Raw genomic sequence first — 144,179 nt, 5'->3', positions numbered from 1 at the left:
CACCAAAGTATCTTGCATTTAGAGGCCCCAAAATGAAGTTAGCGCATATAAATAGTCCTGTATGTAACTTCAGCTAATGAAAAATCAACACATTGACTGCATTTTTTTGTGGGGTAAAAACACAGAAATATATGTTTACCCCCCAAAACCATATATTTTTGGAAAGTACACATTCTACCGAATCTAAAATGAGTACCCATGCCTTTCTGCTCCAAACTACTGAGTCGCAAGGCCTTCCCAAAATCGACGGTTTGGTGAAATATCTGAAAATTGTCTCAAAGCTTCAACTTCCCAGCACCATATCACCCATGTATCATTACGTACCAAGAAAAAGCACCCTAAATATGATTGCCAGGGTTCCTCCAAACAGTTTGGTGGCCATTGTTCATAGGTTTACCAAAGAATCTGGCATTTAGAGTCCCCGAAATGAAGTTATTAGCTGAAGTTACCCACAGGACTATTTATATGCACTAACTTCATTTTGGGGCCTCTAAATGCCAGATTCTTTGGTAAACCTATGAACAATGGCCACCAAACTGTTTGGAGGAACCCTGGCAATCATATTTAGGGTGCTTTTTCTTGGTACGTAATGATACATGGGTGATATGGTGCTGGGAATTTGAAGCTTTGAGGCAATTTTTAGATATTTCACCAAAACCGACAATTTTGGGAAGGCCTTGCGACTCAGTAGTTTGGAGCAGAAAGGCATGGGTACCCATTTTAGATTCGGTAGGATGTGTACTTTCCAAAAATATATGGTTTTGGGGGGTAAACATATATTTCTGTGTTTTTACCCCACAAAAAATGCAGTCAATGTGTTGATTTTTCATTAGCTGAAGTTACCTACAGGACTATTTATATGCGCTAACTTCATTTTGGGGCCTCTAAATGCAAGATACTTTGGTAAACCTATGAACAATGGCCACCAAACTGTTTGGAGGAACCCTGGCAATCATATTTAGGGTGCTTTTTCTTGGTACGTAATGATACATGGGTGATATGGTGCTGGGAATTTGAAGCTTTGAGGCAATTTTTAGATATTTCACCAAAACCGACAATTTTGGGAAGGCCTTGCGACTCAGTAGTTTGGAGCAGAAAGGCATGGGTACCCATTTTAGATTCGGTAGAATGTGTACTTTCCAAAAATATATGGTTTTGGGGGGTAAACATATATTTCTGTGTTTTTACCCCACAAAAAATGCAGTCAATGTGTTGATTTAGCTGAAGTTACCTACAGGACTATTTATATGCGCTAACTTCATTTTGGGGCCTCTAAATGCAAGATACTTTGGTAAACCTATGAACAATGGCCACCAAACTGTTTGGAGGAACCCTGGCAATCATATTTAGGGTGCTTTTTCTTGGTACGTAATGATACATGGGTAATATGGTGCTGGGAAGTCGAAGCTTTGAGGCAATTTTCAGATATTTCACCAAAACCGTCAATTTTGGGAAGGCCTTGCGACTCAGTAGTTTGGAGCAGAAAGGCATGGGTACTCATTTTAGATTCGGTAGAATGTGTACTTTCCAAAAAATATATGGTTTTGGGGGGTAAATATATATTTCTGTGTTTTTACCCCACAAAAATCTCCCAAATGAAAATAGTACATATGAATTTTCACATATGACACTCTGACTGCTACAATACAAGCACCTGGTATGTGCATTATGCACCATAAGACCCCCTAACAGTATAGAGACCCTAGAAAACCATATATTTTCTGAAAGCACACATTCAGACGAATCTAAAGCAAGTAATTACATCTTTCTACTGCAAACTACAAAACCACAAAGCAATGCTAAACATAACGCTTTTTATGGAATTTCTGAAAATAGTCACAAAGCTTGCATTTTACCCCATTATATACCCCACATTTTGTAACGTACCAGCAAAAGTCATCCTCAATATGAAAGCCAGGAGTGTACTGAACAGTGTGATGCCTGATATGAAAAGATTTACCAAACTAGGTGGCATACAGAGACGCCCAAATGAAAATAGTACATATGAATTTTCACATATGACACTCTGACTGCTACAATACAACACCTGGTATGTGCATTATGCACCATAAGACCCCCTAACAGTATGGAGACCCTAGAAACCCATATATTTTCTGAAAGTACACATTCAGATGAATCTAAAGCAGGTAATTACAATTTTCTACTGCAAACTACAAAACCGCAAAGCAATGCTAAACATAACGCTTTTTATGGAAATTCTGAAAATAGTCACAAAGCTTGCATTTTACCCCATTATATACCCCACATTTTGTAACGTACCAGCAAAAGTCATCCTAAATATGAAAGCAAGGAGTGTACTGAACAGTTTGATGCCTGATATGAAAAGATTTACCAAACTACTTTGTACACAGAGACCTCCAAATGGTTATATAGCAGACAAAATTTCCAAGGTCAAAATGAAGTAACAAAAATCCCTAAAATCCAACAAAACCGCAAAAATCAATGCTTTTTTTTTTTCGCCTACTGTAATCAGCAGTCAGAATCAATTTTTGATAATTTTAGCATGGCCAAATAGGTTTTACAGACAGAAAAAGGGGAACAACACCTTTGCAAAGCTGAAAATGTAATAAAATGGCAAAACATGCAATAAAATGTCTAAAAATGCACCAAAATCACCCAAATTGCAGTATAATCACCAAAATAACATACAAAAGGTATTGCGCAGTGCAATTAGCGAATACGCTATTCGCAATGGCAATAAAACAGTTTTTTCAGCAAAAAAAACAGACGATGCGATAAGAAAAAAAAAAAAAAATACACAACAGTGCAAGTGTGTATGTGTGTGTGTACAACTGACCAATTGCATGTTGTGTGTGTGTGCAAGCGTGTGGGGGTGCTGTGAATGTGTGTGACCCCCCTGATCCCCCAAAAATGTATGTGATTGTGTGTAAGTGTGAATGTAAGTGTGTAATGGGAAAATAAGTGTGTGTTTGTGTGTTTGTGTGTGTTTCTGTGTGTGGATGGGCACTAACCTGGGGGAAGCAGGTCCAGATCGTTGTGCAGGGCTGGAGGAAGAAAATGCTGCATCACCCAGGAAGATCCGTTGAGAGGGGGCGGAGCTTCGGCTCAGGAAGTGAAAGCAGCAGCAGGACACGCAGTGTGCACGTGTCTGCTGCTGCATTTGGGGCCCCTGGGCGATCGCGCCTAAGGGGCCACTCGTTCCCGGCCCCTGCTCGTTGCCTGGGGGCTGGGGAACGAAGAGGAACGGAGCAAGCGGCTTGAAAAGCCGCTCCTCCGTTCCCTAACCCTGAAATGCTGCAGAACGTAGAATCTACGTTCTGTGGCATTTCAAGTGCCATCCCCACAGAACGTAGATTCTACGTGGGGTGGCACTTAAAGGGTTAAACAGATTCTTATTCATATCGTACACAGAAAAAACTTGCCATTAATTTACCAACCATTAATTTCCAAATGCCAGCCACCGCAGCCGCGGTGGGCATGTAGGTCATTCCAAATACCGTCTGGGTAACCAATGGCAAGGACACTTTTACCCCGCTGTGACAAGGAAATACAAACACTGGAAAATGTTTTTTTTTTGTTTTGTTTTTTTTTTACACAAACATACAAAACTTGCAGAAACAAACGGACTGTAGTAAATGACGGGAGGGTGGGTGGGCAGCTCCACCAGCGCTCCAGGATCCTGAGGGAAAAGGAAGCAGGTAAGGCACTCCCTGCTATAAATAACTGCCCTCCCCTTCTGCTCCCACCAATAATACTCTAGTCTAAAACCACCAATCACCAATCCCCTGGCCTGTCATCCCTCCTCCCAGTCATTGGCACCCTCGCTACACCCTTTGGTGCCCTCAAGAACCTTCACTAATCACTGATGTGTGATTTGCATCCCTGCGATTAAATGAATCCATTTGTAATGGTTTTCCTATTGCCACAGGAGCAATAGGAAAATAGCAGATCTGAATAGCAACAGACTGAGGGCAAACATTTAGCATTTAATAATTGTGTGCTCTGCTGTTACAAGTGTTAGTGGAAAAACATTTGTTTCACAGCAGAGAACCTAGCCTGGTTAGTGGTGAGACCACTGAACTACTATATACTATATATAACGTACAGTGTATAATATACAGTAGATTTTTTTCCACTTCCCTGATTGCAGGAGTGCTCCTGTTTTTCCCAAAAGCTCCAGGTGAGGCAGTCCTTTCAAAGAACTGCTAGTGCCTTTCACTATGAGTAATAAGTGAGGGATATCTACAGTTATGGCAATGCAAACACTTATGGTCAGGACTGTCCCATGTTTAATAGATACATTTAGGTGTGTGGTAATTGAGCACTTATTAGAAGTGCTGAGTAGGGATGATGTAGTGAACCTTTTTCATGATTCTGTTCTACGATTGCACCATGTATTTAGTTTCAGATCTAAGAAAAAAATGCCAGAAATTTCATCTCTAAGGACATCGGCAATTTAATAACAGGCGTAGATGTCAATTCCCTAGAGAAAGAGACCGTCGCTAGCACAGTTTTCGCTACCAATCACCAGGCAAATTTTCATTCAGCTGAACGATCGTCACTCCGCAAATTCACTAAAGTGTGAATTTTACAGAACGTTAGTTACCTCTTTCACCAGAGTTTCCTTCGCCACTTTGCATTTTAGTGAATTAGCGCAGTGCTAGCAAATTTTGGTCTGGCGAGGCATGGCAGATCGCTGGTGAAAATTCGCCCTTTAGTGAATTTGCCCCTTAGTAGGAGAAAAAACAATGTGAAAAATTGTCCAATGACATTCACAGATTTTTCTGCGGTTTTGCAAATTTTTCATGTTCAGTTAGCAAAAATGCCACCTGCTTCATAAAGAATGCTTTAAAAGGGTCTACATTTTTTTATGTTTCTGTATTTTTTATTCTGATTACTCCATTCTGGTACTATGAATATGTATACAATGCAAAATATTCTCTTGTTTAACCTTCTCCCAGTTGGAGAGACTTGGAGAAAAAAATAAGTGCATACTGCATTTGAAATATAAAATCCAAGAGCAATTTGCAAACATATTTTGTATACTTTCTTCTGTTACACTGTTGACTGCTGTTTACGCCAACCCTCTTCTCCCTTAGTCCTGTGAAATAATCACACTGACATTGCCAAATACAGCCCATTAAGGAATGCCTGTGTTTTGTAACCATGCCCTTTGCTTAAACTAAAAGTGCTGTTCAGCTGTTTGCTAGAAGCTGGTACTTCCTGATGAGAAAAAGAACTGACAGGCTTTGGGCTGACTTCTTTTGAGCCAGTGCCCTTAGCTGATGTCTAACAAGGACATTCTTGTGTTAAGTATAAATATTTCTTGCCATATTAAATCTGTCACAGTAATGATCAAATAAATAAATACTACATAAACATTATGCTTAACAAAACAATTAACCTCACTCTTTTGCGTATTGTATTTTTTCTTTTTTCTTTTTTTTTTACTTTATTCTTTATGTTATTCATGTAACAGTGCTATGAATGTCATTGTATGTGGATTCGGCTTTATTGCATGAGCAAATCCACACAATTGCCAGTACCTTGTCAGGGTCAAAATGTACATATGCTTAAGTTGGAAACAGGTCTAGCAACTCACAGTAACTAGTGATGGGTGAATTTGTCCCGTTTTGCTTCACACAGAAATTCGCGAATTTCCTGCAAAATTTGCGAAATGGGTGAAAAATTTATGAAATGTGAATTTTGACACCGGTGACAATTTGCGGGTGTCCAAATTGATGCCGGCGACTTTTGACGTGCATTAAAGTCAATTGGTGTCTGCGTAATTGTCTAATTTTCACTGCAATTTCGCTAATTTATTCGCCAGCGGCAAAATGTGGAAATTTGCAGCAAATTTGTGCCTAACAGTAACCATAACAGCAAGTAGCATTTATGAACCACCTGAATTAAAATATTATACAATGGTTACTACACCTGGTACAATAGTGTACCTGCTATTACATTACTATTGTTGTACTTATTGTATTACTGTGACTATAACGCAAATTGTTGAGAGATATAATTACGTGCTGTGTATGTAAATGCCTTTTATGAATTCTCTTACCAGTTATATCTCAAAAAAATATAATGAAAGATTCAGATCATGTATTTGAAAAAAAAGAAATTACAGTATAGTTTCATTGATTTTTTGAAATAATAGAGAAGGATCCCACTTGATAATTCTTACGATGCCTTAAATCCATGACACATTTAAAAGGATCTTCACTAAATGTCACAGCAAATAAAATTAAGATGGATGTATATATGTATTATATAAACTGTTAAATGGATTTAGAGGTTGAATATGCCAGATTCTGTGAAAATATCAACACTTATCATCATGATCTGTGTTTATTTACATGTTTATATACTGTATACATTTATACAGTGCATGCATATGTAAGTATATAGTAAAACACTGCACAATGTATAAATGTGTATATGGAATATTATTTTCAGCATCTAAGCCAGTGCTAGATTAAATTTGGGTTGCCACCTTTCTTGCAAAGGAAATTCTGGCAGGGGGAAGGGTGGGTGAAACTAGGGGTGGGACGGGCCATCCAAAAACCACAGTCTGGTTTAATATCAGACAGGTGGCAACTCTAGTTTACACATAGTGGCAAAGCAGGACGAGGGAAGGTGTTTTATGAGGTGGAGCAAAAAAGGAGAATAAAAAGGAGATGGCACATGGGATTGTTTGTGTCATATCACCCTATATCATTTACTTTGAAGCAGAAAACAAAAAACCCTTCCTCGGGTGGAGCCATATTACATGAACAACCCTTATGTGCACAGCATGATTTGATCAATTAACCTTAAAGTATATAACATAACTGTGAATTATACACTAAATAGTAGCGTGCTGGGGTAATTGAGAAGGATTCTGGGATTTTTTGTAGTCTAATTCCGGGCAGTGTCATTCTGTGGCTACTAAAGCAAATAAAGTACTTGCATAAAAAGGTCTCTAACTCGAGGGACAAAAAATATAACTTTGCCTCCTGGTAAGGCCTCACCTTGAGTATACACTGCAGTTTTGGGCTTTTGGTCCCTACAAATGAGCTGGAGCGAGCACAGAGATGTGCAACTAAACTTGTTAAAGGAATGAGATATTTCATTTATGAGGGAAGATTGTCAAGGTTGTTTTCTCTGAAAAAAAGAAGCTTGCTAGGGGACATGATCATTTTCTACAAGTGCATTAGCGGTACAGATAACGGAATCTTTTTTTTTCCAATAAAAAGGATGAACCCACCAGAGGTATATATGTGAATGCATAGATTAGTCAGTATGAGTGCACTGGGGTTTATTGGGAGATATTGAATTTAACGGACTTTGGTCTTTTGTCAATCAAACTTAACTATGTAACTAGGTAGAGTGTCCATGATTCACGGAAAAACATAAAAATCTATACAGCACAGTTATATGATATACTTTGCGCTTGTCATTATCATCATCACTTCATCAACTGTACTGTAATTGAATTAAATACACTTCTAAAATTCCTAGCCTGCCTATGCCTGATTATTTCAATCGGAGCGGAGGCAGTGAGCGTGCAAGGGTTTTCACAGTGGGAGAGAGAGAGAAGGGGAGCTCAGAAAAAAAAGGGGCAATGCTTCATTCTAGACAAGGAAGTAGCTGAAAGAGCTGCAGTTAAGATGCTTGTGATAGAGAAATTAAATAAGACTAAATGGAGGAAGAACGTTTTGGGTAATTTTAGAGAGAGGAAAAAGAAAGTTTACTTATTCCTTAGGGGGTTATTTATCAAAGGTTGAGTTATGTTTTTTCCAAATAATTTGAGTTGGTAGTTTCACTAAAAACTAAAAAATTTTCAGAATAAAAAAAGCCTAGAATTTTTTATGCCTGCTGAAAGCCAGAATCCAAAAATACTCCAGTTAAAACCTTTGAAGGTCATGTAGAAGTCAATAGCTGAGGTCCCTCAAGCTTCATGATTTTCTGTTTTTTTTATGGAAGTTTTCACTCAAAAACTCGATCAGTTCAAGATATGAGTTTTTTTCGTCAGTAGCTTGGGCATTTTGTCTATTCATGTTTTTCCCTCCCGATTGCATTTACTTAAGTTTTTCGCATCCTGTTTTTTTTTCATAAATAAGCAAACATTTAAGTTGTGAGTTTGAGGTAGAAAAGCCTCCAAACTTGACCTTTGAAACATAACCCCCTTAATGTTGATACTGAGTGCTGAGGCAAAGGGTTGGTTTCCTAGGGATTCAAAATGCCAGTGAATCTGGTTTTAGAAGAATGAACTTGAATTTGTTAATTTGTTGTATGAAACTGAAATATGTCTTCTCTTATGGGAAAAGCCTGCTGTAAATAAAAAAGTTGGAATAAAAGCCACCAAATTTGCACAAGATCTCGTATCTCCTAGCCACCAATCAGATCGACCAGTAAATATTACATGCCTATTAGTAACGTTGAAATACTTGACATAATGCATTCTTTGTAGTCTTATTAATTTACATCAGCGTTCTAACAGTGAAATTCAATATTTTAGTCTAAATAGGACCAGGATTAACAAATAATTCATTGCAAATTTATTAGTGGACATTTATGGTAGAAAGTAAAACAGTAAAAGCAAGAGATGGACTTTTATATTTTTAGTTATTTATTTTTATTCACTGCTCTAAGACCATTGTTTCCTTCAAGATCTCGTTCATAGCTATTTTATTTGTTTCCAGTGTACAGTAGTTCATATCTATGTGGGCAAAATCCATTATTTTGTAAGCCATCCTTCATCAATTGACACAACAGTGTAAATATTTTCTTCCCAATGAGCAGTACTGCATCATAGTTTATTTCGATATAGCCATCCTTCCTGACTTTTATGAATTCAGTATAAGGGACCACATGAGATTGGATTTTATCTGCGACTGTGTGAAATATGATTTTTCCTTTGATCTAAAAATAAATAAATAAATAACCTGAAACATATGAATTAACAAAGCTAAGGTTATAAAACAATTCCAGTTTTCCACTTGAGAAAATATGTCATATGTCATTTTTATTAATGCTTTTGGTAGAAACCATTCCAGCAGATATGACGGATAGGAACAGGTGAGTTTATGAAGTCTCTGATTTAGAGGTTGGAGATTACATTTGCACTCTGGGGTTTCTGTACTGATGGAATAAGTTCATTTTTCCATCTGAAGAAAGTAACTAATCCTAAAGGGAACCAAAAAAGTTCAAACTTTGGGACAACACACATTTGTTCTCCATGCGGGTGGATAATCCATCAGGACTAGAATTACACAGATGTGAAAAGTGCTAACAGTTTCTAAGCAAATTAGTTTTTTTAGTCAACTTATCACTTATTGACTATATGAAAGTAAACTGTCTTGTCAATTACACAGAAGTTTTCTCCTGGATACAGTATCTGCTTTTTTTTATTCTTTACCTTGCAATATTTTTTTCTTTGACTCTACCTCTCTTTGTTCTAGGCAGAAATAAATGATGTTTTAAATATTGTAAGGATAATTAGTACCCATTGCAGATCAACCAAGTTAAAAAAAAAACGTACAAAATGTTTCACCTAATGGTTTTATAAAGTATAAGAATGAGTTTAAAAGAATTAAAATGCTAGAAGCAGATTAGTGCAAAGTAGTAAAATTCTTAGGATGAATCCATGATTCTGAGCAGTTAAGCAGTTGCCGTTCTGATATGGCTGTGATAATATCTGGAAGAAGTGTAAACCTAATCTGTATACACAACTGCAGAGGCTGAAATAATCTTTAATAATACACCTGAGCATCTCTAGGGACCATATGTATAAAGGTGTGCAAAAAAAGTGGTGTCGGTCTACAGCACACATTATTAATCCATGCTACATGCTAATACCATCAAAGCAGTGTAATTTAGCCAGTCAGTCAAGGGGTGGAGCAATGATGTTGTGGGGGTGGACCAGTGATGTTGGGGGCAGCACTGTGACATCAGAGGTCAGGCCTGTAAAGTTTGGAGGAGTGCTAGGTACATTGGGAGTGAGGGTATAGCTTCCAATACCCACAACTGTAAGGAATATAAGGACAGAGGGTTTTGCAACTCTAAATGCCAAAAAGGAGGCTTTGAACTTAACAGCTTTTCAAATCCAGAGTGATGGCAATTTTAGTAATACATTTTGGCGAGTGTGTAAATGCTGATGTAAAATGAAGTGTACGCTTGAAAAAAATGCTTGCAATACTTTTTACATTACTTTTACATTATGGGGACATCATCTGGGTAGGAATTTATCCAAATTCTACAGTTTTTCAAAATCGGGAAAGATGCTTTATATGTATTTTACTACTTATATCGACATGGTGACTCTCAACAAGATACTATTAATAGGTATAATGCCCAATACAGATGTTCCTATAGTTTTTGTTTTTTTACACATGGGTTACTTTTTGGACCTGGCAGATAATCATAAAGGCCTCACAACCATAAAATTAGCACATAATTTTAATTGGATAAGTGGGTTATATCGTTATGCAAAAGGTGAATTACTTTGTAGATGGAGTTGCCAGGATGACAAAAGCACAATACAAACAGAAGCAATTATCGTCATCATCATTTATATATAGGACCAACAAATCAGACAGCACTTTAAAAATGAGCAGGGATCTTGCAATAAAAAGCTGGCCACAGACGCAAAGATCTGATCGTACGGATCAACGTACTATCGGACTTCCCCATCTCCCGACCTGCCACTAACCATTCAGATCAAATAAAGTAGTAAAAGAACAGATCAGCCGATGTTCTGCCCCTGACCGCAATCGTACGAAAGTTATGTCCGACAAAAGCTAGTGACAGTCTCCCACTGAAAATCGTATGATCGGCAATACATGCAGAAATATTATCGGCAGCCGACAGAAATTTTTTAACCTGTCCGATCGACCAGATGACCGATCTCGGCCGGACAAAAATGTCGGGACTCTCCGCACTCGGTCTGAAAATCGTATGAATCCTTGATTCGTATGATCAGATCTTTGCATCTATGGCCAGCCTAAAGCTAGCCATAGACGCAAAGATCCGATCATACGAATCATTGTACGAACGGATTTTCCCATCTCCCGACCCGTCACTAACCATTCAGATCAAAGTCTTACCATTCCGACCAAATAAAGTAGTTAAAGAACAGATCAGCCGATGTTCTGCCCCTGACAGTCTCCCACTGAAAATCGCCAGATGAACAATGTCGGGACTCTCCACACACGGTCCGAAAATCTTACGAATCGACGATTCGTACGGTCGGATCGTTGCGTCTATTGCCATTTTAAGGATTACAGAATAATTAAAGGACCAGAGGACTTTCAAGAGCTCACAATGTAATTTGAACCCTCTCTTTGATGTATTTGCTCCTTTGATCTTTGTTGCATTTTGCCATATAGATAAAACTGTTGCATCGATAAAAAAGCCATCTAGAAATATGTTGGCTGACTGTGTCAGCAATATGGTCTTTTTATGTGAAAGTCTTATAGTTTTGGCACTCGACTCCTCTATTCTAAACTGCACTTTGCTGTGCCAGGAAAAAAAATTATAGCATAGATCAAAAAGTCAACTGGAAGCATAGAATCTACCATGTTGGCAATATGGTCTTTGTCTGTGAGTTCCCCATTCATTTTATATTTGGTGGCACTAATTGCTTTGAAGAAAATGTAAAAGATAAAATTCATATACCTTCCCACATAACGACATACCTTGAAATATGTAATACAAACACTGAAGGATGAACAAAATAACAATGGATACATATCTGCTCTGTTTATTATTAAAATATATGCAAATTATTATTATTTCAGGTGAGTTTCATAATGATCTCAAGGTTGCAGGAGTGTTCCCTAGCGTGTATAAAGCATCTATGGCAACATCACTGATACAACCGATGAACATCTGTTTTAAACACCAAAGTACAGAAAATGATGTATGAGTTTAACAGTTTGTTACATGGCTTGCTTCTGTTCTGTTGAGCTAATTTTAAAACAATTTACTATCATTTTGCTTTGTCTCGATCTTTACAACCTGACATCTGGAAGAAATTTAGAGAGGATTATCCTGTATTCACTGAAGTACTCTGAACTAAACTTGCAAGTACATAATTCAACCTCCAACACATTATGCTCATGTTGAATGGCCATCATACACCCATTACTAAAATGGTGTGCTTCCCTCATTGCCAGATAATCAAAATAATGCACGTTAAAGCATATTTTCTTAAAACGTTATGTCTCGCATCTTATAAAGCCGGCTGAATAAGATGTAAGTCATCACAAGCTGTTTTTGAAGACTGGGAATTGATAGTGAGTAACCTACAGCACTATTGTTTACCTGTCGACTGCTTAAGACAGATGGTGTGAATACATTAAAATCCAAAGAGTTCTTTGGAATGTTAAGATGTTAAGGAATGCTTAATTAAGTTTTTTTTACATGTTTATTTACATCACTTCTGCTATCTCATTAGTTATGTTTTTATTGCTGTTCAACTTTTGAAATGTACCTTCCCATGCAGCATACAGTACGATTCATTTTTCTTTATATAGATGAGTTAGAGGTTTCCATGTCTTCTTTGTTATTTTTAGTAGGCATGATGGCTATTAAAACAAAAGGACAACATAAATAAATGTTTGCTATGTCAAGATCTAGATCTAAACATTTAAAATAGTTTCTAAAGAGCATAGCAATGCTTGTCCAAAGTCTCTACAGATCAGAAATAGATGTCTATTTACCATACCACCCACTACTACAACTACCCTACTGTTTACTATCCCACCCACTATCTGTGACCTTCTGCTTTTCCTTTGCAAACTATTAAAGTGTGCAGCATGAATGCAATATGAGACAGATGAATGTTTATCGCTCTCAAAATTAAAGGCAACACATCATGTTATTATGTCTGTGACATGTCTAAGTATCTAAGAGAGCTTTTGTGACAGAGACAGAGAAAGGAAAGTTTTTTAATATATATTCTCACATGAAGAAAAGCATTAACAGTACATTATATAAGAAAGTAGGTTTGGGTGAATTTGACCAGTTTCGTCAAAAATTCGCCGTGGGAGAAATGTCGCAGATGCTCATTAAAGTCAATTTTTGATGCGTGGCAAATTTTTTTTGTGACGCTCAACACCATACAATGGGTGTCATTTCCACGGTGAAACAATGTGAAAAAATTCACCCATCCCTAACAGAAAGTAAAAAAAACTGAGTTTACTTAATAATGGTGTATTAAACTTTTTTTCACCTTATTACAAAGTCTTGTGAGTGTGTGTCAATGTGGTGCAGCTTTTTTACCACCTTGACACACACCTGAGGTACAGTAATATTGGTTAAGTGATTTCAAAAGAGCAGGTTTCTGATGCATTTTCAGTGTCAGTTCATTAAAGAATGAACTTCAATTTGTTGGTTTGCACATGCTGTGTGTTAAATTGAAAAATGCCCTGTTTTGTGGGAAGTCCTGCGGTAAATAAAATGCAGGTGAATACCTTCTTGAAGGTGCAGTGGGTGTAATTGCCAACTTTTTTTGAAAAATGTATCTATATTTTTTGAGATGAAGCCTAACTTGTCACTTGGCAGGGCAGATATCATCTTACAGCATAGGAAATTTAAAATGAGCCAGTCACCTATGGAGATAGTTTTGATATTATTTCATGGTTAATCTTCATAAAAAAACAATTGTAAATCAAGATAAACCCTTCCATATTGCCCCCCCCAGTGTGCTAAACTAAGTAGCTATGTCTGGGTTTCCCAAATGAGCATTTTAAATGATCACTTTATCTGGTTGGTAAATTGTCTATGACTATTTGCCACACATAATGATTATCTGACATGCTTAAACAATCATTGTCATATTCCCATTTGTGATTTATGATGCAATAACCACAGAGAGACTTTTCTTATAAACAGTTATGGGGCAGATTTATCAAAATGTGAGTTTAGAGCTTATCACAGAAAACACACCCACTTTCTATTCATTCCTGTGAGATTTTTAGGTGAAAGCTAGAGTTCCCCATTTTATAAACATGCTTCTAAAAATCTCATAGGAATTATTAAAAGTAGGTGAGTTCAGGTTTGGACTGGGAGGGGGTTCAGGGTTGGACTGGGTTAACAGGGCCCATCGGTGCTGCCACATCAGGGGCCCCTGCACCCCCCGAGGGCCCCCCTCCCCAGTCTCAACAAACCCCCTCTACCTAGTTTCAGCAAACCCCCCCTCTGTCCTATTCCCGCCCCTGTTGCCGGAGGATACCTACTTCACATGCATCATCTTTATGCGATCAAGGGAACTGACCACAGGTGAGTGGCTGGCAGGTAGGAGCCTTGGTGCTGTATAACATAGGCACAGTGGGTATTTGAAGTTTTGATAGGCCGGAAACATGTTATGCAGATGAATATTTTAATAATGAAACTTATGGCAATATAATTGGGCATGGTTTGCAACAGGCTTATAAAGACCCTTTATTGGCAAGCTACACACACCTGCATTTAATGAAGGAGGAGGAGTTGAGCAAACACATAAGGAAATCAGAGTGTCTATAATCATTTGCATAGAATCCAATCCCAAAAATCTCCAGTGGCTCAGTGAGGTAATGCAGGAACTTGAAAGTATATAGTTCCGAGTTCAATTCCAGGTAGTTCCTGACAGGGAGTGGAGGCGGAAAAGGTCAGGCTCTGTGGAGCAGGTCTGGGCTGGCAGTGTCCACAAGGGCTGTGGCCCACAGGGTTTTCTGCCGGCCCAGTCCGATGTTGGGTGAGTTTTTCTGTGGTAAACAAATTTTGATAAATCTGCCCCATAGTGTTTTTGCATAGGGAAAAATAGACTAATAGATAAATGTAATAAAATATGTTATTAGAAAAAATGGATGTGAACTTAAATGACATAACAAAAGTTTGCAGGTATTTTTGGATTTTGCATGTCATTTTCAAGAAAACATAAGTAAGTACCCTTACTAGTTTTCTTTCATACCAAACAGATCTCCAATGCGCAAATGAGTTAATAGTGATGGTAAGATGTAGTGTCTTGGGAACTAATCAACTTGAACAGTATCTAAAATGAAAAGATGCAATTAGTGGCATCCAGTGGGAATGCAAATGATTCTATATCTATTCATTATGGATACAAACAAAATCTGATATATCCTTTATATGAAATGATCCCTTCTGATTTAGCTGTTGTCTTTAAACTCAGTCCATGAAAGATCACAATATACTTGTTACAATTTACTTAATAAAATAAATAGTTTTGCTTTTTATCTGTGTATTATCATGTGTTGGCAATCACTCCAAGATTCACAGCTGGTCCTTATAATTTTGTTTGCTCTGACTGGTTCCGATTCACTGAGATAACTTCCTTATGACCTGTTTGCAGCATTAATCAATGGCTGCCATCAACTCACTGTTGAAAGCTTTGAAATACCAACTGCACTTTTAACTCACAAAATCTATTGCATTCATCGACAATAAATCCATCTACTCTAATAACTTTCCAATGATTTTTTCCTTGCCATCCTCACAACAGTTCTTAAAATGTAATTTATCAACAGATGCTTGCCTGTATGTCTCGGTTGCGTTAAAGTTGTGCTATAAGCAAGTTTCTCTAAAAAAAGCTCTAATCTAATAGATAACATGTTTTAATTATGTCGGACTTTAGTGAACAAAATGAAATATTAAGAAAGTATGCAGGTTATCGGGTGTCACTTAAAATGCACCATGTAGTTTGCAAAGTGCAAAAAAAGGCTCTTCTCTCTTTGCTAATACAGAACTGATTGTTTCAGTCAATATTGTATTATTGAGCATGTAGGTGTCCTTCCCTCTGACTCCTAATGCACTCTGAGGCACAAGGTTGGAGCAGAAAGAGATGCAGCCCACATAGAATACCTCAGCTACCTGGAAATTGTTTTTTTTCCCCAAGCGTGTTTTTCATCTAAAACCAAGCTTTTTATTATTTTGTTGAAAAAAAAATGTTGAGCAGAAAGGCGATGTATTCAAATGCAAGAGTATAGGAATTTTTCCATGTTTTTAGCAGCCAAATGTAAAATTCTTAAATCTATTCCCACAATTTTCACAGGCTTCTATTGAATGGAATTACTAACCCAGTTTAAAAATTCTCAGATAAGTCAACTATAAAATAAATTCAGGTGTGCCCTATTTCATAGAATTGATCTCAGCCCCTCATAGCTTGCAAGTTATTTAGGAGAGAAAACATCAACAAACTGTATGAGGAATCTGCTAAAAATAAAAAACCTCTGCCTGTCAAAGAAATGATTTTTTAACTTGAGATTCTTTATTATCATGATCTTAACCTTTAATTAATCAGTTACTATTTGTATATAATCAAATATCTTGCACAGTGATGAGCAAGTATTATGGTGGGTAGACATTAGTAGATAGATTGGCAGCCAATTGTTAGCCAAACTAACTGCCAAGATGTGTTTGGCTCAAATAAGCAAACTATAATTGGAAATGTATTACTACTGGACAAAAAAAGATGAATTTGTATGACCATGTGGTCACATCTGCTCATGTGTACCCTGGACCATATTTTCTTCCTAATTTGCCAGCTCACACGAAGGATGGCCTGACTCCTGAAGACATTTAATATTTATTGTTAGATACTTATTTTAAGTTTTGGCCCATGGATGTTACAGAGATCAAACAAATCCTGGGTAGTGTCCAATATGTAAAAGTCACTTTACAATCTACTAAATTGCAGAAAATAGAGAATTTATTAGCCATTAGCCATGATTACCACACTGCATTTGTTTTTTGGATTTTGTCATGGGAAAACATTTTTTAAAACACTTCAGTTTATAGTGCTACTCCAGCAGAAATCTGAACTGAAATCCATTTTTCAAAAGAGCAAACATTATATTTATATTATTATATTATATAATTTTGAAATCGTATAAACAGCTCCCTGATAGATATGAGAATATATGTAGTAAACATTTATATCCCATTGCGACTTCTGCAGAAACAATGGCTTATCTCAAAGCAGTTCTATTGTGAAGTGCTTTCTGAAAGCACATGACCAGGTACAATGACCTGAGATGGCTGTCTACACACCAATATTACAGCTAAAAAATGAATACACCAATATTACAGCTAAAAAATGAATACAATTTATATGGTAAGAGTAAATTATTTGTAATGTAAACAGTGAAATTTAGAAATATAAACTAAACCATAAAAATCATGATAGAATCCCTTTAAACAACAAAAATTCAACTTTAAAATAAAACCCTTTTTATCATTCTATTCCAACATGAGAACTCAAAATGCACACTTATTAGCCGGAAAGCCTAGTTTGTATTATTAGCAGGAAAGCCTAGTTCGTATCATAATGAATATCTGACAACGACTCTATATTTTAATGTTACTCAATTATCATAACAGATTATAACTAATACTTAAAAGTAGAATAATGTAAATAGTATCATATAACGTCATTACCTTTTGCCCCTGTCTCCTGAGATTTTAGCCAGACATCATGGGAGAAGCTGCAGAAAGCTGTCCTCTATTATGCATTTATCCTGTACAAAAGGATAAAATGATTAAAATCTGGACTATAGCCAAGTGCTATAACATAAATTCTGAATGTTTTATGTGTATTACTATAAATAATTACCAAGTTTTATGCATTTCAATAATAATGTATGCGTGAATAAACAATACAGCTGGTAGCAAAAAATATGGCCTAGGCCCAAAATTTTTCCATTTGGCAGGTTCAGATTCTGTTTAGTTTACACATGAATAGAGCCAATCTGCATTTAAATAGAGACCCCCAGCACAGAGCAGAGTGGAAGGAAATACTGAATTTAACAGTTAAAATATAACAATGGCCACATCACTATGTGATAATTCTTCAGTGCTGAAAATCCTTAGAAATACAGTACTATACTCTTTCTTGCAAAAATAAATTCTTTAGGATGCAGAGTACAGAGACTCTCAGTTGATTTGTCCATTGAAATGCTTCCAGCTCCAAATTCTAATTCTGACTTTGTCAGTAGAGATAAAGTCCTGCTTCTAATGGATCTTGACATTTGTTTTGCCAACATACAGACCTACATTGCATTACCTAGGAAAATAGACTTTCACACAAAGTCTGTAACTACTAATATCTAGGATTTATGTGTCACTTAATTTGCCAATTATTCTTTTGTACTGTTGTGTTTCAGTTCCATTGTTGTGACAAAAATAAGTCTGTACAGTTTTTCGTGAAATGCATAGAATATTTTAGATCAGTGGAACACCAAGCATAATAGAAATAATTGAATAATATTTATAATAACACTTTAACTTTATGCAGATTTGTGTATATTTATTACAGGTATGGGATCAGTTATCCATAAACCCATTATCCAGAAAGTTCACATAGCATGAAGGAGGCCACAACATCCGCAGTACTGTGCTGCTTTTTACTCCAAATTCCACAACATGTTTCGAGTCGACAAGGACCCTTTTTCACGTGTAGTTAGCACATCCAGTGTACAAATTTAAAACCACACACTGCTCCACTCTCTCAAGCAATTATCCAATCACATTGAAAATGTATACAATGATGTCAGGTATTCCTGCTTTTTAGTGAAAGTCACCCTCTTGTGTTCTGAATAAATATGAATCACCATATAGTGTTCTGAATAAATAATATATGAATAAATAAATATACATAGTGTTGCCATTTAAAACCAATTTTTAAAGGAGATAAACACACAAAGTCCATTGGTAGACATAATTCATTCAAGTCTCTGAAAAAAAGCAAAAACATTTTTTCAAATAAACATGTCATGAAAAGGTGGTACTACTCTCTTTAGAGTCTACCTATCCTGTTCGTCGAAGAAGCATGTTACATTGTGCCTTTCCACTACTTATTATCCACAATGAGTTAAATCATTGCCACATTTATAAAACTTTTTTGAAACTTTTTTAGATTGGATTAGTAGAAATGCGAGGGTTAGTATTATCTTACCGTACCCCAGAGTCAGAGGCAACTTTTACTGTAGGCTGACATCATATTATTATCTGTAAAACATAGATACAATGATATTACACATTTATCATAAATACACTCCAAACTGCAGGCATCATTTAGACCTGTCGGACTAAGGGAGTTTAATCTAGAAATCCACTTACAGTAGCTTCACTCTGCAACATCTTTTGTTTGAAATTACCACCTACCACCTACCACCTACGTAAGGGTTGAGCAACTTCCAGAACTACCCATTTAAGTTGCCAATGAGAATGTTTTGCTTCGCTACAGTGGACCTGTCACCCAGACACAGAAATCTGTATAATAAAAGTCCTTTTCAAATTAAACATGAAATCCAATTTCTATATTTTATTAAAGCATTCATAGCTGTTGTAAGCTTATTTAAAAATCTCAGCTGTCAATCAAATATTGCTTGCCCCTTCTCTATGCCTTAGGCATAGAGGCGGAGCAGACAATTACTTTCACTTTCCATTCAGCATTTCCTAGATGTCACTGCTCTCCCCACACTCCCCCAGTCTCTTCATTGTTTAATTGTGTTGCCAGGGCATGGGGAAGGACATTGTGTCCCCTATTTTGGTGCACAAACAAGATTCTGAGATGATGCAAGGCTTGACTTAATAACAGTGTCCACAAAATGGCTCCTGCCTGCTTGTTATAATTATTAATTCCCAGACTGAAGGAAACAAAATTCAAATAATTTATACAGTGTAATTAAAAGTTCATTTTGCTTGACTAATGTGATAAAATAGGATTTTGAATATTTTTTTTTGGGTGAAGGGTCCCCTTTAAAATGTCTGGCCACTGTGGTATCTATCTGGATCCCTTGTTTGAAGTTCCTTACTTTTGTGTTCTTTTATCCTAGTTTTCACATTTCTTATGGTTTGCCCCACGTATACCAAACTACATGGGCATTTAAGCATATATATGACTCCCTTAGAGTCACAGATGGCATAATCCTTAAGGTTAAGTTTTGTTCCTTGTGTGGGGTGATTTATACTTGCTCCCTTGATAATTGACGCACAACAGATGCAGGGGAACGTACCCTTCTTTTTTATCCCCAGAAATCGTTAGCCTGTCTTTATATCAGGTTCAGCTGGACATAACATTTTCCCTTTCTTATAGCAAAATAGGGGGGGTGCACTAAAAATGTTCCCGTAGTTTTTATCTCCTTGGGGTACTGGCCAGTATTTCTTAATCACTTTTTCAATTCGTTTAGTCTGTTTAATATATTTAGATATGAAGGGAATATGGTTATTGCTTCCTGTATCCTTTTTGTTCTTGTGTAATAAATCCACTCTTGGTATGGACTCCACCTCTTTCATAGTTCCGACTATGTTTTGGATCATACCCTCTTTGTATGAAGCGTGTACACACGTTTTGACTAGATAGTATAGTCATCCATAGTGGATGCAATCTTTTTAGCCTTAAGAATTTTTTTACCCTTAGGAATTGCCTTATTGTATTGGGGTTTTGAAAACTTGGTGTTCTTGGATGTTCAGTCATCAAAAATTCTTTAACATTTTTTGGTACAAAGTTGTATCATATGCATCATTGACCATAGAATCAACCATGTCCTTAATTTTACTAACAGGGTTGTGACCTATTTTTTCATACTGTCCAGGTACTGTTAATTGTCTAATGGCCTCATTGGTATATATAGTTCAATCCATTATCACCAAGGCTCCCCTCTTATCCACCTTTTTAATCACAATCTCATTGTTAGACTTTAAGCCAGTGATCCCCAACCAGTAGCTCGCGAGCAACATGTTGCTCTCCAACCCCTTGGATGTTGCTCTCTGTGTCCTCAGAGCAGATGCTTATTTTTAAATTCCAGGCTTGGAAGCAAGTTTTAATTGCATAAAAACTAAGTATAGTACCAAGTAGAGCCTCTTGTAGATTGCCAGTCCACATAGGGGCAACCAAATAGCCAATCACAGCCCTTATTTGGCACCCCAAGGGACTATTTTATGCTTGCTCCCCAACTCTTTTAACATTTAAATTTGGCTCACGGTTAAAAAATGGTTGGGGACCGCTGCTTTAAGGTATCAAGTGCTTTTTTCTCATTCATTGTTAAGTTAAACCTGGGCTTTTGTTTACTACATTGTTCCCATATCTGTTTAACCTCACTGTAAACCACATGTTCAAAATATCTACTTGGCTGCTTTTCTTTCCATGATAGCTGAGAAGAGCTTGTTAAGTGTGCACTATTTCCTTTGGTTCAATGCTCTTAAGTTCCGCCTTCAGTTTTTCAATTTCCTCTTGGATCGGCTGAACTTTAACTTGCAGCTTCTCGATGGTAAGTAGCATTAAATTCAAGCTACACTTGTTGTTTCTTTCCACCTCTGGTTTAATACTGGGTCATCAAGACATAGATTAGGGCGTAAATCAGAGCGTTATCCTCTGGGAATTCTTCTGGCTTTTATATATTGTGCCAGTGAGTTCATATGGGTGGTAACATTTAACTCTTTCTTCTGTAAGTTCAAAAGTAATCTTTTCACATCTCGGTTAGATTCAGCATTTAAGTCTACCGTATTCTCTGCTTCAATGCCTGCCAAAATTCTCTGCACCTCTGCCTCACTAAAGGAGTAAGTGTTTGCAATTAAATCTGTATGGTTTTCAGAGGACAAATTCATCCAATGAGGGAAGTAAGCGGAGCACGGTGTAATGTATATCAATCTTGTGTCGTTTTTTCAGCTCATCCCTTAACTTCTTCTTAAGAAGGTGAGCCCACTAGATAAGAAGTTAAAGGAGAAGGAAAGGTTAAAACTAAGTAAGCTTTATCAGAAAGGTCCATCTAAATATACCAGTAAACCCCCAAAGTAATGTTGCTCTGAGTCCCCTGTGAAAAGAAATACTGCATTTCTTTCCTTCTATTGTGTACACATGGGCTTCTGTATCAGACTTCCTGCTTTCAGCTTAAACCTCATTGCCCTGGGCAAGAGCATGCTCAGTTTGCTCCTCTCCCCCCACCCCTCCCTTCTGTACTGTAATCTGAGCCCAGAGCAGGGAGAGACTCAGGCAGGAAGTGATGTCACACCATGTTAATACTGCAGCTCCTATTCTAAACAAACAGAGTTTCTAGAGCTTTTTACTCAGGTATGGTGAAACATTCTACAGAATAAATATAGCATTCTAGCTTGCACTATTGCAGCTAATCTATTGGCAATAAAATGCCTCCGTAGCTTTCCTTCTCCTTTAAGGGACTAGCTGAGAAAACTACACAAGATCATTATTCAGAAAGCTACGAATTAATGAAATGTCCTCTCCCATAAACTCCATTTTATCCAAATATTTAAAATTTTTAAAAATGATTTCCTTTTTCTCTGTAATAATAAAATAGTACCTTGTACTTGATCCAAACTAAGATATAATTCATCTTTATTGGAAGTAAAACCAGCCTATTGGGTTTATTTAAATTTTAAATTATTTTATAGTAGTAAGATATGAAGATCCAAATTACAGAAAGATTTATTATCTGAAAACCCCAGGTCCAAAGCATTTTGGACAATAGGTCCCATACCTATATATGGCTGATGCCCAATACATGGACCACATGAAGGTAACTGAAAACTAGATTTTTGATCTAGACAAACCCTTTGAGATCTGATGGGATTAGATAACCAAAAAACTCAACACTAGATAATCAGGGGTGGGGGAAACACAGTTTAAATGAATAACCTTTAATGGATAAATGAACAGATTCACAAGCTTTTAGGAAATTGGTACATCTTCAAAAAATGGTTCAGACCGGCTGGAAAATGTCTTGAAATATTTGGTCAGAAACAACAGACAGTTACATTCAGAACACCACAGATCTTCTTTACAAAAATGGTACATATATCTGGATACACTAATGAACTATTTTGGCCGCTAATTCCTGTATACCAACATCCTAACCATGGCATTGTAGCATGATATTTTTATTTGTAACAGCAGAACGTACCTTTAAAACCATAATCCATTCACTTTATCCTTAGCTACATTTACCTTTTGGCAAATCTACTTGCTGTGAATGCAAGCCAAGCCAACACTGATGATATCTGGACAATAAACTATATAATTGAATAATCTGGACGACAAAATGAAAACTAAAACATTTTCTTTCCAGAATAAAAGTTGAACTGAGTCATTCGCATAGGGAGATCAACTCAGGCATACACAGATCCAAAAGCAATGTACAATCAAATCAAGCAAATATTAAACCAACTCTAAACTTCTACATTTTCTACAAAACAGCATGCCCCTGTTGGCCACAAAAACCCATATCTCTCGCCTTTGGTGACCTTATAATTAAAGTTAAGCAGACTATGCATGCAGGCAGACTGACCATCGAAACAACTAGTGGTGTGTAGTTCCTGATGTGGCACCAAATAAACAGACATATCTACCTGTCAGAATTATCATTTAATACATTTCACTACACCTTCACTTGCAGATACACAAATGCTGGGTGCATGATTATATGTGTGAAATACCGGATCTCAGAATTTTATATTGCAGATGCAAACCTAAAATGATAGGTCACGCAGTTTTGTAAACAAGGAGTGAAGGAATCACTCTTTAGGTAGTAGCAGCAGTTATTTTCACACAGATAAGAGACAGGAGCACAGGGTTTCCAACTGAACTTTGCAATTTACTTAACACATCAGCATAACAATAAAACAAAATAGTAACATCCTTGCTAATGAAGAAAACTTCCCAAAAGATCCACAGCCCTACTTGGGCAAATTAAATCCAATAAGCAAATGACCATTTCACTCACAGTCCTTTGGAGATTCACAGTGCTATCTCTCTGAAGCAGCTGCATCTCATTCCCAAGTCTTTAGGACAAAAGCTTGTAGCCAGACCTTACTAGACTAGACCTTTCCACAATTGACCAGCGAGAATCCTTATGCCAAATAACACCCCGTTGCATGCAGTGTGAGTTCCCCAACACAGCTTAAGTAACTCTTGGGAAAATTTGTAAATTTGTCCCATTTTGCTTCTCTGAAAAATTTCCGTCAATTCGCAGGCGTCAAAATCGATATCGGCAACAATTCAGACGCCGGCAACAATTCCGACACGCATTAAAGTCAATTGTGTTAGTTTCTGTGCGAAAAAACAGAAATTTGCCGCGATTTTGCGCCAGTCTAATAATTTCGCCCATCACTAGTTGCTCTCATTTCTCCCAGAACAGGCCAGAGAGCAGCCACTCTTGAACCACACACCTTTCTTTTTGTTACTTTCAGTTTTATTGAAAAGCAAGTACAGCAAAGTAAATGAAATACCAGCTTTCACATTGCAGATTCCAAACACAGTGCAGGTACAGCATACACCTTCATAAGTAAAACATACAAAGTAGTAAAAAAAAAGGCTAATCAGACCTCACAGCTGAGCAGACCCTCATTTTGACAGCCCTCTGTGCTGCCTCATAGAGGATTCTGGGAGGGATAGACTTTGGCGCAGGAAGTATTTCAACCCTCCATTCTCCATTATAATCCTGTAATATGTTACAGGTTACGCAGAGGCATCTGATAAATACATTCTATACAATTTTGAATTTGATTGACATACAAAAGATGCCCTGTAGGTATATGGTTCAGTGGGCACAGCAATTGGAAACTCCAATAGATAAGGAAACATGGAAATGCATATGGATTAACACAAAAAAAGATGCCCCTCTGTGTAGGAGGGGGATGACCGAAATGATAGAAGGATGCTTAAACATGTTAGACTTACAGGGTTTGGTGGAACTGAGAATCCACAATAGGGCTTGAGAATCTATTACCATTATTTCAATACTTACTAAATGGCATAAAAGGGAAAAAAAACAAATAAAACCAAATAATTGAAAGCCTGTTGTGAGATCATAATGACCAGACTTTTTTTTTAAATGGTAAGTATATTTTTTGGTGATACTTTTAATTTAATTAAATTTCTGTCAAAACATGAAATAAAAAGCCTTCCACTTTCTGTCTCCTCAAAATGTATTAGTGGTGATCACAGGCAACAAAAGCAAAAAGCAGCAAAGCCAAGGAGATAAATGCTGGATTAGCTTCTGCTTATTTCTTTTGGATTGACTTTGCTGCTATTCTGTAGAATGGAAAAAGCAAATGCATTCTCCTATTTCTTCAGTATAGCATCTAAAATACCCAGAAGATTATCAGCGACTATGTCAGTTCAATTTCAAAGTCATAATAGAAGTTAATTAGTGCTTGAACCAAAACGTTTTTAAACAGGAATTTCAAAGATATCATTTCAAATACAATCACGTTTTCTTTAAAATAAAACTACTGCCACCTTTAGAAACAAGATGGAAATCAGATAACTGTCATCTTTACTAATGCAAGTGAGAAACCTCTGAATTAATAAGTGGGAAGCTAAGTACAGTATAACTGACTGATACCCCTTTGTGCGTGAATATTAGGATGCATGTTATTCAGCAAAGGAGAGACTCATAAAAGAGGGATTTTGATTGTTAATCTGTTTTAATATGTACTATATGTACTATGTATAGAATGTTAGGTATTGCAATGTTCCCATCCCCAAACAGTTTCCATATCTTATAACATAACAGAAGATAATGGTATCAAAATCAGACAGTAAGGATCTGCACTCAGTTCTATCTTTACATTTCATGAGTCATTTGGATTTCTTTGTGCTATGTGTTGTCAGGTAACACCCAGTGTTGCATATATAAAGTGGAACCTGAAACATTGAACCTACAACTCTGATGGTAAATTTGTTCCAGTGCCATAGATGTTACACCAGGGTCGGACTGGGGGCTTGGGGCCCACTGGGGCTACTGGCCCTGGGCCCCCCTCCAACACCCCCTGACGCTCCGGCACTCCGGTGCCGGGTATGTGTATGCGCGTCAGTGTGCACGCATGAAATTTTGATTTTGCAGCACCCCCGACAAAGAGGGGTCTCGCGCCACTGGGCAGCGGATCTGGGCCGGCGGGGCCCACCGGGTTTTTTTCTGGTGTCCCGCCGGCCCAGTCCGACACTGTGTTACACTGTGTAGCACATAAAAAGCATAAAAGTTTGCACATACAAACAGTAACTTGAAACCAGATTGTGAAAATTGCATATTGTTAAGAGACAATAGGATGCTGCTCATGAGAGCTTGCAATCTTAGGGACAGACATAGTGAGGCATAAGGTGGCATTGCATATTTACATACAATATTATAAATTACTTTGACTTTTGTCCATGTAATGTAATACATTTGAGCATTAAAGCCTTAATTGCTCTCACATTATTTTATATATGCATATGTTTTCATATAAAGATGTTTTCATAAGGCATACATGAAACAGGAAAATATCTTTCACATCTTGACATTGTTTTTGGCACAGTAGAATTAAAAAATGGGAATGGCTGTGCCTGTGAGTGAAAATTAACTGGGGAAGGCTCATGAGGTCTCCTTTAAGGATACACGCAAAAATACAAGGAACTAGTTTGGAGGCCATGTTCCTGTACTTATGCATCTGTCCAGTCTTCTCTGATAAATAGTAAACACATACATGGAAGATAGGGAAATCTGAAACTGCCACCATCCCAAAACTGAGGGTATTTTAAGGTTGTTTTAAATGCAAACCGATTTGAAATGAATCAGAACTTAATGGTGTTATCACATCTCAATGGTGGAATTTGTGCCCTCCTGTTGCTTTGCCCGTTTCAAAGTACACATTCCCAATTGTAAGCTCATGTGATAGAAAGCATTTAGTGTGCTTTCTTAATCTATACTTTATTTGCACATTTAAAACTATTGTCATCAGATGTTTAGAAGTTGCCAAACGTTTGCACAAGCCCATACTCTCCCTGTGTTTGTAAGGATTGTGCTCTCATATCAGACATTTGCAGAGGCAGACTAACAAAGACACAAGTGGTATCTCTGCAGTGCTTTATTATAAAGAGGATTATGAACAGGCTGTAGAGTACAAACTATATGTTTTGCTTTATAGCTGTAAGAAGAACATCAGCTGCCTCACTGAGACTAAATCCTTACATCTCACACTGCTGGCAGATTTTAAAGGTCATGGAGGTATGAGCGTTGAACTTAAACTTCCCAGTGCTGAAAGTGTTCTACTTTAGCTTTTCTTCTGACTTTTTCTTAAATGAAAATGAAGGCCTGCACATTATATTAAGCAGGAGATCAGAGGGGGGAAAATACAGTATATCAGCTACAACACTTGAACTGGTAGTAGAGCATCATTTAAATTTGTAATAAACCAGATTTTCTCATGTTTTTCCAGATTAAAGAGGACCACCTCCATTGGCTTGTTATCAGCAATCAACTTCACGCTGTGGCCAGAGAACACCACTAGCAGAGAAACACTAAAATAGCCATTTTTATTAATATTTTGAAGAGAATTGGCTGATAAAATAGGTTATGATTCTGCAATCAACATTAATCAAGAAAGTGGCAGAAAATTTTGACTACAGCTAAATTGTAATATATTATTGTGGAGAGCTATACTGAACTAGTAACCCATTGAGTTTAGTTTTTATTGAAACTTATTCAATATAATTCCCAGGTTAGATTTAATCATTGTGTTTTGACAAAATTATATATGGGGTAAAGTACCCCCTACTATTTATTATAAGGATGTTATGATTGAAAGGCACCAGTCTGCAGGTCATTTATACCTTACTGAATGCCAAGGTAGCCTGACATTAGTACATATAATTATGAATATATATAGGTCATGCAGTCAGTTCATCATCATATGACTTTCTTGTTTTTATTTTAATCCTATCAATAATTTTCCACCAACACCTGCTAAGCTGACAACCACTGTAACCACTGAAAAAATACATGGTTTTGAAAGGATTTTTCTCTTGTATTCAAATATATTGTATATTGTGCTCTTAATTCGGTCTGGCAAGTTGGTATCCAGTTTTTCTGAAATCACAGATTTTAAGGCATTGTTCTTTGGTTTTGCCATGCTTTCTTGTCTCAGCAATGTAACAATTAGATAAAGCCTCAAAATTAAATAATATAGGAAAAAAGTTTCAGATATGATTTCAGGCTGGTGTAGGGACCCATTGGGTTAACAGTTCATATGAATGGAAATCCCCTACAAGTGCTATTCCCTAGTCACTAGGCAGAAGCCTTTGCATGTTATCTTATTTATATATTTATGTTATTGGTCAATTGATCCATTGATTGTCCTTCATCTTCTGACCTGGATGGATGTGTCTTGGAAGCCTGGTGTCAACAGCAGTAAAGTTCTGCCCTAGAAGGACAACAATTCTAGAGAAAGCCGAGGAACAGGGACCATGTAAACGAGGTGTACTCAGATATAGGATTAGCAGCTTTGTCAGAGTACATTTAAGGAAAGTAAGATAGAGATACATGGCTATAGAGAGCAGCCTTGTTTCCCATCTAAGGACTGAAAGCTGGAGGTAGCTCCCCTTAGCCTAATGTGAAGGGACACAGTACTGACACAGCACAGGCTTCAGGCTTAGAATTCTACTCCCTGAACAATTCCACTTGTGGGGATCTAAAGCACCAGCAAGTGTATCTCTAATCTTCTGACCATCATCTCCACATTGGTGTCACACAGCTAAACTCTGCCTTGACTACATCTGACAACGATTCTACCTCAAACAATCTGTGAGTAAACCCAGTTTAAAAACCTTTTGTTTTGACTTCAAGAATCTCTGGTGCCCTATTTGCTTTGTTGCTGCAGCAACTAAAGATTAATAACAGTTACAAATACAAGATATTGTTTTGATAATATTCTAATCATTTCACATGAAAAAAAGCATTTTATTCTGGTTTATGTTTTTCAGTATAGGAATACAGGTGTTTACACACAAGAGAGAAGAACTCCGATGTAGTAGTGATGGGCTAATTTGCGAAATGGCAAAAAATTCACGAAATGGCGAAATTTTGGCGAAAATGCATCGTTGTCCAAAAATTTCGCTGCTGTTTCCCAAATTTATTCACCGGCGGCAAATCACGCAAATTCGCCGCAAATTCGCGCCTGCCGAATAAATTCGCCCATCATTACCATTTAATAATTTTTTGGAGTAAAAATGGCATTTTCTCCATGTGTGTAAAGTGTCATTTCCTTGCTATCACTAAAGCAATTTTTTTTTCCTGTAAAAATGTTTGTCTGCTCTATGGTAAAGGAAAAATTCTAATCGGTGAACACATTGCACCACGATTTCCAGCATTCTATAAAAATCTTGATTTGAAAATGTACCTGCTTTTTATATTTTTCTTATAATGGTCTTCTAGGAAATTGTCCTTCAGGAGGTCTCATGCATCTAAGATGTTTAGGGATGTCGCGGACTGTTCGGCGGCGAACTTGTTCGCGCGAACATCGGCTGTTCGCGTCCGCCGCAAGTTCGCGAACGTCGCGCGACGTTCGCCAATAGGCGTTCGCGTCAAAATCGTTCGACCATTCGACCATTCGATCGCTAAAATCGAATGATTTTCGTTCGATTCGAACGAAAATCGTTCGATCGAACGATTAAAATCCTTCGATCGTTCGAATCGAACGATTTTCGGATGTTCGAAGTTCGCTAACTGTTCGCGAACTGTTCGCATTTTTTGCCGGTGTTCGCGAACGGCGTTTGCGAACACATTATCGGCGGTTCGCTACATCCCTAAAGATGTTTATACAAGGCCAATAGTGGCATAATATCTTATAAGCCAAATACATGCAATATACATGTATACATGCATATTTACATTTTGCCCATATTCACTGATCCCTGTCAAGCACTATACATATACATTGCATAGTATGCAAACAAAAACTCATTATTTATATTGATGATGCAGGCACTTTTTACCTGACATACCTGTCATTAAATACATGTCCCTTAATATCTTTCATACAATGAATGATGGGTCACTTAAAATGACTTCCTAATGTTGGTCAGAATCAACTCCAGTGTCCACAAATGGGTATTAAGAAGGTACATGTATTAATAGTGTGCTGTTAAGAATTTAAGGGTTTCATTTATTATTAATCAGTACAGCACAATAAAGAAAATACTGAATGCGGCAATGCTGAGTTATTGAACCTCCTATGTATTTACTTTGACTTAATTTTCAAGCACTTAAAACAAAAATTGTCCATGACTCAAAAATCTTAAAAAGTACATATTTTATTCATGTTTACATATTAAATAGTTTTACATACAGACCCCATGACCGTCCACCTAGACAATTTTTTTGTAAGTGGTAAATTTTTGTCCTTGGGGAAATATCCCATTGACTCTGGCCTATGTTTGACTGGTTCCCCTAAATTGGTTTTATATTTAAATTTTTCAGCAACTCTCATTTTCAAAGCAGATAGTCTGACAAACTGACACCATAATCTGCATTGATAAATGTGCCAATTTTTTTAACAGTTTCCATGCAGGAAAGTATTAGTAACTGGGGGAAAATATCTGATATCTAAATGCTGGGAATCACTCTAGAGTCCCCAGTTAAATATTTAGTAAATGTATCTCAAAGATTTAGGCTAGAAAAAGGATTCCAAAAAACAAAGCCATCTGCTTTATTATATTATGAATATGGCCAACCATCATTATCCACTGCCATAAGCAGCTTTTTAAATTTGTTATAGAAATTATACAGAAAATAATATTTTATAAAAAAATTGATGGTGGGTAGTACAAGGTTGTCTGCTTTGCATTTGGAATTAATTCTTGATATTGTTACAAGTATTTATTTATTTTTATGTCAAGGTGGGTCACTGCTTTCTATGAGTAAGATTTAAAGGGAAGTAAAGGTAAAATCAAGGGATGATTATAGTCACTTATCCTGCTACCCCAGATTGGTGCTCTTTTTTGTCAGCCTGTGTTAATGTTTGCTGAGTGCTACACCATCATCTTCTTCAGTTGTTTCAGGTGTCTCTCTTTGGGCTTGGGTAAGCACATGCAAAATACAGAACTTTTTCTGTCGATCTCTGTACTGCACATGAACCTTTCTAAAACTGGTACAGGGATCCCTGGGAGAACAAAAGAAGATGGCAGTACAGTGCTCAGCTCTACTAGCTGGACATTACAAATTTATAATCCATAGTTGCAGTTGGTTGAAGGAAATCACTGTTATAAGTATGCAATAGGATTTTATGAATCTCCTGTTCTTATCATGTACAATATGTATATTTACTGTATAAACACCATTTCTGATCAGTCTGTATTTGCATTAAAGCAGTACAATGTGTGCATCAGATTTATTCTAACAGGAACAAGGACCCTGCTTTAAAACTATCCATATCGCCTGGTTTTCAAAAAAGAGCCAATCTGAACTGACACATGTAGCAAATGTACCGCAAAGTGATCTAAGCAAATCATCGGACAATCTTGCTGCACAGTATGACAACAATTGTGTATTCTGTATTTCCTGGGGAGCTTAAAACACCACATACTTTGGAGAAAATAGAAAGAAGCCTATTTATTTGATGGTCACATCTCACAGAAAGAAGGCAATCACTTTTTAGTTGTGTATAAAATATTGTCTGACCCATAGACAAAACCAATTCAGTGTAATGATATTCAAATTGGTATACACACTCTATACTGAAAACTATTCTCGCATAACAGACTTGTTAAATGGAATCTATCATATAGTACAATGGCTTTTTTGTTGTTCTTTTTTAATGCAAGAGCAAAGTGCTCATTTATATGTTGGAATCTTAATATTAGTCTATTCTAAGCAATGTTCCAAAGAAACTCATAACAAAAAGTAATTTTAACTTGCAATATTGCATAATCCTTTGTCTAACAATTTTTTCTATATTGAGAAATTGAAATGTCCCTTTCCTGGAGTAATTAAACTACTTGGGGGTCATCTAGTTGTTTTAATACAATGTTTAGAATATTCTTCAGACATAAAAGTCTTACTTGTTGAAATGGTTTCTCATTACAGAGCTTTCTTATTGGCTGCCTCTTAACTTGCTGGTTTTATTTGCCCTATAATTATAGTATGCAAGACTTTGCATACTTAATTGTATTTCTTTAGGTCTCTTTGATGAAATTAAGTAAAAATAAAATTAAAATGAGGAATTAGTCATGGTCAGTTATTGGCCCTTAGGTGTCAGCCTCAATGCATGTGGGATGTCAAAGAAGAACTTTAAGAGCTCAAACATATATTGCAGCAAGTGGGGTGGGGTATCTGCGCATAACTGGTCATGGCAAAGGAGACTCAGTGGCAAGGTATAATATGTTTGGAGGTTATGTTGTGTTCATCTCAGATCCTTTACATTGCGTGAGGCATTGCATTGCCGGCACTGGTAAAGGACAGGGAAGCTGCTCGGTGCCAAACTACTGGAGAACCAGCAAGGAGCCAATGCATGTAAAAGCTGGCATTTTTGGCTAACTAACTACAGTATATTAGTAACATGTTTTATTTTGCACAGCCTATCTATTTACCCAGTTTTTATTTTTACACTGGACAATTCCTTTAAAAAGTAATTTAAATGTGAAATTAGCTGCAGTTGGATCAGATGACTAATAGCTTTGAGCAATAGAAAGTAAAGGCATGAACAGCCATCCTTATTTACCATTCTGAACTTCCATTGCCTCCAGTGGCTCAAACAATGGGGACAGCAGTTCCATGAGCAGGAGATTATTCCCAATTTATGACTGGACAGATGCTAATATATAGGGACATGACAAGATAGGCTAGCAAAATTAACAGAAACAGAAATAAACCTGACTCTCTGCATAAAAAATAATATAATGTAATAGAGGGGATTTATATGCAGGGATTGCACTGTCTATCTAAAGGAACAAAAGTGTGACATTCCATGTCTGGGGAAATGTTGAATTTTACATATGTTGACCATGTAATAGGTCGATATCGCTGATAGATCACCCTTCCAAAAAATTGATTACTTTGAGCTATCAGAGTTACAGGCCAAAGGACAACCATGAATGGGATTCTTAGGTCATAGTCATTCATAACATGGTGTGATACACCTATGAGATACATGAGTCAAGCGTAAGGGCTTGAATCAAATGTACATTCTCAATATCCACATATTGAACGATTTTCTTTTTCCACTTAAACATGCACTTTGTTGCTTGGGCTATTCTGACTGTTCTGATAGATCAAGACCTATATCAAACTGAGCTGCTCAAAATGAAAATCAGCTGCTGACCTGCATTAGCACATATTGGAGGTCATATGCTGTATTGAAAGGGACCTCACTATTTATGCAATCTTGACATTCAGCTAAAAGAATTTTCAAAACAAGCATCATTAACTGGTGTATGTTGAAACAGGCTTAAAGGTTCTAGTAATCACCATAAACTGTTTTTGTAATGTAATGTAAAATAAAATTATTTTAGCAGTCATGAGGTGTTAAATGATAAGTCCCTATAAGAAGATCATAGAACTAAGTGGAAATTTTAAATATCACCATATTTAAAATGAAGCAGTACATTATTTTTCTAAAATGCACAAGCATGGGTGCCACCATTAAGCCAGTGCTGATTGATGTTATAACAAAATATTGTATACAAGAATATATTTTATAGGGTATTCATGGCTCTTGATAACTATAAACTAATAAGGAAGACAATCCTGAAATTATCTAAGGAAGACACTATGGACATTATTTATCAACAAAATTTTTTTCGAGATTTCTTAAAGTCCGAATCTCAGAATCCAAAACCCCAGCATCTAAAAGCTCTCAAGGTCCTGTATAAGTCAGTGGGGAAGGTCCCAGTGTCTGCGCTAATGTCCATACCGATATCCGATGAGTTTTGGTTTCTGTGCAAAAAACTCTAAAAATGACGATTTTTGTAAAATACCAACATCCTTTATATTTTATACAATATGATGTTTGTTCCAAAACTTTAATATTTGAGTATTATCATTGTTTGGCATAGAAGTATTTAATGGGGGGGAAAATAAACTGGATAGGGGTATGTTATTTCATATAAAATATTCTAAATGAGTTATTTGTTGCATGTTATCACTTATATATTTATCTGTACTTTATTATTACCTTGTAATGACAGTTCTGATAAACAGTATTAGTTTTAAATACTTTAAATCGGACAGGCCAAAACATAGACTACTAGATGAGGCATAGATCCCTGACGGTTATTAAAAACACTTTCATGGTGAGGTTTTGGTTCTCATCTATTTATCGGAAGCAATGACCTGGCCAACAGGTATCATAATGACAAGGATAGTTACAAGTGACCTCCAATGCTATAACACTGTTAAATACATTTTTACATGTTGCAACCATAAATATTGGAATGCATTTTTTCTCTTTGAAATGCAAAAGAACATTCTTAGAACCCACATTTCAGTTCAGAAGATGAGAAAATTTACATTTAGATGGGCTCTATCAAGAAAAATCAGTTGATATTGCCTAGTATGTGCAGCAAGACATCCACTTAGGCCTCAACAAATTTGCAAGTGAGCATGGCAAAATGCTGATCTAGATAATAGTGCTGTCATACACGCAACAACTTTCTATAACAAACAACCTGGAACTTGTTAACGTCATCATATTTATTACAAGAAAACCTTGGTTACAGATAAACTAAAATTTCCAATACTTCTGCCCCATCAACAGCATATTGAAAGAATGCTTTATTATAACACTTCTTATGTATATTATCTTCCCAATTGGCACTCTGACGTGAGAACAACAGGGAGTTAACATAAATAAATGGCTTTAATGTTCAGCAAAATGTCAGTTTAGTTATGAGCTTCCTTTAGTGGCATCTCTTTAGGTATTACACTTTTTAAAACTGCAAATTCAAAACCCTCCAGCTATACGTGAATACAATGAGACAACCCTCTCATGTGTGACAAACCTTGGACCTGGCAGAGTAAATCCTTATATTCCATTCAGCAAAAATAGATCTCCCTATAATGAGAATATAACAGTTAATCATCAAGCTGTGATTGTGACTGATACTTCTGCACAGAAAGCTTACAGGGGTCAATTTCAGCTTTGGTGCTGTAGTGCACCCTCACCAATGAAGTATCTTAATAAATGTGCTGTATTGTGTGCTATCTCGTCTAGTCTGTAGAAAAAGAGCATTCTTTAAAACAAACCACATAACTAAAATGTTACTGGGAGGAATGCAAAATGAAATGCATGTCATATGCACATTCGAAGCTACACTAAAATAATTGCCAACAAATACTCCTCATGCAAGTGAAGAGTGCGTCGTTCTATAAAATTGATTCATGGAGGTGATAAAACAAAATGGCTGCCAGTTCGGCCTCATGAAAATAAAGTAGGCGATAATGTCGGTACTTTACACGATTTGCAATGAATTTGAGCAGAAGCATCCTTAATGCACTTCAAGATGTAAGAACCTAAATTATTGCATATAGTCTCTCCAGTGCAAATGGTATGACAAACAGTATTTCCTTCCAGAATGAGAGCAATGTTTGTGCTGCTTGTGGGTCTTTCCTAAGTTTCATTCATTTAAGTCATTATCGGAATACTTGCAGAATGTACTGTATAAAAATTGTCAGGGGGCCAAAGATGAGTCAAAAAAAAAAACAGTTAAAAGTTAAAGTAAGAGGACCTCACAATAAAAGGGAGATTATCAATGATAATGAAAATCCCTGGCATTTTAATCAGAGAACCATTGTTCTTTGACAGGAAAGATATAAATACACTCCTACATCTTCTCTATAAATTACTGCATATTTTATTATTTTATGCCTCTCAGCATAATACATTGATGGTTGTTTCAATGGCCTTCATTACCGTATAAAAATGAAGGGCATTATAATGTTCTAAAAGCTGTCTTTAAAAGCCCTCCATTTCCATGCAGTAATGGAGACCATTGAAAGCATAGATATCTGAGAAATGCAAACTAAGAAAACATCCCATCCAACAATTAAAAAGTATAATACAGGACTATATTGGGAAGTCCACAAGCTATGTATTTTACAAATGTTAGTTAGTTAGTTAGATTGTAAGATGTGCAGGGAAGGGTGCTCCTTCTTCTGCATCTTTTACCACCCAGTACATTTTCTGTATATTTATACTTTTTTTATTAAGTTTGTCCTCCCTGTGTGTGCTTTTCTATCTTGTAACACTGTATAGCACTGTGTATCACGCATATCCTAGTACAGGTATAGGACCTGTTATCCATAATGCGCAAGACCTGGGGTTTTTCAGATATGGATCTTTCCGTAATTTCAATCTTCATACCATAAATCTACTAGAAAATCATGTAAACATTCAATAAACCCAATAGGCTGGTTTTGCTTCCAATAAGGATTAATTATTTATTAGTTTGATCAAGTACAAGGTACTGTTTTATTATTACAGAGGAAAGGGAAACAGTTTTTTTTTAAAAAATTGATTATTGAGAAAATGGAATTTATGGGAGACAGCCGAAGCTTTCTGGATATCGGGTTTTCAGATAACAGAGTCTATACCTTTACTGTTTTTTAAATAACGTAAATGTACATGCAATACAGGTATAGGATCTATTATTCCGAATGCTTGATAACTGGGGTTTTCTAGATAAGGGATCACCATACCTTCAGTCTACTAAAAATCATTTAAACATTAAAAAAAAACAATAGGATTGTTTTGCAACCAATAAGATTTATGCATATTAGTTGGAGTTAAGTACAAGGTACTCTTTTATCATTACAGAGAAAAAGGAATTCATTAAAAAACAAATAGAATTTTATGCTTAAAATAGATCTGTGGGAGAAGACCTTATCATAATTTGGAGCTGTTAGTCTGTAAATGTGTTTGACTCATCTTTGGCTCCTCACCATTTTGATACAGTTCATAATGTATCAGTTCATAAGTATTCCAATGACGATTTAAACTCCTAATCAACCTAATGAAACTCAATTTTTTTTCTGGATAACAGGTTTCCAGATAAGAGATCCCATACATACACATTGCATTTAACAGACTTTCATTAATTCTGATAAACAGTATATTATTATGACTAAGTGAACACAATATGTGCTCAGTCACTGATAGCGATGGGGGAATTTGGCGCGTTTCGTTTTGCCGAAAATTTTTCAAATTTCCCGTGAAATTTGCGAAACGGCGAAAAATTTGCAAAACTGTGCCGGCGTCTCGTTTTTTACGCCGGTGTCCAAAAAACTGAATTTTCGCAGCGGTTTTGCGAATTTATTCGCAGGAAGCGAATCGCAGGAATTCGTGCCTGGTGAATAAATTCGCCCATCACTCTTCACTGAATTAAGCATCCGATCTAACTCCAAACTCAATGTCACAATATTAGGAACAAGTTTATGAATAGTAGATCTATTGCAAAGCTAAACTCCATCTCCTTGCATGTGTTATTTCTTTTTAATATGCATTCTGGGAAATCATCCATAATCAATATTGATAGAGCAATAAATATATTATAAAAAAAACCTTTATTATAAAAATTCAGCCATGAAAAATGTGACCCTAATGTGTGGTCTTTAGAAACATACAATACTGCGAAAAGCTTTAAATGTAGGGTATCGAGTTCAGTAAACTTGCCATTTGTACTTTTATTTAGTTCCACATAACAAGAATAAAATTCATTATAACATGTTCCTAATATGGGGTTATGTCCTAATACTGGCAAAGTCTAATCTGAACCAGTAAACCATATTACGTGATCAATAATTAAAGGAGATGTTCAACTTTGAGTTAACTGTTAGTATGCTGTAGATAGTGATATTCTGAGACAATTTGCTATTGGTCTTCATGTTTAATTAATTGTGTTTTTTGATGTATTTAGCTTTTTATTCAGCAGCTCTCCAGTTTGCAATTTTTGCAATCTGGTTGCTAGGGTGCAAATTACCTTAGCAACCTTGCATTAATATGAATAGGAGAGGGTCTGCATAGAAAGATGAATAATAAAAAGTAGCAATAACAATACATTTGTAGCTTTACAGAGCATTTATTGGTCAGTGACCCCCATTTCAAAGCATGAAAGGATCAGCAGAAGACAGCAAATAATTCAAAAACTATACGGAATAAATAATGAAGATTAATTGAAAAGTTGCCCAGGATTGGTCATTCTATAAGATATTAAAAGTTATTTCAAAGGTGAACCACCCCTTTAACATTATTATAATGCATCTAAAATAACTAACCTGAAATCAGTTAAATGTTACTGTATATCCAAAGGGCAGCAATCATTTACAGTTATGGAACCTGTTATTCAGAATGTTTGGGACCATGGATTTTTCAAATAAGCGGTCTTTCCTTAATATAGATCACCATATTTTGTCTGCTAACAAATCATTTGAAGATTAAATAAACCTAACAGGATTATTTTGCCTCCAGTACGGATTAATTATATCATAGTTGGGATCAAGTACAAGTTATTGTTTTATTATTATAAAGAAAAAGGATGGCCTACCCTTTATTCAGAGCCGTCTGGATAACGGGTTTCCAGATAACGGATGCCATACCTGTACTACAAATTGAAGAATCTATTTTATTAAAGAAACTGGGCACACACGCTCAGATTAAGGGGCACATTTACTATGGGTCGAATTAACCCTCGATATTCGACCATCCAAGTTAAATCTTTTGATTTCGAATATCGAAGTCGAAGGATTTACCGCAATTCGTTCGATCGAACGATCGAAGGAAAGATCGTTCGATCGAACAATTAAATCCTTCTAATCGAACAATTCGAAGGATTTTAATCCATCGATGGAACAATTTTCCTTAGATCAGAAATTGCTAGGAAAGCCTATGTGGACCTTCCCCATAGGCTAACATTGGTGCTCGGTAGGTTTTAGGTGGCGAAGTGGTCAAAGTTTTTTTTAAAGAGACAGTACTTCGACTATCGAATGGTCGAATAGTCGAACGATTTTTAGTTTGAATCGTTCGATTCGAAGTCGTAGTCGTAGTCGAAGGTCGAAGTAGCCAATTCGATGGTTGAAGTAGCCAAAAAAAAACTTCGAAATTAGAAGTATTTTTTATTCTAATCCTTCACTCGAGTTTAGTAAATGTGCCCCCAAGTATCCCATGAGAATTGAAATGTGGCTTGTGTGCCCAGATGATTTCAAATTGGAATTTTATTTTAACTGATTGCCGTCCTTTGGAAATACATTGCAGATCCCCCATTATTAGGATCATGGTAGGACATGCATCAGTATAAATAAAGAGCTGTGGTGGTATAAGGTAAATATACAATATGTTACTAGACAAGAGCCAACATTGCTCATGTTAATATCAAACTAACTAAACTAATTCTGCCTAAAATCGAGTCACTCTACTGCATAGTAAATAAACATTCCACTAAAATATTCCAAGGAAAACAGTGAAACCAATAACCCATTGGATAAATAAGTGGAAAAATCTGTTCAGTAATCTCATTTTCTGTGGCATATCTGAAAGGTATTAGCCTTCAGCACATATATCCACATGTTAGCTTTCTATGGGAACTCAAAAACTAAAAAAAAAAAAATTAAATAAGAAGATGATGCTTCTTGTCTTGTTTTAATAGTTTCAAATTTTTATTCGCTAATTCTAGAATAATTCATAAGAGCAATTCTGTGCTTTCAAATGCTGTTTTCAATTTAAATTACAAATTGCAAGTTCCCCTCCTCCATGTCCACCGACTTTATGAAACTGGAATGTAAATAGAAAACAACATTAATTTGTTGCTACATACCTGTAGGCTCTAAAAAGTAGTCTGCTGAAGCCAAAGAGAACTAATGAAAAAGCATTTTTCATGTCTGTTACATTTGGCTTAACGCTAAGTTGCTTAATGAATTGCATTTCATATTCACTTACAGGCTCATTAAGGATTTACATACTAACATTGTTTAATGATAGAGCAAGTGATGACTTATGAGAAAAGGGCTGTAAGTTGACATTGCTCTCAACATCTCTGCCAGAGGCAGACTGGCAGTTTTTAAAATGTGGAAAAAATATGAGAAAATCCATAATCATTGTTTGTGCAGAAACAAAAACGTTCAAATTCATTATTTCATGGGGTATTGGAAATACATCAGCTTCCACATATTGGCTTATTAACCTGTAGAACAGGGAGGTTCCACCAGTTTAGTGTTGATGAATGGCTTCCTTCTATTGGCTGTTTCCAGATGCGGGAAGTTGTAGCTCAAAATTAGAGGGCCACTGTCACTGGACGCATGTAAGTTCAGTAGCCAGGCAGATCGTGGAAAAATGTGTGCTTTATTTTTAAGCAAATGCAGAAATAAATGTGTGCAAAGATGCAGTATACCCTTTCACCAGCAAGGAATCAGCAGTAACCCAGCAAGCACACACCTGAATTCTAGAACTACCGCTCACAAAGGCTTAACACAGACTCTCAATGATTTCAATCTGCAGCTTTTTATAGCTTCCAAACTGCTCTAAGCTGACACCATGTGATCTGATGGATATCATTATTGTAGAAGAAAATGGAGGTAACAGGGTCAGAAAATGAGGAGGTAATAAAGTGTATTAGACCTTTGCTTTACTGGTGCATAGGTATCTTTAAAGGACAACACTATGCTCCAAAAAAGATTGAACCATAAATTTGTATAAAGTAGGGGGTACTGATAGAAAGTATAGATTCCGTTTTAGTTAATTTAAAACTAACTCTATTGCAGGGACACATAAAAAGAAAGTAACAGGACCCTGAAGCCCAGGGTTTCCAGTACTTGCCCTTTCATGGCACAGCAGAGTACACACACGTACTAGTTTAATAACTAGAGGTGATCAAACCTATTCTCATCCTACTATAAATGTACCTACCTCTTCCCTTGAATCACTTCCAATTTATGGTTGTTGTGGTGGAGTCAATATTTGAGATTAGATTCTATTCTCCATATAAAAAAAAGAGAAATTATATTAGAATATGTATTTAGAATGAGCCTATTGGCATCTCTGCCATTTGGGATCAAGTTCTTTGTTGCATAGGCCATTTTGGTTTGTTTAGTTGGCTATGTGATCTGCTTTACTGACCTAAAGTAACATGACTGCTGATTTATATATCATTTTATACCTAAAAATTCTTAATCCTGGAAGTCAAATCCTTAAGACTGCAAGGACCAACAGTCAGTGGCTTTGCACACGCTTTCAATGTGATTCACTATTTCCCTTGTAAATCTCACATCAGACAGCTTTCTACTATTACATTTACCTTTATTGGTTTCAATTCATCTTTATCTCTTGCTGGTCATGCTCTCCCGAGTGCTACAAGCTTACTTAAAATCATTTGAGCTGTACTAGCAAGTCAATGAAGTTAGAGAAAGAGTACTTGGAGAGGTGGAGAGCCCTTACATGTGGCTTCTTTTTTCTTTTGCTACCTACAACTTCCATGATTTTATGAACCTAGTATATCTGCAGATTTCTGGATGCAGAGAACCATTTATAGCAGTTGTGTCTATGTTATTATTAATAACATTGAATATTATCTTATCCAACGTATCAGAATATGTTGGACATGTGTCTTTTAAAGTGAATCAGGCCCGTACAAGTGCACATCCGGTCTCCCAGGCTCACACATAACAATCACTGTCAGAGAATGTCAGCAATGCAGTTCTGCACATGAATACAATTAGGTTGATCAAATCAAGGAACTGTACTAATTTACCTGGACAAGGCACAGGTTGATTATTGTGTGATACTCCTTAACTGGCCATGATTGTTGTACTAAAGAGTCAATACCATTGACAATTCATTATTTTCGTAAAATCCATCTTCTCTACTCCATGGGCCTCCACTGGACTTTGTAATTTACATTCTACAACTGACAAAATGGCTGATTAGTAGAAATTTACTTCCATTTTAAAAAAAAACTTAGCATTTTACAAAGGGCTTTATATACCTATTGGGAAAAAGATATTATAAAAATGTATGTGTGGTACATAAAAGTACACCTCTGTACATGATAAAAGAAACAAGGAAGACATACAAGAAGAATATAACACAAAGGCTGTTGCCCTTATGAGCTTACACTCTAATTTATATGTATTTCTTCCAAGAGATTTGTTAAAATAACCACATCATAAATTATTCAGGAAACTCCTTGAGGGCCACTTACAGGCCACTGTGCCAAGGCGCCTTATAGTTAAATGTATTGATTGCTTAAACAAAGAGGATGCTTGATTGCATGTTTGTGAGAGAAACCACAGAACTCTGGCAGATCAATGACCCTCAAGGCCCGAGTCAATAACGTCTGTATTTGTATCCCTATATAGCGTCCCTAGTTTAACCCTTCAATGTTCCATGCAGACACAGTGATCCCTAACATGCTGGGATACCAAATGGTGAGTAGACACTGAACTATTCTTCAGCCATCATTTTCACATTTCAGAGCCCGTCCACAAAAATTGAATTAAAGAAATAATCCCTCATTTATCAATCCCACAACCACCACACCTTGTACAATATCAAATCCGATTGTAGTCCATTCTTGCATTTTCTTTGATTAAAACAGTACAAAAAGAAGGTACATTTGTCAGCATCAGAGATTCACCTGGTTCATAATTCTAAGTGGTCTTGGCCCTGAAAAGTTATATATTGAACTGCAATGTGCTAGAAAATATGTGTACATTGTAATACAAGCATTGTAGTATTAATAAACTACCCACCTTTTCTGAAACTCGGTTTGTCGTTTTTGCAATAAATGATCAGGTGATAGATTATGTAGAATCCTCATATAGTATGTTTTTATATTGAAAAACATTACTATAAGTAGAGAATAATGAAGATTTAGGGGTGCCTATCCTTTCCAAAAAATGATCCACTACTATATACTTATATCTAATTGTAATGTCTCTTATTTATATTTATTTATTGGTAGCCACTCCAAACAAACAAAATCATCCTCCCCTGCTAAGCATTACCATGGCAGTGAAAAGCAGTGAATAACGTTGGCTTTGCAGATATGAAATGGACCAGAAAATATTTGTTTGGAATTCCCTTCTGGATTCCTGAAAAAAAGAAAACAAGCCCTGTCCCATTTTCCCTTAAATTCTGCTTTTCACAGAAAATTGGGGTTAGTCCTCTGAGAATGCGTTAATGCATAGGTCTTTAAATTGACAGTACATTTGGCATGTTTTGTCTCTGAAGGAAAAACAACATTTTAACACAATAAACAAAGCACCCAAAGATGAGAGAAATTGCTGAAGTGTTGGTATGAGTCTGCTGCAGGGCTACTTCTTCACACATTGGTGCTTGAATTCCAAGATTTCCGTATGACAGCCTGACTTTCCTGCTGGCATCCTTATATACTCTATTACATTATTTACTTCTTGTAAAATAACACTCCATTAATGCTCCTTCAAGTCCTGCTGCTTTTCAGAGTTCAAGGGGGGAAAAAAAAGATTCTGTTGAAGCAGAATTCTCTGCTAGCAGCTCGTTAATACTGCTCGGAGATCATTATTAAAAAGACTGATATGTGCCCATTATTTCATGCCTCATTTTCTGCTTCAGCTAGATCTGTATTTCTGGGGTATTGGTCTCCAGTGAAATTAGCAATACAGAAAGCACTGCTGCTTGCTTTAGTGTAACAGACTGTATGCTTCCCACTGCTGAAAGAATCATTTTTACAGTTTCTGTCTCTTAGTCACTGCAAATCGAGGCAAGCTATTCTTGCAGCACAGATGGTTAAAAAGGCAATGGGTATTTTCCAGAGAGATTTGTATTGTACTGAGGAAACTGAATGAAACGGGGGTTAAGAGAATCAAGATCAGTAAAAAGGTACAGTTATATAAAACTGACCTGAGAGATGTTCCTCAGCAATCAAACACATGTCTGTGCCCGCTGCATCTGTATTTTGTTTAAACTCGCTTTGTAAAGAAATTGCTTTTACCATGTGTATTCAGTTTGGGCAATGGATTTCTGAAAGCCTGCAGTCTCTAAACATCCAAAGTTAGCTGTTTCTGTTTTTTTAAACATTAGAAAAATAATGAAGCCTAGAGAGACAACAGTCTGCCGCAATGCAAGGTCTTTTTGATGACAAGTGTCTACAGAGCATGATACGATGTGGGTAAATACAGGAGATAGTGTGAATGAAAGCTTTACATTACACACCAAAAAAAAAAGCAATGATGGGTAGTCGGTTAAATAACCCCGGGGGAGAGCAGGAGAGCACTGTTAACTATAACATTAAAATTATTGTACAAATTTGAAACTACTGCTTCCTATTTCAGCAATCTTTAGGTTCTATCACTGCAGTGTGGGCACCAATTGTAATAGCTTTTTCTTACTGTGTGTTATCAGCTTTGAATCTGCCAGGGCTATTCACCTAGATTTAGTCAGGGCACTACAGTGTTCACAGCACTGAAAGGAATAGACTGTTAGAAGGGAATGCAATAACAGGTGGAAAGCTTGTTCAAAGTGTAAAAACACATAGCAACAAATACTATTTATTACTTTACTGCAGTTAGAATAATGAAAGCAAACATCTGTTCGCCAGCGACGGCTTCACTCACAACGCAACACTTCGCCAGGCGTAGATGCACCAGGACAACGATAATTCACTAAAATCCGAAGTTGCGTCCAGGGCCGTGAATGCTGGCGAAGTTGCACTAGCGTTACAGCACCAAGTGAAGCAAAGTTAAGCTAGCATTGCCTAATTTGCATACAGCAGGAAGTTAAAGTTCAATGGACGTATATGTTGCAGCAAATATATTACAATACACAAGCCTGGGAAACCTTATTAAAATAAAGTTGTTATATTGCCCTACACACGAGCCCAAAGTATAGTTTATGTCCCATATGTTAGGAAATGTAGGGGGGAAGCTGTTTACCCTAAAAAAAATGTATGCTCTTTTTCAGCCTATCACCCTGAAAAAAAGAAAAGACGCTAGCTGCCATTAATTTGCTGTGGGGCCCCTTAAAATCTAGTTATGCCACTGGTCATATTGTCCTTGTGTCTAACACATCCTTGATACTTGTTCATGATCAGTCCAGAAATTGACTAAGAATTTTGCTAATGTGTGGGTTGGAAGTTAGCAATGAGAATCTCTGGGACGCCAGTGATTCTACCTCTCCTTATCCTTTAATAATCAATAAACTGTGCTGTCCTGTAAAGTGAATATCTAATGTTTTACTAATAAAAAAGCTGTTGCAATGCCTTACTGAATAAGTAACATCAAAACACACCTGAAACTGTATTTCAAAAGAATGTTGTTTATTTTGTCTTTGAAGATTTATGTAACACTTCAAGACAAAGGGTATAGACATAGCAATCCCAACGCAGCTTCTCATCATTATTATTTAGGTGTATTAATCAGTTATCTGATCAAAACAAAAGCAGGAAAACACACATAAAAGTGAACTTTGCTAACATTCAGATATGCTAAGTTTGTTATTCTCTTAATTAAGACATATAATTACAGTTTTGCCAGAACAGATTTCCTAATATTCTTTGGAGAAGACAAAAAGTCAATAGTTTAATAGCACATGCAACTTCTTTCTTCACAGAGAGTGGACCCAAATGTTAAAGTCTTAACCACTGACGAACCTTTGAAGACATATAAAAGCCTTAATGCAGCTGAAAATATTAATACAAGTGTTCAGATTTCCTGGGATCAGAGGTGATTCTCTGTCAGTGATTCCTCTCAAGCTCTTACATGTTATTACTTCAAAGAGAAGTCGTTTGTTTAGAAATTGTTTTGCAAAACACATTTTAAATGAATAAGACAAAAGGAAATAGAGCCTAATGCAAAATGCATGTCAATAGTTCTCTATGGCCCATACCTCCTTAGAACATACATTTTTGCTCCCTTCCCCATACCGTCCCCGTTCCATTTGTTTTTATGTAGTTCATCCATGTCAATCCATTCATGTTTCTCTGCTAATCCTAAGAACCATGCAATTTCTTTTTCCACTTACTGATCTGCTTCTTCTGTTGGCCTTCAAGTTTGCCACTAAGTAGAAACAAAAGTCAGTCTGGAAAAGTTTGTTATTGAAATAACTCGAACGAGGGAGATTCAGAACTATATATTTACATTTTTCACATTGCCTGCATTTTGGTAATAAAACTATAAATAGTGTGGAGGTTCACCCCAAACAATACTTTCCATGTAGAGGGTTATGGTTTCTTAAGGAGGTCTAATGCAATCCTTCTCGCCATTATTCCAATTTTTGAGGATGGAATAATAAGACATTTGAGGGTAAACTGAGGTTATTGCCATCTAGCCCTTGCAATTAGGATTATAATGCTGACACAATTCTAGCCCATCTACAGGAGGCTAGAGTCATCTAAAAATGTCCCACAGTTACCCCTATTCCTATTGGTCAGTATGTTTCGATGTTCAAAATTAAACTCCTTATTTCTTTATAATAGGACAACCCACCAACTGTTTATTATTTTGGTGAGGTAGAGACAATAATTATTGTTTCTGAGGTCACTTGAGTCACTTTCATTGGATGCCAAAAATAAAGGTATCAATATATAACACAAAATTACAATAATAGTTCCATCTGCTTACCATGAAAGTACATTACTACCATGATACTAAACCATATACCCCTATACTTTGACTATAGCTAGAAATGCCATATTTAATATACTACACCAGCCTATAAGGCTCAGGTTCTCCAAAACAATAATGGTCCAGGCCTTTAAAGTTGTGACAGGACAACTTTAAATTGTGGATTTTGTTAGTATTGTAAGTGACACACATACAGTATGCTCAGTGTGCTCTGGGCAGCTGTTGAGAAGCTAAGCTTGGGGTCAATCGAAAATGAGGTTTTTCATAGAAGCTGCTGCCACTGCATTAGAGAATCTGCTGTAATTACTAATTCCCTTGTATTGCAACGTTTATGTTCTATATCCACAGTATATTGTGTGTCGGTCTCTAAACTCAGGTAAGAGAGCAGCCCAAAGGATATGCTATGAATTAGCAGTAAATATCATGGAGGGCTTCTAGGAGCATCTTCAGAGTCCCAGATATTCTCTGCTGAAGCACCGTGGTTGCATTATGCTGAACTCATTTTCATTTACGCATTAGGGAAGAAATACATGTGGGAATGTAATAAATGGTGCAAAGTTTGCTCAGGTGCAGCAACCCATAGCAACCAATTACTGTTTGATTTGAAAAGATGACAATAATTGCAGTCTGCTGATTGGTTACCCATAGAAAAATATTCCTTGTACGTAGCTTAATGTTTTGTCTATGTAGGGACCTACAGTATAGGATATCCTATCCCTATAGAGTTAATCCGCTACCTTTCCTATGTAGCTCTCTTATCCTTTGTTATTGGGCACAAGCCCTTGCAATAGTTTAAGTGTAACCACCTCACCTATTGGACAAAGAGTGTAATAACACACATTCTAGAACAGTAAGCTCCTGTAATAGACTCTCTAGGAGAGTGAGACAGAGAGGTTTAGCAGAAAGAGCAGTTGTCGCTCCAACAAGGATTTGTAGAAGGAAGTAGCTTTCCCACAAGGCCTGTTTGCCTTTAGAGTAGGGAACTCAGTTGAAAGGCATCTAGGACTACCTGTACCCTACCTGATCGATCCCGATCCCCTCACTGGCAACGTCGGTTAACTGGGAATTGATGTACACCTGTCTGCTGATACCTCAAGGAGTCACATCTGTTTGACTGTGATCATTACTATGTCCCAAGTGATTCCATCTGCTGTATCCTAAGTATTTGTGAGTAAACCTGAGGTTATTTGCTTTTGTGCATAATAAATATGTTCACCTGTTTTACTATCCAACAACCTCCTGGTGTCCAATTTATCTACTTTTGCACTAATTAGCCTGTGGTTTGTAGTTTTACAACATCTTAAAGGGGAAGCTTCCATTTGGCAAGGCTCTGCCCTGGGTGTAGATTCACATGTAACCCATGCTCACTCTACTAGCTGAAAACTCCTCATTGGCAGGATAGCCCAAGAAAGCGTTACATCTATATATCAAAGTGTGTCCTGTACCTATGTCTACATGTGTTTATCTTCAGAAACTGAAGAGCACAAGCAAATACAGCTATGGCTATTCTACATATATTCACTACACCAACTGGCTTTTGGCCAAAGTTCTCTATATTTACCAATATAACTATCATGCAAACATATCATAAGGGCAGTTATATTTAACATTATTGGTGTAGTACAGCTGTTACACCTAATAACATGTTTACAATATCCTTTCGAATAGATGAACAACTGGTAAAATACCATTGCTGGTCGTTGATGGTCCTTTAAAATAATATTGACATTTATTTTTGGTTTTGCTTCTTCGTCCCAGGAAAGGCATTTGCACTCATAAAACAAATGTACCTGCCGATGTGTAGCAATATCAGTAACATATATAAACTAATCAGACTAATCATTCCATTGGACATTACATACACTAGAACAGTAGTGCTAGAGTGCCGTTAAATCTAAATTGTAAAATATATAAATATAAAATCCACAAAAAGATTTGCAGAAAAAATACATTAATCAGAATGATCACAAAGGACATCTAATATATCAGAACACTGCTATAATATATCATCCAAACTGAAATTCAAGGAACAATTTCTTAGAAAAACAGGTAAGAACAAAGTCCTATAAAAAGTGGAACAAAAAGATTTTATATATATATATATATATATATATATATATATATATATACATACATACATACATATATATATATATATATATATAAAATCTTTTTATATATATATATATATATATATATATATATATATATATATATATATATATATATATATATATATATATATATATATATATATATATACTGTATGTATGAATGTATATATATATATATATGTAGAGACACTAGTTACTCATGACAGCATATTTTTGGCCTGAAAATGAATGTTAGATACTGGTTTATTCACATTATCAAAATTAATGTGGTCAGGTTTAATTATCTCACATAGCCTTGTGTGATCTCCACTGTGGCAATCGATAAACTAATCAAGAATTTCTTTGAATCTGACTGCAGTTAAGAAATATTTCCAATGGGTTAATCACAATCATTCCTGATCAGAGAAATTATACTGTAGCTTTTTGGAATTTTTTTTCAAATCTCAAAATTCCTTGCTGTCTCATTTCATGGCTTAGGTGATATGCTAAATATTTGATATTTCTAAAAATAAAACATTTCTAAAACTAAAAATTAGAATATCCAGTTCCCATTGATTCCTCTGGTATCTCTGTAGATCTGAGCCAAAGAGATGAAACATCCAATTGATTCAAAATTGTTAAATCATAAAGCTTAAAAAAGTATTACAGAAGCTTAAATACATGGCACTGATTGGCAATTTTATAATAAAAAAGTCAATTACAATTCAGGATAAAGTCAATTACCTTGCATTCACCTAATCAACATACATCTCCTACATTGACCTTAGATAAATGTAACCCTATACATGTGCCATGAGCCGAAGACTGAATCACTGGGCACTGGGCAGTGAGAAAGTGGTGGGATACAATAATTCCAAGCATTCCTTCCAACACTCTTTGAACATACCATTTTACTGGTTTGCTAAACAAGGGTGACTTTCCACAATGTGCAGCAGTTTTCTATTTTAATAGAAGAAAAACAAATAGGATGGTTTTGCCATCACCACGTGTTTATGGTAGCTTAATTAAGATGAAGTTTAATGTCTTCTTTCTATTTGTTACAAAGAAAACCTAATACATCAAAAATAAGAAAAGTTTTTTTAAAAAGGACACTTTGGGATTTGCATTGTAGTATTTCATAACTTTCTGAATAGAAGACTTCCGTTTAAAACATACAGGTTTGTGCATCTGACACGTATGGAAAATCCTGCATATTATTTATATTTACGTTTATTTATTTAACTAGGTACAAAGATACATAAAGTACGTATAGTTACATATTTAAATTTGGCTGAAAAAAGTTCAACCCATCCAAACGAACCCCACTATATATGAATACACATACTTGTACACAGGGTCAGACTGGCCTGCCGGGGCACCAAGTAAGGCTCTGGTGAGCCGCGCCCTTTTTGGGCCCTAGGCCCTTTATTTACATTGCTGTAAATTAATGATTATTGGCATCCACTGCCCCCCACATTGCTCATTAAGTGCAGAAATCTGCAGTACACTACCATAGAGCAGCAGCCAGCAGGTCCGCATCTGCCCTGCCAGATTGTAGTTACTGCGGCTGTGGTAGGGAGGCCAGGCAAAATCCACCCCCAGGTGGCAAACCAAAAACTAACTGGCTGAACTTACCCTCCAGACCATTTGGGAGTCCCCTGCTGCAGCCTAAAGTATCAGGTACTGTTGAAACTGACTGACTGAAACTGACTGAATCTGACTTTTTAAAAATTGAAGCTGACTGTGACTGTCATTTTTTTTTATAAAAAAAGCTAAAAAAATTATGTTTCAGTGTGCAATGTGTCCCTTTTACTAGGGTAGGCCGTTGGCCCTTGAGATCAGGTTTCCTGGTGGGCCGCAGGCACCCCTGTCCGACACTGCTTATAGAGACCTAGCTATACAACAAAGATGTGGCCCTGTATATAGTAATGGAAGCTGCCAGCCCTTCTAGAGATGACCTCAAAGAGTATAAATAACAACTAAAGGTGGGCATGTCCCTCTTCTTTACTAAAGTCAAACTGTGTGCTGCTGTAGGAGCAAATTACACACTACTGCCCCTTAATTTATGTTCTTGGGTTGCAATTTATGGGACCTATTTATTATGCTTTGTAAATGGAATCTTGCTAAAAAAAAAACAGTGTAAGAACATACCTCCCAACTGTCCCGTTTTTAGAGGGACAGTCCCTCTTTTGACAGCTCAACCCGCAGTCCCTCGTCTGTACTATTAAGTCCCGTTTTTCTCTGCACTGAATAGCCAGAAAAAGAAACAAAGTCCCTAACTTAATTGGATTTGGCAGAGAGCCCAGAACAGCCACAGATGCTGATAAGATACTTTTGTAACAATTTCGAGATAAGGAAATAAGTAGTTGTAACAATATAAGATAACAGGTCCCTTGGAAAAAGTTAGACTCACAGCTTAAAGGGCAATTCGCCTTCATTCGCAAAACTGTAATAATAGAAAAAAAAACACAGAAACATGTTCAAACTTTCATAACCTGCCAAATCTTGTAAAATAAACATGGCAATTAGGGGGTGTGGCCACAAAAATGGACGTGGTCAAAAAATTCCCCGTGCTACACGTGACAACTTTTTTTGTCCCTCTTTTTATCTTCAAAATGTTGGGAGGTATGTATGTAAGAAGCTGTGTAAACTGAACGGAAAATCTGTAAGCCATTCGAATGCCGCATTTGACATAATTACTGTTCACACGATTTTTTCTATAGCATTTTCAAGAGGCTGCTTACAATTACTCTATGCGACAATACCTGGTGATGTGTTGTGAATTTTTTTAATAAATGTGATAGTATCCTACTCTTTTATCAGGACAGGTTGTAGTTTGGAGAACAGAGTTTAGCAGTGGTTTGGACTTACAAATACTTACATTAACGTTACCTGCGGGGTTTATTACACAATAAGAACTATTGTGATCCCTTAGAACTGTGCTAGCAACCACCATTTTATACCCAAAATAAAGTCGGAACCAATGTTATGTGTGTATGTATATTTTAGGCTTTCCTGATAGAAGACATATTTCTGCCTATGCTGGTTAATCTTGTATTGTGTTTGGGGAAATAAAATGCAGCACTCACTCAGGTTTTCTCTGCTGGGCTTTCTCTTAACTGTGACAGTGGCCTTTTACACTTTCTGTAATAAAGAGCAAATTATTATGGATCTAATGTACTTAGACTTTAATATGTATAAATCTATGAATGGCCTTTGGGATTTAAGTATGTATTACAAAATGCTCAACAGAATTTAACCTTTCAGGCAAAGGGCTCGGTATAGTAAAGGTCAGAAATATTAAGATGGGTTTTCAGTGAAATTGCATACAGTAAGTGATGTGACTTTAATCATAGTCAGATGAAAATCCATATAAATACAATAAGATCTCGGTAAAAGCCTTACAGCTGTAGGCCTATGAAATAGGACATGAAGGGTGATGGGAAGGAAGCTTGAGCCTCGCAGTGACAGTTGTCCTTATTTTTGAGGCCCATCGTCACATACATATACTGAATGATAGGACAGACTATATGGGTAAGGATTTTAAACTGACAGGAGCTGGCACTGAAAAGAACATCTCTGCATGCTAATTCTCCGCAGTAGCATGTAAGTGCACTTTCTTCTTCAGGAGATTCTCAACTGGTATTCGGATATATACCAATCTTACCAGTCCCAGAGGGATTACTTAGGTGTCTTACAAAATAGCTCGAATGAGCATTCATAGCATCACCTTTTGAAAGATGGGTTTAAGAAACATCACAATCTTTTCAACCTTTTGTGTTTTGGTTGAAAAAAAAAAAATGCAGGTTTTAGCGATGGAAATTTAGGCTCAATGCGAAATACCTGGGCTGCAGTTTGAGTTCTAAAACCATTTTGGTGAATTTAAAAGCTTAAAATGCCAATAATGCCTGATAAAGAATAACCCATTTAATAGAATTAATATGAATGGGGGTTTTCGGTTATTAAAAGCGTACTAACTAATCAAAAGGGTATGTTTCTAATAGGGAGTGGGTCTGCAGAAAACTTTCTTCCCTCGGCCCCAAGAGAACACAGGGAGTTAGTTACCAAACATTTCTGTTGGTCTTGTTCGTTCCCACAAGAACTAAATAATAATCTGAAATACTTTTGCATATAACCCATGCCGACATAAAATGGAATGGGGATCCTTAAAAAATGTATGCAACTGTCATGATGGCCTTCCTGGAAGGACGTCTAGTCCTCCTCAAAATAAGCATACGAGATGTAGCTCCCCTATGCAACGTAATATTTGCTTGGCACCTCCAATTCATTTTTGTTATATATAAATATTGTAAATATGAATGTATGTGTTCTGCACTGATGAGCAGTGCGAATGTCTGAATTAAACCATTTTTTTGTCACAGCTAATCTGCAGTTTAAACATGAATTATTTACATACCAGAGTAAATCTAATTTATTGAGGAATCCAATGCTCGATTCTGTGACAGCTGAAGACTTTTTGATTTGATTCCCATGTCAATTGCTTTTTAACCTTGGGCAAGGTATGCCCTGTACAGTCTATGCTTCTTTCATTGCAAAATACACTGGAAGCCCTTTAGGGCAATGGCTGTCTCTGCCTGAAAATCTGCACTCAGAAATAACATTGTTGAATGCCAGGACAAACATCTCATTTATTCTCGAGACTTTTTTTTCTGCTAAAGACATTGTGTCCCCATGAAGACAAGTGCAGTGCTACTGAAAGCTCAGCCCCTGTCACCAGTGAGACACAGTTCTTGTTATCTTAGGAGTCTAATCTTGTAATAATTGCTTTTCCCTTCTAACATAAAAGTATTAGTGATCCCACCAGCACTGAAAAGGTGAAACACCACAGAGAGCAGATTACATCCTCTTCAGAATTCCATGCTCTGCTGTAGCAGCATCACTGTACGCCACCTCCATTGTATTGTATTAATACAGCGATGTCACAGCCCCCTCCATTAAGTGAAATATCAACAGTTTTGTTTTTAAAAACTACCTATGGCCGAATGAATAGGGAATACATTGTGTAAGTGTGGGGGATAAAGAAGACAAAACAGCATCAGTAGCAATTTATGGATTTGTCAGCTTAAAAGCTTATATTTTAGTCTGTCGTGTTGGTACCTAACGACAAGTAAATCTTTTTCTTTGCAGTTCCATTCTTCTTCACAAAGAGGCAAAAGCTTTAAGTCACACCGGCTCACAGTATGACTTTATTACTTTCTCTTTCTTTCTATTTTCTGGAAATGCTACTTTTCCCGCTTGCAGCTCGCACAGAGATGCCCACGGATTTGCTATCAAACACGGCTCCCCTTTTTATTCTACTTAGACACACACACAATATGAATGCAAGCCATAGACTTAACTCTTTCATAGGCAGGGGGTTAATAGGAAACGTGAGGAAATGAAAGGAGGGTATTGCCACATGTCAATCAGGTAAATAATCCTCACAGAATAGTAATGCCTGACCTGACTCCCAAATCTAGTTTACTAAATCCATCCCAAGGGGAGAAATGGCAAAGGCAAACGCAGCAGCAGGAACACATTACCATCACAAAACTATGTAGAATAGTTGCCGCATGCGATGTGAAATGGAATGAGCTGGAGTTTTATAAAGTCACGCAGTAATAATATTGTTAATAATAACTGTGCAGTGGTAATGTAATAAACTCTAACCTTATCTTGCATATTTGCATATTGCTGCAGCTGTACCATGAGTGCTCTTTAATTTAAAAACCTTTTTTTCTGTAAGACTGCTGCCTCTCTCTCTCTAAATTCTGCCTTTTACAGTTTCCCCAAACCTGAAGATAGCATATATTTGTCGTTTTACAGTATCCGCTGTTGCCCTCTATTGGTTAATGGTCTTAACAACCATCACTGATTTTTAAATGCCAACTAAAAATGAGTCTCCTCATTTCACCTCCGCATCCCATGTGGAATTGCTGTCTTCTTTTTTAGAGAACCTTCAATAGCCTGAACAACCACAGACTTTTTTTTTTTAAACCTTTGCATTTTCCATCTATCTCAAACCAAGTCCTCCAGGCCTGCTGTGCAGATTTTAGCAATATCTTCATATGAGCACAAGTGAGTCTGTCAGAATGATCAAGCCACTGTATCTTCCCCCCTTGTGTCAGGAAATTCTGTCTGAGGGACCCAGTTACAAAAGCCGAGAGACTACGAGGAGCAATAAAAATATACACCTTCCATCTAGCCGAAAGCTAGGAGATGTAAAGGGTTGGAAAATGTGATTATGAGTTCAGACTCCTAAATCTATAGATGAGAAGGTGCTTCACAAGGAAGGTAGAGCTCATGCTATATCATGCGGAGTTGCTGAATGCCGCCTCTGAGAACCCATGCTACTGCTCTGTATCAGCTGCTCCTGTCCTGCTAGAGGAATCTTTGATTTAGATCCATACAGAAAATCGTCTGTTGGCAGTTATTTCTCTTTCTCGTGCCTGATGTGAGACGCTGGTTCTTTGAAGTTTTCCAAGTTTGTCCCCTTGACTAGAATATGATTTCTGGATAGCCACACAGCAATGCACAACTGTAAACTCAGAGGTTAACACTGAACAATTTCCCTGCCTGGGCTGCTGTGTAAAGATGCAGAATTGTGCGCTCCTGCTGGGGCAAGACCATAGGTTTTAGAATAAAATCATGTCAAACAAGAGGGAGTCTTGTAAAGGAAACATTATGCAAGTCCACACAGATCCATGCACAAATGTGAAAAATGTATCCGATATTTGAATTTTAACCACATTGAGGGGGTTATATTTCAAAGGTCGGGCGTTAGAGATTGTTTTACCTCGAATGAACTCAAACGCAAATGATATCTAACTTTAGAAAAAACTTTAATGTGAAAAAAAAAACAGATTCTGCAAGTTTGAGCCTTGCAACCCTAAAGCTGGCCACAGATGTTGAGATTTTTAAAAGATCAGATCCTGATCGTGAGACCACCATCTTCTCGGAATGATCGTACGAATTGACCATCAACTAAAAAGACCAATTTGCCAGGAAAACAAAGGGGAGCTGCCTGCTTGGCCCTGCAAACATAGATAGATTGCACTGGGACCGACAAAGATTTTTTGACCTGGCCGATCAATTTCCTGACAGATGTCGGCCGAAAAATCGTAAGATGTACGATCGTTCGAATGCCAGTAACCGCACGATAATTTCGAAGGATTGGTCAGACTTCCCTAAAATCGGTCTTTCGGCAAGAAGAATCGTCGCGTCTATGGGGAGCTTAAGACTTATTCGAGCTTTCCGGTGAAACCGTCTAAAAAAAACTGAACATCAAGCAGGCTCTTAACCTCCAGGGACCTGAGCCATTGACTTCTACATGACCTTGACAGGTTTTAGATGGTGTATTTTCAGTTTCAAGCTGTTTCCAGGGTTGGGGTATAATACATTTCTAACAATTCGAGTTTTTTTTTAACCCGAAAATGTGAGTTTTGACCAAAAAAATACAACTGGAAAAAAACAATTGGAACCTTAATAAATCTGCCCCAAAATATTATATATATGCTGACTAAACTATGCCAGTGTTGTGTTGCACAGGAAACCATTGTTATCTGCATTGTTTATTCACAAGAGGGAACTGCCATACTGCTGATTGGAAAAACAGCCAGTTAAAGATCATCCAGACCATAGTGACAGCTCAAGCTTAAAGGCCCACAAATGAATATATGTTCTTTTAAAGTCAATATTTTAGGCAAAATAATGCTTTTGTTTTTGTGCTGTGATGATTTAAAGTGCCATATGCATTATTTCCCTCTATTTACTGCCTATTAATATTGACTGGACCTTTGTACAGTATATATAGAAGTATAGATATCTATCATGTTCTGTGTTTTGTGCTTCCCCCTCCAAACCTGAATCAATTTCCAAAATACACAAATCCAGGCAAAGAATTCCATGTCAGGAGAGATAAAGAGTAGAACTTGCACATGAGTCATTATGTAACTCTACAGTATTCTATAAAATACAGTTTGTGTGTAAATATCACTTTTGGTACAGTCATTTCCAATTATTAGCAAAATCCTGCCAAATAGTATGAAAATACTAATCCCAACAAAAACATTTACAAGTAGGGGTTCCCATATTATCCCATTATCCAGAAAGCTCTGAATTACAGGAAGGCCATTTCCCATACAGTCCATGAAGCAAATAATTCCATGTTGAAGATCAAAATTAAGGATTCTCTGTTGCAATAAGGCATTAGTCAAGGCTACTGTATTGCCTCAGTTTTATCTTCAGTCACTGAGATGAAGTGTACGTTATTGCCTTTGTTACATACAAAGGGCATTTATGAAGCAGTTCCCGGGCACAAACATCATGCATCAAATGCAGCATTTATTTCCCAGAATTCCCTGCCTCAGCTGCGCCCCTCGGATCAAAACAAAAGCAATTGCATGTTTGCATGGTCAAAGCTGGATGCTAACTGAGTAAGGAGAAACTCCAGTAGCTACAAGATTTCACTAGTGTTAGGTTAGGTGCAGCCAGGTATGGGATTCATTATCCAGAAACCCATTATCCAGAAAGCTTTGAATTACAGGAAGACAATCTTCCACATATTATTTTAGTAAACATTTTTAAAAATGATTTCCTTTTTCTCTGTAATAATAATAATAAATTGTACTTGATCCCAACTAAGATGAATCTGTATTGGAGGCAAAACAATACTATTGGGTTTATTTACATGTTTTAATTTATTCTAAGTAGACAAAGCACGGAGATCCAAATTACAGAAAGACCCGTTATATAAAAAAAAAACCCTGATTAGTTTAGAATTATTTACAGAAATTAAACACATTTTCCAAAAATGCTACTCATAAAACAAGAAAGAAAAATAACTATTAAGGGTTTTTTTTGTGTGTGTGTATTCAAGTTTAAATGCAGGTACGTATTAACAGTGGATTTGGTTCTGGCTGCTTTTTCAATATGTCCCCCCTTTCAGTCCATAAGAGAAAGCAAATGCCGTAGGTGTTACATTGGTGTTGCTTTATTGGATGGTTAGTCATTTAATCAAGGCAAGTCTTCAGACCTTTTTGAAATCCAACATTTGGCAGTTAACATCCTAACAATGCCACAAATGTATGATAAGATGGTTCATTCACTTTGAAAATTCCAATAGGGCTTCAGGTTTGCCCTTCATCTTGCACTGCTTTGGGCCCTCCTAGGGGGCCCCCCATTAAGAGCCATTGGTTCCAGGATAATTTTAGTTAGGGCATAATTGTATGCAAACAAAAAATACTTTGTGATAATATAAGATAATGAAAACAGTACTTAGTAACACAAGGTTCTCCCCATAAAACTGGTGCTATAGCTATTACCATAGCTGTATGACAGCATTCTGTGTGGATGAGCCCCAGCCTATGGGTGGTGATCATTTGTGCTAGACCACAGTATTTGTATACCTCCTGCTACAGGGGCATATCTCCAATGCACCTTCTTCTATGTTGCTAAGACAATTCTCCTCCTACTGCTTGGCATGCAGATACAGGTACCCTAGCCACAATTAAAACCTGTAGTTATGGGATAACGGTGAGCTCATTGCAGCTGAGTGTAATAAGTGCTACCTCTACCCCAGGGGTGTCCAAAAGGTAGATTGGGATCTACCAGTGGACCTTTAGTTGGTGATCAGTAGATCTCAAGTCACTGTCAACAAACAGTTTGACTAAATTACCCTTCTGTTTTATTCTTTTCATTCAGATATTTATTCTGTAAAGGTTACATAAGAAATAGTTGGTTTTTAAATATAGTAATAGAGTTTCTCTTATAAATCAATTTAATATTTAAATAATATTTTCCATAAAACAGAAAACTAACAGTGATGGTATGGATGTAGATCATAATGGGACAACATCACTAAAAGTAGACCCCGCATTAGTAAAGTATGGGCACTCCTCCTATGTTGCAAGGGATTGGGTTTAGCAAGGCAGATCAAGGCTATTATGCTCCCAGAGCTAGAACAGCACAATCATCAATTGCCTTTCAGATGCATCTAGCCACTCTACCTCTCACTTGAATAAAAGACCTTACCTACCACTCGCACCACATCGAAGTTTTTCACCAAGTCAAAGAGGACCTTGTAGATCACCAAGTCTGCACAATCACTCTCCTTATAGTGAGGTTTATAGAGTTCAAACTTTAGGTTTTACTGCCCTCTTGAGGTCCACATGGAAATTTCCACTAACAAAACCAACATTATTATACACTTCGAAGAAAAATGTCTATAATAAAAGCAAAGGTTCAGCTCATAAAGGCCAAGAAAGTTAAGCATACTGGGTAGGGAGGTGTAAAATTGTTAGGCAAACCCCCAGTGAGCAAAATCACTAACCCTTGCCCGGGGGTCAGACAATTACATGCATATTTATCTGCTGAATCAATAATAATAATTTTTATTCCACATTACCATACCTTACTCAATATTTTGGGGTCATACCCTTAGTCTGGTGTACACACCAGATGTCTGTGGATGTGCAGAAAAAAATATCCCCACCACCCCAAAGATTGTAGTTAGATTTTGTCTGTTTGCCAGACTTGTCCCAATGGAATCTCATGTTGTATTACATAAAATAAGACTCCACAGTTTCTGTATTTACCCACACTGGATGAGTGAAAGGTTTTTAACTGTACAGGTATAGCACCTGTTATCCAGAATGCTTGGGGACCTGGGCTTTTCCAGATAACAGGTTTTTCCATAATTTGGATCTTCTTAACTTAAGTCTACTAGAAAATCATATAACCATTAAATAAACCCAACAGGCTTGTTTTGCTTCCAATAAGGATTCGTTATACTGTAGTATGGATCATATCCAAGGCACTGCTTTATTATCAGAGAGAAATATAAATTTTTTAAAATTTGGATTATTTTGGATAAAATTGAGTCTATGGGAGACAGACTTTCCATAATTTGGAGCTTCCTGGATTACTGGTTTCCGGATAACGGGTCCCATACCTATATATGCCAAATTTGTAACTAAATAACCATTAACTCCAGATCCAGACAGCCATTTATACATGTCTGAAGGGGGAGGAAGCCGAGTCAAAAATCACACTGGATGCAGGCAAACTGACTGAACATAAATACTATTCTGCAGAACCTCTTGAGAAGAGGTGTTAATAATAGTTCTGCAATATGTGCAACTGGTTCTGCAGTAGGTTCTGCTGCACAAAGCTTTGTGGCAACTCCATTACTATTAACAGACTATCCCCTTATACCAAAGTCTCCCCAGACAATGCAACGCATTAGTGAGCCATTTGTACAAGTGTCATTGTCGTCTAAAATGCTCAGTTCTATCTTGAAAATGAGAGATTACTGATATGAATTGTGTGTTCTCTTCACGCCAATTTTGAATGCAGCTGTTGCTCTTTAATAACTTGTTGCCAGGCTATTAATGTGGCCTGCCTGGCACAAATGCACAAAGGAGAAATATTAGAAAGTGATTCACAACCTAATAGAAAAAGAGCAAGGGTGCCATCTAGTGTCAGACTTTGTAGATCTTTTTTTATGGTGTCTGGACAGACATTATATATTACAGCCGCATTTCCATCTGTTATAATCATTTTGCTTGTCCTAAGAGCAGTGAAAGTCTCAATCAGGGATAAACAGAATGATTTGCATTTGACTTTGCCCTTCCTTAAGACAAATACAACTGTAGATATTTAAGTAAAGCAGTTTTTGAATGCTATCAGTCGTCTCCTTTGCATCGTTTGGTTTAATCAGTGGCTGATAAGTCAACGAGTATTAAATATCTGTGCAGTGCTTGGTTATTAACGTGACTCCTGTAAGGATACAGAACAGAGAAAATACCCTGTTTTATTGGTAATTAGAAAGGGCTAAATTGGATTATGTGAAATCTTTGCAAAGTGCAGCTTTTTAAAGCTATCATTAGTTTATTAATGCTTGAATGCTGATTTTACATTGTGCAACAATGTTTCATGGCAAGAAACAACTATGAGTAGTATAATTATAGAGGCGCAAACACTATGCAGTAAATATGGCAATACTACAGTAAGTCATAAGCAGAATTTGTTCCAGTACCAAAGGCTGGTTGCACATCATATAATTCATACAAGTCAGCAGAAGCATCCAGAGCTAGAATTTATATAACACTATGCTTTGCTTAACATCATGCCACAATGGTATATTTCCCTGATTGCCCCTCCTGCTATGAATAGATTAAACTGGCAACAAAGCCCCTATACACATCAGCGGAGCTCCGTCTTATCTCCTTGCCCAGGCACTGCAAACATTATTGTAGGAAGAGCACATGTTGTCAGATAAGCAATAGCTGCGTTCTTCATCAGTTCTCCATCTTGCACCTATGCCTTAATATATAGAACTTTGCAGCCTGTACCTGCTGCTTTACTAGGAATTACATTGAAATTGCAGTAAATAATAAGAATCAACCCCATATGCTTGCAACAGATTTATCTGCTAGTTAAGCTTATTAGAAAAGAGACCCCTGACAGTCAGTTTAATTATACTCAGTATGAGCTGCTGTCCTGTACAATTGTGCCCTAAAGGGAATATGCCATGCTGAGTCTGATACCTAAAGTTAGTTTTTCAACACAACAATATCATTAAAACTAATGGCATTTGTACACTTTAACATTAGAAATTTCTAAATGTCCATTTCCAGCAGCATAACAACCCAGGCACGCCCCCCCGAAAAATCTTTGTAGGGGCCCAGTGCGGACTGCAGCTTTCCCCAGGCCTGCTTGAGCTCAAACACGCATGCCATTGCAGTGAGCAGAGCAGATCTGCAAATTTGCAAATTTTCATTAATCAGATATAGGGGAAGCAGATCCCATGATCCAGTATCCCTTTTTCCCCTGGCCCTCTCCATGTCTATACTCCTCGGGATAGCCCCTCCCCTCTCGTCACGAGAACCCAACCCCCAACTTAATAAATTAGGGGAACTCCCTCCCCTCAGTGTCTTTTTTTTGGGTTCTTTCCCTCTTTTGGCTCCTGAGGACAGGAGCCTGCTATTTTCAGGGGAAGGAGCAGGGGCTGATTACGTCCCAGAGACAAGGGTTTTTTGCCTAAGGGTCCGAGCATCCTGCTGTGTCTCCCTGTTCCTAAGGCTTCATACGGCCTGCCTCTCCAAGGGCGTCCGGTAAGCTGTGGGGCTGTTCACTGCCCAACAAACCCGCAATTTCTAGGAACAGGTGGGGTGGCGGAAGTTAGTTTTTAGCCTCAGGCGCTGCACGATGAAACTGGCGCTTAGCGATGACGTCACCCGGGAGCGTCAGTGGAGCTCCCTGCCTCGTGGGTAGACGCGCATTAGTGAGGTGTCACTTTCCAATTGCGCAATGGTTACACAGCGCTTAGGACCATTCAGGACACCAGCATCACAGGGGTGTCTCAGGGGGAGGAGTCATATGACCTTTTAAAACCCTAGCCTGTATGCAGCCTCGTGGCTGTGGTTTGGCATTTTTCTCTGCAGTGCCTGGAGGTAGGTAGAGGGACATTTTTTTCTTGTATTTTGTGATTTTGTATGAAGGGCGTCCAGACCCTAAATATGGGGTTTTTTCTTTTGTTTGTTTTTACAGATTTTTTTTTGTGAGCCCTAACGTGTCCCAGCCGCCACCCCAAATAAGTCTTCTTCCCCTGGTTGAGGTAAAAAAAAAAAAAATTTTTTAAAAAAGACGGGTTTGGAGCACTTTTATTACCATATGTGTTTTCTGGTTATAGTGCCATCATGAGATCATCCAGATCAAAAGAGAGATCCAAGGATGTACCTGAAGACTATGAGGATATCCAGCAGATCTCAAATACCACTTGCCTGGGTTGTGCAAATCCTCCATTACAGGACAAGAAATTATGCCAATCATGCCTTACTGCGGCATCAGGCATAGAAGCAGGCTCTAGTGCAGGAATCCTAGCCTGGATAAAGGATGCAGTGGCTAAAGAGATTTCGAATGCTACAGCATCTACATCTAAGACCCCCTCGGGTGGTGTTAGACCTGGAGCCGGATGACTCTGTGGATGCAAGACTGGCAGATGATCAATTATCTTTATCATCTGAAGAAGAGGAGGAAGTCCAATCTTCCTTTGATTTCACTCTAATCCAACCCTTGATCAGGGCAGTGAGGGCGTCATTGTCATTAGAGGATGAGAGTCCAGCCTCTACTTCAACATGCTTTTTACCATGCTCCAAATTGAAGGGTCAGACCTTTCCATTACATAAGGAAGTGACTGAGCTAATAAAATCAGAGTGGGATATCCCTTCTAAACGCATCACATTGCAATCCAGAAGCAATAAGCTATATCCGTTTAAAGAGGAGGAGGTCAAAGACTTTTGCACTATGCCAAAAGTGGATGCCCCAATCCTGGGTATTTCAAAGAATACGTTGTTACCCATTGAGGACCATGCGGTTATGAAAGACCCAATGGATAAAAGACTGGATGCAGATTTAAAAAGAGTATTCTCCACAGCTGGGGAGGGTCTCAAACCAGCAATTGCTAATCTATCAGTAGCAAAGGCATTAGAAGTCTGGCTGGGTAACCTGGATGCAGCCTTAAGAGAGGGCCGCGAGACATCGGTGATCCTCGAAGGTCTTAAGGAGTTGAAGCTTGGATCAGTATTTCTCATAAATTCTTCGGTAGACCAGATCCGTTTGGCGTCCAGAACCTTGGCTCTTTCAGTCTCGGCAAGGAGGGCATTATGGCTGCGGGCCTGGGAAGCAGACTTAGCTTCTAAAACGGCCCTTTGTTCCTTACCATTTCAAGGTCAGGTCCTGTTTGGAAAGAGGCTAGAAGATTTAATCTCCAAGGCTTCAGGGGGCAAGAGTCAGTTACTTCCTCAAAGGAAGAAACGCCAACCATGGAAACAAACAACAAGGGGAAAGTCTTCGGCTAAGTCTAGATTTGTGCCTTATGACCGTCGATCTTTTCGTACAGCAAAGGATGCCCCAAGACAGGACAGCTGGAAGGCAGGCCAATCAGGTTTTTTTCGCCTCCCCAAGGGCAAGGCAGGGGAGAATTCCAGCAAGCAATTATGAAGGTGGTGCAACCCAGGAGCCTGCTCTAGGGGGAAGGCTACACCTTTTTCAGGCGGCCTGGGAAGCTTCCATAGAAGACAGATGGGTCTTAGGAATCATAAATCAAGGCTACAAGCTGGAATTCAAAACAGACCCTCCTATTCCATGTTTTCGAACTTCTCCATTACCAATGAATGTCGACAAAAAGGCGGCTCTAAGGGCTTGTCTTGTTATGATGGAAAAACAACAAGTGATAGGCCGTGTTCCACTGGACCAGAGAGGAAAAGGAGTCTACTCTCGGTTCTTCATAATCCAAAAAGCAGCAGGTTCATGGAGACCAATCCTGGACCTGGGAAGTGTCAACAAGGTATTGAAAATCCAACATTTCAAGATGGAGTCAATAGAGTCAATAAAATCGGCCATATCTCCGGGAGATTGGATGTGCACCATGGACATCAGAGATGCCTATTATCACATCCCCATAACCACAGCGGATCAGAAATTTCTCCGCTTCAAAGTGGAAGACCAGCATTACCAATTCAAGTGTCTACCCTTCGGGCTAGCAACAGCCCCGAGAGTGTTTTCAAAGGTCCTAGTTACCTTAGTGGCTCACCTCAGATGGAGGAAGGTCCGCCTATTCCACTATTTGGACGACATGATATTGCTGGCATCAACAAGGGATCAAGCGATCATCCAAAGGGATCTGTGCCTGAAAACCTTGTCAGCTCATGGATGGCTTATCAATCAGGCGAAGAGTCATCTCATACCAGCCCAAAGAATTACTTACCTGGGAACCTCAATAGACACTGTGTCATGACAATTAAGGTTATCAGTGGAGAGACAGACTTCTCTGACGTCATCAGCAGAAAGGCTAATAACAACAGCAGAAGCCCCGGCAGAGACGTTTATGAAGATCTTGGGAAAGATGTCTTCCTCAATCGGGCTAGTCCCATGGGCTCATTGGAAGATGAGACCTATTCAAATGGCGTTTCTACAACAATGGAACGGAGAATCACAGGCCCAAGTGATAACAGTATCATCACAGATAAGGTCATCTCTCCTCTGGTGGAAAGAAAAGAACAACCTCGACAGGGGCACAGTATTATTTCCAGAGGCCTGGGTCGTAATGTCTACAGACGCCTCAGGTCTAGGTTGGGGAGCAGAGCTTGGTTCCAGAGTAGCACAGGGGCGTTGGCTCTATCCATCATCAGACGTACCATCAAACGTCCTGGAGTTAAGGGCAATAAGACAAGCCTGTATCTTCTTTCAAGATAAACTCAGAGGAAAAGGACTAAAAATAAAGTCGGACAATATCACAGCAGTAGCCTTTATAAGAAGGCAAGGGGGTACAAGGAGTCTTGGCTTACTGGAAGAAGTCCAACCCATATTCCAATGGGCAGAAAACTTTTTAATAGACCTTACAGCCGTCTACATTCCAGGCCAGCTGAATGTGGTAGCAGATCTGCTCAGCAGAAACTTCGCAGAAACGCACGAATGGGCCCTGAGTCAGGAAGTCTTCAGAGCAATAGTGCAGAAGTGGGGTCAGCCTTCGATAGACTTGATGGCATCATCCAGCAACACCAAGTGTCCTCAGTTCTTCACAAGGAATTGGGATCCGAGAGCATTGGCAGTAGATGCCCTGACTCAATCATGGAATTTCCATTTAGGCTATATCTTTCCTCCTCTTCCTCTGATTCCGAAAGTGATACAAAAGATCAAGGAGGATCGAGCGGAAGTAATCTGCATTGCTCCAGCTTGGCCACGAAGGCCTTGGTTTACAGACCTGATCCAGTTGTCAATAGACCATCCATGGAGACTTCCGACAGCAGGACACTTACTGATCCAGGGACCATTTGTTCATCCGGAACCGGGATCCCTAGCCCCTAGCCTTTTCACTCTGCCTGTGTGTGCTGAAGAGATAGTGTAGGGAGAGAGCTGCTGCCTGTTAGTGATTTCAGGGACAGTTGAAAGTTTGCTGGCTAGTAATCGTTTTGATACTGCTCTGTTATTGGAGGGACAGAAGTCTGCAGGGGTTTGAGGGACATTTAAGCTTAGGTAGCTTTGCTGGCTAGTAATCTACCTTCTACTGCAGTGCTCTGTATGTAGCTGCAGTGGGCAGCTGTCCTGCTTCTGATCTCATCTGCTGACTGCTGCAATAACAGTAGTCCTTGTAAGGACTGCTTTTATTTATTTTTTTGTTGTTTTACTACTACTACTACTACTACTATAAGAGCCCAGTGCTATTAGTCTAGCAGTGTTGGGGAGTGGGACTGGTGTGCTAATCTGCTGCTCCTAGTAGTTCAGCAGCACCAACTTTAATTTTTTTTTTTTAATATTAATTTTTTTTTATTTTACTTTTTTTTATTTTACTACCGCTGTAGTAGTGTATAAGTTGACCTTTTAGGCATTATTTGCCCTGTAGGCATTATTTGCACACTGTTTTCTTCAACCCGCCATCTAGCTGTGTGACCTTGTTCACATTCTGTCTAAATATCCATAATATTACCGTCTCCAGAAAAACACCGGAGTGACTTTTTTCAAGCAGCCATAATATATTTTACGTAATCCGTATCCACCGCTGTAGTAGTGTATACGTTGACCTTGTAGGCATTATTTGCACAGTGTTTTCTTCAACCCGCCATCTAGCTGTGTGAGCTTGTTCACATTTTGTCTAAATATTGATAATATTATCGTCTCTAGAAAAACCACTTGAGTTACTTTTTTTCAAGCAGCATTCATATATTTTACGTAATCCGTATCCACCGCTGTAGTAGTGTATACGTTGACCTTGTAGGCATTGTTTGCCCAGTTTTTTTGGCCGCAGCCACTGAAGCACAGAGGCCAGAAAAAATATGCCATATAAATGCTGAAAATAGTAATTTTTTGCCATACGTTGACTCAACGTATATGGCAAAAAATGACTATTTTCAGCATTTATATGGCATATTTTTTCTGGCAACTGTGCTTCAGTGGCTGCGACCAAAAAAACTGGGCAAACAATGCCTACAAGGTCAACGTATGGCAAAAAATGACTATTTTCAGCATTTATATGGCATATTTTTTCTGGCAACTGTGCTTCAGTGGCTGCAACCAAAAAAACTGGGCAAACAATGTCTACAAGGTCAACGTATGGCGAAAAATGACTATTTTCAGCATTTATATGGCATATTTTTTATGGCAACTGTGCTTCAGTGGCTGCGTCCAAAAAAACTGGGCAAACAATGCCTACAAGGTCAACGTATGGCAGTTGTTTAAAGAGAACAGTAGATTACTAGCCAGCAAAGCTACCTAAGCTAAAATGTCCCTCAAATCCCTGCAGACTTCTGTCCCTCCAATACAGAGCAGTATCAAGCAGATTACTAGCCAGCAAACTTACTATCATCTGTCCCTGAAATCACTAACAGCTCTCCCCCTACACTATCTCTTCCAAGCACACACAGGCAGATTTTTCAGATACATTTTTGCCCTTGATCCCCCTCTGGCATGCCACTGTCCAGGTCGTTGCACCCTTTAAACAACTTTAAAATCATTTTTCTGGCCAGAAATGTCTTTTCTAGATGTTAAAGTTCGCCTTCCCATTGAAGTCTATGGGGTTCGCGAACCGTTCGCGAACCGCTCGCGTTTTTGCGCAAGTTCGCGAATATGTTCGCGAACTTTTTTTCAGACGTTCGCTACATCCCTATCTAGCATTCTGAAATCAGCTTGTTCAAACAAATAAATATTTTTGCAGCATTGCGTGATTTCTCTTTACCCACCCAGGGACAGGCAGCTTGCTAAGTCCCGAGGAGTATAGACATGGAGAGGGCCAGGGGAAAGGGAAGATTGTTCCATACTTACCGTGATCTTCCTTTCCCTGGCCCTCTCCATGTCAGGTTTTCCCCCCCTGTTTGGTTATTAGAGACATAGAACTTTGTACCAGACACTGAGGGGAGGGAGTTCCCCTAATTTATTAAGTTGGGGGTTGGGTTCTCGTGACGAGGGGGGAGGGGCTATCCCGAGGAGTATAGACATGGAGAGGGCCAGGGAAAGGAAGATCACGGTAAGTATGGAACAATCTTCCCTTTCTCAGGCCCCTGCTATATGCCTCTGTCCATTTCAGTCTATAACTAATGGGGTTTATTTAGGTCCATCCTTGATCTCATCATGTTACACATGGATAAAGCAAACAGCTTGTCTAAAGGGAATTAGTTAAATTCATAGACCTACCAAAGACACCATAAAGTGAGAATAATTTCTCTTAACTGAAAATAGAATATTTATTGACAACATTTTTTTAAAGGGAAAAGGGGGGATTGAGAAGGGTGGAAGGTGGTTTTGCCCTGTTTATAAAAGAGTAAGTAGAGGCACTATATATATATATATATATATATATATATATATATATATATATTCGAACAACAATGTCTGCAGGCAGATTCTATACAGGATCAGCTTGTGTATGACTTAAATGACATTTAAACCGTGTAGCTGGTACCAGTATTAGAGCTTTTTAAGGATAAACGCAATGGTCCAACAGCTGAATAACAATATACTATACATACTATACATAATAATATTATGACCCCTTATCCAGAAATCCGATATTCAAAAAGCTCCGAATTCTGGTATGGCATCTCCTATAGAGTAAATTTTAAGCAAATAATTACATTGTTTTTTTTTTATTTCCTTTGTCCTCTGTAAAAATAAAACAATACCCTGTACTAAATTAAGTAAGATGCATGAGTCCATGTTGGTGGAAAAACAATCCTATTGGAAAAAAATAAGTTTGCACCAGTTGCATGTTTGATACCTGTACCACTGCTTCTGTCCCAACTGAAACACATGCCAATGAAAGACGTTAAGGTTGTAAAGCACAGATACCATGCTGCAAAGTTTATTAACACAACATGTTTCGAGCAAAATTGCTCTTTGTCAACACTTGGCAAAGAGCCACTTTGCCAACTTTTCTACAAACTTTTATCAAATGAATGAACCTGCTGATGAATTGGGTTTTTGGGAATTTGGATTTTGAGAATTGTATCCGTTTTGCTAAAAAATCATCTCTTCTTATTGCGTACCTCGATTCAGACCAAAGAACTTCTGCCACTCAGAGGTAACTTTTCAGCTAGTGAAGGAGACTTGGGCAGCAGTCAATACTTAATAGAAGCGTGTGGAGAGATAGGTGTGAAACGTAACCAACATATAGGCTATGCCAGTGTTAAATAGGATTTAATAATTCTGGCTGAACATCTGGCAATGCCCTAGGCATGACCCCCACCACCTCCTACCATATCCGACTGGCACATACACAGAAAAGTATTTTGCAACCTGGTTATTCCACCAGATTTAGCCACAATTGTCCAGTTTATGGAAGGGGGGATTTTAATTTTTTTTAACTAAATATATACGTTAGGCACCCATTTGCTGCTTCTCTTAATCTGCTACCCTAGGTATGTGCTTGTGGATGGCTATATAGAAAATACAGCCCAGAAACCTCACGAGTTGTGAGACACTGCTAGTAAAGCAATGACAGGCCTCTTTTAATACAGATCACTATATTGTGGTACATGTAATTGTTCACCTAACGTGTACATAAATTATCAATTAAAAACCTTCAACGCTGTACTTCCATTGGAGCTGAAGGCATTTATTTCCAGATTATCTGTTGTCACTACATTAATATTCTGCCATTGCCATCCTCTCTAACAGATTTTCAATTGTTCTTTATTTCCCAGCTGTCATTTTCTCCTCTGCTACTGAACAGGAACCATCTCACTCCAGTTATTTAGAATATTTTACTTTACAATTATAAGTTTAGTAAAAATGCACTTACTGAGAGCGCCACAAAGTCATCATATGGTTAGCAGGAAACAGAGCAGAAAAATGATCAAAATAAAGTAGAGCTATTGCCATTCTGCATTATCTCTGCACAGAAATAAATGTGCCATAAAACCGGACCCCACGCAGGGTCTTCATCGGTTTTTTTCCCCCCGGAGCTAATGGACTTTTTAAAAATTGTGGCAAGGGCCATTAACTGCACGTGAATTATTGAACAGTGGTTATTGTCAGGCGCTCCACTATGACAGAATTCTGATAAACCAATTATTTTAACAGTGAACTTTTCTTAATTAGAAAAATACTCTCACCATTGACTAGAAGCAGTAGAATATCTGGAGTGAGACAGGCTGTAACGAGGGCCTATTCTCAGATCTAAATTGAAATCCTTCTAGAATCTAATCTTTCTATTTTCAACATTATCACTCACTATAATTTAACCAAAAAGGAAAAAAAAAACTGCAGACTGCAGTTACAGCAGATTTTAAGCCCCATTTCACAACCAAGAGCTTCTACAACTGGCGTATAATCTTTAGACAGCCCTCTTGTGCCTTCTTCATATGGAAATCATTTCTTTTTAATGCCAAAAAAGATTTTTATTCAAATGAGATTTCCATACTCTGGGTGCAGATCTGCACAGAACACGGTGATTAAAAATACGAGGTAATTTAACTCAGATCTGAATCAGTTTTCTCATCCATCCTTCAATTCACAGGCTCATTGACTGCTGTGTGTGAAATCTATATAAGGATATGTCTGCATTGTTAAGCGCTTTTATAATGGAGAAAGCTTTTTCATACAGCACAAAAACAGTGCATAGAGATATTTACACCTATAATTATATATTTACAGTTGAGCCTGGATGTAAGAAGGGAAATTATTTTCACATGGGTTGTTTTCTTTTCAGCTTTGATAAGGATTTATTAGAAAGAAAGATGTGACTGCTAATTAACTTTGCCTCACTTCACTGTACATAAAGGCAGATCAATATACCTTTTTGTAGGGAACAATAGGGTTAATGACCCATATGGCTTTAGATCCCTGAAGTTCCCCATTTCACTAGTTGCTGTAGGAAAGCTGATGTATCTAGTTATACATTTACATATACTTTTTATTGCCTCTTAGGTTGATTAACATTTCCTTCCAGACTTTAATATAGTGTTGGTCAAGGGGAGGTCCTATATCTTTGACCTGCATTAGTTGATCTGGGTGGATGTTCCATTGAGCCTAGGATCAACAAGGCCATGGAAGTGTTAGGCCCTAAAGGGACAACCGCTTTAGAGAAGTCGGGGAGAAGGGACCCCCATGAACGAGGTTAGCTAGTGTACAGGATAGCAACTGTTATAGCACTCTATAAAGAGAGTGAGACAGTCTGTTTAGGTTACAAAGAGCTGTTTTGTGCTCCATCAAGGAGGACAGAAAGGAGTAGCTCTTGCCTAGGCTCTGCTGTGAATTGACCCTGTGTCACATCTACTGTAGGGGATCCGGACCACATGAGATATTGACAACCTAGCAGATGAACTCCCCAAGCTATTCCTATAGTGGTGCCATATTTTCTGTCTATACTTACACCGGTCACTGTACCTGACATTTATTCAAACAACCTCAAAGCTTGGTATTGTTCAACCCTGTGGATCTTTAAATTGAATAAAGCCTTTGCTGTATGTTTTGAAAGAACCCCTGGCGTCCTCTATTCTATTTGATTTACTTTTAGCAGTGTACAGATGTAGTACAACAACATCCTCACATGTTCCTTCCACTTAGCATAGGGCCATCCTGCTGAAAGAGGGGCTAATGTAACCCTTGTTCTACCATACTAGTTGGTCTTTAACCTGTTTCATCCAGTACATGACACAGCTCCATGCAATGTTAGTTTAAAAAGCCTTTATTTGCTCATGGCTTTAGATCTGCAACATTACAACGTTTATATCCACCCTATATCCAGCCCTTTGTCAAGTTACTGATACATTTACTGTGTTACAATTTATACTTCCTCTTACAGCGCCATCTCATGGCTACATTGTATCTTAACTCCCAACAGTGCGACAAGAAATCATTTTTATCACTTAACATTTAGGTTCAAATTTCTGTTTCATCAGGCATTCATTCTTAATAAATCTGTTTTATTAAGGTAATCCGCACAGATCAGTCCAAATCTGTAAAATAGTAAAATACAATAAATATACATTAAAAACAACCTAAATAAAAAATCTCACCTATGGCATGGGAAGCTACCTAAAAATGGGGTGGAGATCATATTCCCGATTAAGGCCACGGGGCTCCAATATTCATTTAGCTTCTTTTCTTAATAGTTCTTTATTTTTATTGCCCCCCCCATGTAATGTGGGGAAATTATCTATTATTTGAAATTTTAATTGGTGGCCCTTTTCGGTAAAATGTGATGAAACTGCCTGATCTATTTTTTTTTAATTTTAAACACCCCACCTCCTCCAAACACCCCACCACACACTGCATATCTCATTTAGTCATTTTGGCTGCTATCGGGGGGGAGCACAAATGCCCACAGTTCCAGGTGGGGGATGCAGGCCGGGTTGGCAGGGGCCGTGGGCCTGACCTCACCTTGTTTTTTCATGGTGTCCCCCTGGCCAAGTGCAACCCTGCTAATAAATATTATCAGAGAACATACATTATATATTGCTTGCAGTTAGTGACTAGGCATCAAATGTAGGACTCCTACACTTAGGGGCAGATGTATGAAGGGTCGAATATCGAGGGTTAATTAACCCTCGATATTCGACTAGGAACTAAAATCCTTCGACTTCGAATATCGAAGTCGAAGGATTTAGCGCAAATCCTACGATCGAACGATCGAAGGATAATTCCTTCGATCGAACGATTAAATCCTTCGAATCGAACGATTCGAAAGATTTTAATCCAACGATCGAAGGAATATCCTTCGATCAAAAAAACTCAGGCAAGCCTATGGGGACCTTCCCCATAGGCTAACATTGACTTCGGTAGCTTTTAGCTGCCGAAGTAGGGGGTCGAAGTTTTTTTTAAAGAGACAGTACTTCGACTATCGAATGGTCGAATAGTCGAACGATTTTTAGTTCAAATCGTTCGATTCATAGTCGTAGTCGTAGTCGAAGGTCGAAGTAGCCCATTCGATGGTCGAAGTAGCCCAAAAAACACTTCGAAATTCGAAGTTTTTTTAATTCGAATCCTTCACTCGAGCTTCATGAATCGGCCCCTTAGACAGAGCCACTATGATTTTTTTTCCCTACAAGTTAACAGTGTTGGTTTACAGTAAATGGTACTTCTTGTGACCCCTGGGCAAACCTGTACAACTGTAATAGATCTCCCAAAATTAAATGAAAATATGTGATCTTGTGTATTATAACCAGCAGGTGTCAGTCTACAGACATTTCACATTCAATCAGAACGTTCTATGGGTTGTTTCTGGTGCTAACTGCTTCACAGACAAACTGAAAAAGAATGTTTTTACATAACAGCAAAGTTGTTTTTCAGCAATAGAGAAATGTCTTAGCATTTGTCATACAGGGCATCTTTCTTATTCATATTTCTATGACCTAAAGTAACCAAATATATTATTCAAGGTGCTGTGGATAAAAGAGGTAGGGTTAATAATTTAATCTCTTTTTTATTTGCCAAACTGCAATTTTAATAAGGCACACGAGCATAAAAAGCCTTCAATTTGAAGGTTCTGGCAAAAAAACTGATATTATGCTCTTCATTTACCTGAAGTATACAGTACTGCTTATTTACACGTTTCTCCAGGGCAAGCATTTAATGGCTGTTCCTTAAACAGAATAAAATATGTGCTAGTCAGTGGCGGCCCATAAGATAATACAGTGAAACAGAAGCCATCATTTATTCTTTCTGTGTTTAATTGAATTTTTGTCCCCTTTGCTTAAAAACCTCATTCCACAGAGATTTTTTAAGAGAAAAGCACTGATTTGATGCCTGTGTTGTTCTTCAGCCCACACATAATTACCCAGAGGATGAAATGTTGTCCATTGCAAGGTCAGGTGTTTTCTAAATCTTTTTCCTCCACCTGATCTTTACTGGAGACAATGCTTACAAAACCTATAAGTATGACAAAGCAAACATCCTAAGAACAACATCAAGTCAAATTGCATATTTAATACATCTTTAATGTGAATTTAATTGCTTGTCATATATCTGCAGGAGAAGACGGAACATATAATATGTTACAGCTAGGCCACACAGGCTGGTTTAAATTCCTACTTAGTTTTCATCTCTATAAGAAATAAAAAGTCACATTGGAAAAGAAAAGTATAAATGCAAGTCAGCTAAATGAACTTAGATATGTCTCATATAGCATTGACTCCTTACTTGTGATATTACTTGGCACATTTATTTCAGTGGTATAAAGCCAAAAGCTTGCATACACTAGCACCATGGATATATTTTAACCCTAATAACCACTTGTAGCTACATTTAGGTGAGAAGGAATAAATTAAAGCAGGAGATGGCCAGGCCCAGAGGCAGATTAAGAGAGGAGTGTGATGTCAGGGGAAGAAGTAGTTCACTTCCTTATCGTCTGAGCAGGTACAAACATCCCACCCACCCTCCCCAATGTTTCATATTTTGTGAAATGTCAGGAGTTTACGTCTTTCATATTATCTATTGACAACTGAATATGAACGTTTCCGTATCTTTATAGATTATGTTTGTGAGAATCTGCATTTTATTAATTTATTTCAAATGAATGTCAAATTCTTGAACCAATGAATGTTTCCTATCACCATTGAGGTCAGGAAAGATTTTTTTCCCTCTTGAAGCACAATTGGCACTGGCTTCGGGCTGGGTTTCTTGCCTTCCTCTGGATCAAAACAGTGCACATATGATATTATATTTAAAATTTTATTTGTCACAGTAGCGATAGGACCTTGCCAGTGTACTGCACAGGTAAGTTTAGAAGAGGGAGAAAGGAGGTTCTCTCCTGTGACTGCACAGTGGATTGATTGATACAGATGCTACTACTGCTTGTGCTGGGGGCAACCTGCTTGGGTTTCCTATCATCAATACACTGCAGATGCAGGTCCGGCAGCAGGGCTGCTAAACTTCTCTTGTGTTGGCGGCAGGGCATAGCAGTGAGCTCTTGTTAAATTCTGGCTTTAGAATATTGCCTCAGGTTAAGCTGACAAGGTACAATTTTTTTGATAAAATGTGAATAAATGCTGTGGTCATTTTACACCCATCTCTGTCTCCTGGTTTTATTAAGGTATATCATAATGGGGTTTAGTGGGATGGCTCAAGGTGAAGGGTCAAATTGAGGAGTCCCTGGTCATGGCAATGATCAGCAAACCCAAACATTCTTGTAAAGTAACCCAAAGTGATCTGATCTCATTCTGCATAGACCTCCAGATCAGCAGTATGTACATTTATCCACCAAGTATGAAGTATGGATGCATTGCTTTTAGTACCAAAAGAGTTACCCCAATACAGAACCCACTTGTACAACCATATACATCCCTAGTCTAAGTAGGATCTATCATGGACCATTACTGCCCAAGGCAAAAGTGCACTGAGAATTGCACCCTATAGGGCGGATGCACTTAGCAGTTGCATCTAGGACAACTGTCATATCAGGCTGTGCTCTATATCTTGCACTAGGTTCAGAACAGGTACAAAATATATCACTGTGAGCAGCGGGGGGGGGTGAACGTAATGTCGATAGAGAGAGCAGCCTGTGCTACAACAAGGATTGCTAGCAGGGAGTAGCTCTACCTTAGGCTCTACTTTGCCTAAGTGAAGGGACCACAGTACTGACTAGGGATCCCTGATCCATTTCTGTTGCATTGGATCAGGACCACATAGGGCACTGAAATCCTAGGGATGACCCCTTCAGCTCCCCTAGCTATCTCCACATGGTGCCACATTGTGTTCACTCTGCTCCAAACTGTCCTGATGTTTAAATCTTATGCTGCACTGCCTCTGTGGATGTGTGAGTATTAACCCCTGTGGAACATTGTCTTGAACAATAAACCAGTTCTGTTTGTTTGCCTGGTGTCCTCTTTTTCACTTTTGACATATAGCGAAGGCCCATTCCTGTGTGAGCAAACATTAGAGTTATTCATAAAGGTACTTGTACTTATATATGCTTCTTTGCATATGTGCCCGACCTGGACCCGCCACCGAACACATCACAGTACCCAGAGCCACTACCTGACCCGGGCCCTATACAGTGAAAATTACCTTCCAACCCGGGACAGTAAAACTGGAAGTGGCATCACCGTAGACCAGAAGTGGCTTCAAACCGGGGCTGATTCGACCGCAAAAGGACAAATACATTGCCTAAAACACTACGCACCTTAGCCGGGTACCCAGGCGGGTTACCGGTTGATTACCCACATGGTCAGGGGATCATGGATTTTCTGACCTAAACCCGATCACTTTGCGGGTATTCCGCAGGTACCTAACCTGATGCAGGACTCTAACATAGTGCCATGTGTAAAGTTTGGCAGAGGAAGTGTAATAGTCTACAACTTTTTTTTATGATTTGGACTAGGAATCCATGTTCTTTGGGGGGAAAAACTCAAGTCTATAGCATTGTTACACCATTGTATCTGCACTGTAATTTAGCAACAAAAAGCTTTTACTGTGTTATACAATTCTATCAGGAAATGGCAGCATTTAAGTTTAAGTATGCAGCATAACATAAATGGCAGCATTTAGGTTTAAACTATGTATTCTAGGTAAATACAATAGCAGTTGGTCTTTTTTTCAGGTAGGCAAAGTCTTCCTAAAGTTGGGAGTGCACAGATTTGGTCCCCAGTGCTCAATCAGGATATTATTGAATTAGAGAGGGTCCAGGGAAGGGCAACTAAGCTGGTAGAATATATGGACAATCTTAGCTATGAGGAAAGACTGGCCAAGATGGGGTTGTTCACACTGGAGAAGAGGAATCGTATAATAACCTCTCTAATGCTTTATTTACTAGTAGGTCTTTCCAGCTGACAAGAAGTCAACCATTCTGATTAGAAGAAAGGCGGTTCTGTCTAAATATTCTAAAGGGGTTTTTTACAGTGAGAGCTTTAAAAAGGGGTTGGATGGCTTTTTAGCAAGTGAGGGAATACAGGGTTATGGAAGATAGCTCATAGTACAAGTTGATCCAGGGACTATTCCGATTTCCACCTTGGAGTCAGGAAGGATTTTTTTCCCCCTCTGAGGCAAATTGGAGAGGCTTCAAATGTTTGTTTTTTTTGCCTTCCTCTGGATCAAGTAGCAATTAGGCAGGTTATATATAGACTTAGAAGGTTGAACTTGACGAATGCATATCTTTTTTCAACCTAACTTACTATGTTACTATGTGAATGTTCAGGTCATCCTGATAGGATTGTATTGTTATTTCTACTTTTTATTACTCTACTATTATTATATAAAAAAGACACATGTCCAACATTTTGGTCTAGATAAAGTCTGCCACGTGATAAAACTTTACCAGAGGTGTTGGATTCAGCAATTAAATTTTTTATACGTTTTCATAAAAGTGTAATTCAATAATATTTTCCTGACAATCCCAGCAGTTTTGACAAATGCAAAAAGACATCAAACTGCTGGAAACCCGTATTTTGATCTCTGATAAATTGGATACTTCTCTTATTGCACCAACCATTTCAACAATTGGCATTGCCTCATTACTTCCTACTATTTTAATACCAGCACAGATGTGCCTCTGTATGACATGTGCCCTAAGAACTAAAAATATGATACATATTTGATACATACAGCTTTAATATTTTATTGGAAAAAATGTACAGCATTCTGCATGTAATATAAAACATAAATAAAACAATTCTATACAACTATTGTACATCATAGTATGGGTTTTGGATCATTCTAATTCCAAAGCACAGTTAATGACAACATATAACCCCTTTTAGTGCCAGTGGAGCTATTACACAAATAGTAATATAAAATACACAATTCACAGATAATAATTCATTAAAATGCTCATATGTTCATAAGTCTAAAAAAAATGTCTAAAAAAAATTCACACACAGACCGGTCTGTTGGACTTTTTGTTTCTATTTTTTTTTTAAATACAGTGTTTCAAATACGAAAATATATTTGAATATGGGCATAAAAAATGCATCGTTTTCCCAGAAGTTTTAGAATTGCCGCCAACAACATGAACATGATAAAAAAAAAAAACTGAGGGCAGCCAGAAAGGTATTAAAGGCTCAAACCAATGGTTATTTGCTCTGGCTCTACATTTTGTATGTAAGGACTAATTTGTAAGCAGAAATGTACTGAAGTACAAAAGAAGTATATGTTTTGAATTAACGAAGCTGCTAATTTTAACTGACCACTGTCTACCATTACTGCTGAGTTAGGTAATCATATATTTAAATGTTACGTTAAGTCTCATAGTAAAATTAAACTTGCTTTGTCAAATTCCATAAATATATTTCATATTACCACTCCTCAGAAAATTATAGTAGGACATAACCATGTCTGAACCCCGCTGGTTTGGCAATTCAATCATTTAGTTATTTGATCTTTTTTTTTTTTACCTAGTTTGGATTTAAAGAAACATCATTTAATACCTGGAATCAAACTAAACATCTAAAGGCAATTGCTGCACACAGCATTTCTAATGGTAATAAAATATATTCATGAAATTTTTTTCTGGTTAAATTAAGTCAAAGGCAACTGGACAGCTAGACTGTTTCTTGAAAATGTTTCCCCAGCATTTAAACCCTTGAGGGTAACAAAGTCATTAACCTACAATGCCACTTTGACATCCTTTCCCCGGTGGCTTACCAGTCTCAATAAATGGAACCATTGTGATTGGATATGTATGACTTTACTACTATCAAGGCTTTAATGCCGGGAAATTCCCCACCACTTCAGTTGAACTGAAAAAAGCCGCTCGGATGAGTGGTGACAAACTCTAAGGGGGTTATTTATTAAATAAATAAAATCTCTAAAAATTCTAATTTTTAGAGGGGGAAAAACCAATTTTTTTTAGAGATTTATTATACCCCGATGATGCAAAGAGCATGAATTCGAAAAAACTGCCATCTCAGACCTGTCAAGGTCCTGTATAAGTCAATGGAAGAGGGGTATATCTCAATTTTAAGTTTTCGTTATCTGTGCTGGGTTTAGTCAAAAAATCCGCCTTTTTCATGGTTTTCTAAGAAAAAATTCTAGCAATTTGGGAAAAGAGCCAGAAAAATTTGAGCTATTCGGAGAAAATCCCGATAAACCAGAGCAATTTGGGTTTTCACTCAATTTTATTGGGTATTTCGGCGATCCGATTAAATCAAGTTTTTTTTAATCAATAAATAAGCTAAAAATCAGGAATGGAAGTTTGGTCATGGTTTTTATTGATCACAGGATAAGAAGTCAGCACTCACCCTTCAAAAACAGTCTTTTGGTGCACGTCCCAGGCTGCCACCAACAGCCGAAATTCAGGAACACTTTGCAAAATAGACAGCACCCAACAGGAATTTTCTTAAAAAGCCTTTATTTAAAGGGCTTTATTCAGACGAAATACAGCAACGTTTCAGGCTTCCATTAGCCTTTCCTCAAGCTGAGGAAAAGGCTAATGGAAGCCTGAAACGTTGCTGTATTTCGTGCTGTATTTCATCTGAATAAAGCCCTTTAAATAAAGGCTTTTTAAGAAAATTCCTGTTGGGTGCTGTCTATTTTGCAAAGTGTCCATGATTTTTATTGATAAAATCTGAGATACATTTGCATTTTAGTAACCCCCGCAAATAGTCCAGTTGCCTTTGACTTCATTCTACTAGATACTGTATATCATGACCTGGATAAATGAGAATCTTCATAGACACCTAGGGGCAGATTTATGAAAGATCAAAGATTTAAATAATTTGGAAAATAAATAGATAAGCACCAGTACATTTTAAACATGTTTCGCACTGGTATTGCTTGTAAAAAAAACTGAAAAAAAAAACAATTGTGAATCTGTCCCTTATTGAGTTCACTGCCCATATACAGTACTAGTTAATGTGCTTAGTACAGGTATAGGATCCACTATCCAGAAATGCGAATTATGACAAGGCCATCTCTCATAGTGTAAAGAAATAATTCATGTTTTTTAAAAATGATTTCCTTTTTCTGTAATAATAATAATAATAATAATACAGTATTTTAGTAAAAACAATCCTATTGGGTTTATTCAATGTTTAAATGATTTTTAGTAGACAAGGGGGCCGATTAACTAAAGGTCGATAAAGTGAGTGTTATTTATAGCATGCCTTAAAAATTTTATAACTTCTTATAGTTTTATTCGATTCACTAAAAGTTCACTTGTCTAACTTAAGAAGTGATATTTTAACGTTCATTTTAGCTGAATTGTGTGCGGCATTTTATAGCATATATATTAGTGCAATCTATAGCACCTAAGACATTTGAGATGCCACTGGCAGAGTAGAAGTCTCTTTTTTCAGTATTCTAGTCATTCCTTTCCCTGGGAAACTTAATATAATTCCATGACACAGAACGCAGTGCATTCTGGATCTGCCCAAGGTATCATGATAATGTGTTAGTGGCTGTAGTCTCCAGTTCCTCATAAAGGTCTGTAATTGCTGCCCTACAGCTCCTCACTACATCTTCCTCTATTAACGCATTTGATATTGTTTAGTAATTCCTACTCCTGGGAGGTGTTAAATTTCACATTAATTATCACACTATTCTATACTTTTATCGCTTAAAAGAAGTTAGTGAATAATGTGTTAGTGATTTATTCTATTCTTTAAATATCACTATGCAATTAGAATACCGCTATGTCGAAATGTAGAATTAACGCTTGCTATTTGTCTATTAACGCATGCGAAAATACTTTAATGAATTGTTCCTTAAATAACGCATCTTAAATAACGCATCTTAAATAACGCACATAGCTGTGCATTAAGGAATATCGACCTTTTGTGAATCAGCCCCAAAGTATGGAGATCCAAATTACGGAAAGACCCGTAATCCGGAAACCACAGGTCCCAAACATTCTGTATAACTGGTCCCATAAATGTATATTAAATAGGTATGTTCGCCTTTCTTTGACCCTATGTTTAATTTACCTACTTTTCCCAGCATTTGATGTGGATACTATCTAAAACTGCCCTTTTATAAATCAACACATAATGTTATACAATTAAGATGCTTCTGCTATTGTATGGAAATGCCTTACATATGTAAAATATACAGTTCAGACAGCCCATTTTTTACTATAGCACAAACACTCTATTGAGAGTTCAGTCTCCAAATACTCGGAATTTCAACAAAAAAAAAAATACTATTATGCTTCATGTCAATTTACAGGAATATCCTTTATTTGCCAAATAAATTAATACATTTGTACGCCATCTTCCATCAATAAGTTTCAATATGTGTTTGTTTTGCTAAAGCTTGTTCTAACTATACTTTGCTGAATTAACTTTTTAGATGGAATCTATGACAGTACACATTATTTTTTTAAAAAACTTGCTTTTCCAGCAGCAAGCAAGATAATAAGCACCAAAAAAATTATTTTTTCACCTGAAAGTTTTTCATTCTATGATATATTGTGCCAAAAGAGCTGTCCTGGAGCCAGCATTGCCACAGTATTCATATCGTTCATATAAGTTCTTGGCAATGGATATTCAAGAAGGCTGAAGACTTTTCTGATATTTCCAAATCATTGTTTACCAATAAAAAGTTATTTCATCATGAGGAGATTGTAGTTGGCCCATGGCCTCCGGGAAGAATTCATTGGCTTGCTGTAAATTATATTAAAATATTTTTTTAGGGCCCAGCCCACAAAATAATTATGCTCAGCACCATATATGATTGGACAGCACCAGTTTAACCATCCATCTTCTGATAGTTCATGATATTAATGCATCCTTTTTTAAGGCTGTTAGTCAGTAACAAAAATTTCCTGTTTCTTCATGGTTTTTCTTTGACACAATCTTGAAAAGTCATCAGAAATAATATCAATCCTCTGAAGGCTAATGAAATAAATGGCATTGTACAAGTGCTTTATTAAACAGTCCCTATTAAACCTGCAACTGTAAGGACCTCTTTGTGTGCTCTCAGGAGTGACCCCTATTTGTTATGATAAAGGCACTTCAAAACATAGTTTACTTCCAGAATGATCTTGTTCTTAATTCTGATACGCAACAGCGATTTGTTAAAAATGATTTAACATCTTGTTACTGGAGGTGTATTTCCACCTTTTCTCAAGATCCCATGACTTTTCTCCAGATAATGTTTCAGAACTGATGGTCTTGCTTATTCTCTGGATACCAGATACCAGAGGAAATGGTAGCTGTGATATATTAAAAAAGATGCATTCAAAAGAGGCTCAAAATGTGTCCCGGTAGTTTTTCTTCCTTGCACATGATTTACAACACTGTTTGCCATAGAATTTATGGTTACAGACACCATGCTGGGGGACCAGTGAACACCAGCTGTAGTAATCAATGCAAGATGTACTTTCTGTATAGAAACAAATCAAATAAAAAAAAATTCATAGTTAGTACTCTGTACTCTGACAATGTACTTTAATGAAAATATGCTATAAATAGGCAGCACGTCCATTTTCAAGCGACTCAGACAGAAGAGCAATACACATTTGTAAAAAGCAGGGCAGGCCTACCAGCATAAAAGTTTATAGTAAATAAAGTAGTTTAATGAACATACATGATCATTAGCTGCTTCTCCTTTCAGTTGGAAAAAAGTAAAGGAACAAATACCTCAAAATCATTGGTGAACATACAAGCTTATAACCACTTGCTTTCCATGCAATTTATTACCAGTTTTGTTAATATTATAGCTCCTACAAATACACACTAGCCACATACAACATTATGGAATACCTGCGTGGTGATAGGCATCGTTAATAATGTTCTACCAAGTTCCCCAAGGCAGGTGCAAGGCAAGTGCAAGGCAAGTAGTAAACAAATCAACATGTATATTTAAAAAAAAATGTGTAAAGTAAACAACATATTCCTATACAGGTATGCATCTGCAAACTAGGGAACAAAAGGAAGAAAATATTTTGATCCCCTAAAGTGGCTTATAGTCGCGTCATTTTAAGGGATCAGATTCAGTCCGGTCAGGCTCTTGCCTTCAGCTGAATCCTACTGAAAAAGGCTTGAATTTGCTTGTATCTAGGATTCTAGTATATACTTTTATTCATAATATCTTAACTTTTTAAGTCAGTGAGATAAAGTTTATTGCCAATAAGGGAACCCATTTTTATTTCTGTGTAGTATTTTATTTAATATTGAAAATCTCGTGTTAAGATGATCATATCAGAACAAGTATACTCATTCACAATACAAAGCACATCGACAAACTAGTAGTACACCTTGTTATAAATCAGTATAGAGAGCATGACTGTTATGCTTTTATAAATTATATTACATTACCTTGTGTTCCTGAAGTTGGGCAAAAGTGTATGTTGCAAGCTTGAGAAGCTGGAGGCTTCTGATATGGCAAACATCCAGCGGCTGGTCTTCCCTGGCGAACGCATTGCACAATCCGGGTTTGCACTCCTCCACCACATGTAACGGAGCACTAATTCAACATAGACTTATTTGTTATATAAGAATGCACTGATGCACTTTAATAACTATACAATGTACAGTAAGAATACTGACATTAAGGGGGTTATTTACTAAATCTCGAATTTATCTAATTTATCTAATAAAACACCCTTCCACAAACTCATTTATCAATAATTTTTCATGAAAAAGTCAGAGGGAAAAACTTTGTGATAGAACCAAGCATCAATTCGCATTGTATGATTGAGGCTCCGAAAACGCGACTTTATTGAATTCTCGCTGCGAAAACAACTTTTTCGGATTATTAGATGAAACCCCTGACTTTATTGGATTATACAGTACAGATCACAATGTCAATAAACAACTTTAGGGACATCTGCTGTTGACTTCTACAGGTTTGAAATTAAGTATTTTTGGATTCAGATTCTTAGCAGCTTTGGGGTATAATAAATCTCTAAAAATGTTATCTTTTTTCCATTAAACATTTGAGTTTTCCCCTTTGAAACCTCGACCAGTTAAATTCAAGGTTTAATAACTGTGCCCCTAAAAGTGAAAATCAGATTTTAAAACCAGCTATGGAATTTATAAAGCAAACACAATTATTACTCATATGTTTATATTTTTATTATGTATGTAAAATTCTGCATGTGACTGGGGCAGAGTATCAAAAGGCAATTTTTTTCTGGTAAAAAGTTGGTGTTTTTCTCAAAACTTCCATTTAATATTGCATATAAGTCAAGCTCAACAAAAAAAACTTTTTTGAGCCAAGTTTTAAAACTGATTCAAAAGAACTGTCTAGTCTTACCTGTTGCCATGGAGATGCATGCCATCCATTAATAGTACTGTATGGTGTATGCACAGGACACGGCGCACTGTTGCATGGCTGTTCCAGAGCTATATTTACTTTTTTTACACTGCGGCATCTTTTTGATGGAAAAGAGATGAGTTTGCCATTAGAATCTTTTTCAACACACTTCAGTTCACGCTTCTTCACACCTGGACCACATGTTGCTGAACACTGTGTATTAAATACAGGGGTAAACAAGGTTAAAAATAAAGAAATGGGAATTCCATTTTTTTAATTATTTGAGAGCAAAGTAAACGTAAATTCTGTTGATGCAGCCACAATTACAGAGACCGTAGAATGTAAGTGATTTAGCTCCAGATCAATGCGAAACTTTTCTACAAATTAAGTTCCAGTTTTTTTCCATAGCCTTCGATTTTCATGTGATAAAGGGCCAGATTCAATGCAGTGAGAAAAAGCTTTATCACATGAAAACCCATGGACGAGATTCAATTTGAGATGCAAATTTCATGTGACAAACCATGAGATAACTTTTTCTCACTGAATTAAATCTGACCCAAACAGTGAAATAAGTTGCATTAGACTCTAAGGGAAAACGTATGGGAAGATAAGCTTTTTTCATCAAATCAAACATCTAAAGAATATTTAGCTTTTGGAATGTGCAAGATTCTAAAGCCTCCTTTATGAGATCATAAAGATAAACGGGGGAATGTAATAAAATTCGCTAATGGAAAAACTATTCGCAATGCGAAAAAGTTATGCCTTTGCGCAAACAAATTTTGCTTTGCGTGAATTTAATATAGCTTTTGTGAACCCGAAAACTGCTTAGCGGCCACTTCCGAAAGTGGAAGACCGTTTGCGAATTTTATAGTTTGCGCCAATGCGCAGTCAATGTAATAAAACTTCTTAATGAAAAAGTCGTTATGTTTGCTCCAAAAGATTACGACACCTTCAAGCACTTCTTAAGAGTGCGCAATTAAAATTAACAGTTTAAGGAACAATATTGAATTGTGAGATATGGATTTTTAGTCTTATTGGAGCGAATTGTTTTGCTCTTTGTGACTTTAATTACATTCCCCTGAAAATGTTTAAACATTAAGGGGGTTATTTATTAAGATTTAAGTTGTGTTTTCCATGATAATTCGAGGTGATTTTTTTTGGTCAAAACTCAGATTTTGGGGTTGGGAAAAAACTCAAATTATTTTGAGATTTATTATACTCCGACCTTGGAAATAGCTTGAACCTGAAAATACACCATCTAAAACCTGTCGAGGTCATGTAGCAGTCAATGGCAGAGGTCCTTTGAACCATTTGAATATGTTAATTGCCTTCATGATGTTCCAGTTTTTTTTGGAGGGTTTTGCCTGAAACACGATAAATTTGAGTTTTTTCCCTCCGAAAACTCGATTAATTCGAGTTTTCTGGTTTTGCAAATCAAACTCGCTAAATCGAGTATTTTCCATTTAAGTTTTTCTTAAATAAGTAACCATTCTAGTTGTGAGTTCATTCAACTTTATTCGAGGTATAAAAAACTTGACCTTTGATAAATAGCCCCCTAAATAGATCTGTTTCAATGATATAAATCATGAAAGCATAGGATATCTTAATAAAACTGGTTTTGGGAATATATCGGTCAATCCAATATACAATATCTGGGTGGCAAGATTACAACTAAAGTAAAACATTGCTGTATCAGTCGATACTTTGGGTCCCTTTCGGATATAAATTCTGCAGATTGGCAACCACAGTTCTAAACAACTGGATTTGTGCAAAACTGTTTGTTTATTTATTTCATTATTTTTGTACTGGTACCTCAGTCCAAGCAGATACTGCCCACTGGAGTTTCTCATTTTTCTGGCAACGTGCTAGCATACAGCTTTCTGATGATTCTGGCTTCACTTGCATGGGACACAGATTTTCTGGAAGAATTTTATATTTTCCAGAATTCATACTTCTGCAGAAAACCTCTCGTTTCTTCATTCCCTTGCCACAGCTTCTGGAGCACTGTAAACAAATATTGCAAATATTGAGTAAGAAATCATGTATCATATGATCATTTACCAGATAGTCCTGTCCTGCCCACTATGGAATAAAACGTCAGTAAAATTTTGTAATAAGTTTTGCTTTAATGAAGAACATGTATTTATGTAATGTGCACACACTGCTGACATTTTCTTGAAAATGTAGGTGCGGCAGTCACAGGGGTAGTCACAAGTGTCCTCCACCCAAACACATTTTTTTTTGCATAGTGAAAGAAAATGTCATTCTAAGCAACTTTTTCAGTACACATTAATCATAAATGTTCATGGTTTAAAATCTATTTGTAAATATAATTGCTATTGAAAGCAGGACAGGGATAAACAAACACTGCTCCCCATTGCAACTTGTAAATTTAATATTTAATGTAAAGGTGCTTAGATTTTTTTGAAATTTTTAATAATGCATAAAAACTCTTTTTGACTGGAGTGCACCTTTAAACGTGTAACAGTCATATCTATCCCTCTAAATCCAAAGGAAAATGAAAAGTGTATTATATTTTTCCTTTACATGTCAATGTACTTTTGATAATTTGCTTGTATGTCTTACACATTCACTGAAACAGTTCTTTGCTCTGCATGAACTATGTGTTAGGTTTTATATTTATTCTGATCTGTATGGGGTCCATGTGTGAAAAAACACTGATGTAATGACATTAGAGCTTATGACTAATAACCGGTTTCCTAAATCTTTGATTTTACTTGGCTTGTAATACCATTAACCCTTGTAAAATCCCTTAGCATGTCCCAGACCTTATTAGGTTTTAAATAAAGTATAATATGTAGTGTTCAGTTTACTTTAATGTTGCTATATTAAATGCATATAATTATATTAATAGTATTTTTATGTTAAAAAAACCACTGCTGAGTTTAAATTAAAAAGCTGTGTTACTTCAAAAATAAACTCAAGACTTTTGTTCAAATACGTTAACTATATCAGTGGCAACAGGAATTACATTTTAGGTAATGCAGAATAAAATGTTCCTCTTCATAAATTAACATATCAATACAAGTTTGAACACCATGGCTCGAGGTACTTTATCACTACTCCATCGCTACTTGATGCAAAATCATTAATAATTAGCTTTATGTAAGAGAACACTCTCTGAGTATAAGTAAATGGTGAAACATGCAAAATAGTTAAAATTTATGGTACGTGGATGTTTTTCCTCTTACTTTACTCATATTGTAGGGCTGCATTCATACTAAAAAACTATGGAGTTTTTATTCATACTGACCACTAAATCATCGCAATAAATACCCAACTACAGGAATGTTTTGTCTCATGGCATTGCTTAAATGCATAACCAAGTGATTTCAGGCTTATCAGCAGTTAATTTCTTTTAACCAAAAATGCCAATGATGCAGGAAATGTTTTCTAAACTACAAAAAGTCTGAAAATTGTTTGTTGAGTACCTGAGACCAGGGGCCTGAGCTCCACTCTGCTGGGCAGTCCTGAATGTTACAAGCCTGCACTTGACTAGGAGTGCTCACCGGACATTGTGAATGGCCCACCAACATCTCAGTTTGCATTGTAGATTTCTGAACACACTGAATTTGCCGAGTTTGTTGTCCTCCACCACATGAAACACTGCAAGAGCTCCATTCATTAACCGACCAGCTGCAAACAAGATAGAGCTTAGATGAAATTATAATAAAAGAGATATTTTTGAATAAATTTCATGTGCAAAGGGGTGATGGGCAAATTCATCTGAAGCCTATTCATCATAGTCCACAATGCATTTGTTAGCTTTTGTGCCCTTGCAATTAAATATATATTTAAAACTTACTATGCTGGACATGGCTGGTCATTGCATATTTTGGGAACAGAATGTGGTTTGTTCTGAAGTGCACAGAAAGAGGAATCAACTTGTATTTGATGATCTTGTAGACAAACAAGTTTTGCCATCATCTGACCTTGAAGTGACATAAAAACACATGTAATACTGAGTGACAATATAAGGGTAAAGAATAAAAGAGAACACAATACATGAAGCAATACAAAGGAATAAGGCTATAAAAATTAAGGCTCACCTCCACCACAAGTGACAGAACACCCTGAATACACAGGGATCCAAGAAAAGTTCTTTGTTTTTATAGTCGTGGTATTTTCTTTTGCAGAGTTGGGTATGGTGAACTCCCAAGTAAGTCCTCGATTCTTTCCTTGGAAAAGGATCTAATTCATTGAAAGATAAAACATTACCAGCTGCTATATAATTAATATATTTGAGCAACTAGACATTATGGGCCAGATTCAATTGATGAGAAAAGCTTATCTCGTAATTGAATTCCAGATTTTCCCATAGAGCCAGATGCAATTCAATGAGAAATAATTATCTCATTGTTAATCACATGAAAACTAGACCATTAGGGGCAGATTTATCAAGGTTCAAATTGAAAATTAGAATTGAAAAATAGAATTAGAATCGAGTTTTTTATGAAAAATTTTAAAATTTGAATTTGATTTTTGAGATTTATCGTATTTTGGCCCTTTAAGAACTCAAATTCGACTATTCACCACTTAAAACCTGTCAAATTGCTGTTTAAGTCAATGGGAGATGTCCAGGGATCAATTTGGAGTTATTTGCAGCCTCCCTGACATTCAAGTTTTTTCAAATTTGATTCAAATACGATTCAAGTTTTCAGGTCGATTCTATTCATCAAACTTTTAAAAATTCAATTTTATTAATAAATTTTGTTTTGTCGAATTTCGAGTTCCTGCGAGTTTATGGGAGTTTTAAAAAAACTTATATGAATTCGAAATTTGACCCTTTATAAATGTGCCTCTTAAAGTCTATGGGAAAAACTAGAACTGCATTAGTTGTTTTTTCTCCTCAAATTGAATCTCATTTTCTAATTCTTCACATGATACATGATAAAATAACATTCTCTCATTGATTTGAATCTGGCCCTATGAGACTAAACATTATCTAACTATTATTCTTATACATTTTTCTTTTTATTGAACTAGTTACAATTTTCCTCACCTTTCACCCAACTCTACCCCCAACTAACTGAACTAAAACACACCATGACATTTTTTAAGGGGCAGTTTTATTACGGGTTAAATTGAAAATTCAAATTCGAATTTTGGATTTTTCTTTATGGTTGAAACTGTCAAATTCAACTAGGGAGTTATCCAATTTCAAATCGAGGTTTATTTAAAAAAAAATCAATTAGATTTTCAAGATTTATCATACTTTGGTCCTTTAAGAATTCAAATTTGACTATTCGCCACCTATAACCTGCTGAATTGCTGTTTAAGTCAATGGGAGAGGTCCAAGGCTTAATATGGAGATGTTTGCAGCCTTCCTGACATTCTAGTTTTTTACAGAGAAAAAACTTGAATCCGATTTGATCGAATTTGAATTTTGGTTAAAATTTTCCGGTTGTTTAAATTCACCCGTGTTTAAAAAATTTATTTTATTAATAAATTTTGACAATTTGAATTTCTAATTCATGGGAGTTTAAAAAAACTCACATGAATTCGAAATTTGACCCTGATAAATGTGCCTCCCAGTTTTCCATGCAAGCTCTTATTCAAAGACCATATTCCCTCAGCCAACAAATATAAGTGCATATTCAATGTCCCAATGAAGAATAAAACTCTGATAATTTCATATTGCTAATATATGAGATGGGGAAAGATGTACAAGGATAAATATTTGTATTGTATTGTATTTTTCAGTAAAATCAGAAAACCCCTAAAACACCCATGTATATGTCCTGTGAGAAATTCCTTTACAATAGCTGGGTTATTCCTATTGCTAGAAATGGGAGGCAGCAGAGTTATTGTAAACACCCCAAAATCTCCGCATGTGGCTTTGCCCTAAGCAAAGTTTAGTTGTTATTTAGCTGTCAATAGCAGAAATATTTATAAAACATTTTTTAATAAGCATAAAAACAAAAATAGTCCATTCTCCTAAAGCTGTTTACTCCATTTGCAAGGTTTTTAACTGTCCTACCTTTAAATAAGAAAACGTATATCCTATACCAGGATGCAAAGTGTATATTTTAACCTCTTTTCCAGTGTAAGTGAAGCAATGTTCAAAATGTGGTTCAGAAGCAGCAAAATCTTTACAGCTGAAATTATTTGAAAGAGATCCCCTGCCAAGCACTTCAGTATTTGGCTGCAAAGAACGCTGCACTTTAAATCTGCATAATATATTGATTAGTTGCAGTAGCTTGTAATGTGCGTAGTGTGAAAAGAAGAAAATATAGCATTCATAACCAAAATCCAAAGCTACCATCCAAAACGATGTAATGATTCTATTAATAGAGATTCAGTGGAAGTTTTCCAACCCAAATTTAAGAAATCTCCTAAATAATAAATGAAGCCGTTTCCTAACAAATCAACAATAAAAGTCTGTACTTAGAGCCAATAATATGGTGCTTGCAAGTTGGAAGGACCTCCAGGGTAACAGACTACTTGGCTGGATACCATCCAGATCTTACTCAGCCAAATACCAAGTGTTCCCAAATGAAAAGTTGGTAAGCAAGTTCCCTACCAGTTCAGTGTTGAGCTTAAGATGTACGCCTACCCCACCGACCACCTGACTTCAGACACAACAATCAGCAAGCTTGACCGCAAAGAAAAGAGTTATAAAATTTACAGCTTCTTAAGTTCAAAACCACAGACGCTATGCCAGACGCTATGCCAGATGCACAAAAGTCAATATAAAGTTATTTCTTGCTTCAGCTGATATCTTTCCATACAGTTGTTAGTACATTTTATTACCTACAGGACCAAAATTAACCCCCACACCTAAAGGGGCCAAGATACCTTTCAGTGTTTTAAATGTTGGTGTACTGCTTTCTTTGTTGAGATAAATGCACATTAAAATAATGATTCTCTTGTATTTTTAGAGCAAACAGGGCAATACATTTGAACAACTAAATACAAACTGCTGATTTTGCTTTTAGTGTGAAACACTGTTGTAAACCAGAATATTATTAAGAGACTTATATATAACATTACACATTTTATAAATTAAATGGGTTATTTACTAAACTATGATCAGGAATTTTAGGGCCACACTCAAAATTTTTTTTTAAAGCCTAATGCTGCAAAAAGCCTGAATCCGAAAATCCACCATCTCAGACCTGCCAAGGTTGTGTATAAGTCAATGGCAGAGGTCCCTACACTATTTTGAAGTTTCTGTGGTCTGGGGTAGAATTAGCCCGAAAATCCAACCCAATCACAATCACGAGATTCGGGGAAAAAACACTGAAAAAATTTACGATTCAGGTTTTTACCTCAACCGATAAAATAGAGCTTTTTTAATAATAAATTAGGTAAAATTGGGCATGGGGGTTTGTTTTTTTTATTTAAAAAATTAGATAAATTCAGATTTTAGTAAATAGCTCCTTAAGTATCTGTACAATGCAGCAAGGCTAGTTTCCATTGTTCATTTGCATTGGTAAAAAAAGCATATATGTGATGTACAGTATGGTCTTTGCTCTTGAAAAAGCAGTCATCATCCTGACCAACATGATAATTATAAAAATATGACTAATACTCCTTGTTTCCATTTTAGCTAAAGTGTATCAAAATATCATTAACCTCTAATTACAGATGTCTGGGTCTCTGTGGTCAAGTCAATTCTGAAGTTTTCATGAGTTTCCATTTGTGACAAAGATGTCCAAAGACATATATCCAGACTCAAGAAATATTAATGTATGGTGAAGTTAAGGGCAAATTTACTAAAGGGCGAAGTGACTGACATCATTTCGGGACTTCGTCGATTTACTAACAGTTGCTGACGTAACTTCGCTAGCGAAGGAAATAGACTCTAGCGGTACTTCGCTCCCTATCGCCAGACTCTGGCGAATGGACGTAACTATGCAAATTCACTAAGATGCGGATTTTACTGAATGTTACCTCATGCACCAGACTTGCCTTCGCCACCTCAGACCAGGCGAAAGTGCAATAGAGTATATAGGAGTTCCTAAAAAAACAGTTGAAAATTTTTCTAAATTTGCCTAATTTGTTGGCCCGAAACGGTGCCTAGTTTGTTGGCACAATAAATCACTTTCACAGGATTCAGAGTGTTGCAGCGTGTGTCTCTTGGAATTAAAAATTTTAAAAGCACCTGCGATGCCAATGTCACCCTGCCAGTTTGTTCTGATGACCTTGCTGGTGGTAGGCCATCTTGTTATGCATAAGTTCTTGCTGTATTTGACCAGGTTTTGACCTTTTTTCATTCTCCCTTACATGGACTGTTACCTGGATATTAGAATTTGTGCTATGTTAGCCCCCTTTGTGCTAAGCCTTGGACTTTTCCCTCCTTGCCATCCTGTTAACCCTGTTAGTGACAATATTCAGCTTTCCTTGTTCCTCATTCAGTAAAATGTATTCCTATTGACTTAACACCTGCATGTCTGCCTGTTTCCCAGCCTTCTCTTATGTCTCTGTTCCCAATAATATGATCTCTGGCCCTTGTCATGACTGATAATTAGTGATTGGCGAATAAATTTGCCAGGAGCAAACTTGTTGCGAATTTCCGCATTTCACCAATGGTGAAAATTCCGCCACGTTCAAAAAAGTCACGAGCATAAAAATAGTCGTGAGTCAAAATTAATCGGACATCTGTTGATGTTAATATATTTGGACAAAATAGGTGCGCGCATACAAATTGTCACGGCCGTCACAATTGACGCTCATCAAAATGATTTTGACTTCCATTGACTTTGCGTTTCCTGAATTTTTCACCCATCACTTCTGACAATTAAAAAAAGCTTGTTGTGCCAAATGCCTTTAATCCCATACTTCTGCTTTGCTAGTGCCTGAAAAATATTCATAGTCAGTGCTTTATCAAGTGTTTTGCCTGCTTAATATTTATTTTTTGATTTCCATAATAATGCTATTCATTGAAAGATCAGTTGCCTATGACTAACATGCATGAGCTCGTTCTCACTTCTAGATACTGTGATTCGTTTTTGAAGGAATTTTTGGAAACATTAAGTAACCATAGCACGTCGAAGCATTTCCATGAAGTATACCGTTAAGTATCACTGACTGAGGTTTGACATATGATTCCAAAATGTAACACCAATTTCAGAGACTGGACATAAAATAGCAAAGTTTGAAATTAAAATTGCTATAAATGTTCTGCATTTCACAATATATAGATTCTTATCCTTGCCAGGCCAAAAACCATATGAATGAGTACTTACAACACACACATTTACTACAATGACATTGACAATTTAAAATAATAATTATAACATGAGCCTTATGAAGGCAGATACTATAGTAACGGACTATCTAATTAAAAGATTTACACATATAAGCTCATAAAATATGCCTACAGCCTTTGCAGGCTGTAACCAAATGGCAAACAGGCCCTTCTGATAAACATAAAACACTTCTGGATTTCTTTGACTTTGGTTATCTTTAATACCTCCTGACTCCTGCCCTATTTACCTATATGCTGCCATATAGGGAACATCCATTAGGCAGGCAACGGGCAATCAGTGTACAATATTTTAAATAATAACACAATAAACCCTAAACAGCAATAGCTTTGGGGGGTGAGTAACTATAGACTATTGGTGTATGTATATGGCTGAATGGAAGAGCTTTCATTATTTGTGGAATATATTATTTTGTTAAATGTTCATATGAAAGCTGACACTTATTGGGTATCTATATCTATATTTACATGATAGTTACATCTGAAGGAGAACGGATATTGGGCACACAGGACCACAGGACCCTAGATCATTTTTATACTTATCACTATTTTAATTGCCCAGTAAAAAGACAGTAGGGATCATTCTGAAAGCCCATGGGCGCAAGTGCAAGAGCAATGATGAGCACAAGACAATTCTTTAATGCATTCATAAAAAACAGAAAGATATAAAAATGTTCAGAAATTATCAGAAAAAATTGAGTGTAAAAGCTTACTTCAAAGACAAGTGTCTCATTGGTGGGTCCAGCTGCATAAATGCTTTCAGGTTGCTGGAAAGATCGTTGATAGTCAAAAATAGTGCCAGCAAACGAGAACTTCCCAGGCCAGTCAATAGTCCAATCTGCAGTTAGGTAATATTTTTTCTTTTGGTTACGCACTGCAAGATAACTGGTAGATACTTCAAGTTCACGCACATGTATACTTCTGGCTCCAGCTGGTATAGTTACAACTGAATAATAACCTACCACGAAAGTAAAAAAAAAAAGAGTCATTTAATAAACTATTACAGAAGTGAAATCGAAAGCATGCATGCCTAAAGTAAGGATACTGGAAGAAGAAAACATATTCACCAGATAAAAACTGGTAAATTTTTCTTGTAAGTTTTACATAAAAAACAGGAAACATAAGTGTTCTAGCCATTATAAAATGCAGGGGATCTTTTTTCACATAGGGCTGAACAAGAGGACACCCCTTTAGCTTGAGGTCTAAAATTAGTTTTGAATATAATGTATGTACAGTAAGTATATATAGAAAACATGAACAGTACACTCAATGGGCTTAAACAATTGTAAGTTGATTTTCTATTTTGCTCAAAGGACCTTTCTTAATACCAAAATGACTGAAATGTTGACTTTTCCCATTTTAAGCACCATGAGAGCACCTATGTTCATGTTTTGCATTTTATCCTACTGAGGGAACACCTGTGCTGCTGCTATTTATATTTATATACCAGTGACTATAATCTTTTTTCCATACAAATTAACCATGCAACTACTAGTTGTTACTAGGCTACAACTACTAGTTCTGTACGTATAGATCATATAATTTTGTTTTACTATAGATTATATTTTAAGTCGTTTTGGCATTATACATGGTCACTGGGAATCCTTGGTCACTTCTAATATCCATATATTTCCCACCTTTATGATCAGCTCGGATCATAGGTTGTCCCCTTGAAACTTGGCTAATGGACTTTTAAAATACATGCGTAAAGACTTTAACCCATATGCTAGCCTTTTAATATAATAAGTAGAATGAAACTATAGCATATATTTCTCATACACAAAAGAGAAAAACTGAAAATACACAGTGAAATGAGCTATAAACTTATGGATTAGGGGTCAAAACCACTAAAGGGCGAATTTTCACCAGCGGCCACTTCACCACATTTTGCTCCACTTTACCAGGCGTGAATCATTACTACTACGCTAATTCACTAAAATGAGGAGTTGCGTCTCAGCAGCCAAGCGCTGACGAAGTTTTGCTAGTGTTAATTTGTCAGCGCAAGCTTTTCTTAGCGATCTGTTGCTAGCGTTCAGTTCTGCCTAGCTTCTGCCTAACTTCATTAGTACTCAATTTGAATAGGGCGGGTACACATAGGTCATATAGACATCTTTATTAAAGATTATTAATGCGTGAAGTTGCTACTTATTATCACACGTGTCCAAGGAAACAATATGAAGACAAAAGAGATCTTCTAATGTCCTAGACACGAGACCAACCTAAAAAAAATGTGGCATGCCCCTCAAAATGATTGGGAAAAAATCTAGTTAGAACTTTTGAAGGCAATCCTGCTTTAAAAACTGAAAAGAAGCCATCATTTTTTACAACTTTTTTTACGACTTTTCAGCATATAGGATTTGATGTCATTTACATAAGATTGAGGAGGATGCAGCTTCATTTTATCAGTTTGCCTGGTCTAAGGTAGTGAAGGAAACTCTGGAGAAAGAGGTAACGTTCTGTAAAATTCAGTGAATTTGCGGAGTAACGATTGTTCGCCTGAGCAAAAATACGCCTGGCAATGAAACTGCAATATTGACAGTCTGTTTCGCTAGCGAATTGTTGCCTACGCTTGTTATTAAATTGTCCCTGCGGATGAGATTACTGGTGAATTGTCGTTATCGACTGCCACTTTGCCCTTTAGTAAATCTGCCCTTAAGTATTACACTGAAAATATTTAAATATTGCCCTGTCTAAAGCCTAATAAAAAAAAGCACCACACCAGATGAGTTTTCTATTATTTGAAAATAATCCTGAAAATGAATAGAGCAATAAATGCAATGCCCTCTTTTATATTTTTCTACTGAAAAGGATATATACATATATTTGCAGCATTTAACACTACAGTATATTGGATATGTTGTGTTCATGGAATGTTTAAAGTCAGATTTAATTGGTACTGGCCAATGACATGTTCTTACCATTGGTTTTGTGCTGATTCAGATACTGCCCTCTGTAGAACGTGCATGTTGAATTATCACCTTTACAAACCCCACAGGCATCTAGAGTCGCTTTTGATCCAAGAACATAATCACACCCTACAAGCTGCCAACATAATTGCAAAACAAAAACTGCATTAAAAGCCTGTTAATGTCAGAGAGGATCATATCACAGGATGCAGTACCTCATTTCTTCGTGTTAAGAGCCAAGCTGAAATGAAAATCTGCTCTTCAATTTATACCTTCACTAAGTGAATATTACACCCTTGTAGATAATGTAAATCTCAATGCAGACAACAACAACCTCAACAACAACAACAACTGCTGAAATTATTTTTGCTTTGCATTTTATGAGAAAATGAGAGAAAAGAAAGAAAGGCTTATACCCAATTCAAATGTAGTATGTGGCACTTAAAACATTAAATATACAAGGTACATGTAAAAAAGATTTTTGCATTGATGGGGGCTCCATCTCTAAGATTGATCATATATATATATATATATATATATATATATATATATATATATATATATATATATATATATATATATATATATATATATATATATATATATATATATATATATATACATATATGAGAGAGAGAGAGAGAAAAAGATAGAGAGAGAGAGAGAGAGAGAATGATAGATAGATAGATAGATAGATAGATAGATAGAGATAGATAGATAGATAGATAGATAGATAGATAGATAGATAGATAGATAGATAGATAGATAGATGATAGATAGATAGATAGATAGATAGATAATTGAAACTGCCTGACTCAGCTAATACAATGGATCCTTGTCTCAAAAACAGAAGTAAGGCCATTCTAATGTACTAGCAGTATTAGCCGTTGGGGCATTCAACCACTGTTGGTTGTTCTGTCAAACAGAAGTCTAGCCAACATCTCTTCCCCCATGTAGGCATAAGGCAAATGACACTGGGTCTAAGCCATGATATAATAAAGGCATTTTAAGTTACTACAAGGTACTGTATTGGATGTCTGGAAGTGGATCATGGCCACAATAGAACGTGCACCTGTCTACTTGAGGAGTGCTGTGCTAACTTAGAATCTGTGATATAAGACAAATGGCAGATAAGATATTTTGTTGCCCAAAGGAAGCCACACTCCTGGCAGGTAACAAAGCACCCAAACTGCCACATCACCTACTTATCATGCAGGAACTTAGAGTTTGCTTACTGATAATATATGGGCAGCTAGACCAATGAATGACTGTCATGGCTTTGCAAAACATAACCTAAGCATCATCTAAGCATCTAAGACTCAAGTAGGAACAGACAAATAAGTGTGTGGTGCCTGTTCCCCTGCTTAATGCTGCCTACAGACACTGAAACTTAACTTGGTACCGTTGGTAGATGTTGGAACTATAGCATACATTAGCCATTTCCTCCTACCCCTATGGAGCATAAAAGTGGCAATTAAATTTATACATAAGAGGCAATGTTTATTTAAGTAAAAAGTTATACTGCATTACCCCAAAACCACTTTTTGTAGGGTTGGGTGCAAGCTTCTTAACACATCTCCAGGGAAGACAGTAAAAAAATTCACTATGTGTATGCTTGACAATGGGCTGGTTTTAAACAATGGACTTGTTTGGATAATTTAATTTATATCACCTATTTTATACCACTATAAAAGGTCATACTGTATGAAAGGGCTATGCAAATAAAGGAAACATCCGCAGACCATACCTCACAGCTGCCATCAATGCAGACATCATAACCAGTTGTGGAACATGGAGTTCCGTCTTTTACTTTGTTGGACATTGCAAAGAAAAAGTCGAAATCTTCAGCAGTACAATAAAGTTTACAGATGTTTTCCTCTGCAACAAAAAGTAAATTACTATCAATATTGAATTGCATCCTGATGTTGTATAAAGAATAGAAAAATGATATTATAAAAGATACAATTCTATTATACTGTACAAAATACAATAATAGCAAAACTTACCTTCTACTCGGGTATAAGGTTTCCATTTGTAATACCAGCCTCTGAAAGGCTTGCTATTGTACTCAGCGCATTGCTGGGCACGGAAATCTAATGTATTTGGTGGACACGACTGAATGTTGCAAAGCTGATAAATACGACTGGAACCCTGACAAAATTTTCCTCCATACTGTGGTCTGTAACATAAAATGCAAACTACATTAGAATACTGTTTTTCATATTGTAATGCATTCCTTTGGCATGTGATAGCTGCATGACATCGCTGCTGATGAATGTACAGGTATAGGATCTACTATTTGGAATGCTGGGGTCCAAGCGATCTTTCTAAAATTTGGATCTCCGTACCTTCAGTCTGTTAAAAACCATTTAAACATTAAATAAACCCAATAGGATTGGAATCATGCAGCTTAGTTAGGATCAAGTACAAGGTTCTGTGTTATTATTACAGAGAAAAGGGAAATCATTTTTTAAAAAAGAATTATTTGCTTAAAATGATGCCCTCTAAATTTAGCTCTAAATAACAGGTTTTCTAATAAGGCGTCCATTATTACATATTTCCAAAATTAGAAATGGATGACAAAGAGTTAAATAATAGAGTCTTCCAGCCTTACTTTGGTTTGTTGCAATGCCTCTCTTGATACATCACACCGCCACCACATTTTCTTGAACATTCTGACCAATCAGACCAATCCGACCAACCACCGTTAACTGGCTTTGGACCATGATCCCCAAATCTTACACACTGTCCTCTGCGACACCACTGTAAATAAAGGATTTGGCCACTTTTATTACCACTATTGTGAACACATACAATAAAGCTTTTAAACTGCTGAAATAAATCACTGGGCTCATTTATCAAAGTTGGGCTAAATTTGCAGCAACCAATCAGTGATTAGCATTTTTCTGCAAGATGCCTTTAGAACAATGCTAGCAAGCATTTGATTGGTTTCTCTTGGATTACCCAGGTGCAGATTTGCCCAGTGTTAATAAATTAACCCCACTGAGTCTTGTTTTTTTTTATAATACATGTTCTTGTGTTTCCTTAAAAATCAGTGTGATTATGGGCAGAACATTTTCAGTAGCCATGGTCTGGAAGGACTGGGGTGGGGCCAAAAATGCAATTTACGGATATTAAATAAAAATACACTAATTGCATTAAAGTAAGATAAATGATGAAAAATCAGTTCACTATTTATATATAATACACAATAGCCATGAATATCCTTTAAATTATATCTTTATAAACGGTGCTGAGTGATGTCATTGGTTATAATCAGAGCTTAGTAATGCCATTTCTGTCACATGACTCACTGAAATTTGTTTATTATAATAAATAAAGTACTCTCTGTTGCAAAATATGAGGATATTATAAGTCACCTTTTGACCTGTATAAAAATACTCCTCGGAAACTTATATATTCTTATATTTTACAAGAGGGGGGACTTTATTCACTATATAATTATTTACAGATTTTTTTAAGGTTAAGGTTATATTAACTTACCATATTTAGACCACAAATAGTGCCTTCCGCTGCTGGCATGAACTTTGTCTCACACCTATGACCAGCTTTGTGACACCAAAGTGACTTGCATATGTCCTGCAGACAGAAGAAAACATTTTAATATTAAAAAGCATAAGAAAATGTAGCCATAAAAATATCCTTATTATGGGCAATTCTCTTATGTATATTAAACATAGATATTAAATTACAGTGGTTCTATCACAAAGAACTGCAGAAATCATGACTCCCATTCTGCAGACAGCTGTTTTCCGTGCTCATGGATATGCTTACTTTTGTGTTCCCAAGAAATATCCACTTCCATGAATAAGGCATTTTGATTGGATATTCTCCCAAGAGAACCACAACAATGAAAAACATGTATGTCATAAACCTTATTTATCATTGTATGCCACAGGAATTTTATCTCTGCACACTACAACAATGTTTTCATTTTTAATAAAAAATTAATTACAAAGAATAAGGGGGTCCAGCAGATGTAATGTTGCATGTAGATGTTTGTAAGCATGGCGTCTCATAGGGATGGGCAGCATTTACTTTTGGGAGTATGGCACATTTTTTAATAAAAGCATTTATTTGTATGCAAAAGTTTTTCAGATACAACCTGTTATTCATGATATTTATAGAGAGACATGAAATGGGCAGGGATATAGTTTCATTAACTTCTTGTGCAAAGTGAAACATAAAAAAAACCTAGCCATACCTTGACAAAACTCAGGCTGCATTGCTTAGCCCTCGGTCCAAACTGCCATTTGCACTGGGTATCTGCATCATATATCTGCCCAGGCAGTTTATCAGGATATATGAAGTCTCCCAACTGCTTTGGCTCATCAATAAGACATGCCGACTGAGTTGTGCTACAATGAATTGCAAAGACAGTATTCTTTAAACCTAGATTACTTAAGGAGGTTTATTTACAAAAGCAAGCAAAATGTGCAAAGTGATAAAACAGACACAACTTGCCATGTTTTTACAAAAATGCAGCGCCCCGCCCCCCAGAATTCCAGAGCTATTGTGAGCATCTGCTAAACAGCAAGTAGTGACACTTGCAGACAGGTCACAAGGTTGCTTTGATAAATCATGCTTAATCCAAAATGCACCAGTTTGGGAGTGCTAATGCATAAAGTGTCAATAACACTGGCATTCAATTCACTTTACACAAATCATTTGTGTGTTGGTGCAATCATCTGAGGGAAACCTATAATTACTGACATCTTAGGTTGTTAATCCAGGGGTACCTTGTCTCCACTGGGCACTATACTCTGGAATTGCAGCAAGTAGTGACACTTGCAGACAGGTCACAAGGTTGCTTTGATAAATCATGCTTAATCCAAAATGCACCAGTTTGGGAGTGCTAATGCATAAAGTGTCAATAACACTGGCATTCAATTCACTTTACACAAATAATTTGTGTGTTGGTGCAATCATCTGAGGGAAACCTATAATTACTGACATCTTAGGTTGTTAATCCAGGGGTACCTTGTCTCCACTGGGCACTATACTCTGGAATTGCACGATATTCGTCAGACAAGGCTGCATGGGTGATTTGGTGCATTCTGCAAGATGCAAAGCTTTTAAGTGACACATTTTTAAGGTTCCCATTAGCACTTGTAATCATAAATGAGAATTAAAATTCATATTAATTAACAGTTTTGTAGTAGGCTTTCATTTATAACACTCAAATTTATTGCTGGGTTGTTTCGGGGTTGGCCATTGTCAATGGGCTCTTGATTCAGAAAAGGAGGGGAAAAGGACTGAGCAGCTTCAAGCACGAATGCTTTCAAGTGCAGGTAGTGGCTTTTCATGTAAATGCCTGTAACTAGTGATGGGCGAATTTATTCGCCAGGCGCGAATTCGTGGCGAATTTGCACGTTTTGCCGCCAGCGAATAAATTCGCCAAACGGCCGCAAAAATTCGCGCCAAAAATTCAAAAACGGACGCCGGCGTCAAAAACAAGCCGCCGGCGCCGTTTCGCGAATTTTTCGCCATTTCGCGCGAAATTCGCAAATTTTTCAGCGAAACTGCGCAAATTCGCCCATCACTACCAGTAACAATGTCATGAATTGGATTTTGTTGCTAAATGATTGAAGCCAACTTAATATGGCAGCAACTGCACTTGTGGTTTGGTTGTTCACCTTTAAGTTAACCTTTAGTATGATGTAAAAAATAATATTTTGAGACAGTTTGCAAGTAATTTTCATTGCGACATGTTGGTTTTACCGCAAGTTGTGACTTTGCGATATGTTGGTTTTACCTCCAGCAATTTCAATTATTTTCAATGGAGACGCATCTTTGTGACAAATCTGCCAGTTGGCCACTGCCCTAAAAGCTAAACATCTGAATTAGACAGCAGTGTTTACAGACTTCTATAGCTACAGTATGTGAAATCCATTCTGAAAAGAGTTAATTCCCTCTGACAATAGCTCTGGATGTTCACAGAACAGTTGTACACAGTGTTTCAACATGAAGGAAAATTTCACAAATTCTCCAGAAGAAAACAGAAGTAGAATGAAAGGTGAATGTTAACAGCAACACCTGGCAAGCAAAATAAAAAGTCAATTTCTGAGATGTTAAAAGCGTCAAAAACAAGAGGAACATCTGGTCTGCTCCTCTTCATAAGGTATGAATATGTTGGCTTGGGAGCTGTGCTGACACACTGACAGAAGTGATACGAATAGCAACTCATAAAGCTGTTGTGGTCAGTCCTGCTAGAATTCTTGGCAGCATCGCCACCATTCAAGTTAAACGATTTAATAAGTTAATTAAATTAAGAAACTTCACATCTGCAGAAATATGACAGTTATTTTCCCGTTGCAGTGTAACAGATGGCAGCTGGCTCTCACCTGAGGAATTTCTTAAGATATTGCCTGCTGCATGCAGACCAGGAAAAGAGACCATTATTTCCTGTTAGTGTGGGTGACATGATGTTGCCCTCCGCCTTCCCACATGGGTTCCCTTCTCCATCATGGATCATTCCAAAACTGTGAACAATACCGAGCAGTATTAATTTGAGAGACAGAAAGTTAATCACTTATTAAAAGATATCTCTCCACAGGTTAATACAGTATATCTCCATTATAAAAACAATTCCACAGCCTGCTGTGTGACCTTGAGCTATTATATAAGTTCTCGTTGCCACTGGATCACTTGTTTTAAAAATGTTACGTTTATCTTTTCATTTTTTTTTACCTGGGGGGGAGTGGGTCACCTTTCAGTTACCTTTATAAGCCCCCATACACAGGCTGATAAAAGTTGCCGAGTCAGCAGCTTATTGGCCCGTGCGTGGGGCCCACCAACGGGCTTCCCCGATCGATATCTGGCCAAAAGTCGCACAGATATCGATCGGGCAGGGTTAAAAATCCTGTTGGATACAAACATCTGTTTGTTGATTCGGTCCTGTGATCTGACCATCCATATTGGTTGCATTATGATCCAATTGTTCAGCCATAGGACCCACAATTGGATCAGCCCGATATCACCCACCTCAATGTGGGCATATCAGGGAGAGATCGTTTGGCGACATCAGCAGACGAGCGGATCTCCCTGTGTATGGCCACCATTATTAGTAAGTTATAGAGTGGCTCATCCCAAGCAACTTTTCGATTGGTCTTCATTAATATAATCCTTCTGGCTCTTTCCAGCTTTCAGATGGAGGTCATTGACCCCATCTATAACAAAAATGCTCTGTAAGGCTGCAAATTTATTGTTATTGCTCCTTTTAATACTAGTTTTACTAGTAATTTGGACGCTGGCTACCAGATTGCTGAAATAGCAAGCTGGAGAGCTATTAAATAAAAAGTTTGAATAAAAAAGTTTAATAAAAAGTTAAATAACTCAAAAACTACAAATAATAAAAAAATTAAAACCAATTGTAAATTGTCTCAGAATAATGTAACTTAAAGGTGAACAACCCCTTTAACTACAAAAGTCGGGCTATCAAACTAGCAGTGTGGGTCATTTGTATGATAAACATACAGTATGACAAATAATTGGCTCACTAGGGGGCACATTTACTTAGCTCGAGTGAAGGATTAGAATGAAAAATACTTTGAATTTCGAAGTATTTTTTTGGCTACTTCGACCATCGAATTGGCTACTTCGACCTTCGACTACAACTTCGAATCGATCGATTTGAACTAAAAATCGTTCAACCATTCGACCATTCGATAGTCGAAGTACTGTCTCTCTTTAAAAAAAACTTCGACCACCTACAGTACTTCGCCACCTAAAACCTACCGATCACCAATTTTAGCCTATGGGGAAGGTCCCCATAGGCTTTCCTAGCAATTTCTGATTGAAGGAAAATCGTTCGATTGATGGATTAAAATCCTTCGAATCGTACGATTCAAAAGGATTTAACCATTCGATTTTTCCTTCGATCGAACGATTTGCGGTAAATCCTTCGACTTCGATATTCGAAGTCGAAGGATTTAACTTCGATGGTCGAATATCGAGGGTTAATTAACCCTCGATATTCGACCCATAGTAAATGTGCCCCCAGGTGTATAAAATTAAACTACACTGGATTTCTTACAGGATATTTACAGGATATTTAAAAAAAGAATTTAACTACCATACAAACATACACCAAAATGCATATAACTGTGTCGTTTTGCTATTTACCTTAAAAGAAACAAAGGGGAGGGTAACTTACTTGTGACCAGACTCATGAGCAATAGTAAAAGCCAATCCCAAACCAGTGTCTTCGTTTATTGTACAACTGCGGTATTTGCTGCACATGCCATTGATAGGAGCAAAACCTGAGTTGGAAATAAGACATATCAGTGTTGTCCATATTATGTTGGTCAAATGATCAGACTAAAGAGAAAAACTGCAAGACTAGACCATTCATCAGAATGTACTGCAGCATTAATTCAATACCGAGCATTCTATCTTTCTGCAGGATGGATATAGGGAACTGATGCGAACATGTGGCTAAAGATAGGACTCTTTTGATAGATAAGACTAGCTTTGTACTTAGATACAAGACATTTTGGGATGGCACAGATTCATTTTGGGAGTAAGATTAGATCTAACCATCTATATGCATTAACCATCTATATGCTTATGTGCATACACACAGTGTACACAAATAAACCATACATGTCAGGTCTCATAAGCCAATTAATGGACAAAGTCTGTCTTCTACTCCTATACTTCTTCCTGTTACAGTTAGAAGTGATCACGTTGGTAGCACAGAGAATATCATAAAATGGTTGTTCAAGGTAAAATATTTACTGATACGTATATTCCAGTTTGTTAAGATTCATTTTAATATGTCACTTAATAAGATGTAAACTATCTGTTGCTTAAGTATTAATCTTTCTTTCAGTAATATGAAGAGTGCTACTGTATTTAGTAAAACAAGCACTGGAGTGCAGTAAGTCCCCATATCAAGGGTACCAAAATGTAAATATATACATATAAGTTCTGCACTCCCGCAAGCTACAGCCTTACACATTGTGTGCCTTCCTAGCATTAGTTCAACTGTAATGTCCTGTGCTGATTGAAAGCTCCGTAGTTTTATTCTATTTACCTAAAGTATCACAAGGCTCATTTTTCCATGAACAGATATCTAATCCCGTTAACAGTATGGCATGGTCATGCCTTTTCCCATGCTTTCCCGTGAGAGCTGACTGCCACTGACAAAAGTTGTTTAATGATTGATCAGCGTGATGATTGATTGTAAATCCTGCCTGTGGAAAAAAAACAGAAAAGGAAAACTAATTATTCACAGGCCTTAGCTGAAGGTGTCAAACAAACAGTGTTGTCACATAGTTTATGCAGGCTGGCAACAGATAGAACTGATGTACCTTTGGGAAGTGGGATCAGTGAAACAATGTGGCTGTGACAAGGTGACAAAAAGGACTTTATTTATTTGTTTACACTCGGAAAGCAGCAGATAAAAGGTAGAAGAGAAATCATTCATATATCAGAGTCCAGGGATCTGGTATCTATATTGCTGCTGTTGGACTACAGTTTCAACAGATGCTGAGAGTTTTACAGCAGGCTAAAACTCCATAACCGTTATTCAGGAAAGCTAACCTTAGTTGCTTTTACACCAGAAAACGTTGCTTTCATTCCCTGCCAGTAGTTCAGTTAATAACGTCAACATACTTGTGCTGCAGAAAATGTTTTATTTTACACTTTGGGTGGCTATTTCAATAAAACAGCAACATTTTTCTTGTAGCTTAATGTAATTAGTTTACATTTTCCCCATGGAAAAAATAGCATCCTGATAATGCCATTGATATGGTCTATATGGATATACTGACAGGATAGTATTCCTAAACAATTAGACCCCACACTGGAAAAGTCTGTGCATTGTCATTCCTTGTCATTCAACAGCTTCAAAAGAGATCTCTTCCTCCCAATGTACTTAACACACTTAACAAAAAAGGTATGTGGCCCACTGCTCCCACCTTACAAAAATAACCTTAGTGGTTTTACTGTTTTCCTTGGAAAGGAATGTCTTCAGCACAGGTCCTTGGTGGAGTCCAGACAGTCCACTCATCGTAGTTACTTACATACAGTACTGTGGGGGGCCTGAGTGGTTCCAGAGCCATGTTATGGGCATATCTCCTAAGCATCTTCCTTATGAAACATTTTCATTGTAACAACTGAAAGGACTCCTTGTTCAGTGATTATTAACCACATTCGGGTCACCATGTTTCTTTAGGGTGGGTCTCCATTAACCCCTTTAATAAAGTGAATGTCCTGTTACAATACTGAAAAAAGGTGCATAATTCAATCTAAACCAGAAGTCCTCAAATTTGTTTACCCGTGAGCAACCTTCAAATCTAAAAGAACAACCTGCTTTGAGACCACTGGGAGCAACATCCAAAGGGTAGGTGATCAACATATTGCTTGTGCACCACTGGTTGGGGATCACTGCTCTAAACCATTTTTTTGTGGGGCACAAAGGTGAGTCTCCATGAGATAAAGGTCAGAAAAACCCCTACCTAGTCTTACTGCATGTATTTATGTTCCATCTTATAGCTGTGCTCAGGTGGCATTGCCACACTAAGCCTTCATTAAGACTCTTCAGTTGCCACTCACAGGCAGACATTGACTACTCTTGATCATCTCAACAGCCTACTGGCCCATTTAAAGGCCCCAAATATTTCCATCCTTGACTGTTATCTAATCATGGCTTGTTTAGGCTTTTATTGGGTAGGCTGAAAATCTTGCACATGGATGTGTTCTGCATCTGACAGGTCTGCTCAAGCAAAAGAAAATACCTTTATCTAAAAATTTCACTTCCAGAAAGACCTACAATTTTTCAAACTCACACTCTTTGTAGTTCTGACACATCTTTCCTACCTTTAGCAACTCAAACTACACTTAGATTTCTATCTCTGGTGGTAATATCTTGCTAATTAAAAAAAAGGAAATACAAATTTGAAAGTTTAAAATGAAAATGTGTTATTCAGTTAATTCTCTAAAAGGAGATATTAAAAGTAATGGCTAGCCATTATAATAAATTATCCATATGCATTTCCAAATGCAAATTATCTTTAGCCACATAAATGCCTATACTGTTTCAGTAAAACATGATTTTGTATACTTTTGTTTTCACTATATAGGGCTCTCTGTCCAAAATCAGAAATATTAATTATTGAATTATTTAATATGGATATTAAATAAAATGAAGACACTGAATGGGTAGGGATTTATGCAAAAGCTTATACATGTCTTCTGATGGAGTAGATAGCAAATAAGCTTCAACAATGACTTTATTTAAACCATCTCTGTTTATTGAGCAAAAATAATTGATATATCAATTCAAATTGATTTGTGAATGTGTTACTGGTACCAAAAATGGACACATAAACATTAAAATAAAGCATTTACTATACTGTACATCAAATATGTCATTTGTTTAGAAATGTAGTTAAACAACATACCTGTTCATCTTCCAGTAGCAAAAGGCTAACAACCACAATATTGATATCTGTTCCTATTGTCCCATCCTTGAAAAGATTTGAAACCTAAAAAGAAATTGGAAGGGTATTTACTGTATATGTGTTTTTGTAATATGGAAACTTTGACCAAGTACCTTTGATGCTTAGTTTGTTATTGATATTTTTTTCCATCAGACCCTCCATTATCATATGAAATTCTGTTTTCCTAAATGCTGCCTGGATAATTAAGCCCTATCAACTAGATATTTGTTAAAATTCCAACATTACACCTGCACAATAAACATTTATATAATTATAACAAAATATGTTATAATTTAAAAAAATTAAGAATGCAGGCAAATTAAATTACAGTATCTTCGAATGCCATTGTCTATACCATATTGTAAATTCCTTTTAGGGTGAACTACTCCCTTTATTATTAATCCCTAGGGCTGGAGTCACACTGGAAATATAGTAGGGGGACATAATATCCTGCTTACTGTATATATATGTTTACAATAACTTACATGCTCCGCTTGTATTGAGAAGTTTCCAAATAAACAGATCTCAATTAATTGGCTGCTTGGGTGGTGGGACAAATCAGTTTGACCCAATCATTTGGACTATGGACCAACAATCAGATTAGATTAGGATTTATTCATTCAGGAGAAGACCACGTGTTCAGGTCATCCTCACCTGACATTTTTTGTCCCCCCAGCCAATATCTGACTAAAGCTGGCCATAGATGTAAAGATCTTTGAAAGATCTTTCCGTTATCTTGAGACCACGATAATCTCAAAACGATAGTTTAAATGTACGATTTGTCCATCAACTAAAAAGACAATTTCAGGCAATATTGCCAAGAAAACTAAGGGTAGCTGCCTGCTTGGCCCTGCAAACATATATAGATTGCACTTGGACCGATAAAATACGTTCCAAAACCATTGGGAGTACTGTTACTGAAAGATAATAATTCAGGGTATAATATACTTAAATGTATATATACCACAGTAAAAGGGAAAGATTTCAACTTCAAAATTAGGTGCAGTTCAGTATTTCAAAACATAGCACAATCAACATTTGGATTTGTAAAGAATAGCCTTTACATTAATTTCAATATAATACAGATCCCATATGATTGTGCGCCATAGCAGCAAATACAGCTTGGTCTACTGTATTTGGAATAATAATTGGCAAATATCTATTTGATGTTCATGTTCACCCAGATCTAGTATGTCTTGGCAACAAATCAGATTTGTAGTTCCAAACAAGACTACCATTTAATGCCACCTACTGATTTTCTCAAGCTATTTTGGAAAGCTAAAGTGATGTTTATGTTTTCACACTGGCGAGTTACTTTATTGACAGTGGGAAAGCGTTTTCGGGAGATTAGCTGTCCATGGTAGGGCAGAATTACAGCTGGTGTCTAATCTCCACTTCTGAAAAAGCCCTTATAAACAATTCAAATGTATAGTATGTGTTTTTGGGTTCATGTCAAACCGCAAGATCTTACCATATTCATAACTGTCAGTATGTAAGTGGTCACACTGTCTTTGCCGTGTTTGTCAACCATTTTCTTATCTGCCACAACTAGCGTTTCAACCACCAAACCCCCCGAATGTTGGGATTTTGTAGCAGATCGCTTTGCTCTTGCTAAATTTCCATATTCATCTGCTCTTGCATAAGCATCTTTTGCCAATAACCTCTGTGAATCTATGATGAAAAGTTACACATACAATTTAGACACCTTAATCAGTACATAATAGCATTATAAAACAGTACCTAATTGAGAAACATTTATCTGAAGATACTGGTACACTGTTTCCAAATCATAGAAGCTCACAAATTCAAACAACCTTTAGATGTGATGACATGCATACAAATGTCCCTACTGCCATCTCTGTTAATAAAAGACTATTAATAGTGCACTATTGATAAACTTATGTAGCAACCAACTCAACTGCATATATGGGTTTTTACATAATCTGCCAATTCCCCATTACAGGACAGTTCATCCAGAATCAGAGAGTATTGCAAGAAGGTATGTTGAAACCCAACCTCTGACCTGGCATACATGTCCAGATGGTGGGCACTGAATTTAAATCATTTTATCTAGGGCCCAATAGCTGTTGGGGGGGTACAGCCAAAATAATGTATCATGGCCCATTTATAAAAAAAATTAATAGAAAACATCCACTGAAATAATATTGATTTTTTTTAAAAAATATTCTCCACTCACATGTGTTTTGCTTTCCACAAAAATGTTTCTGCAAACTATTAGAACTTCTTAAAGATGTTTGTTCGGATTGTACTGGATGCTTTTCATTGGCACGTTTGGAATACACTTTGTTGGGGGCCACCTTGTCTTCTGCTGACCGCCTATATAGTACATGCGGATGGTGTCCATCAGGTGATGTATAATTGTGCTTTTCTGCGAGGTGCTGAGGTAACGGTGATATGAAGAACTCATTGGTATGTGTCCTTAGGAAACCTGACTACAAAGAAAACATTTTTAGAATATGTTATTAACTCTCAATGCTATATAATATGTGACACTGAAGATAGGTTTATTTTTTTAAATTACACCTAATGGATGCATTGGATGAAGTTATCCAGAAAATTTATCCAGAGATGACATTATCCATATATCATATAATATGGTCTTATGTGTCACATAGCTGTAAATCCAGAGCTAATTTGGAAACCACTGGCATTCGCTGTGCGCTACTTAAGTCAGGTGATAAAAGGACCGTTAGTATTGAGTTCACTCTTGCAAATCACTTTGGATGGTAATTGTGATTTTAAAGTTAAAACTATGCGCTGATCTGGTATATCATCATTCATACCATTGCAAACCATTGATGTAAAAATCCGCTGGTTATTGATAGATACCAGATCACTGGATAGTCAATTATTTCACCTTTTAATGTAATAGTAAAAAAAACTCAGCATGCTTTATTAAATCATTTTCTGCATAATTATGTTTGTTTAAGGATGCATAGTGTATTTAAAGCTATTCAGTACATAATCCTCTGCGACTGTGTTCTCAGGTACAAAAGCCAGTACAAGAATTATAATCCCTTTGATAAATGCACACATATCTATTTCCGCTTGGCTTCAGGGTACATATTTTAAATGGAACTGGCAGAGCAAAGCTACAACAAGACTGTCATTTGGGAGAATAATAATCTCCTTTATTCTAACAAAAGGGCAGCTATTATTTTAATGGCAAACTACATTTCTTTTTATTCTGTGCTTTGCCAGAAAAAGCAATAGTAATGTATTGTTGATAATTGTTCCAGTGAATGCTCATGTGGTATAATACACAGGATATTGTTTGCATACTTTTTTAGTCTCATTCAACTTGTAAGGATCTTTTATTAAGTAAGACAATTTTGCTTCCTCAACGGTTTAAAGACACAAATGCAAAATTGCCTTTTGTTTTCTTTCTAATATTTACTTTTATTTGGCCAAATTAACCAAAATGTAACGTTTGCAGTTAGTGTATTGGATACAGATTATAGGCTAATTGTTGTTTCTAATAATTACTCCTCATATTTAAATAATGTTTGCAGTATCATTATTTTGTGGTAAATTTCCAAGAATGTTCACGTTTCGCCGCAAGCAAATTAATTTGCGAGACTGCAGTAACAATTATCCAACGAAAAAGTCATGTCAAACGAAAAAAGGCACATGTCAAAATTGGTACATACATAAAAATAGTCACGCTTCAAAATTATTTGGACACCCATTGACATTGGATCAAATAGTTGTAAAAAATGATGCTCGTTTCAAAATTGACACGCATCAAAATTATTTTGATGCCCATTGACTTCAATGCATTTCGGAATTTTTTGCCGATCAATAATGGTCATTTATATAAAGCATTAATTATATCTTCTACTGAAGACAATAATAGATCAGAAGAAATTTTATAAACCTTCATGGCAAGAAATCAGTGCTTGGTTACTTAATAGATGACAGATTGATTTCTGTCTTTACACAAGGTAAACCATTCAAAATGGCAATATTTAATTAGACCACTTTTATAATGATCTGCAGGACCTTCTGACAGGTAATACCAGAAACAGTAGAGATTGCAAAAATACATCAGGAATACATGCACATGCAGTGGTAAGGAGTACTGATCTGAAACCAGATATCTTGGAGAAAAAAGTTTAATAGACCTTACAAAGCCGCAGGAGATGGATTCTAGCTGAATTAATCAAAGTCAAAACCCAAACACAAAAACCCAAAAAAGGGCTATACAAATGGGCTTTCTTATTCCTTATTCCCTTCCTATTCTTATTCCTTATGGTTGTATTATAGCACATGCTATCAAGATAATGCTTAGGATTCTACAATCCAGACTCTAGCAATAAAAAGACAGAGAACTACCAGATTTACAGGTTGGTCTCTAAAGTGCCAAAAGCACTAAAGATAAAGGTAAAATGAAACAAGAAACTGAGTTTCAGAAAAGCCTTTATTTTTACTTTATTGACTACTCTAAATGCTTTGACAGTGAAGACCATAAAAGACTATGGTTAGCACCTAAAAAAGTTGGCCAGGTACCTCTCATTTTGCTCCTGTGGAGTCTTTATGTAGATCAAGAAGCCACAGTAATGGACATGTACTGGGAAGGAGTTAACAATAAACAAGAATCTATGAACCAATTATGTTATAAGCAAATTAATAATATACTCAGCCAAGAAGTCCCTCTTGGCTTAGAATCTGCCCTCGCAAAATCATCAGGCAAGCATCTTTTCTCCAAACCCAAGCCCATCTTTAATAGTCTTTCCTCATAGATTTATCATTCCGTGCATGTCTCTGCACTGATACTGCCTACAGTTTGTTATTCCAAAAATCCCCATATTATTTTCAATTAAAGAGGCTGCCAAATAATTTGCATTTATGTTATTTTTGCCCACATGCACAATGTTTAATTTATCAACATTAACTGGAAAAACCCTTCTCCATGCAAACAGAAAAGTGGCTCTAACTTTCAAGAATCAGATTAAATCCATTTTTCAACACTACCCTACAGTGATTAATTCCCCAGCATTTAGGAACCAAGTTTTTTTTTTTTATTTTGATGATAGTTTTCCTTTAGATTAAAGGGTAGATTAAAACTCTACTGAACGTTCCACATCATTTAACTTACAAATACCTATAAAAACATAGGAATCCACATCAATACTCTATTCTTTTTTAATCCTTGATAAAATAAAACCCACAAGATGTTTATATTTTTATAATTACATATGATTAATATCACTAAGCCACAAATTCTTATCAGTAAAGGAAATCTTTAAATTACCGTGAACAATAAATGCATACTCAACACAATGATATAAACTGTGACTTCATTCCAGCTTGTTAAGAGCTCAAAACTTCAAACCAGCCTTAAGTTGTTCAAACATAAAGACATGAGCAGGCACGTAGCAGAGACATGGGGAAGAAACAGATACAGAACTACAAATCAAATGCACTGAACCAAGAGCTGAGAATAATCCTTGATGAATCCATTCATTGTCTAAGTAGCCATAATGCATAATAAACCTGCTGAAGTTATCTTCAACATCTATTTTAGATTTTCAAAATACCATGATTGGGGTCTGTCCTTGGCCCTTTGCTTTTTAACTAGTTTTTCAATGACCTAGAGGTGGGCATTTTAAGTTCTATACAAGTTCTATGCAAGATGCTGTTACTTTGCAGAACAATCTGACTATATTGGAAAACTGGGCATCATTCTGGCAAAAGTGGTACCTGTAAGGTAATACTCTATGGTAGAAATAACACAAATGCAAGTTAGATGGTAGTGTATTGGAGGACCTCCTCCATTGAGTAGGATCTTGGGATATTTGTGGGTAACAAACTGTGTAACTCTAGGCTGTTTCACTAAAACAAGCAAAGTACTGTCTTGCATTAAAAAACTCGAGGGATGAAAACATAATTGTGCCCCTTTGTAGATTCCCGGTAAGCCCTCATCTAGAGTATGTCATGCAGTTTTGGGCTCTAGTACTTCAGAAAAGATTTTAATGATTTGGAAAGAGTGCAGAGTCCTGCAACTAAACTGGTAAAAGGAATGGAAAATACAAAAAAACTGTTAAGGTTGGGGTTGTCTCCAGAAAAAAGTGTTAGAAAGGGGACATGATTATTCGACTTTAGAGAGATAATGGGTTATCTTTTCTCACATAGAAAAGAGCAAAGTAGGAGAGTCCACCCCTTTAGATTAGAGGAACAGATCTTTAATTTTAAACAGTGTAGGCGGTTCATCACAGTAAGAGCAGTGTGGTTGTGGAATAGAGATGTCGCGAACTGTTCGCCGGCGAACTTGTTCGCGCGAACATCGGGTGTTCGCGCTCGCCGGAAGTTCGCGAACGTCGCGCGACGTTCGCCATTTTGGGTTCGCCATTGTTGGCGCTTTTTTTTGCCCTCTCACCCCAGACCAGCAGGTACATGGCAGCCAATCAGGAAGCTCTCCCCTGGACCACTCCCCTTCCCTATAAAAACCGAAGCCCTGCAGCGTTTTTTCACTCTGCCTGTGTGTGCTGAAGAGATAGTGTAGGGAGAGAGCTGCTGCCTGTTAGTGATTTCAGGGACAGTTGAAAGTTTGCTGGCTAGTAATCGTTTTGATACTGCTCTGTTATTGGAGGGACAGAAGTCTGCAGGGGTTTGAGGGACATTTAAGCTTAGGTAGCTTTGCTGGCTAGTAATCTACCTTCTACTGCAGTGCTCTGTATGTAGCTGCAGTGGGCAGCTGTCCTGCTTCTGATCTCATCTGCTGACTGCTGCAATAACAGTAGTCCTTGTAAGGACTGCTTTTATTTATTTTTTTGTTGTTTTACTACTACTACTACTACTACTACTATAAGAGCCCAGTGCTATTAGTCTAGCAGTGTTGGGGAGTGGGACTGGTGTGCTAATCTGCTGCTCCTAGTAGTTCAGCAGCACCAACTTTAATTTTTTTTTTTTAATATTCATTTTTTTTTATTTTACTTTTTTTTATTTTACTACCGCTGTAGTAGTGTATAAGTTGACCTTTTAGGCATTATTTGCCCTGTAGGCATTATTTGCACAGTGTTTTCTTCAACCCGCCATCTAGCTGTGTGACCTTGTTCACATTCTGTCTAAATATCCATAATATTACCGTCTCCAGAAAAAACACCGGAGTGACTTTTTTCAAGCAGCCATAATATATTTTACGTAATCCGTATCCACCGCTGTAGTAGTGTATACGTTGACCTTGTAGGCATTATTTGCACAGTGTTTTCTTCAACCCGCCACCTAGCTGTGTGACCTTGTTCACATTCTGTCTAAATATCCATAATATTACCGTCTCCAGAAAAAACACCGGAGTGACTTTTTTCAAGCAGCCATAATATATTTTACGTAATCCGTATCCACCGCTGTAGTAGTGTATACGTTGACCTTGTAGGCATTATTTGCACAGTGTTTTCTTCAACCCGCCATCTAGCTGTGTGACCTTGTTCACATTCTGTCTAAATATCCATAATATTACCGTCTCCAGAAAAAACACCGGAGTGACTTTTTTCAAGCAGCCATAATATATTTTACGTAATCCGTATCCACCGCTGTAGTAGTGTATACGTTGACCTTGTAGGCATTATTTGCACAGTGTTTTCTTCAACCCGCCACCTAGCTGTGTGACCTTGTTCACATTCTGTCTAAATATCCATAATATTACCGTCTCCAGAAAAAACACCGGAGTGACTTTTTTCAAGCAGCCATAATATATTTTACGTAATCCGTATCCACCGCTGTAGTAGTGTATACGTTGACCTTGTAGGCATTATTTGCACAGTGTTTTCTTCAACCCGCCATCTAGCTGTGTGACCTTGTTCACATTCTGTCTAAATATCCATAATATTACCGTCTCCAGAAAAAACACCGGAGTGACTTTTTTCAAGCAGCCATAATATATTTTACGTAATCCGTATCCACCGCTGTAGTAGTGTATACGTTGACCTTGTAGGCATTATTTGCACAGTGTTTTCTTCAACCCGCCATCTAGCTGTGTGACCTTGTTCACATTCTGTCTAAATATCCATAATATTACCGTCTCCAGAAAAAACACCGGAGTCACTTTTTTCAAGCAGCATTCATATATTTTACGTAATCCGTATCCACCGCTGTAGTAGTGTATACGTTGGCCTTGTAGGCATTATTTGCACACTGTTTTCTTCAACCCGCCATCGAGCTGTGTGACCTTGTTCCCATTCTGTCTAAATATCCATAATATTACCGTCTCCAGAAAAAACACCGGAGTCACTTTTTTCAAGCAGCATTCATATATTTTACGTAATCCGTATCCACCGCTGTAGTAGTGTATACGTTGGCCTTGTAGGCATTATTTGCACACTGTTTTCTTCAACCCGCCATCGAGCTGTGTGACCTTGTTCCCATTCTGTCTAAATATCCATAATATTACCGTCTCCAGAAAAAACACCGGAGTCACTTTTTTCAAGCAGCCATAATATATTTTACGTAATGGCGAAAAATGACTATTTTCAGCATTTATATGGCATATTTTTTCTGGCAACTGTGCTTCAGTGGCTGCGTCCAAAAAAACTGGGCAAACAATGCCTACAAGGTCAACGTATGGCAGTTGTTTAAAGAGAACAGTAGATTACTAGCCAGCAAAGCTACCTAAGCTAAAATGTCCCTCAAATCCCTGCAGACTTCTGTCCCTCCAATACAGAGCAGTATCAAGCAGATTACTAGCCAGCAAACTTACTATCATCTGTCCCTGAAATCACTAACAGCTCTCCCCCTACACTATCTCTTCCAAGCACACACAGGCAGATTTTTCAGATACATTTTTGCCCTTGATCCCCCTCTGGCATGCCACTGTCCAGGTCGTTGCACCCTTTAAACAACTTTAAAATCATTTTTCTGGCCAGAAATGTCTTTTCTAGATGTTAAAGTTCGCCTTCCCATTGAAGTCTATGGGGTTCGCGAACCGTTCGCGAACCGCTCGCGTTTTTGCGCAAGTTCGCGAATATGTTCGCGAACTTTTTTTCCGACGTTCGCTACATCCCTATTGTGGAATGCTGGTTGATGTTATGATGGTCGGTTCTATTTATGCCTTGAGTGGCTTGGATGACTTCTTAAACAAGCATACTATCCATGGTTATAGTGATCTTAGGATTTACAGCTAGTTTAGTATAGTTATCAGTTTGTAAGTTTTAAGTGAGTACATAGTATAGATAAGTCAATTTATATGTGTGATACATGGGTGCTGGGGTTCATTTGGAGGGGTTGAACTTGATGGACTTAACTATCTAACTTTTTTATTATTATTATTATTATTATTATTACAAATACATAATATCCACATTATTGTACACATTCTTATTCACATTATTTAATTAATATACTCTAAACATGTCATATAAAAATCTATTGCATTTATAGATATGTCAGTATTCTCTACATGTCAAAATAGAATAAGCATGAAATTAAACAAATTTTCACCATACAGATATCTTTTAGGTTGCGGAGCCATGCATAGGGGGCAACTCACAAAGATAAATACCAAATGAGTGTAGCATGCTTGACTAGTACACACTGGTGTAGAACAAACTACAATCTTAAAAGAACTTCATGCTTTATGTTAATCACACAAAAAAAAGATTTGGACAAGAAACGACATATTTCCCTTTTCCCTGTGTTCTAATGAATGTCTCGCAAACATCTTTTATTCAATGGCAACAACCATGGATATATCACTTCAAGCTAAGGAAATTGTATAGCCATGTTTTTCTTAAGGGTGTAATGAAATATAAAACACTGCTGGTAAAAGGTCAATGTAACTATCTAATAAATACTCGCAAAACAGTAAGAAAAAGACAAATATTTGTCATCTTCTAAGAGTAATGATCCATCATCTTCAATAGTCGAATGAGAACTCAAATATATCTTACTGGAAGATATCTACTGTAAGTCTCTGAAAGGAAATATAAAGCATCTTCACAAGTAGTCTGCTACAGTAAAGTGTGCAGGCACTACTTATTATAAGCACAGAACATGTGCTTGCTTTCTTATTTGTATTTTGCTACAAGTTTAAAAGGTTCAGAACAGAACTACATTCAATTCGTTTCCAGGGCATGTACTCATCATCTGGGAGAAAGAAGGAATAGTCAGTGAACTTTTAAAAACAGGGGCCCTTGCAACCGATATTCTTTATGTTGTGATGGGGGCATCTGAATTAAATGGTTTATAAGCCAGATTAAACATTTTTGAAAAGTGAAAGCAAGTGTAATTCTAAGCACAAGAATCTCAGAAAGAAAATAAGTAGCTAGCAAAAAGAGGAGCAGCACTTTAATAAGAAAAGTGTATCCAAAATGGATGGCTCACTGCATTTGTCTGTTTTGGAGTAAGGGTCAGAAATTGTTCTTAAGAGCTTGGGCTTTCATCCGATTGTTGAGGGAAAGACACATATTTGGGAGGAAACAATTGGACTAAAGTAAAAAAAAAAATACTAACTATATCAGCAATTCGATTACAAACTAGTAAAGTTTGTTTTTTAACAAGATTTATTTAATAGCAGATGCTTACTTTCAATATTATTCCCCTTTAAATGAATGGATATTGGAGGGCCCCAAAACTTGCATAATTGTCTGCCCAACAGACTGGTTTTTCACATTTTCACATTTTTTTTTTATTCACAGGTTTCTTGACCGATACCATGTTTGTGTTGTGAAGTTAAAAAAATGATATAAAAAAGTCTAATCCAACATTGCTTATTAAGGCCACCATGAACTGAATATCGATCAGGTAACTAGCTTATCACAGATTTTATGTTTTTTTATACTAAAAAACAAGAGAGCTTTTGAAAGCTATCAAAGGCCAGCCATTAACTTTTTTCTTTTAAAAACATTCCATGTGTATCAAGGTAATCTGAACTTAAAAGGATGTCTGTTGTTGTTGTTGCCTGTTCAGTACAGAGTCACAATTGTAAATTGTCTTCTTCCTAAGGAAAGAACGCTTGCCAGAGCTTTTCATCTGTCGGCTCTTTCCCTAAATTGATATAATGTGATAAAATAAGTTGCAACGTTTTTCAATTCATTGACACTATTCCAATACATGTTCCTATCTATTTTTGGCAGTTTGTGCACTATGGTGTCCATTCAGCTATGAATAGCTTGCAAGTGAAATTACCAGTCTGTGCATGGCAGTAAATCCAGGGGTTCCCTTAGGGGTTTGCATGAGTAACCACAACTTACACATGATTCCAAAAATGGACCTAACTTTGTGGACACCACATGGTGACCATTTGCATGGCTTCTTACTCCTTAAAGGAGAACTACAGCTTAATTAAAGTAGTAGGCTAGAAATGTTGCACATTATGTTTTGGACTTCTGTACCAGCCCAAGGCAACCACAGCACCTTAGCAGAGAAGATCTATGCCTATGAAAATGCCCCAGTAGCTCCCCATCTTCTTTTCTGCTGATTCACTGCAAATGCTCTGTGCTGCTGTCACTTACTGATCTTAGGGACCGACTCAAAGGGGCCGATTCACTATGGGTCGAATATCGAGGGTTAATTAACCCTCGATATTTGACTAGGAATTAAAATCCTTCGACTTCGAATATCGAAGTCGAAGGATTTAGCGCAGATAGTTCGATCGAACGATCGAAGGATTATTCCTTCGATCGAACGATAAAATCCTTCGAATCTAACGATTCGAAGGATTTTAATCCAACGATCGAAGGAATATCCTTCGATCAAAAAAAGTTAGCCAAGCCTATGGGGACCTTCCCCATAGGCTAACATTGACTTCGGTAGCTTTTAGATGGCGAACTAGGGGGTCGAAGTTTTTTTTAAAGAGACAGTACTTCGACTATCGAATGGTCGAATAGTCGAACAATTTTTTACTTCAAATCCTTTGATTCGAAGTCGTAGTCGAAGGTCGAAGTAGCCCAAAAAAAACTTCGAAATTCGAAGTTTTTTACCTTCGAATCCTTCACTCGAAGTTAGTGAATCGGCCCCAAAATATACAGTACACATAGAATATAAATGTCACAATATAAGGCTGATTAATAATTAATACAGATAATTACTACATGGCAGCACAAAAACTATTGTAACTAGCAATCTTATGATCAGTCATATTTTAAACTATTTCACACTAAGGGGGTCTATTTACTAATGTTTAAATTTATATATATTTTTCTAAATCCAATTTTTTCTCTCAAAATTCACGTTATTTATTTCTCTAAAAATTCAAGATTTATGAAGTGTAAAAACCATGAAGAACTCTGTTACAAAACGTTGGTAAGTAAAAGCAGGTCCTACAGAAGTCAATGGGAGCTGCATTCATACTGTTGGGCATTTTTTTGGCCATTTGGACTATAACAGATTTTTGAATTTTCTTTTTTTTTGCAAGTAGTTGTCCAAAAATCTAAAACATTTTGAGGTTTTTGAATTTTTAGTGCATTGTTTAGTGCATGTTTTTTTCTTTCATGCTTTTTATATTCAAGTCTTTTACATGGCATCCATGGTTTTAGAGAAAATTTGCTTATTCGTGCTTTCAAAAAACCTCTATAACCACTAAAACGTGAATTTTAATAAATGGGCCTCCTGTTGTATGGCCAGTTTTAGTAAAATAAATCTGCCTAATACATTCTGTAATGCATCACTTGATTACTTTGTTTTCCCTAAAGGATCAAAGAAATTTCAAGTGCATATAACTTTCTTATACTCCCATTTCCTTCATAATTCATTGACCATTACTAAACATTCCTTTGCCCTGCAGTTGTCACAATAAAACTGTGCTGTCTAATAGATTAAGTCTATTTTATATGTAGCAGTAAAATATCGGGGCATAATCTTACCAAATCATTTACCAAACCATCAGTTTTATGGCCCATACACAGTAAGATTTGAGCTGCAGATTGGGCCACTTCTAAATGAGTCGGCAGATTATCTGTTCATGTATGGGGTCCACCAATGGGCTTGCCCAACCAATACCTTGAAAATTGTTCAGATATCAATAGGACAGGCTTATAAATCCAGCAGGATGAGAAGTGCATTGTCCCATTGACACGACAGTAGGCCCCAATGGGTTGATCCAAACTTTGGCCCTAGAGTCAATGATTGGATCAGCCCAATTCAGTCCAGAATGTGGATGTCCAAGTCAGGCTTGTTTGGTGATCTCGCCAAATGAGCAGATCTGGCCATGTGTAGCTACCGTAACTTACATGAAGTGCCACTTTCACCATCTTTACTGTCAGCAAAACCTAGCGTTAAATCTGTGATTCATTATAGAACTTTCTATATGCAAAATATGTTGTTTTTTACAATGTTGTATTATGTTACTCAGTATAAGCTTATCATTTACACTGTAATGATAATAAAACGTTTAATTACATTTAATTAATATGTTCCTGCAACCTTCCCCAATGATATCTCTCTAGCTATCAAACACATTTAGTGTCTCTTTTCCATGTTTATGTTGTGTATTTCTCCAGCTCATAACCAGTTGGCCTCTCATGAATGAATTCGACATTATCCCACAATTAAAAGATTTAAATTAGTTACAAATACAAGGATAGCTTTGTATCCAAGTATATATCTTTCATATATTTCATTATGCCTAGTTACACAATGCTGTTCCTATTCATTAATGCAATTTTATAATGTTTTTTCATCCTCTGAAATAGGCAATGGCGTAGGAGACTGACAGTTTTTCTTGGGTAAAATCATGGCAATCAGACACAAATTATTATTACTGTTTGGAAATTGTTAGACTTAAGGCATGCGAGTCACTACTACCCAAATTGTATTTTAAACCCTATGATTCCAGAAAGGTGTTAACGAAAGAGATTAGTGATAATTAACTGCAGCCATATTAGATGAGGAAATCATGGTGATCAAAAAGCTCCATGTGTTGTAAATCTAAAGGTGTTGTGATCCCTAAGGTCATCTTTATCCCTAACCTCTTAAGCTGCCACATACAAATGAAATATCTGCTTGAAATGCATCTGTGCATGCGTCTGTGCTCACTGACATTAGCAGTTCAGGAAGATTTATTTATTTGCATGATAATTCATAGCTAGGAAGTATTAATGCAGAGTGCTTATCTAAGTTAGGCACACTCCTCCACTTTACGCAATCAGCCAAACAATCCTAGGTTTGTACTTACAAGGTCTAGATAAATCTATGTTTGTTTATAACTTGTGCACCATAATTCTAAGGCTTTTACATTGCCACAGTAGGGATGCAAACTCTACATTATGATGGTGATTAAATGGAGATAACATATACAATACTCATCAGAGCTTACACAAAAATACACACAGACGCATAAAACTTTTAGTATGTTATAGAATGGTTAATTCTAAACTTTTCAATTGGCCTTAATTTTTTTCTTTTTTATAGCTTTTGAATTATTTGCCTTCTTCTTCAGGGCCGAATTTACACATCTGCCACCCCTAGGCCCGCTGTCGTTCTTTGCCCTGTCCCTCCCTTTTATTTGCTCAAATTGTCATCATTGGGACTGGAGCAATGGGGATTGGTGCACAGGAGATTTAAAAATCTATTGTATCTCCTGCTCATCCCCAGTGTTTCTGAACCAATGTGAGTGTGGTTGGGCAGCATGCCGCCCCCTAAAAATCTGCCGCCCTAGGCCCGGCCAACTCTTTCCAGCTTTCAAATGGGGACCACTGATCCCATTAAAAAAATGCTCTGTAAGGCTACAAATGTATTGCTATTGCTAATTTTTATTACTCGTTTTTCTATTTAGGCCTCCCATATTCATGTTCCAGTCTCTTATTCAAATCAATGCATGGTTGTTAGGGTAATCTGGACCCTAGCAACCAGATTGCTGAAACTGCAATTCAGAGAGCTGCTAAAGAAAAAGCTAAGCATCTCAAAAGTCACAAATAAATAATGAAAACTAATTTCAAATTGTCTCAGAATATCACTAAAAGTTAATTTAAAGGTGAACAACCCCTTTAGTCAGCTATGCAAGTATTAAGCAACCATAGCCATCCATGGGCGTAAAAAAAAAGGTTTATTATGTGAATATCATGGACGAGATTCAATTGCAGATGCAATTCAATTCAGAAAAATTTATCTCATGGTTTGTCATGTGAAAACTCTTTTGAAGTCTATGGGAAAAAAACTGAAATTGAATTAAGAGAAACGTTTTTTCTCCTCCAATCAAATCTTTTCCATTACTTTTCACATGATAAACAATGAGATAACTTTTTCTCGCTGAATTGAATCTGACCCTGTGTTTGAAATGTCCATGCTGTAACCCTATAAATGTTAAGTTCCAATTTTTGTCAGAAACTAAGTCACCTAGTGAGATTTAGGCCTGCTGTATGTGTTTGTTGGGTAGATGTTTTCAGCTGCATTCACCACATTACAATAATGTCTCCATTAATAGACTGCAACACAATCTGTCCTTTAAGCATAAGGTTTCAGATAAGCTCAGATGGTTAAGTGATGGGATAAAAAGAAGCATTTTGGGAAACATTTTGCTACAATTGCTATTCCGGCTCCTTTTCCTCATGAAAGAAAAACAATTAGTTCAGCTCCTTCTGGTTTCTGTTGAAATGTGTCAGCAGTTTTCTACTGTCACAACTCACAGCAAACTCCGGAAGATGCATTGAACACAGATGGCACTGGTATGTTGTTTCTATCTACTGCATCACCCCAGACTCTGCCCCCAATTCCCTTATGCTAAACTAAGGCTAAGCTGAATCGTGTAATTTAACACAAAACCAAATAAATTCTTCTTCCAGTGCATCTTACAGCATTCCCCCAAATCACACACATTATGAAATATAGAAAATATATATATAAGCTCGAAACAAGGATATTATGAAATCAACTTTTTGTCCAATAAATGAATATGTGCATTTTTCTCCAAATTGTGGCATAATTATGGGTGAAAAATTCCCTTTAAAACTAAAAATTCATCTTAATGTGTCATTTGCACCCGCTAAAGATGCCTGCCTTTGTACACCTCTTTATATTTGCTGTCTGTACAATTGTGTTAAATGGGCCATTTTATGAAAGTGCTTCTAAATTTGGAACTTAAGGAAGTAGTTAATGGGAGATTCTCCATATAATAAACTTATTCCCAAGTAACAATCTTGTTTGACCATCTTCCGTTTCATCAGGAAATGTCATTTTTATAGTAATATATTTGAGTAGATTAACATTATTGGGTGTCTGTACTACTGGAGTCAAACTTAGCCTCTACAGACACAGCACTAATCACAAAAATGTATATAAACACTGTGTATGGATGCTGGGTTTTTATTTGAAGGGGTAGAACTTGATGGACTTTGTCTTTTTTCAACCCAATTTAACTATGTAACTATGTAACTGTACTGAAATAGTGTCCTACCACTATGTTGTTTTGCTTGATGAGGATAGGAACAATACACAATACTAAGTGCTATAGGGAATCCTGTACCTGAGCCTACATGTAAAGGTGGCCATACACGGGCAGATAAAGCTGCCGATATCGGTCGTTTGGACCGATTTGACAGCTTATCTGCCCGTGTATGGGGGCTTCCGACGGGTCTTCCCGATCGATATCTGGCCACGATATCGATCGGGAAGGTTGGATTTTTACCCGACCGACCCGTCGGAGCCGCTTGGCGCATCGTAATTCGATCGTTCGGCCATACGGCCGAACGCTCGAATTACCCCCGATATAGCCACGCAGTTTAGTGGCATATCGGGGAAAGATCCGCTCGTTTGGCGATGTCGCCAAACGAGCGGATCTTTGAGTCTATGGCCACCTTAAGTGCCCATTTACATTTACATTACATTAGGCTATGCATGTTCTAAATAAGTATTATTGCTACTGTTTTCACTGTCTGTTGGTCTCCATACCTAAAGTGGCAGATTAAAGCTGCGATATCAGTCCTTTAGACCGATTCAGCAGCTTATCTGCCAGTGTATGGGGCCTCCAACTGGTCTTCTCAATCAATATATGGCCAAGATGTTGATCGGGGAGGTTTGATTTTTCTGTTGACCGAGGACCGCAACGGTAGTTGATATGGTCCTCATCCCATCGGTTCTCATTTTCTTTGTTGTAATCCGATCATTTGGCCCTAGGGCAGAATGTTCGGATAAACATGATATCCCCTGCAATTGGTAGGCATAATGGGGAATGATCCACTCATTTAACAACCTTCCCAAACGACCAGATCTTATCTTGTATGGCCACCTTTAGTGATAGATCCTTTACTTGCCTTTGATCAGATATCAATTTCATAGCTGCCTTTGTATTCTGTGCTCTCTTCACTACTTATTGTGCTCCTGCTAACTGGTGCGCACATTGAGGGTATATGAAAAACCAGCCATGTTTGGGTGATGCCAATATTGGCACAGTCTCAATTATTACACAATTTACAAAGGAACATATCTCTTGTATTCAGATGTGAGTAACATGCTAGAAAGTCTGGGGGGGGGGAATGCTGCATCATGGGTAGAAAACATGATTAAGAAATGGGTCTAACTTTCATAAATGCAGATTAAGTGAACATTAGATGTAAATGCTATTAAGGTGCTTTAATTTCCTGATGTTATTGGTCTATTAAAAGAAAATATTGATTAGGAAACAAATGTAACAATACATATAATAAAGATAGCAAATAAATGTAACAATTACTACTGGAGGCCTGTTAGGCTCTTACATGCGTCTGTGTGAATACAGCCCCCTTGACAATAATTGAGTGTGTTTAATCCTGCGCTCCCCTGCGGCTGAACAGAAGAAAGCAGAATGCAGGGGAGTGCAGCAAAAAACGCCCGTATGTAAGAGCCCTTAAGGAGGTCCAAATGCCTGTAACTAGCTACAGTGACCTCCCATTCATGTGTATGAGAAACATTCTGCTTATGGAAGACTATGGAAGACAGGTGGGAATCATTCACAACTGTGAAAGTAATCCTGATTGACCCTTACTGAAGGAGTATGTGATAGGCAGCACATTTCCTATATCAATGAATGGGAATGAGCTACTGTGCTTCTGGCAGAAAGGAACAATTTGGCCGAAACCACACATGCCATCAGCCTTCTTATACTACTCTGACAAAGATTAGTCACAACCTAAGACTACAATGTATGTCTACTATTATTATCTACACATTGAATATATTATTGCTATTTAAATCTAAATCTCACTGAATTAAGAAGGATCAGGATGGGTTGCCCTAAAAAGAATTAGATAATCCCATAATTGCCTTTTTTTGTAGTATAGTACCTTATTGTAACAGACATTAATCAAGCTGTGTTATTTTCTGTCATTCAATGAATGTTTTCATTTAGTTTAAAGTCTTTTTGTTTGAAGACTCTTACTCTTCTACTTAAATCTACTAAGGCCTCTGCAGGAGGCCAAGGTGTTAATGTAAACAATGAAAACCATCAACCCTTTCCATCGAGGAGAGCTCTTCTGAACACAACACACAACTCTTTACTAATATAGGTGCAACCAGCTAAGCAAATGCTGTAAATTTGTAATTTGCAATACACTATTGGTTTTTTGTGTGTGTGTGCAGTTGGTGTCTATTGGGGGAATGGAATATGCTTCATTCACAAAGACCACTGCGAATGTTAGCGACCATGTTTGCGTCCTTTTTGACTGATTACGGACCTCATAGACTTCCTCGCAAACTTTGCGACCAATGGTTTTCGCATACATTTTTTAGATTGTAAGATAATTTAGGAAGGGCCCCATTTAACTCTTGTATTGGTTCCTTGTATTCGTTGTTTTTATTTTTGTATGTAAATCTGTATGTTCGATGTACATTGTACAGTGATGCAGAATATGTTGACCTTCCACACACTTTTTTTCAGTTCAATTGTTTTCATATTGTTCACCAGAAATAAAGACTTTTTCTAGTTACCATTTTTCCAAAATCTAAGTTTAAAGTTTAATGTCCCTGTGTCTGTTGTTTGAGTTGGGCAGCTCAGTAATTCAGCGGCAGAATCTAAACGGTTACAATTTTGCAACATTTAGTTGATACAGTTTTCAGCAGCATCTCTGGAGTATTTTCAACTATTGTATTGAGTGTAACAGCTGCCTGTAATGAAACTCAGAGATTCTGCTCAGCAGGGACAAAGAAAAGAAATATATCAACTAAATGTATCTATTTAGAACAGTTTATAGAGTCAGCGACCCCCCCCCCCCCAGAGCTGCATAAGAAAGACACAAGATTAAACTTTACACTTCAATATTAGAAAACCAGTCACAAATAGAATATAGAAAGTAATGGAAAGAAGTCTTCATTATTCACTTTCTGAAACCAACTGAACTGAAAAAAGTGTTGGAAGGTGAACAACCCCTTTAGTAAATGTGTTATTATTATTATTAATAATAATAATAATAATATAGAGTATAATAAAGAGTTAAGTACCTAGAGTAGGACAGTATTCTTTTGACAAGATGGTCTTCCATATCATTCCATTACAAAAACATATAACACAGCGATAAAATCTACAATGTAGATTCCCCTGTTTCAATAGAGACCCTGCAACTAGATGGGGTGGGAGTGGCTGAGCAGTGTATAGCACAACTATGCAGAACTGCAAAAAGCACCTTTTGACACAAGTGTTTCTTGCACAATGTCCGGGCAAATTAACACGACTCCAACTGATTTTTTTTCTTGTACACGAGTCCTTTAATGTTCATTGTTCTGGCTAATATGTGTCCATTTAAGACAAGAATGGAACTGCAGAAAAGAGCACTTCCCTCTGGCACCCACATATAGAAAACACAAAAAGTGAATACTTTTTTTAAATTTAATTTAGCAGATAGTTTCTTCGCACATTGCACCCTGCCCTCCCATCAGTAAATGAGAAATTCTCCATCTTGTCACCCTCTCTTCCATTATCATTAATCCAGGCCATAGGCATCGTTAAACAGATGTCTAGTAAATATCAATGAGTCTACAGGTAAAGTGGAATTGATCTGCTTTGTCCTTCCATTGTCACAAGTGCCAAAAAGTAGATTAACCTATATAATATGTAGTAATAATGCTTTTCAGAAGTAAAAGAAAACATTTTATTCTAATGAGTATATCAATAAACTAAGCTACTATACAAACTGTACACAACATCTTTCTAAGGCATACAAATAGCTGTGAGAATGATCTCTTGCACTTATTGGAAGAAATCAGTAGAGTTCTACTACATGCGTATCACTGATTTCAAAATGAGGTAAAGGTATAAGCCCAGTTCAGTTCAGACAAAAATCAATTACAATAGAGGAATTATCTTGAAAATAAATGATCCATATCATGTTTATAAGGGTTTACTCCCCTTCGGCACTGCTCTGGGCTGAATTTGATAGCCCTGTCTCACATGCAGAATATTTTGGAGACAAGTGCCCATCTTGCTGTGCTGATCAGTCCTAAATCAAACTACAAGTCTGAGAAAAGAAAATCTAAAGCAGCCCAGAAACTACAGGGCAGAGGGGAGCAGTACAGATGCTGTTGAAGGGGTAGAAGTTGGCAACGTATAATAACCCATAGCAACAACATTTACTGATCACCTATGTGAAACTAAACATCTGATTACTTAGTAGTACTGGGCAAACTTAGTAGCTTTATATTTCATATTTCTCTCCTACAATGTGTCACTATATGTAATGATATAATTCACTGATGATTCACAGTCTATCCTAGACACAAAAATATCCACATTCGCATATCCATTTCTGTTTAGGTGAGAATTTCAGTGGCTCTAAGTCTCTGTACAGAAGGTATTGTCTATACTTATTGACGAGAACAAATAGAGGCCATGCAAAACTTATGTCAGGGAGCATACCCCAAACCACCATTGCTAGGCAAAGCATACATGCCAAATATTCATGCTGACAGTAAATGGCTCTGCCAACCATTATGGACATAGGAACAACCTTGTACCCAGTCTGAATCCAGTACCCACCTTTTTACATTGTGTAAATATATATATATATATATATATATATATATATATATATATATATATATATATATATATATATATATATATATATATATATATATATATATATATATATATATATATATATATATATACATATATCAGCACATCCCAGTTACAAGTTCCAGAAATGATGCAATGCACATGTGCTGATTTGGCCTAATTCAAGTAAGTATTACCCCTCAGCCCCCCTCCTCCACCGTCGGATTTAGTTGGGAAAGTATCCATCACTGGCAGAGGAAATTTTTATTTCTATTTAACAAAATTTTTATTTACCATATAGGCACCTGTGGTACACCCCCTAAAGCTACCATCCTAGACATGGCCTAAATTTAAGGCCCTATATCCCTGTACATACTATATATATATATATATATATATATATATATATATATATATATATATATATATATATATATATATATATATATATTTATTTCATGCACACAAATATATACAAACAAAATTATTACAGACTCTCAAAACTCTGGGTTGTTATACCAACATCCTAATAATTGGATAATAATAATCAGCTCTCGGGGGGGAAAAATTTAATTATACTGTATGTTTTCAATTCTTTCATGTGCCTACCAGATTATTGTACTTGTTTTCTTACAGAAAATACCTATTTTATCATTTTAAACCTTTTTCAGTTATCTATAGCTTTTAGAATTCACAGACTAATAAATTCACTGTGCTCCATACCATGGTTAACTGATGAGAGTATCCCAGGTGTGAATTAGAGGCCTGGAAGTGAAGAGGTGATAAAAAATGTGTAAATCTTTAGTGAATTGATGTCTTCACAGAGTTGCGAACTAGGAAAACAAGTGTATGGGTTACCAATTGCATGAACAATGAACTTCCTTCATGCCATGTGCCATAAATGTACTGAGTTCCCATGCTTTTCTATTTGATTGCGATGGTAAAAAAATGCGTTAAAAAGATCAGTAAACATTTCCTCTTATTCACAGGGTTGGTAACACCTTTATGTCACTGGTCTTTAAATCTCATTCAATAAAGATTAGTACTAAGGACTTCCTATGCAGATGTAAAAATAAAGAGCAATTGGATTCACAGCAGTTTTTTTAGGATTTACCAAAACCTTATTTATAAATCTCCAATATAGTTTTCAGTGCTGTACATACGGGTACATAATATTTAAGAAATAAACTTATACTGACATATTTATTCAGGCTGATAATGGGGGGCATATATTCAGTTTAAGCACATTACGGATCATTTAGTTTTCCTCTAGGACACAAGTGCTAAAGCACTAAAGGGGAATGTATAATGTTTTGTTATCGCAAAAAAATGTTTGCAAAGACACTTGTGGCCATTAGCGACCATGTTTGCTCCATTTTTGACTGAAGAAGACCTCAGGTCCTACAATAACAAAAAGATCTTTTAAAAATCTTAACATCTATGGCCACCTTTACTGGCACACCTGTATGACATGTACGTTACAGAATTGGTAAGGTGCAGGAACCCTATGTATTGCACCCATTTTTTGCACTTTTCATACTACTTCACAGGTCATATTGACACATATGAATGCTCTGAGCACTGAAAACCAAGTGAATTGTTAATCTCTGGTGTAAATCACATGCAGGGATTAACTGTTAGGACAATTCGTTTGCACGGTTGGAACAAATTGTTCCAGCATGGAAAATAAAGTGATAAACCCAAAACTCCCATTATTTGTTTTCTAAGTAGTATGCATCAGTCAAGATAACAAGAGTTTATAATCTGGGCCTTAATGAACGTTATCATGGATCACTGAACTTAAAAAGTGTGCATTAATAACCTTTTAATAAAGCATATTCTAATAATGATACAATACTAATAAAAATGCTTTTCTAGCATTAGGCTGTTAGATATGGTGTTAAATCTGCCAAAATGGCAGTTGCACACCTGAACATTTTATAATGCTAGGACATTTTTATTTTTTATTCTAGTTAGCCTATTTATAAATCTGACACAATGAAAGGAACCAGAAAGATGGTATAGCATGGACCAACCTGGATGTGGATTTAAAAGTAACCTAACACATTTAACCATTACCATCCCTGTGTCATTAAATTTGATTTTATGGTAGACTGAGATCATCTATAATAAATGTATCCTAGGTGTGCCACCTACAGGTGATGAGTTTCTGCACAGTTCTAAGTCTTAAATTAAAGGAAAAAACTGTACATGTTTTGACTACCACTCAAAGTTGACACCATGAAACAGAAGCGCTTACAGAATATTCGCCTAGAGCTTTTCCTGTTCGATGAATCGAAACATAATAACATGAACTACTTCCTGTAGCTACATGATTCTAATTTACAAGTTTGTGTTACTTGTTCGTCACTGTGACAGGGTTCAGAGTGAAATAAGCCTCTTGCCACAGATCTTTAACAAAGCAAAACATCGCTGTGTATGTGTGTGTTTCTGTCAGTCTAAGATCACTCAACCTAGCAACCCTTTCTAAATGAGTCTTTTCATTCTGAACTCTTCTATACAAGCATCAGTAGACAAGAGAGCTCTGAATTACTGAATCCTTTCGGTCATCCAAATATTAGATCAAAGAGACCCTCCAGTCTATTGAAATGCAATTGCTTCCAAATGACAGTGCGGAGCTGGGGGCTTGAAAGAATGGGTCACTGCGGTTTTATTGTTAAGAAGCTACCGCTAATGAAAGGGACAATGAAAAGATAAGGGCTGCCAGCCATACATAAGAAACACCACTTTCGGTTTAATTGCACTGAACAAAAGAAATGAGAAAGAAGGGCATCCAAGTGACGAAAGTAATTGGTGTAAAGAGGATATTGAGGCTATTCAGTCTTGATAATATTGTTCAGGCTGGCAGTGTGATGGCTAAACTTGACTCAGACTGTAAAGACTGATGTATGAACAATCTGTTGTGCAAAAAATAAAAAAAAAACAGGCCTTTTAAAATACTGATTCACCGACTATCCTCAGGCAACTATCAGCTCTATTAGGTTATAAGTAAAAAAAAAAAAAAACGACATACCATAAGGTAAGCACATAGGATGCCTTTAATTGTGCTTTTTTATCAGCATCCAGATTGCCAGGAATGCTCAAACGCAGCAGATTATCAGGTAATTAAACGTTCTGCACTGTTGCGCCCAGGAAGGGTAATCAGGGGATTACATGATTAAAAAGACTGACATATTATTATACCCTTTTCATTAGATTTAGATATCTCTTTATTTGACTGTATTTAAAATGCTGGATATTCAGTTTACAGTATAAGCAATTGAAACAAAGCTTAAAAAAATCTTACTATTGCAGTTCACTGGTATGATTTAGCACCTATGTAAGTACCCACACTGTCTTCAATACGGAAAGTTTGTACATTTATGCAGTACTGTCCTGTTTAATACAGCATAGAATATAGTGGCCAAGAATCAGCTTATGCTGTATGCAGTACATCACGTCATACACCAGTGATTCCCAAAATGTGTAGCTGGCCCCTCTGAAATGTTTGGTTAAGTAACAGAAAGGACTTAGCCTTGAAGGCCAGCTATAGTGAGAATTGGGGTGAATGTCCATTTGCACTCCTAGATACATGTCTAAGTCTAGCTTGAAGATCTGTTGGGGTGAGATTTGAGGTGAATATGTATTTGCTGTGCTAGATATTCTAGAAACTATGACTGAATAGCTAAAACAAAGATATTTTCCTACAAATGTACACATTTCTCAAGGAGACCCTGACCAAGGGTTAAACCTTCAAGCGAGGCTTGAACTGAAAAAGTTTGACAACCACTATAAGGCCAGTGCAGGCATCAAGCCCCATCCATAATAGAGAGCATGGGGACTCCAGTATTAAAAACCGAATATCAAAAGTAATTATTGACTTTGAGTCACTTGTGTGAAGGTGAACATCCCCTTTAAGTACCTGGTAACACTTTCACACTGTCTATGGCACATCATCACTTAGTACAAGAAACCTAACTTGGGCCTGTGATACTTTCCCAAAAATGCATCACACCCACATGAGGGCTATAATTAACTGTGTAGGGTGACTAAGCTGTTCTAATTAATGCCAATGGGAATCCTTTGAATTCATGTCCATGGAAAATGACCCAAAGCAAACGGTGGTTGTACAGGAGTCCTGTTAAACAGTGCAATTCCTCGGGAATTCATTGCCCTTGGAAGGTGGTAGAATTTTTTTTCTTATTGGTACTTAGATAGCAAGTTCAAAGATCTAAGGCACTGAACTGTTTGTACTATTAAGTAAATTGTATTAAGTGCCGTAAGGCTAGTGGTCCACCATCCTGGATGGATTTCCAGTTTGTGACACTCTAGGTCACAATAGAATCTGGCACCACCCCCTTTTAGGACTTGAGATGTCTCCTTTTCTAGACTGACAATGATTGAGGATAATACAAAGATAACTAAACAATAATAAAGTGTATTAAAATGTGTTGGTTCAATGTAAACAAAGGATAATAATAATAATAGCTTTTAAAATATATTTTTTTAATCTGCAGTATTTTCTACTGCTTCTTCCATAAGACTGGGCATTTTTGGCCTATACAGCATATATATGCATATGTATACCCATGCCAACATTCACTATTCAGTGTACATTGTTCTTACAGGAGTAACTATTCTTTGAGCACATAACTTGCCTACAATTTTGCCTGACTTAGTGTATGTTTCAATATCAAACCTGTGCTGGAGTGTGGATACCTACTGTAGCTCGATCAATATCCAGCTGAGCTGAGAACTGAACATATATCTGCAGGGTAGATTGTCATTTCAGTCAAAGAGGCCAATTTTCAAGAGCTTAGGAAAAGCTGTAAAAATTAACTTCAGATAAAAAACACATTTAATCTGATCTCCGCAAAGAGCCTTCGCAAGTGGGAATGTAATTAGTACTGATGGCCATTTAAAGAAGCAATACAGCATATCTGTCTTATCTATGTAAACAGAGGACAAAGTCTTCAGTAATCACATCAATGACCCACAAATATATAGTAGATTTAAAAGGTTCTCCAATGAAAGCTAAACCACACAACACAGAACAAAAAGAAACTGCATGTGTTGAAAGGAAACGTGATCAAGTGATTGTTTTGCTTACAGACAAATTATGTTGTCACATGATGTGACATCTACCAAAGAAGCAACCAATGTGGAAAATCTAATCTGGATTTGGTAACACAAAAGGCCCAATCAACCTTTGTCAAAGGCTTTAAAGGCAGTAGGCGGGCAGAAGACTAAAACAATCTCAACATATGGAACCCATTGTTCTGTGTTAATCACCTGTAACTGAATACAATTATCTGAACTCTGGGTGTCCCTGTCCAGTGCTTTTCAGGATACAAGGAATGTTATCACAGTGTTATGGCATTAGTATTGATGGCATTAGACCACCTGAAAAATAAACGCAACACTTTGTTAAGTGTGGCATTTGAAATAATTGCTGCTAATATATCATTATGCCATTATTACACAGTGTCAGTTTGAAGTAACTTACTACCAAAAAAGCTTACCAAGGTTGCATAGGTGAAAAAATTTATCTTTGTCATAATAGTCCTTTATATTCATCAAATAACCTAACCTTGGTACCTGATAAAGAGAAATATACCCCATGTGAAGGGAGAACTCATTTCCACTATATTTTTTATAAGAATGGTTAGTGAAACATACAAATACAGCTTTCCTGCAGCATCTCCAGGCTTGAACACTTCCTTTGACAAGGTAAAATGTATTATGACTCTCTAGAGGAGGACTCTACAGTTCTCTGTGCTTTTGTATAAGATTTTTTACCGTTTTCCACTGGCAACTAGTCTTTCAACCCTTTGGTAAATGTCTTATAAACTTCTATAAAATGGTGCTTATAGGGGCTAAATGACAATGCCTATCACACTTTTATGTTTTTTTTTAAATAGCTAGAACAAAGTATGTTCCTTGAATGGCAAAACTTGCAACATTTTGACATCTGTTCTTTTCAAACGATATCATTGGATCTTATTTATTGGTTTTATTATATATATATCCCTGACATATGTATACAGCACTTTAAAAAGATTGTTCATCATTCACATCAGACTACATTTTCTGCAACCTAAAAAAGGACCAGAGTATGGCAGAAAAATAACTACACATAGGAGAACTTTTTGCAAATGTGCCCAAGTCATAAAAATACCCAGTGCCCCTGCGGTGTAAGGTAGCAATACTAACTGCTGAGCCACTACCCTATGAGCTATACACAGAGTTACTTGTACCAGAATGCAAATTACATACATACATACATACATACAGTACATACATATAGCAATGGCTCACCCCTTATATCTCAAATAAAATAATCCAGGCCCCATCCACCTACACATCATTAAATGGGATAGTATGACACAATATACCTTCATAGACATGTGCAATGTTTTGAATTGTTCTTGCTTGTTTTTTTTTTAAATGACTTACCATGCCATCACATGTAGATACAGCCACAGAAGAGTTTTCATAATCTCTAATAAAGCCTTGATAGAAGCACCATCCAACGTCTTGTTCCACATTTGTTATGGATCCATTTTTACCTAATACTTGTACATAAAATTCATCTGACAGCACAGAAGACTGCTGGAGCTCTAAGTGCAGTTCCTGTCCAAATGCTGAAAATCTGTAGTGCAGGGAAGACTTTGAACTTCGAGCTGATCTCCTTTTTCTACTGATGTGCAAAATATCATGGGAAACATAAGCTCCGCTAGAGTCTACTTCAACGGGTGTTACAAAGAAATAATCTGAAAGCATACAATAAATGACATTATTTTCACAGTAAATTATTAGGGACATTGCAGAACACTCCTGCTGCCTATGAAATTGCATTAGGTGGAACAGTTTAAAGTCCAGGATGCACAAATTCTAGCATGGAATGGATAATTTATTATCTAAATGTTGAATCCTTTCACCTCAAACAGATTAGGTGCGAACCTTTCATTGTGACACTTTTATCATGACAAGTTGTAATAGTAAATAGATGTCAATAATGGTGTTCTGTTGTCAATACAAAAAGAGGAATGACTAAACTAAAGGACAAGGATGCCTGTAATTACTTTTGTCAAGCCATTTGTTGACACCAGGAGGTTGGGTAATTAATCCCTCCCTAATTAGCACTCTCAAATGGCTAAATGATTTCTAAGATAAGCGTGAAATGTGTGACTCTTGTTTTGTTGTTGTCATTCATTTCTCTGTAAGTAATAACAATTTGAAACGTAATAGCTTCTGCCCTTTAAAAAGTTAAAACTGAACATCAAAGAGTCATGTAGGGGCACATTTACTATGGGTAGAATATTGAGGGTTAATAAACCCTCGATATTCGACCATCGAAGTAAAATCCTTCGACTTCGAATATCTTAGTCGAAGGATTTACCGCATTTCGTTCGATCGAACGATCGAAGGATTTTAAGCCATTGATCGAACGATTTTCCTTCGATCAGAAATTACTTAAAAAGCCTATGGAGAAGGTTCCCATAGGCTAACATTGGGGCTCAGTAGGTTTTAGCTGGCGAAATAGCTAGTCAAAGTTTTTTTTAAAGAGACAGTACTTCGACTTTCGAATGGTCGAATAGTAGAACTATTTTTAGTTCGAATCGTTCGATTAGAATTCGTAGTCGAAGTAGCCAATTCGATGGTCGAAGTAGCCATCCTTCACTTGAGCTAAGTAAATGTGCCCCCTAGTGTAGTAATGCCTTGGATGCCTGTATTTGCTACATATCCAGTATGCAGAATCCCTATTGTTTTTTTTGATCTTGGGACTAATCGGTTCCTGAATATTAACTTATAGATGTTTCACCAGACTGCCACATCTTTGGCCACTTTGGTTTCAAGGTAGAACTAATTGCACAGATCATTTTTCCCCCAAAAAGTCACGTAAATGGAGTTACGCCTACAGAATTAGAAGCCCTATTCAAGGTGGGCTGGATTCAGTGCAACAGAAATTGCATACATAGTGGCTAATTCACTAAAAGTCGAAAAACTGAGTGTTATTTATAGAATGTTATCTCTTCTTATATTTTTAGAATTAATGATAGATTCACTAAAAGTTCACTTGTGATATGTGATATGTTCATTTTAGCTGAATTGCGTGCGGTATTTTATAGCATGCGTTATTTTGTGCGTTATTTTTGGGCATTTAATATTGTCACACGTGAATTATAGCACCTAACACATTCAGGATGACACTGGCAGAGTAGAAGTCTCTTTTTACAGTGTTCTTGTCATTCCTTTCCCCTGGGAAACTTAATATAATTCCATGACACAGAACGTAGTGCATTCTGGATCTGCCCAAGGTATCATGAAAATGTTTTAGTGACTGTAGGTAAGGCTCCAGTTCCTCATAAAGGTCTTTAATTGCTGCCCTACAGCTCCTCACTACATCTTCCTCTATTAATCCATTTGATGTTGTTTAGTTACGCCTACTCCAGGGAGGTGTTAAATTTCACAGTGATTATTGCACTATTTTATGCTTTTATCGCTTAAAAGATGTTAGTGAACAATGCGTTAGGATTAATTCTATTCTATAAATATCGCAATGCGATTAGAATACCGCCGTGCAGAAATGTAGCATTATCGTTTGCGATATGTCTAACGCATGCGAAAATACTTTGATGAATCATTCGCATCTTGAATAACGCACAAAACTGTGCATTAAGGAATATCGACCTTTCGTAGCTTAATCATAGTGACTTCTTTTAACACAATTTTTGCCTGGCATATTCAGTCATTTCTTGTAGAGTCAGTGTCAGATATTGGAACATGGCTTTGAATGCTTGTGGGTATATAACCTAAGTTATTAGGTGGCACTGTAAGAAATAAATCCTATTCTTTCCTTTAAACATAATTTAAAAATCAAGCTGCATATACTAATTTAGCAACCCAGACACTAACATAGCAACCGGAAAGCTGTTCTGCTTTGGAAAGCATTCATATGCATTCCAGTATGCTAATCGATATTATCTCTTTGGCACATCAAAAAAGTTATTCTGCGTCTCTTATCCAATTACTTCCAGTAGCCAAAATATATGACGGGGCAAATGTTAACTTTGACAGAGGAAAAGTTTTCCATCAGAATTAACCCGCTACTTGCTGGTAGTCCAATAATTCACTGCTCTGTTTGTGATAGAAGAACGATCTGGCCAAGGAAAGGGTTACAAGAGCTCAGCTGCTTTAGATATGCATACGTGTAAATGCGGCTAGAAGTACAAAATACTGTACATCAAGGGCTTTTTTTTTTTTTTTTTTTTACAAATGCTGAAATAAATGAATAGCAGAGGTTCCCAGAGCCATGAGCCTAGGGCTGCAGGATAGAACATCTGCAGGCACAGGCAATTCCTTAGCAACACTGAAAGGTTATGCACATAGCATGCGCTAGACCTGTCATTAATTCATTATATCACAGAGAGCACTTGGTTTTACTGCGAGGCCTAGTCATTAAACCTGACAGTAAATTAATCCTGCCAGTGCAGGGAAGTCATGCACTCCAAAGCCTTGCAAGGGTTACTCATGGGTATTCAGGCTGCCTATAACCCCTGGAATAAACTTGCTAAACAAGATTCTGCATTTTGTGACAATGAAGCAGTATTAAAGGCAAATTGTTAAATTATGGATACAATAAACTATGCATTAACAATGGAGCAGAGGAAAATTAAAATACACAGTTATAACTGAATGCAGGATAGCAAATTGTACCTTTTAGACTTTACAAGTGAAAGGCAATTGCAGTACTGTTATTGCTGTGCATGTAACCAATATCCTCTGTTTACCAATGAAACATTAACACTGCAGTAATGTAACGGTTAACTTCCATTTGCATAAACTGGAATAAAAATCCTGTTATTTATACAGCATTGTGTTTCTAAAGGATGCTTGGAAAGTTTGTACGGTAACGATTTTACAAACCGTGGTTTAATCCAACGCCGCTGTCACTGTTTAAAGATGCTGCAAATGATACACAACACAGGCAGTACAGCTGAAATGTCTGTAAAACAAAAAAAAAAGAAAAAGAAGAGAAGCAAAAGTAAGAAAAAGTAAGCAAGAGCATGCTTAGGTAAAACATCAGAGATTAAATGGAACCTGCCTTGTCTAAACTTCCAATCCATAGGATTGTCAGAAGTTGCATGGATGTGCATTTCAATAAAATGACAGGTAAAGTCCATAGGAAGAGAGCTAAATATTCCATCTTCTGTAGAACCTGCAATCCTATATCCACTCCAAGAAGCCCAGAGAGAGAAGCCCAGAGAGCATATTCTCAGCATGCTGAAACAGATGGCATTCTTGAATTCAGTGCAAGAAAGTTGTCTGCGATCAGTGACATTCTTAGATAGCAGAGGGAGACTGAATGGCCCACTGCAGGGAGAGACTGACTGATCATTTTATGCTCATTCCAATTTCAGCTCCACAAAGCAGCATTCCTAAAGAATACAATACCATTCAAGCTCAGCATAGAATTTCTACTCCTCTCTCCGCCTCACCTTGTCACGCCTCCAGTGATGTCACCTGTCACTCAAGACAGTGCAAAACTGTATAGGACTCCAGGCAAGGTAATAGTACCCCCTCCCTAGCACACACACTTCCTAACATTTCCTCTCTCATCCCCCCACCTGAGTTACTGTAACTTTTCATTTGGAAATTAAAAAACACAAAGAAACATAAGTGAGATGCATATATTCATGCATACATAGTGGGCTATGGACCAGAACCAAGTTAACTGCCAGGCATTAAAGAAGAGTTGAACTTTTGTCCAAATTTCTAGGCAAAGTTTTTAAAAATCTTTGTTTTAAAATCGTGCCTTTTTTCATTTTCGGTTGTTTTGAAATCAATCGATAGACTAAATAGAAAAAATAATAAGAGGTATACAGGCATAGGATCCCCGGTAACCATTATCCAGAGTGCTCCGAATTACAGCAAGGTCATCCCCCATAGACCACATTTTAATAAAATAATCCAAATTTTAAAACAAGTTTCCTTTTTTTTTATCTGTGATAACAAAACAGTAACTTGATTTCATTTAAAATATAATGAATCCTTATTGATGGAGAACCAATCCTATTGGGTTGATTTAATGATTTTCTATTGATGGAGAGCTGTTGTTCTGAGTTCATTTTAAATTTTTCATATCATTGTGTCGCTTTCAACACATTTACAGCGGTTGTTGGGGTAAGCTCCTAGCAACCACTTGCATCTCTATGAACTTATGCATTTTCATTGTTGTAGTTATGTCTAGTGGTTGGTAATGTTCATGGTAACGGTGTGTGCTTTAAAGATGCAGCATATACTGACACGCCGTGAACCGTGGCGAAGATCCACACGTGTGTTCATGCCCTTATCCATTTTGTGAGTAGACATTTGTTTTTACTATTTATACATCATTCAAAGCTTTAATGCACAATTGTATCTTTTATTGTTTTTTTCACACAATTAAAAGGGTAGCAATCGCTGAAACACTAAGGGGGTTATTTATTAAAGTCTAAATGCCAAAACTCGAAAAATCAAGCTTTTTTTTTCACTATAAAATCCAATTTTTTAGCGGAAAAAAAAACTCACATTTTTCATAATTTGTTAAACCCAGAGGGTGTTAAAAGTCTGGAAAAAAGTACTTCAACTCAGACCTGCTGAGTTCATGTAGAAGTCAATGGGAGAAGTCCACAAAATATCCTGATCCGCGTTGGGTTTCATGCAATAATCGGAAGATTTTGTTGTTGTATTTGGGTGGAAAATCCGAAAAATTCATACCAATCGGGTTTTTTTTCAAAATGTTTTCGAGTTTTTTCCCCCTTTATAGATAAGGGGAAAAAACCCGTGCAGATTTGGTCAAAGTAGTTTTCAGAAAATACGCCGAAACTTTCAGATTTTGATAAATAACCCCCTAAGGGATCAAATTGTATTTTGAAAAGCTACTCTTAACATTGTGCCTGTGAGTATATAGGCAGGATACATATTACTCACATCCCCTGCTAATTGGTAACAGGATTTGGAAACCTTGCAACTATTCCATTGGTCATACACTATGGGAGTTTTCCATTGTGCACTATCTTTCTCTTCTTGTAGGAGTCACCTCCTATTGATATGAAACAAATTATAATGAACTATAATAAAGAATGCCAGCCTTAAAATGCATGGAGGCCTTTCAGTACCATTATGTTGCCATGCTGCATGCTGTCAGCACACATGAGGAGGAGCATAGAGCAAAGGGAAGCTGGAACTGTGAAACTGTATGCCCAAGTGTCAATTCAGTGGTGGGTGGCATTTAAAAAAATGATAGATTTGTAAACTACTCTCAAATATCAACAAAAAATCAGTTATATGCATCAGAGTACACATCTGACCAGTGAAATCCCAATAACTTTATATATCTAGTACATATTGAGAGTCATCTCTGAAATCAATGGGCTATAGCAGCTAAACTTCACAAACAAGTTTTCTTGTGTTAATCCTTTGTGAGAAATCAACAAAAGCCACCATAGCTGAACAAACACCAGTATAGAGGTTATTATTCGCATTCCCACACAATTACTTTTTTGGGCATTCCACTACACTGAAACACAGGGGTTAACTAACCGAATATTTTCTGTAGTTATTGTATCCACAAGAGCAAATTAAAATGCCAAATTAAGATAAAATGCTGAGTGATGTTTTATTTGTGTTCCTACTTTTTGTTGTGCTCCTGTGGGTGCAGTCCCAACAGAAGAATGGAGGCAATGTAGTGTCGGACTGGACCAGTGGGATACCAGGAAAACTGCTGGTGGGCCCAGGAGTCAGTGGGCCCTTGTGCTGCTAAACATTTGACCTATTTCATTGCCATTCCGTATTTCTATGAGAACAAAGAGGCTAAATAGATGGAATAATAGGTTACAGTATGTATAACTAAAGAGACTAGGAGAATAGCGGTTGAGTGAGGAGAGGAAGAATAATAGTACTGAGAGTGGGCCCCGGTCTAAATTTTCTTGGTGGGCCCCTGGTCTAAGGTTTTTAGGTGGGCCCCTGGTATTCCAGTCCGACACTGACAATGCACAAAAACATCTACTACACTCCTATTCATATTCCAATCTCTTATTCAAAGTGCATAAGTGCATGGTTGCTAAGTTACATTGGACCTTAGCAACTATATTGCTGAAACTGAGAGCTGGAAAATAAAGGGCTAAATAACTCCAAAAAAAAAAAACACATTTAATAGAAAATGAAAACCAATTGCAAATTGTCTCAGAATATCACTTCCTACATCATACTAAAAGGTTAACAACCCATTTAAAACACTCGTGTAAGAGCCCTTAGAACTATACATTTTAAAGCAAATTATTTTGGCCTCTGCTGCATCTCTTTAAAAAAAAAAAAAAAGCTGTCTTTGCTTCTGGATAGATTTAACACCATGAAAAATGAATGCCACCTTTCTCTGTGGAATCATATTAGCTTTCCATTATTTGGAAAACATATTATGAAACAATTCGCTTCACACAGTTTGCAAGTACATTTTTAAATGTGCAACATCTGTACATGGAACTTTCCCAGGATCTAAATGTTTTACAGTTTAGTCTAAGTGGTAAAATTATTTGGCACAAACAGAAGACTTGCCACAATAGAATTCTGTATATGCAGTACATCCAAAAGTTGCTGTGTAGGCTGCTCTTTCATCTTTTGGGTATAGCCTGTGGTACAGAACATACTGTAATTTCAGCTATTTCAAGTATAAGCCCACATTTAAAATGCAGGCGTTGGATCTATTATCTAGAAATCTGGTATCCAGAAAGTTCCAAAATACAGCCATGAAAGTTCAAATAAAGCCCTGTTTAAATAAATAAATCCATGTTTTACTGATTTGTTTTTCTCTATAAAAATAAGACTGTACTTTGTACTTGATGTTAGCTAAGCTAGAATTAATCCATGTTCATGGCTGCACAATCCTGTTGGTGTGTTTTTAGTCTTAATGCAGGGGTCCCCAACCTTTTTACCTGTGAGACACTCTTACATGTATAAGTTTAGTGGAGCCACACAAGCAGGAAACAAGTTTTCAGTGGCTGCAAAATGAGCCGTGTGATTGGCTGTTTGGTAACCTAATTTGGACTGCCAACCTGCAGAAGGTTTTGAGCATTTGGGGGCGCTGGACAATATGTTGTTTGTGAGCTATACTTAGGGGCTGATTTATAAATGTTCTAAGGGCATTGGATATATCAATGTTAAAAATTGTGCTTGGCTGAGTAAAAAATGGTATGTTCTAAATAAATAATTTTCAAATGCAGATATTTCACTTTTTCTGCATATGTTTTTGACACTTTTGTTAAGTAGACCTTTTAATGTGTGCACAACCCTGTAATAATCAATCCTTGGAGCAGCAGATACTGATAACCCTATCGCTGTTAGCAATTAGTTGGAATAACATCTGCATCTGGTTCCAGGAAGTCCTTAAAAGCAGTGTTTCCCAAAAACATTTACCCCCCCCCCACACACACACACACATACCAACAGTGCTTGTTTTCTAGATATCCAGAAATATTTTAAACTTCCCTTGGTCATTTTGGGGCAACTAAGGCTACATCAATACAGGGCTGATTCTTAGCCAGTGGATAAATGCAAGCCAACAACTAGCCCCTACACTGGCATCAGCCTTCTCTTGTGCCTGTATCTGGAGTCATTGTATCAGCCCAGGTCATAGGCACCTCCCTTCTTGGTTGCATTTTTCTAGCTAAAAGTGTCTACTGATCAATGGATTGGACTTTCAGGCTGATCGCCCTTTTTATAGGGCGATACTCTTGAATCACATACATAAAGGCAAGTGGCTGACCATTAAGTGTATCTTAAAGTTAATTATAGTTATAAATGAAATTATTTGATCATTTTTGCCATGAAAATGATGCCCATAGACTCTATTTCAAGAATTTTCTGTGAAACGGGTCAGATTCGCCCATCACTAGTTAATGATAAAAAATGTGCCACATCAGACAGTATGCTCCTCCCTGCAAGCAGAAAAAGGTTTTAAAAAGATTTAACAGGAGAGACATTAAAGCCACTTACCCATCTCCACTCCTTCCTCCATAACTATCTTCCTGCCCTAGGCAATTGTTCTTCATTTTCTGGTAGCTTGTAATTCCGCCTCCTTTTCATAGCTGCATGACTCTAAGCATGACCCCTAGGGTATTGTTATGCCTGTCTTCTTAAGACAAGTAAGATTTACAAGGATAGGATTTACAAACACAAAAACCGAGTTTATATATTTGTGGGTTGCCTTTCCTTTTGAGTTAATGAATGCGGTTTAGCTCTAAGTGAAGAAAAGGCTTATAACATTTGAATTTTATTCCATTGTGCTTTTCTGTTTCCTATTTTCTATTTTACCCCAGTATCTGCCATCTGCGCACTGGATTAAAAACCCACCACCACTCAGTTTTTTTAAGTCTAAAGTTGAACTAAAGCCTGTTTGTTCAGTCTATGATTAAATGCTCAAGTGCACAAAACGCATAAGGCTTTGTCTTTTTTTGTCTAATAAAATCCGCAGTTCATTTACTTCACCTGTCCATGGGATCTGTGAGTTCCTGCCGTTCTCTTTGACTAGTAGGATACCTCCACCTTGTGATGTAGGTCTGGGGCATGTGCACCTGGACCCCACGTATAAACTGGTGAGACTTTCTACTTATTTCGCTATATGCCAAGAACTTTTTGTAAAATGTTGAACTAAAGGCTATCAAAGAACTATACTAGAAATGCTGCATGTGTAATGTCTTGATATTCTGTACCAGTCCAAGACAACTACAGCCCTTTAACAGTGAAGATCTGTGCCTTTGAATATGCCCCTAGTATCTCCCCATCTTTTCTGCTGATTCACAGCACATATGCTACTGCTGTTATTTACCTAAGCTTGGGTATACAATATACTGTATATAGAATATAAAATTCACAATACAAGGCTGATTAGTAATTAATTAAAATTCTCATTACATAGCTCAAAAGCAGACACAATTTTGCTCTATAGAATCAGTTCTATGACATATGAAACTCATATTCTAGATTATGACTGAACATGTGCGAGGTGGCAAGCCCCTGTGACAACTTTAAAGATCTGAATCATTACTAGAATCATTACAGATACTAAAACTGGTGC

The 144,179-nt window shown here is 37.0% G+C and overlaps 1 protein-coding gene across 1 annotated transcript; it reads right to left on the bottom strand.

The window, feature by feature from the left end:
* Window positions 1–80,498: 80,498 nt before the first annotated feature.
* On the bottom strand, window positions 80,499–138,660 carry adamts18.L (ADAM metallopeptidase with thrombospondin type 1 motif 18 L homeolog). Its single transcript, XM_018257889.2, is given in 24 exon segments — window positions 80,499–81,667; window positions 82,603–82,750; window positions 83,543–83,755; window positions 85,355–85,546; window positions 86,995–87,199; window positions 87,369–87,495; window positions 87,613–87,754; window positions 93,488–93,732; window positions 95,693–95,816; window positions 97,428–97,558; window positions 97,687–97,859; window positions 98,295–98,443; window positions 99,185–99,280; window positions 99,906–100,059; window positions 102,046–102,183; window positions 103,857–103,962; window positions 104,739–104,898; window positions 107,110–107,193; window positions 108,620–108,819; window positions 109,346–109,601; window positions 134,519–134,835; window positions 137,993–138,071; window positions 138,171–138,326; window positions 138,328–138,660. Coding segments are annotated over 24 exon segments (3,750 nt in total). The 5' UTR covers window positions 138,349–138,660; the 3' UTR covers window positions 80,499–81,533.
* Window positions 138,661–144,179: the final 5,519 nt, after the last annotated feature.

The sequence above is a fragment of the Xenopus laevis genome, chromosome 4L (genome assembly GCF_017654675.1).
Source record: "Xenopus laevis strain J_2021 chromosome 4L, Xenopus_laevis_v10.1, whole genome shotgun sequence".
Classification (NCBI taxonomy): Eukaryota; Metazoa; Chordata; class Amphibia; order Anura; family Pipidae; genus Xenopus; species Xenopus laevis.
Note: the sequence above shows the minus strand (reverse complement) of the source record. Positions and strands in the feature narration are given on the sequence as shown.